General features: G+C 40.5%; 3 protein-coding genes across 4 annotated transcripts; 1 reads left to right on the top strand and 2 right to left on the bottom strand.

Annotated features, from left to right (window-relative positions):
- Window positions 1-40,798: 40,798 nt before the first annotated feature.
- On the bottom strand, window positions 40,799-64,219 carry acot9.1 (acyl-CoA thioesterase 9, tandem duplicate 1). Its single transcript, XM_083935872.1, has 16 exons — window positions 64,063-64,219; window positions 61,848-61,942; window positions 60,675-60,701; window positions 59,791-59,836; window positions 53,297-53,467; window positions 53,154-53,191; window positions 52,226-52,309; window positions 50,281-50,384; window positions 49,656-49,729; window positions 48,399-48,466; window positions 48,194-48,305; window positions 47,424-47,514; window positions 43,481-43,566; window positions 43,297-43,384; window positions 43,071-43,221; window positions 40,799-41,275 (listed from the first exon to the last, which is right to left on the bottom strand). The coding sequence occupies exons 1-16, from the start codon at window positions 64,074-64,076 to the stop codon at window positions 41,220-41,222; spliced, it is 1,305 nt and encodes a 434-aa protein (XP_083791998.1). The 5' UTR covers window positions 64,077-64,219; the 3' UTR covers window positions 40,799-41,219.
- Window positions 64,220-67,037: 2,818 nt separating this feature from the next.
- LOC310963049 (diamine acetyltransferase 1-like) lies at window positions 67,038-74,314 on the top strand. Its single transcript, XM_083935696.1, has 6 exons — window positions 67,038-67,268; window positions 68,180-68,231; window positions 68,365-68,445; window positions 71,894-71,995; window positions 72,087-72,127; window positions 73,579-74,314. The coding sequence occupies exons 1-6, from the start codon at window positions 67,206-67,208 to the stop codon at window positions 73,753-73,755; spliced, it is 516 nt and encodes a 171-aa protein (XP_083791822.1). The 5' UTR covers window positions 67,038-67,205; the 3' UTR covers window positions 73,756-74,314.
- An 11,104-nt stretch (window positions 74,315-85,418) lies between these two features.
- Window positions 85,419-104,990, bottom strand: apoob (apolipoprotein O, b). Of its 2 annotated transcripts, none has more exons than XM_083936199.1 (9): window positions 104,954-104,990; window positions 104,471-104,587; window positions 98,869-98,991; window positions 96,133-96,165; window positions 94,799-94,853; window positions 93,358-93,453; window positions 89,514-89,605; window positions 86,503-86,592; window positions 85,419-85,935 (listed from the first exon to the last, which is right to left on the bottom strand). In XM_083936199.1, the coding sequence occupies exons 1-9, from the start codon at window positions 104,969-104,971 to the stop codon at window positions 85,900-85,902; spliced, it is 660 nt and encodes a 219-aa protein (XP_083792325.1). In that variant the 5' UTR covers window positions 104,972-104,990; the 3' UTR covers window positions 85,419-85,899. The 2 variants fall into 2 exon arrangements, with proteins under 2 accessions (XP_083792325.1, XP_083792324.1); XM_083936198.1 differs by having other exon boundaries at window positions 85,419-85,938.
- Between the last annotated feature and the right edge of the window lie 6,465 nt (window positions 104,991-111,455).

The raw sequence follows: 111,455 nt of genomic DNA on the forward strand, positions 1-111,455 counted from the left end.
ATCCTGAGGTACTTGAACTCCTTCACTTGGGGTAAGGACTCATTCCTGCATTTAGAGGTGCTGATCCTCATCCCAGTCGTTTCACACTCGGCTGCGAACCGATTCAATGAGTGCTGAAGGTCACTGACCGACGATGCCATCAGGACCACATCATCTGCGAAAAGCAGAGACGAGATCCTCAGCCCACCGAACTGCAACCCCTCCCCACCACGACTACGCCTCAATATCCTGTCCATGAAAATCACGAACAGGATTGGTGACAAAGCGCACCCCTGGCGGAGGCCAACCCCCACCGGGAACGAATCTGACTTACTGCCGAGGATCCGGACACAGCTCTCGCTTTGGGTGTACAGAGATTGGATGGCCCACAGAAGTGACCCCCTCACCCCATACTCCAACAGCACCTCCCACAGTAGGTCATATGCCTTCTCCAGATCCACAAAACACATGTAGACTGGATGAGCATACTCCCAGGACCCCTCCAGGATCCTTGCGAGAATGAAGAGCTGGTCCGTTGTTCCACGTCCAGGACGGAATCCACATTGTTCCTCTTCAATCTGAGGTTAGTTGAAGGCATAATGTGGAAGGCAATTGACTCCGAGTGGTTACCAGCAAGAGACATAGTTAAAGGCAAAGTCTCCACAGAGATCTGAGCGAGTTCGCTCCCACTGAGACTATTAACCATTAATGGAGTCTCGAGCTGGTTCACAGGGATAGCATTGGATTTCACAAATTCAGAGTCAATAATATTAGTGTCAGCCCCAGAGTCAATTAATGCTTGAAGGGAAAATTCCCTGCCCTCACAACTCAATACTACGACCAGGTTAATACGTTGACGGAAACTATTAGAAACAACCGAATGACTCACCAGAACCCCGTCTGTGACTGGTGAGTCTGACAGTTTAACCGTCTAGGACAGTTGATTAATCGATGATTGGAAGCCCCAGTTAAAACTCACAATGATGAGATAAAAAGTTGAAATGAGAGAAAATGTCAAAATAATGAGAGAAAAGTCAAAATAATGCGATAAAAAGTCAGAATAATGCGATAAAAAGTCATAATAATGAGATAAAAAGTCATAATTATGAGAGGAAAAGTCAGAATAATACAATAAAAAGTCATAATAATCAGATAAAGTCATAATTATGAGATATAAAGTAGAAATATTGAGATAACAAGTCATAATAATAAGATCAAAAGTTTAAATAATAAGATAAAAAGTCATAATAAAGAGATAGATGGTCGAAATAATGAGAGAAAATGTCATAATAATGAGATAAAAAGTCATAATTATGAGATAATGGTCACAATTATGAGATAAAAAATAAAATAATGAGATAAAAAGTCATAAATATGAGATAAAAGGCGAAATAATGAGATAAAATGTCGAAAAAATAAGATAAAAAGTAAAAAATAATAAGATAAAAAATCATAATGATGCGATAAAAAGTCAAAAATAATGTGATAAAAAGTTGAAATAATATCAAAAGTTATAGTGAGTTAAATAATGAGATAAAAAGTCCTAGTGAGATAAAAAGTAATGAAAATGAGATAAAAAGCCATAGTACTGAAGTCAAGATAATAAGGTAAAAAGTCATAATAATGAGATAAAATGTCATAATAATGAAATAAGAAGTAGAAATGAGTGAAAAAGTCGAAATAATAACATAAAAAGTCACAATGATAAAACAAATTCTAAATAATGAGATAAAAAGTCATAATGAGATAAAAAGTCATAATTATGAGAGGAAAAGTCAGAATAATACAATAAAAAGTCATAATAATCAGATAAAGTCATAATTATGAGATATAAAGTAGAAATATTGAGATAACAAGTCATAATAATAAGATCAAAAGTTTAAATAATAAGATAAAAAGTCATAATAAAGAGATAGATGGTCGAAATAATGAGAGAAAATGTCATAATAATGAGATAAAGTCATAATAATGAGATAAAAAGTCATAATTATGAGATAATGGTCACAATGATGAGATAAAAAAGAAAATAATGAGATAAAAAGTCATAAATATGAGATAAAAGGCGAAATAATGAGATAAAATGTCGAAAAAATAAGATAAAAAGTAAAAAATAATAAGATAAAAAATCATAATGATGCGATAAAAAGTCAAAAATAATGTGATAAAAAGTTGAATTAATATCAAAAGTTATAGTGAGTTAAATAATGAGATAAAAAGTCCTAGTGAGATAAAAAGTAATGAAAATGAGATAAAAAGCCATAGTACTGAAGTCAAGATAATAAGGTAAAAAGTCATAATAATGAGATAAAATGTCATAATAATGAAATAAGAAGTAGAAATGAGTGAAAAAGTCGAAATAATAACATAAAAAGTCACAATGATAAAACAAATTCTAAATAATGAGATAAAAAGTCATAATGAGATAGAAAGTCATGAATTTGAGATAAAAAGTCAAAATAATGAAATAATGAGACAGAAAGTCGAGATAATGACATAAAAAGTCATTCTTAGATCAAAAGTCATAATTATCAGTTAAAAAGTCATAATAACAAGATAAGTGGTCAAAATAATGCATAATTAAGAGATAAATCTAAGAAGTCATAATTATGAGATAAAAAGTCATAAATATGAGATAAAAAGTCACAGTACTAAAATAAAAAGTCAAAATATTGACATAAAAAGCCATAATAATGCGATTAAGTCATAATAATGAGATAAAATGTCATAATTATGAGATAAAAAGTCATAAAAATGATATAAACGTCAAAATAATGAGATAAAAAGTCATAATAATGAGATAAAATGTCATAATTATGAGATAAAAGTCATAATAACGAGATAAATGGTTATAATAATGAAAATTAAAGTTATAATAATGAGATGAAAAGTCAATATGAGATAAAATGTCATAAAAACGAGATAAAAAGTAAAAAATAATGAGATATAAAATCATAATAATGAGATAAAAAGTTCAAATAATATAAAAAGTCAAAATAATGAGATAAAATTCATAGTACTAAAATAAAAAATAAAAATATTGAGATAAAAAGTCATGAATTTGAGATAAAAAGTCAAAATAATGAGATAAAAAGTTATAATAATGAGACAAAAAGTCGAAATAATAAGATAAAAAGTCATAATTAGATAAAAAGTCAGAATTATTAGTTAAAAAGTCATAATAAAAAGAAAAATAGTCAAAGTAATTAGATAAAAAGTCATAATAATGAGATAAATGGTTGAAATAATGAGATAAAAGTTATTATAATGAGATGAAAAGTCAATACTAGATAAAAAGTCATAATAACGAGATAAAAAGTTCAAATAATATAAAAAGTCGAAATAATGAGATAAAAAGTCATAATTAGATAAAAAGTCATAATTATGAGTTAAAAAGTCATAATAAAAAGAAAAACGGTCGAAATAATGAGATAAAAAGTCATAATAATGAGCTAAAATGACATAATTATGAGATAAAAAGTCATAATAATGAGATAAATGGTTGAAATAATGAGATAAAAAGTTATTGTAATGAGATAAAAAGTCATAATAATGAGATAAAAAGTTATAATAATGAGACAAAAAGTCGAAATAATAAGATAAAAAGTCATAATTAGATAAAAAGTCAGAATTATTAGTTAAAAAGTCATAATAAAAAGAAAAATAGTCAAAGTAATTAGATAAAAAGTCATAATAATGAGATAAATGGTTGAAATAATGAGATAAAAGTTATTATAATGAGATGAAAAGTCAATACTAGATAAAAAGTCATAATAACGAGATAAAAAGTTCAAATAATATAAAAAGTCGAAATAATGAGATAAAAGTCATAATTAGATAAAAAGTCATAATTATGAGTTAAAAAGTCATAATAAAAAGAAAAACGGTCGAAATAATGAGATAAAAAGTCATAATAATGAGCTAAAATGACATAATTATGAGATAAAAAGTCATAATAATGAGATAAATGGTTGAAATAATGAGATAAAAAGTTATTATAATGAGATAAAAAGTCATAATAATGAGATAAAAAGTCAAAATAATGAGATATAAAGTCATAATAATGAGATAAAAAGTTATAATAATGAGATGATTATAAATATAAAGTTCCCTGTAGTCCCCTGAAGACATGTGCCAGCCAATTTGTCTCCTGTCCTACAACACCTCTACACCCTGAGCCTTGGTCAGGAGAGAATAACAGTGCTTTGGAAGACTTCCTGCCTGATTCCTGTTCCAAAGAAGTCGACACCATCAGATCTCAATGCCTATCGACCAGTGGCCCTCACATCTTACGTCATGAAGGTGCTGGAGAGACTGGTTTTGGTCAACCTGAGGCCGCAGGTGAGAGCCCTGCTAGACCCTCTGCAATTTGCATACCAGCCCCACTTGGGAGTGCCTGGTGGCCAGGTTTGCCACGGAGCCCGGCCGGGCACAGCCCAAAAAATTGACGTGGCACCTTCCTCCTCTCCATCCTTTGGGCCCACCACTCGCAGGAGGAACCACTTGGGTCGGGTGCGCTGCTGCACGGTGGAAGGAGCACTTTGAGGAACTCCTTTGTAGGAGAACAGGAAACAGGAACAGGAAACAGGAACAGGAACAACAATGTTGTCAACTCAGACAGTAGGAGCGAAGTAAAAGGAAGACGTCACATAAAAGCAAGCCTATAAAAATGTGTTTTAAGAAGAGATTTAAACGAGGTTACTGATCCTGCAAGCCTTATCTCCTCAGGCAGGGCGTTCCAAAGCCGAGGGGCCCTGATGGCAAAGGCACGATCACCTTTGGTTTTTAACCTCGACTTTGGAACGGTTAGAAGGGCCCTGCCCGAGGATCTAAGGCTGCGCGCTGGCTCATAAGGAGTTAAAATGTCTGTAATGTAACTCGGGGCCAGCCCGACAAGTGCTTTAAAAGTGATCAGTAAAATCTTAAATTCAATTCTAAAACGGACGGGGAGCCAATGAAGGGAGGCTAGAATAGGGGTAATGTGGTGTCGTCTGTTAAAACCGGTTAGAAGCCTAGCTGCAGAGTTTTGTATTTATTGGAGGCGAGAGAGTGATTTGTGGTTGATACCGGAGAGAAGGGAGTTACAGTAATCAGTAAATTTAAAGATGGCGCCGTGCTAGTGGCAGCCTATCGTAGCAGCTCCTGGTACTTTGTACTTTTTACTAGGTTTTTGTTGTGTTTTTAGTGTGTTTTTTTATTTATTATCTGTACCCTGCGCTGTGGATACACACTGTCCACACATCAAGATGTCTATCATACGGTTTGGATATCTCTTAGTTAGCTTTTTCATGCTTTGGTCTCTCCTGGTGACTGGAAGCCGTGCCTGCCCTACAGCCGGCATTGTTTACAGTCGCGACCAGCTGATCACCCTGGGGCCCCCAAACCCCTTCGTCGGGGAGAGACCCACAGTACCGAAGGAGCTACTGGCGAAGCTGCAGAGCAGGAGCTAAACGGAGGAGGAAGTTTAAACCCTGCATCCCTGCAGTTATTACTGGAAACGTAAGGTCCCTGGTAAATAAGATGGACGAACTGGAAGCGCTCGTCAGGACGCAGCGGGAATACAGAGAGTCCAGTATCATGTGTTTCACGGAAACGTGGCTACACGACCAGATACCGGACTCAAACGCCACCATCCCCGGCTTCCATACGGTCCGAGCCGACAGAGACACCACCGCGAGCGGCAAGAAGAAAGGAGGAGGACTTGCCGTGCTCGTTAACAACAGGTGGTGTCATCCCGGGCACATCTCCGTGAAAGACCGGTTTTGCTGCCCGGACATCGAGCTCATTGCCATCGGACTGCGTCCTTATTATCTGCCACGGAAGTTTACCAGCGTCATCGCCATTACTGTTTACATTCCGCCGTCTGGAAATGCCGACGCAGCGTGTGACGTAATCAGCGCTGCGACCGCTGCATTACAGACGAAACACCCCGGAGCATTCGTCATCATCACAGGTGACTTCAACCACGTCTCTCTCTCATCCACTCTCCCAACGTTTCAGCAGTTTGTCAAATGCACAACAAGGGACAATAAAACAATAGATCTGCTGTATGCAAACGTTAAAGAGGCATACAGCTCCACTGCCCTCCCTCCCCTGGGAAGGTCAGACCACAACCTCGTCCTGCTCTCCCCATCATACACGCCTGTGGTTCAGCAGCAACCAGTGACACTAAGAACTGTGAGGAAATGGTCTCCTGAGGCCATGGAGTCACTGCAGGGTGGTCTAGAAGCCACTGACTGGTACGCACTGTACAAACCACACGGTGAGGACATTGATGGCATTACTGATTGCGTCTCTGATTACATTGGGTTCTGCATTGACAACACCATCCCCAGTAAAGAGGTCCGCTGTTACCCAAACAACAAACCATGGGTTACCAGCGACCTGAAGGCCCTACTCAACGAGAAAAAGAGGGCCTTCAGGTCAGGGGACCGTGCAGAGCTCAAGCGTGTTCAGAGAGAACTCAAACACAGCATCAAGGAGAGTAAGGAAAACTACGGACGGGGGAGCCAATGAAGGGAGGCTAGAATAGGGGTAATGTGGTGTCGTCTGTTAAAACCGGTTAGAAGCCTAGCTGCAGAGTTTTGTATTTATTGGAGGCGAGAGAGTGATTTGTGGTTGATACCGGAGAGAAGGGAGTTACAGTAATCAGTAAATTTAAAGATGGCGCCGTGCTAGTGGCAGCCTATCGTAGCAGCTCCTGGTACTTTGTACTTTTTACTAGGTTTTTGTTGTGTTTTTAGTGTGTTTTTTTATTTATTATCTGTACCCTGCGCTGTGGATACACACTGTCCACACATCAAGATGTCTATCATACGGTTTGGATATCTCTTAGTTAGCTTTTTCATGCTTTGGTCTCTCCTGGTGACTGGAAGCCGTGCCTGCCCTACAGCCGGCATTGTTTACAGTCGCGACCAGCTGATCACCCTGGGGCCCCCAAACCCCTTCGTCGGGGAGAGACCCACAGTACCGAAGGAGCTAAGGAGGAGACGGCGAAGCTGCAGAGCAGGAGCTAAACGGAGGAGGAAGTTTAAACCCTGCATCCCTGCAGTTATTACTGGAAACGTAAGGTCCCTGGTAAATAAGATGGACGAACTGGAAGCGCTCGTCAGGACGCAGCGGGAATACAGAGAGTCCAGTATCATGTGTTTCACGGAAACGTGGCTACACGACCAGATACCGGACTCAAACGCCACCATCCCCGGCTTCCATACGGTCCGAGCCGACAGAGACACCACCGCGAGCGGCAAGAAGAAAGGAGGAGGACTTGCCGTGCTCGTTAACAACAGGTGGTGTCATCCCGGGCACATCTCCGTGAAAGACCGGTTTTGCTGCCCGGACATCGAGCTCATTGCCATCGGACTGCGTCCTTATTATCTGCCACGGAAGTTTACCAGCGTCATCGCCATTACTGTTTACATTCCGCCGTCTGGAAATGCCGACGCAGCGTGTGACGTAATCAGCGCTGCGACCGCTGCATTACAGACGAAACACCCCGGAGCATTCGTCATCATCACAGGTGACTTCAACCACGTCTCTCTCTCATCCACTCTCCCAACGTTTCAGCAGTTTGTCAAATGCACAACAAGGGACAATAAAACAATAGATCTGCTGTATGCAAACGTTAAAGAGGCATACAGCTCCACTGCCCTCCCTCCCCTGGGAAGGTCAGACCACAACCTCGTCCTGCTCTCCCCATCATACACGCCTGTGGTTCAGCAGCAACCAGTGACACTAAGAACTGTGAGGAAATGGTCTCCTGAGGCCATGGAGTCACTGCAGGGTGGTCTAGAAGCCACTGACTGGTACGCACTGTACAAACCACACGGTGAGGACATTGATGGCATTACTGATTGCGTCTCTGATTACATTGGGTTCTGCATTGACAACACCATCCCCAGTAAAGAGGTCCGCTGTTACCCAAACAACAAACCATGGGTTACCAGCGACCTGAAGGCCCTACTCAACGAGAAAAAGAGGGCCTTCAGGTCAGGGGACCGTGCAGAGCTCAAGCGTGTTCAGAGAGAACTCAAACACAGCATCAAGGAGAGTAAGGAAAACTACAGGAGGAAACTGGAATCCAAACTGGAAAACAACAACACCAGGGACGTATGGAGGGGGATGAGTGAGATCACCGGCTTCCAGAGGAGAGGAGGAGGAACAGCAGAGGGAAATGAACAACGTGCGAACGAGTTTAACCTGTTTTTCAACAGGTTTGACCCCAGCTCCCCCAACAGCCCCCCTGCTGCTCCTCCGAGCAACTACCTCTTCTCACAACCCCCCCCATAGCTTTACACCAGCCCCACAACCCCACCCCAACCCCCGCAGCAGACACCAGGTTCCACCACCCCCAGCCCCCCCTACCCCACCCCCCACCTCCCTTCTGGCCCCCACCACAGTCCGTCTCACACCCCCCTCCCCCATGACCCTCGCACATCCCCCACTGCTACCATCCACCCCGCAGTCCGGCCTCAACATCACAGCCAGCCAGGTGAGGAGAGAACTGGAGAAGCTCAGCCAGAGAAAAGCCGCCGGTCCGGACCGCATCAGCCCTCGCGTGCTGAAGGCCTGTGCCAGCCAGCTCTGCGGAGTTCTCCAGCACCTCTTCAACCTGAGCCTCCACCTTCAGAGAGTGCCAGTGCTGTGGAAAACATCCTGCCTTGTTCCAGTGCCCAAAAAAGGACATCATGTGGCACTGGATGACTACAGGCCGATTGCACTGACCTCTCACATTATGAAGGTCATGGAGAGGCTGGTTCTTGCACACCTCAGACCCCTAGTGTGCCCATCACAGGACCCCCTACAATTTGCATATCAGCCCCATGTTGGGGTTGATGATGCTCTCATCTACCTGCTGCAGGAAGCCTACTCCTCCCTGGATAGACCCAACACTGCTGTCCACGTCATGTTCTTTGACTTCTCCAGCGCCTTTAACACAATCCAGCGCAAGCTGTTGAAGGCCAAACTGGAGAACATGCGGGTGGATTCTCCTCTCGTCACATGGGTAAAGGACTATCTGACGGGCCGCAGTATGTGAGATTACGGAACTGTGTGTCTGACCGCCTGATCAGTAACATTGGTGCCCCCCAGGGAACCGTGCTGTCGCCCTTCCTCTTCACCACCTACACTGCAGATTTTAAGTACCGCACTGAGTTGTGTCATCTGCAGAAATTCTCTGATGACACGGCCATTGTGGGGCGTGTAGAGGGTGGAAGGGAGGACGAGTACAGGGACCTGGTCGGCAATTTTGTCAAGTGGTGTGAGGAGAACCACCTGCAGCTGAACGTGGCAAAGACAAAAGAGATGGTGGTGGACTTTAGGAGGAACAAGCCCCCGACCTCTCCAGTCTGCATTGGTGGGATGGACATAAACATTGTGGACTCCTACAAGTACCTGGGTGTGGTGCTGGATAATAAACTGGAGTGGACCACAAACACACAGGCAGTCTATAAGAAGGGCCTGAGCCGGCTTTACTTCCTGAGGAGGCTCAGGTCCTTTAATGTCTGCAACCGGATGCTTCAGATGTTTTATCAGTCTGTTGTCGCGAGCACCATTTTCTTCGCTGTGGTGTCCTGGGGTGCGGGCATCAAAGCAAAAGACGCGAACAAACTGAATAAACTGATAAAGAAGGCCGGGTCTGCTGTTGGCTCTAAGCTTGTCACCCTGGAGGAGGTTGTGGAGCACAGGATGCTGGCAAAACTGCTGGTGATCATGGACAATGTCTCCCATCCCCTCCATAAAACCCTGGACAAGCTTCAGAGCAGCTTCAGCTGCAGACTCATTCAACCCCGCTGCCTTAAAGAACGGCACAGGAAATCATTCCTACCTGCTGCCGTCAGACTTTACAACGCTGCACAACAACGCTGCACAACAACGCTGCACAACAACGCTGCACAACAACGCTGCACAACAACGCTGAGCAACGCTCAGGGAATAAACTCTCACTACTCATAGTGACCTATCACTGACATGCACCTTATCTCACTGGCACATTAAAATCCACATTGCACATTTTAATATAGTGTTTTATCTGCAATACTGTACTTCTATTTTATTCTATTTTATTGTTGTTCATATTTTGTATTTTATATTTTATCTTATTTTAGTACTTCTGATTGCTCTGTGGGGCTACACGGTGGTGTAGTGGTTAGCACTGTCGCCTCACAGCAAGAAGGTCACAGGTTTGCATCCCGACCTCGGCCTTTCTGTGCGGAGTTTGCATGTTTTCCCCGTGTCTGCTTGGGTTTTCTCCGGGTACTCCCACAGTCCAAAGACATGCACGTGTTAGGTTAATTGATGAGTCTAAAATTGCCCGTAGGTGTGAATGGTTGTCTGTCTCTGTACGTCTCTATGTGCCCTGTGATAGACTGGCGTCCTGTCTAGGGTGTACCCCGCCTCACGCCCGATGTCAGCTGGGATCGGCTCCAGCACCCCCGCGACCCCGACCCCGGGATAAGCGGTTGAAGATGAATGAATGAATGAATGAATGAATGAATGAATGAATGAATGAATGAATGAATGAATGAATGAATGAATGAGATGAATGATTGCTCTGTACCGCTGCTACGATGACCTAATTTCCCCCCGGGGATAGATAAAGTTATCTATCTATCTATCTAATCTAGTCTGGAGAAAATGAAGGCATGGATGATTTTTTCCAGATCGGGGGGTGAGACCATATGCTTGATTCTTGAGATTGATCCTAATTGGAGAAAACAGGACTGGACCAGTTTGCTTACATGCGGGATGAAAGTGAGTTCTGAATCGAATTGGACACCAAGATTTCGTGCAGTCGGTTTTATGTTTGCGGACAGTGGACCAAGGGCTTGGTGAAGAAGGCTGGTATGGTTTGGGGGGCCGAACAGTATTATTTCAGTTTTTGAGCTGTTGAGCTGTAAGAAATTTAGAGCCATCCAATGTTTGATGTCTGTGAGACAGTCTAAAACAGCAGCTAGGCTTCCAGGGTCACCAGGCCTCAGCGGGAAGTGTATTTGTGTGTCGTCAGCATAACAGTGGAATGAAACATTGTGGTTTTGTATGATCTGGCCGAGTGGGAGCATATAAATACCGCAAGGTGATCCGCCCCGAGCGTGGGAGACGGAGGAAAGGAGAGGGCGGATGGACAGGTGTGAGTAATGGCAAATAGTCAATCGTGTGCATAAAGCACCGCGTGCTGGAGTTTGGCAGCAAGCATGTTGCATCCCAACATGCTCAGGTGAAGTCCAACTTCTGTCTTTGCCCGTGAAGGGAACCCCTGTACTGTCACAACTGATAATCGGCCCCAGTTGGATCCCCTGCCTTTGATGATTTACTGAGTGAACGTGGCATTAAGCACATTAAAACTTTTCATGACTATTGACATTGTAGATTCACACCGAAGGCATCAAAACTATGAATTAACACATGTGGAAATATGTACTTAACAAAAAAGTGTAAAACAACTGAAAATACGCCTTATATTCTAGTTTCTTCAAAGTAGCCACCTTTTGCTCTGATTACTGCTTTGCACACATATTGCATTCTCTTGATGGGCTTCAAGAGGTAATCACCTGTAATGGTTTTTACTTCACAGGTGTGCCCTGTCAGGTTTAATAAGTTGAATTTCTTGCCTTATAAATGGGGTTCGGACCATCAGTTGTGTTGTGCAGAAGTCAGGTGTATACACAGCTGATAGTCCTACTGATTAGACTGTTAGAAGTTGTATTATGGCAAGAAAAAAGCAGCTAAGTAAAGAAAAAACGAGTGGCCAACATTATTTTAAGAAATGAAGGTCAGTCAGTCCGAAAAATTGGGAAAACTTTGAAAGTCACAAAAACCATCAAGCGCTACAAAAGAAACTGGCTCACATAAGGACCGCCCCAGGAAAGGAAGACCAAGAGTCACCTCTGCTGCGGAGGATGAGTTAATCCCAGTCACCAGCCTCAGAAATCGCAGGTAACAGCAGCTCAGATTAGAGACCAGGTCAATGCCACACAGAGTTCTAGCAGCAGACACATCTCTAAAACAACTGTTAAGAGGAGACTGTGTGAATCAGGCCTTCATGGTAGAATAGCTGCTAGGAAACCACTGCTAAGGACAGGCAACAAGCAGAAGAGACTTGTTTGGGCTAAAGAACACAAGGAATGGACATTAGACCAGTGGAAATCTGTGCTTTGGTCTGATGAGTCCAAATTTGATATCTTTGGTACCAACCACCGTGTCTTTGTGCGACGCAGAAAAGGTGAACGGATGGACTCTACATGCCTACATGCCCACCGTGAAGCATGGAGGAGGAGGTGTGATGGTGTGGGGGTGCTTTGCTGATGACACTGTTGGGGATTTATTCAAAATTGAAGGCATACTGAACCAGCATGGCTACCACAGCATCCTGCAGTGGAATGCTACTCCATCCGGTTTGCGTTTAGTTGGACCATCATTTATTTTTTAACAGGACAATGACCCCAAACACACCTCCAGGCTGTGTAAGGGCTATTTGACCAAGAAGGAGAGTGATGGGGTGCTGCGCCAGATGACCTGGCCTCCTAAGTCACCGGACCTGAACCCAATCGAGATGGTTTGAGGTGAGCTGGACCACAGAGTGAAGGCAAAAGGGCCAACAAGTGCTAAGCATCTCTGGGAACTCCTTCAAGACTGTTGGAAGACAATTTCAGGTGACTACCTCTTGAAGCTCATCAAGAGAATGCCGAGAGTGTGCGAAGCAGTGATCAAAGCAAAAAGGGGCTACTTGGTTCGTCTGCTTCTTGTTCCTGTACCTGCCTGCCTCTGTGTGTGTCTTGCATTTTGTGAAACAGCATCTGAAACGGCAAGCGTGTTGCATCATTGCGTCACTTCCTGTTGTTGTGTTACTGACTGATAGCGTAACTTTACTGCTCCGTCTCGTCCGAGCAGATTATTGTTGTATTCCTTTCTGCAGCAACTGAGATCCGGCTTGTGTGATCGGGCACATGCTGGTCCACTAAGGCTTTCAACAATACTCTGTGTTTATAGCTTGGTCGCCAAGCTTGCTGCTGTTTGTAGCTCTCCTAGCTCTGCTGGCTAATCTAGCGTGTCCTAGCTTAGCCACTATCAGCTAGCGATGGCTACTCTCTTTCCCTCTCTTCCCCACTCAGCGACACACCCGCTGAGAAACCAACTCTGGTCATTGGCAGCTCCATATTACGAAACGTGAAGTTAGAGGCACCAGCGGCCAAAGTGAAATGCATCCCAGGGGCCAGAGCGTTCGACATTGAATCAAATTTAAAACTGCTGGCTTAAGCTAAACGTAAATACAGTAAAATCGTACTACATGTCGACGGTAATGACTCCCAGCTACGCCAGTCGGAAGTCACTAAGATTAATGTTGAGTCGGTGTGTAACTATGCCAAAACAATGTCGGACTCCGTAGTTTTCTCTGGGCCCCTGCCAAACCTAACCAGTGATGACATGTTCAGCCGCATGTCATCATTCAACCGCTGGCTGTCAAGGTGGTGTCCAGCAAACGATGTGGGCTTTGTTGATAATTGGCGGACTTTCTGGGGAAAACCTGGTCTCATGAGGAGAGACGGCATCCATCCATGACCTGTAATTTTCTGCTGTTAAATTCAGATAAAAGGCCCATCCTGTCTCAAAAAGATGCAGAAAAGCTAGTCCATGCATTTGTTACTTCCAGACTGGACTATTGTAACTCTCTATTATAAGGCTGCCCTAACAAGTCTCTAAAGGGTCTCCAGCTGGTCCAGAATGCTGCAGCACGTGTACTGACAGGAACTAAGAAAAGAGATCATATGACTCCTGTATTGGCCTCTCTGCACTGGCTCCCTGTAAAATCTAGAATAGAGTTTAAAAACCTTCTCCTCACTTACAAAGTTGTTAATGGTCAGGCACCATCATATCTCCAGGAGCTCATACTATAACCCAACTAGAGCACTACGCTCCCAGAACGCAGGATTACTTGTAGTTCCTTAAGTCTCCAAAAGCAGAATGGGAGCCAGAGCCTTCAGTTATTAAGCCCCTCTTCTGTTGAACCACCTTCCTGTTTTGGTCCGGGAGGCGGACACTCTCTCTACCTTTAAGAGTAGACTTAATGTAGCACTGCTACATACTATCCTTACCGTTAATCACTGCTGCTGTTGTCACTGGTAGTCACATTTCCATGAGCATTTCATCATTATTGCTGTAATACCTCTTTATGTACTTTAATTCCTGTCAACCATCCATTATAATTGTATACATTGAGATCTCGTTGATCTGCTCTGTACATGCGACATCTATTGCACGTCTGTCCGTCCTGGGAGAGGATCCCTCCTCTGTGGCTCTTCCTGAGGTTTCTTCCGCATTTTTTTTATCCCTGTTAAAAGGGCTATTTTTTGGGGCAAGTTTTTCCTCACTTAAGTCGAGGGTCGAAGGACAAAGGGTGTCGTCTCTGTACAGATTGTAAAGCCCTCTGAGGCAAACTGTGATTTGTGATTTGTGTGGCTATACAAATAAAATTTGATTTGATTTGAAGAACCTAGAATATAAGACATATTTTCAGTTGTTTCACACTTTTTTGTTGAGTATATAATTCCACATGTGTTAATTCATAGTTTTGATGCCTTCAGTGTGAATCTACAGTTTTCATAGTCATGAAAATAAAACTCTTTGAATGAGAAGGTGTGTCCAAACTTTTGGTCTGTACTGTATATCACCCTCAGGCAAACAGGTGTGTGGAACACTGTGACAATGTTAAAATATATAATTCAAACAGCACAGGCTCCCTCGCAACCCTGGAGGCCTGTGGTGACTGAAATGCTTCACAGCTACTGAGCTACACCCCATGCCACAACTAGAGAATCCCCTTTCCAGCTGCTCAGAGGACGCCAATGAGGACAAAGCTAAACAGCCTATAAGTATATGTTTAATTCTGAGGGTGCAGTATTTACTAAATGTTATAATGATGACATTAATTCCAGTAAGACTGTTTACAATATTGCAGATATGCTGGAAGTCATATTGTGAGGTGAATATACAAGTTACAAGTTATTGTTACTACTTGCACTCAGTTGACTGAGAAAGGAATGTTATTTGAGGAAAAGGGGAAATGGTTTACACCTTACATTAACTTTTTACAGCATAAGTAAGGAAAAATAAATTGCAAAAATATCTAGGGCTGCAGCTATCAATTATTTTAGTAATTGAGTAAACGATCGATCATTCTGGTGATTAATCGAGTAATCACAAAAAAAATATTGCACGTTCTGCAATTTTTTCAATTTATTTAAGAACAATGGTATATACAAAAGACAAAATAAAATAGGTCACTTAAATGAACAACTATAAATTGATTAAACTAACTCTACTTTTACTGTACTGTTTTTTTTAAATAATTTATTCCAAATATGGATATAGTACAAGGCTTTCTGATTGCTACTAAACAATTTCTTTGCACAACATACTATAGAAATGAGACTTTGAGTATAAAAACACAGAAAAAGAAATACATGACATATTTGAAAAGGAGTGAGCAGAAGCATAGCTTGCTAGCTCTCACCCCTTTGTCTAAAATTATATATATACATACATATACTGTTTAGACTTTACTTTTGCCTTTAACTTGCCTTAAATCATAACTTCCGCTGGTGGACTTTTATTGTGAAATCGAAGAGGAAGTAGTCTCTACATTCAACCTGAGCTTGACGACTCTCTCCCTACACGACAGGACGAGTGGAAATCATTGATACCTGGCGTGTTTGGTAAGTATTAAACATTTTACTGAAACGTAGCTATTATATTTGTGTATTTATTCGAACTATGGTCTTTTAAGTTTGAATGCTATTAGCCAAGTAAAGCTAAAGATAGCATTAATTAGCAACTAAGCTTGCTAATTAGCTTGCTAAAAAAACATGCTCAAGTCAGTTAGCGACTTTAGCACGTTTTTTTAGCAAGCTAATTAGCAAGGCCCATTGTTTATGTGTAATGATTAACTTTAACTGTGCGTTCATTTTCATGTAAATCATCTTAATATCAAATAACCAAGCTATATGTTAAGTGCAGGGACCAGTGCTTGAGTTGTGTATTTCATCTTAAGTTTGTTCTTATTTATTTCACTAATTAATAGTGCTGTCAATTAAACGTGTTAATAACGGCGTTAAGGCAAACCCACTTTAACGCCGTCATTTTTTTTTATCGCGAGATTAATGCTGTGTAGTTTTTGTCACATGCCATTGCAACAACTAGTGACGTTAGAGAACTACAACACCCACCGGATCTAGCTAGACCGGAAACAAAACAATAGCCACGCTGTTTGGGAGCAGCCAGGTAGCAGCCTCCATAGACATATATACATAGACGCCTCATTGAGCGTTGGACCGTACGTCGACGTCGCCGCCATATTGGAGGAGGCAGATTCGCCCCATCAACTAATACGAGTCAATGGAGGGAACTTTATAAAGCTGCTTCTACAAAGTGCTGTAAGTTAATGTCTCTCATTAGCACATTCACACACTTACGGAACAGAGAGGAACAAAAAAACAACGTCTGTAACGTTCTCTGAAGATTATAAACGTGAACTACTCCTCATGTGTTCAGTATACAGGTCCGCACCAAACCATTTTATAATGTTTTTATGAGTGTTTACAGCTGCTAATGTATGTAACGCTTTTACTATGATGATATATTACAGTTAAATATTGAATCTGTGTCTACAATACCCATATCCTGACATGTAAACGTGACGTCTGTCTGCCACACTGTCAACTTGTTTCATTACGTTTAAGTTTAAATATGAAAAACTGACTTCGTTATATATGAATCAGAATCAGAAATACTTTATTGATGCCCGACGGGAAATTGCAGCATTACAGAAAATAGTACTACTACGACTAACGTTACTACTGCAGCTTCTGCTAATAATAATAATAATAATAATAATAATAATAATAATAATGATGAAAACTATATAGTGCATATTTATAATAGTAGCCTGCTGCAACTTTACTTTTTTTAAAACCATGAAATGTTATTGTATACATTATCATATGTTATAGTGTTCTGAAAAAAACTCACTGCTGATGCAGTTTCTTATCTTGATTTGCAGACTTTAAGTTTTTGTCACCATGATTGTTATTATTAGTACGTGGATCATCAAAAAATACTGTATTTATAAAAACGACGTTGGTGTTTTTTATTTACACATATGCCATTTACATGTCAGGATATGGTTATGATAGACACAGATTCAATATTTAACTGTCATGTATCATCATAGTAACAGCGTTACATACATTAGCAGCTGTAAACACTCATACAAACATTATAAAATGGTTTGGTGCGGACCTGTATACTGAACACATGAGGAGTAGTTCACGTTTATAATCTTCAGAGAACGTTACAGACGTTGTTTTTTGTTCCTCTCTGTTCCCTGAATATATCCGTACGTATGTGAATGTGCTAATGAGAGACATTAACTTACAGCACTTTGTAGAAGCAGCTTTATAAAGTTCCCTCCATTGACTTGTATTAGTTCACGGGGCGAATCTGCCTCCTCCAATATGGCGGCGACGTCGACGTACGGTCCAACGCTCAATGAGGCGTCTATGTATATATGTCTATGGCAGCCTCGACACCCGTTTGAGTGTGAAAAGAAAAGCGAACAAAAAACAAAAATGGATGGCAAAGACACGATTTTGAACGGAAAGTTTTAATCGTTTGACAGCACAAGTAATTAACAAAAGTCACCATTTTATATCTTCAGTTTAGGCTTGACTTAACAGAAATTGAGTTGGAATAGCGCAGTTTAAAAGTTTATGTATGTCCTTTTTTTTATTAATTTCTCTTCAGTTTGACATGCCGCCCAGGCTCAGTCCTCTCGAAGATGCCTGCCAATATGTTGGTTTAAGGACCGACAAAACACAAACACTGGAGGTGAAATTCATCAATGCAGTGAAAGGTAAGATGATGTCTTGTGTATGAATGAAAATACACTCTCACATGTCGCAGGTGGTGCTAAATTAATGCTTGAAGAGATGATTGGATTACTGGTAGGACATAATTTTGGGCTAAATGATGCGATGCAGTTAGGCTTTCTTTTGGTGTCTCTATTTTTATTACACACTAATTAAACTGATGAAATTTTGCAGTGGATAGCTTGAGTAAGTAAGGATGTACCATTTTTATAGAAGCATCTGGTGAGCTCTGCTTCTGTCACCTCCACACTGACTCCACTGAGCATGGGGGGGCGACGGATGAGTTTCTCTCACTTGTGAGCAATGAAGTCGCAGGTGATTAGAGTAATTTGTGGTAAGCAGTACAAGCAGTGCAAATCATTGAAGTAGCCGGCTGGACTTAATTGTGTAGTCAGCTACATGTCAGGCAGCTGGCACTTGTGGAAAGCCCTGCACTCTCTTTGGTCCTTGCTTGAACCTAGAAGTGGTTTGAGCTCCGCCATCTTTACAACTGTTTGATGTCTCGTATTTGTCCATAGAGGAGAGAGGAACAAAGATTGTAGTATATGATTTGCTTTCTTGTTTTGGTCTAAATGTCCTTTATTTTTCTGGCAGGACGTGGTTTGTTTGCAGTGGGTTCATTCTGCAAACGAGACTTTGTGGTTGAATACAGGGGTGATTTGATAGATGGTGCTGAAGCTGACAGGAGGAGAAGAGTTTTCCACCCGTCATGTGCTGCATTTTTCTTTCTCTTCAAGTGGAGAGGGAAAGCATGGTGGTAAGATTTAAAATTGCACCTCATCTCTGGTATATTCTTTTATATACTTTGTATGAATTGTTGAATTTGATATAAGATTGCACAATCAGTATCTACCATTTAATATTGTGACACTGCGAGCTAAAGGAAATACATTGAATGTTTAAATATGGCAAAATGAAAAGAAATGTTATTACTTTTTAAGTAAGATTGTTTTTATTTTCTTCTTTCTCTTGTCAAAGTATTGATGCATCGCTAGAAGATGGTTCATTTGGCCGCCTAGTGAATGATGAACACAGACATCCAAATTGTTGTATGAAAAAAATTGAGGTGGAGGGAAGCCCACACTTATGTCTTTTTGCTCTAAAAGACATAAAGGAAGGTGAAGAAATAACGTATGACTACGGAGGCAATGACTGCCCATGGAGAATGCAAGTATGTCTGATGACTACTATTTAAATGTGTTGAGTTTGAGAATGTCTCAGATTAACATTGTGTGTGAAGGTATCTGTATTTTGGACAGAATATTAGACTCAGACTCACTCATCCCCATTAAGCTTGTTGTATTGAAGATGTGTGACAGCAAACACAGGTTGACTAATTAGTCTGAAGTATTACATTACAATTTTGAGATTTGTTTTCCTCTGAAGTCTGGTGTTTTGGCAAGTGTTTAAGTTTAGAGATCCTTAAGAAGATGTATGTATCTACTTGAATATTATGCAGTGTTGACATTACATTGACCGAGAGATCTTCATATTTACATTGTTTTTTCCTCACAAATCATTGCAGATGACAGTGTGTGCCATGGATACCCATCCTTAAATTGTTTTTTCCTTACAAATCATTGCAGATGACAGTGTGTGCCATGGATAATCATCCTGCAAAGAGCTCCCATCCTGCTTGTCATGTCTGAGAAACTGATGAAAGAAGCTTCATGTTCACACGACACTCCTCAACAGGTACATTAACCTTCATCACTTGATGTTTACTTTTACAGCCTCTGTAAGTCTGGTTTTGGCCATTAAATAAAGCAAATGAGCTCATTGTGAGGTTACTGTATTGTCAATCAGGTCTTCTAACAGTTGAGTCCAATGCCTCAATGAGTCGAAAGATAAAGGAACTTTTAAGATGGATGTGAACCTGTCTGGATAGTTTCCCTTGGCCCAATTCTTACTGTATTCTGGCACATTTACGATGTCCCCACAATGCACTTTTTATGTTACTATTAGTGTTAAATATGATCCAGAGATGCTTTGTCCCCACAAAGGATGAAAACTTGGTGTGTTAAATGTCCCCATTAAGCTTGTTGTATTGAAGATGTGTGACAGCAAACACAGGATGACTCATTAGTCTGAAGTATTACAGTACAATTTTGAGATTTGTTTTCCTCTGAAGTCTGTTGTTTTGGCACGTGTTTAAGTTTAGAATCCTTAAGAACATGTATGTATCTACTTGAATATTATGCAGTGTTGACATACATTGACCGAGAAATCTTCATATTTACATTGTTTTTTCCTTACAAATCATTGCAGATGACATTGTGTGCCATGGATACCCATCCTTAAATTGTTTTTTCCTTACAAATCATTGCAGATGACAATGTGTGCCATGGATACTCATCCTGCAAAGAGCTCCCATCCTGCTGTCATGTCTGAGAAACTGATGGAAGAAGCTTCATGTTCACACGACACTCCTCAACAGGTACATTAACCTTCATCACTTGATGTTTACTTTTACAGCCTCCGTAAGTCTGGCTTTGGCCATTAAATAAAGCAAATGAGCTCATTGTGAGGTTACTGTATTGTCAATCAGGTCTTCTAACAGTTGAGTCCAATGCCTCAACGAGTCCAAAGATAAAGATTTTTTTTGCCAACATACATAAATACAATCACATGTATTGAACAAACATGTCAACCCCACCCCCTCCCATCCCAATTGTTCCAATTTTTGGTTGGGGAACTAAATAGTTATAGTCCATTATATAAGAGTAAACAACAACAAAAAACAAGAAACATTACTGTATAATTGAATAATTGAATATTGCAGAGGGCCACTGTTCACACGTCTCCAGGCTCTTCCATCACATGTGGCAAATCCGTTCGTGATATATAAGAAATAAAAGGATCCCAGATGTGATGGAAATGATGCTCTTGTTGTTTTAGTGTGAAGGTGATTTTCTCTAAGGGCAGTGTGGTAGATAGCTCAGAAAACCACCTGCTAATTCCTGGTCTTCTGGTATTTTTCCAGGATAGAGCTATTATTCTTTTTGCAATTAATATACTCAAATCTATAAATAATCGTTGATTTTTTTTAATTTTCAAATTCTCTGAGTACAAACCTAATATAAACAGCTGTGGGATTAAAGGTAGTTGAATATGTAAAATATTTTGAATATATTGTTTTACTTCTTGCCAGAATTTTTGTATTTCTGTACATTGCCAAATACAATGGAAAAATGTCCCCTTTTCCCTCTCACACTTGATACAAGTATCAAGAATAGCACTATTATATTTATTTAGCTTTTCTGGAGTTACATACGATCGCATCAACCAATTATACTGCAGTAATTTTAGGCGGGTGTTAGTAGTTCTTGATTGTGCTTTAGCACATGCCTCTTCCCACTCAACCACCGAGATGTCTTCCTGTAGATCCTCTCTCCATGCCCCCAGCCTTTCCATAGACGTTTCTGTACATCCCTCCACCAGACATTTATACATTTTGGAAATTAGACCCTTCCCTAAACAATTCGTATTCATTAGTTTCTCTATAACAGACATTACAGGGATATCTAATGTTTGATTTTGTTGTGTTCTAATGAAATTTTTTAACTGTAGATATTTGAAAAAATGATTAGGGGGTATATGAAATCTATCAACTATTTCTTCAAATGACATCAGCACCTTTTGCTCATTGTACAGATCTCCTATTTTCCCCAGCCCCTTCATAACCCAAGATTTAAATCCCCCGTCTGCTTTTCCTGGTGGAAAGGAGTCATTCCTCCATATTGGGCTGAAGACAGAGAGAGAGGACGTTTCTCTAAGATATTTTTTAACTTGATGCCACACTACAATCATGTTTTTCACAATAGGATTTTTTGTAGTCTTTTTAAGGATTTTAGTGCTTGCTGAATACAGGTATGTAGGGAGGGGCAGACTTAGTTTGAGTTCCTCCATTTCTTTCCAGAGAGGAGCATCTTTTTCTGTGAAGTAGAGTAGCAATGTTCTCAGTTGTGCTGCCCAATAATACCAGATTGGGTTGGGACATTTCAGTCCCCCTCTGTCAAAAGGTAAGTACAGTAGTGATAGTTGTGTTCGGGGACGTCTATTATTCCACAAAAATCTGATAAACAATCTTTTTAGTTGAGTGAACAGGTTACTTGGAGGAGGAAGTGGAAGGTTTTGAAACAGATACAACAGTTTAGGCAGTATATTCATTTTAAGGACATTTATTTTACCTATTAGTGATATTGGTATATGTGTCCACCTATCCAGTGATTTTGAAATTTCTTGCATTAGTGGTTCATAATTACATGCTATAATATGTTTAAGTTGTGGGACAATTTGGATACCCAAGTATGTGAAGCAATCGACAATTTTAAATTGAGTGGCTATTTTAGGAGGGTTTTTACTTTCTAGTTGGTTTAGAAACATAATTGATGATTTTGATTTGTTTAATTTATATCCTGAGATTTTTCCAAATATATTGATGAGTTCTAATAATTCAGGGATGGATGTTTCCATCTTTTTCAGAAAAAGTATTATGTCATCCGCAAATAGAGCTAGACGGTGCTCCTGTTGCCCAACTAATATGCCTGTTATGTTTTGGTGCATTCGTATCGCTATTGCCAGTGGTTCTATAGACATTATAAACAGCAAAGGAGATAAGGGATCTCCTTGCCTACATCCTCTTTGTATTTTAAAAGATCTGGATATATTACGATTAGTTATGATTTCAGCATATGGTTCTGTATAAAGTAGTTTTATCCACTTATTAAAATTTTCTCCAAAACCAAAACGTTTAAGGATCTCAAATAAATATGACCATTCCACTCTGTCAAACGCTTTTTCTGCGTCTAATGACAGTAATGCTGTATCTGCTGCCCCCTTTTCTTCAATCAATATATTTAGTATTCTCCTAACATTATAAAAGCCTTGCCTATTTTTTACAAAGCCATTTTGATCTTTGTCAATAATATTTGGAATAATTTTCTCAAGTCTCCTGGCTATTATCTTACTCAAAATTTTTAAATCCACATTTAAAAGACTGATTGGCCTAAAATTTTCACAATTGTTATTTGGTTTGCCAGGTTTTGGCAACAAAGTGATTAGAGCTCCTCTTAAGGATATTGGGAGAATTCCATTTTGAAAAGATTCCATGAACATTTCTAATAGTGGCGGCATAAGTCTATGTTTAAACATTTTATAAATTTCAATAGGTATCCCATCTGGCCCTGGGGTTTTCCCTCCTTTGATATTGTCAATGGCAACAGATAATTCCATTAAAGTTATATCTTTTTCTAGTTCTTCTTTAATTTCTTCTGATATTCTGGGAATATGAATATGATCCAAAAAATTATTTAGTTCGAAAGTATTTAAACCTATTTCTGAGCTATAAAGATTTTCAAAAAAATTCTTGAAGGTTTCATTTATTTCAATTGGGTCCACAATAGTTTCATTATTACCATTTTTCAATGAAGTTATTAGCCTTTCATTCTGCATTTGTTTGATGCGCCATGCTAGCACCCTGCCAGGTTTTTCACCTTGGTCATAGAATGTCTGTTTAAGTCGTAGTAGACCTGATAAAGCTTTTGTTGAAGATATTTCATTATATTGCGTTCTAAGTAGAAGTAGTTCTTGGTGAGTACCTTGAGATCCTGATTGATAGTATTCTTCTTCTAATTTCTTTATTTTTGTTTCTAGTGATTTTGTCTTCTTATAAGTTTCCTTAGCTTTAGAGCTAGTGATATTAATTATTTGTCCTCTAATAAATGCCTTAAATGCTTCCCATCTGATACTTCTTGAGGTCTCTGTTGTATTTGTCTCAAAATAGAATTTAATCTGTTCGTCAAGAAAGGTAACAAAGCCTGTATCCGCAAGCCATTTCGTTTTAAATCTCCATTTAGGAGAATCACAAGTCAATTTTGGATCACAGTAGATTAGAGAGTTTGGGGCATGGTCTGACAGGAGTATTGCATCATAGGAAACCTTCTTAATTTTACATTTTAGTATTGTTGAAACCAGGAAGAAGTCTATACGGGAATATGACTGATGTGTACTAGAAAAGCATGAATATATTTTATCATTGGGATTGTCTTCCCTCCACACATCGATCAAATTCATTTCTTTCATGAAGTAATGAATGACACTCCTGCTTCCTGAATGTGATCGATCCATTCCTGAACTTGTACCGCCCTGCCTTGTCCCTAATAACTTTGTGAACCTGTAAAGGAATAGAATCATGAACCATGATCATTACACCCCTTGCCTGAGAGGTGAAGGGGGCTGACAAAATTTTTCCTTTCCACCTCCTCCTCACTTTGAGTTCATCTTCAAGTGTTAAGTGAGTTTCTTGAAGAAATACTATGTTAGATTGTAATACTTTAATCCTGTTCATAACTTGTTTGACCTTTTTTGTTTTTTGTAGCCCTCTGCAATTCCAGGATGTAATTTTAACCTTTAGTTCAACAGACATTGATATAAATGGCTTTGAATTTCCCCAACATTTTAAGTAATTTCAGCCCAAATACAGGGGAAAAGAACCCAAGAACAAAATACTTTCCCCTGGCCTTTAACATACACCTGAGAGTCATTGCTCCAGGTGCCCCCCCACCCCCTTCAGATATTGGACCTCCAGAAAGCAAAAAGCTGGTCCACACAATGTGAGGAACAGTATAGCTATGCTGATGCATAATAATAATAGTCAAAATAATTTAAGAGAGAAAAAAAAAACTGAATATACCTAACTGCTCTGCTACAATCATTCAGATAATTGTATTAGAGAAACCCAACGAATGAAAAGCATACCGATATGTGGTCTCCTGAATTAAGTTATATATATTAAATCAATCGTTTCTTATCGATAGACAGGTAAGGGAGGAAACTCAGAACAGTGTATTAAATTAAACAATTGTAACTTTGCCCTACACTTCTGTCTCTGCAAATACAGTATAACAGTAATGTATCAACAGGTTAATTTACATGACTTATGGTCCTCTGCTCCTCAGTACCTCAGTCGGCCTGTTCCTTATCCGATTGGATTTTCTTAATAAAATGTTCGGCTTCGTCCGCGTTGTTGAAGATGTGGGAGCGATCGTTGTAGGTCACTATAAGCCGGGCCGGAGGGATCATGCCGTACCGGAGCCCAAGTGATCGTAGTTGTCGCCTCGCCTCCTCAAACTCCTTCATCTTCTTGTGCGTCTCCGCTGTCATGTCATTGTAGAATCTCACCGGCTGGTATTTGTAGAGGATCTGCCGTTTTGCCCTGGCCGCTCTCATCACCGCTTCCTTGTCCTTATAATTCAAGAACTTCATTATAAGGGTTCTCGATACAGAATTAGACCCATGTTGTCGTTTTGGTCCAAGCCTGTGTGCTCTTTCCACCGTGATTGTCCCCTGGAGCTGAGTCAGCTCCAGCGCCTCCGGTATCCAGCTCTCCAGGAATCCACAGGTGTCTACGCCTTCTGCGCCCTCAGGTAAATTAACGAGCCTTACATTGGAGCGACGTGACAGGGTCTCCAGGTCCAGTACTTTCTCTTCGAGGTCTTTATTTTTCCTCTCTAGGTTTTTCACCTTCACTTGTAGCTCAGTTGTGTCATCTTCTGTGGTCGAAATCCTCGCCTCTGCCTGTGTGACTCTTTGTGAACAGTCTGTCAAGTCCTTCTTCACATTTTCGAGGGCGGTGAGAATACCATCAAATTTGGATGAGAACTCAGACTTCATGTTGTTAATAGCCGTTAGTATAGTTGTCAAAGTGGTACCGGACTCCTCGTTGGCAGTAATATCCGCCTCCGACTGCTTCTTGCGGTCAACGCTAGTGCTGACGCCAGTATCCGCGGTAGGATTCATGTTGCTAGCAGTTAACTTATCTTTAGCGGTTGACGTTGCAAAGTTGGTAAGGCTGGATTGATGTATCTGGCCACGATTCGTCTTCTTAGGTGGCATCGGCATTATTTTTTAGTACTGGTGTATTTGTCGGGCCGTTTGATTCGTATGAATTTTGCTTTTAGAAAGGATTTTAAAGATTTGAGTAGCAGAGCAGTCTTACACGCGTCTTATCAGCATGCCGCCATGACCGGAAGCCAGATAAAGGAACTTTTAAGATGGATGTGAACCTGTCTGGATAGTTTCCCTTGGCCCAATTCTTACTGTATTCTGGCACATTTACGATGTCCCCACTATGCACTTTTTATGTTACTATTAGTGTTAAATATGATCCAGAGATGCTTTGTCCCCATAAAGGATGGAAATTTAGTGTGTTTAATGTCCCCATTAAGCTTGTTGTATTGAAGATGTGTGACAGCAAACACAGGTTGACTCATTAGTCTGAAGTATTACAGTACAATTTTGAGATTTGTTTTCCTCTGAAGTCTGGTGTTTTGGCACGTGTTTAAGTTTAGAGATCCTTAAGAACATGTATGTATCTACTTGAATATTATGCAGTGTTGACATTACATTGAACTAGAGATCTTCATATTTACATTGTTTTTTTCCTCACAAATCATTGCAGATGACATTGTGTGCCATGGATACCCATCCTTAAATTGTTTTTTCCTTACAAATCATTGCAGATGACAGTGTGTGCCATGGATAATCATCCTGCAAAGAGCTCCCATCCTGCTGTCATGTCTGAGAAACTGATGGAAGAAGCTTCATGTTCACACGACACTCCTCAACAGGTACATTAACCTTCATCACTTGATGTTTACTTTTACAGCCTCTGTAAGTCTGGTTTTGGCCATTAAATAAAGCAAATGAGCTCATTGTGATGTTACTGTATTGTCAATCAGGTCTTCTATGTAGATAGAGTGTCTGCCTCTCTGATCCATGGAGAGAGCTGGTTCTAAAGTAAAGGAGCCTAGTGACTAAAGGTTCTACCTCCCAGTCTGTTTTACTGGATACTGGGAGTCACTAACAGACCTGCATTCTGGGAGCAAATTGCACTGACAGGACAGTAGGGAATGATGAAGTCTTTCAGATAAGGTACAGTATCTCAAAAACTAAAGCACTTTTGAGGGTCTTCCATCTGTCCTAGAATGTCATATGATCACAACTGGTGCCTCGGATGTAGGTTTATGTCAGCTGTAAACGGATAAACTGAGAGCTGAACACTGAACAAATCACTGAGGAAAGATGCCTATATCAGCTCTGATTAGCCTCATAATTTCACTTGTACTGTACTGATGCAGGACTTGGAACTTTAGCTTCTCCCTTATACTGTTACTTAAAACTTTATTTTTGTCTCCTTACAGGTAGAGCTCCACAGAAAAGAACACCATGGCAGGTGGCGGAGGTTAGGGCAGTAGAGAGGCAAATGAATCAGTTCATCCGATCTTGTACGGTACCATCAAAGAGAGACTGTGAGAAATGTTTGAGAGCTGAACCTGAAGCTCTCAGTAACAGAAACTGGCAGAACTTAAAATTTTATGTCTACAACAGGATTACAGCCTTAAAAAGGAAAATGTTAAGGAGAAATCTGGTGTTAAATGGACTTGGGGTGTATTAAACATGATAATGAGTACGTGTTTCAATACACCCAAGTCCATTTTACATTGGATTTCTCCTTTTAAAATGGAATTTCATGAAGCCAATTGTTCAGTCTGGCAGATAGTTTCTTAAAAGCTCAAGCCTTGAGGACACACACAGAACTTGCGTGTGAATGGTTTTTTTTTTTACACATAGTTTTACTGTCATTGCAGAATTATAATTTATGCAATGTAACCCATCGGTCTTTGACCTTGTGTCAATAAAAAAGTATGTTCAAAAAGTATGGTCAGTTGTGCAGATCATGTAACTTGGCAGTTATTTCAGGCTAACGAGACCAAACACTAACTAAATTTATCAGGGTAGAGCAAAAACTTCACTTCCAGTGATCACTGGGACATTAAAGCTGCATATATGGAATCCGTGGTCAATTCTGGTAGTGGAAATGGTGGTAGATGGTGGAAATGTCCAGTAGTTGTGTCCCAATCTTCCCTGCTGTCTTAACCATGTTCTGGAGAGCCTATATGCCATTGAAATATAAAATTATTTAAATATAAATATGTCCCCACTAGTAACATATTAATCTGTGTGAAGTATGCAAATGTATGTTAATGTGGTCCCCTGTAAACAGGTTAACTAGTTTTTCCGGAAGACCCCATAAAGCACACCAGGGACAGGTCTATATCCTTACTTCGACTTTTCTAAGATTTTAAGGCGTGTTTAGGCTCACTAACTAATGGCTACTTTACCTGATTTTTTTCACACTTGTAGAACCTCCAGAAAGGGTAGTCCCCACAAGTGATGATTGCAAAATTGGTCCCCACGAATTATGGAAGTGTGTGTGTGTGTGTGTGTGTGTGTGTGTGTGTGTGTGTGTGTGTGTGTGTGTGTGTGTGTGTGTGTGTGTGTGTGTGTGTGTGTGTGTGTGTGTGTGTGTGTGTGTGTGTGTGTGTGTGTGTGTGTGTGTGTGTGTGTGTGTGTGTGTGTGTGTGTGTGTGTGTGTGTGTGTGTGTGTGTACGACTGAGACGCTGTAAAATGAAACGCTTGTTAATCAAAAGTTCAAAGTCTGGTGAGGTGTTTGAGTCATTTTTAAATTTGAAACGACATTTAACTTTTGAGGGGTGGGCTCAGGCTATCGTTCACGTATAAAGTTGTGCTGTTGTTATATTAAATGTATAGTTCATATATTGTGATTGTTTGAGGTAATTACCTACAATAGTATTCCTGCACTAGAGTAGCAGCAGCTAAACGTGTCTTAAGATCTATTCAGAAAGGATTAGTATAATGTGAGGACGTTGTATAAAGTAATTTTACCTGAGGACATCTGTAATATAAATGGATGAAGAAATTCCTGTATTCTACCAGAGGTGGGACGGTTTAAGCCCTATTGGGACAGGATTAGTTTAATGTTGTGTGATAGACTGTATAAAAAATGGACGTAGCCTCTCCGTCGAGGTACGTTCTCTCAACTTGATCCAATTGTCAAGGTTAGGAACTAACAAAACTAGCAAACTATCTCACAGATGGAGGCAGCAGGGGATCAGAAACTCCTGTGTTTCTGTGATGTTAAATCACTGGTTATGTCACTGGCTTTGAAGAGAGCTTAAAACAGCTTTAGTTTCCCGTCATTAAGAGCTGTCTGACAACAAAGTAAAGTGGTGAAATGATTCTAAATATAGCGTCAGGTAGTGCAGTGCCTCACACAACCCCACTTTAAAAAATAATATATTATTGTGTCGTCTTCTTCGTCAGTTTCAGTAGCAGAATTCTGCCTCTGAACTCCGTGTGGATGGAAGATGCCAAATTGAAAGGTCTGGAGATCTGCCACCCTCAGGTGAGAGGAGGGAACAGCTGGAATATACCTGTATACAGTATATGTTATTATCCCATACATTATATTTACTTCAATGGTGTTTTATGTTTGGTTTGATGAAAAAACGTCTGTTCTTTAGTGTAGGTCTGGTGAAAATAGACCCCAGGGTTTTTTTCAGCACGAAAACCCATAAGCCATAGAGACAGTTTTTTTGGTTGATCAACCATGTATAGAGAATGCCCGGTGAGACGTTAACAGCCCCAAGCGGCTAATACTGATTAGCTGGGGGCGGTGCGCTAAACACATCCAAAACGGCATTTTTTAACCACTAATATGATCAAAATAACACCAAACCTCTGCAGTAGCATGATTGTTTTCACCAGACCTACACTTTAAATCTTTTAGTTTCAATCTTTTAGTTTCATGTCCGTCAATATTTGAAAGTGTTTATATCTGCTCCTCGGTGTGTGTTTGTGTGTGTGTGTTGACCAGGAGAGGAACATCTTCAACAGGATATTTGGAGGTTTTCTGATGAGGGAAGCGTATGAGCTGGGCTGGGACAATGCCTCCTCCTTCGAGTGAGAGCTTTTAAAGAGGAGAAGGTGCATCATGTTTCAAAGCAGAACGTTGCTTTTTTAATCTGTTAGATGTTAAAATGTGTGTTGTCTTCCCAGAGGATGTCGACCCAGTCTGGTGGCTGGTGACGATATCCTCTTCCAGAAGCCCGTGGACATTGGCTCCCTGCTCATGCTCTCCTCACAGGTTTGAGACTCAATTTTAAATTTTGCATTTTTAGCTCTCAGTGGAGGAATGCAATAACAAATTCTGTGTTTTCAGGTGTGTTTCACGCAGGGGAAGCACATCCAGGTCCGGGTTCACAGCGAGGTGTTCGACCCGTTGACGCGTCAGCACACCACCACCGACGTGTTTCAATTCACCTTTGTTTCTGACCGCAACGTCCCCAACGTCATCCCAAAGACATACGGAGGTGAGCGCACAATCTTGCTGCACACACACAGGAGGACGAAATATTCAGCATACAGTATGTACAATTTCAGTTTTTTAATTTTCTGCAGCCTTATACCTCTACTCCTCTACATCAGAGGCAAATATTGCATTTTCACTCCACTACATTCATCTTAAAGCTTCAGATACTGTGATATAAACTGTCTGTCGTATATATTTTTCTATATTGAACTGCATTATGGCAACGTTTACGTCATTTGGACGATACTTTACATTTTGCACTAAAGTTCTAAATAAAAGTGAGAAAATACTTTAAACTTGTCTAGTATTAAAAATCCCAAAGACATACGGAGGTGAGTGTGTAGCCGGTCTGCTATGCCCGGTCCCGACTACACTGCGTTGTGTTCTGGTGCACGAAAACAAGTGACGCAGGGGTGGTCACACACTGAACTTTTATATACTTTTATGATCGCGACATAAAACAATGTGGATGAGTGAGATGACTGTGAGTGAATGATAGTCATCCTCTCCAAAAAAAAAAAGAATCCTTTTAGCATGTAGGCTATTACATGAAGAACGCATTCGCAAGCACACGCGCGCACGCACATACACACACGGAGAATTCGCACGTAAATAACTCTATTTTGCTCAAAACTGCTTCCACAATCACTCTACATGACAGAAAACACCTTAAACACATCTCAGAGGAGTATCACATTTGTACATTAAATCAGCATTAAAAATCCAAAACATAACTTTTTAATCCCGGAGTCTGAGCTACATACCTCTTTCAGTCGGGAACATCACAGACTGATCCGGGAGGGGCGCTAACTGTGTCATATCTGCAGACTTTCAAAATGAATGTTTGGTTTTGTAAAAATGAAGGAAATCAAAGAAATTAAACCACAAAAAAATTGAATAATCTATGTAACAGGTAAAAAAAAAAAGAAACTACAACACATTATGTGATGGATTTTGGTGGAATGAATAATAATAAAACAAAATAAAATTCCAACATGTTTTATTTCATTTTCCTAACTGTTACATTCACCCCTTCTTAATTTCTCCAAAATCCTATACATATGAGAAGTGATGTATTCAAGGAATTAAAATGACGAAAGGGATACAATGTTCAAATTCACTCAAACCAAGATGTCCCCTGGAATCTGATTCCTTAAAACAGCATATGAGCTACTTATAAAATAAGATCGGAAAGAACAGAAGCTGATCAGGCTACTGTCTCTCCTAGTCTATATGATGCCTTGTACACCACATGAAGTCTTGGTACACAATCACACCAATGAGAACATTTCCCACATCAAATCAAAAGAATACACTTACAAAAAAAACACACGCACACACGCCACAGAGGAGCACTGCTTCAGGTTGACTGCCTCCGTTATTCTTTTCCATACAGCGTTTTTATGGGCCCCTTTTATTCCACTCTTAGGACTGCCAAAAAGCACATCTTTATTTTGCTCCATCTCGGATGTCAGGATGCCAATCTCTGTGTCGGAAAAGTTTCTTTTCGTACCAGTGTTTCTTCTCTACATGTTTGACCTCAGTGGGTGAGGCCTCCGAACCAGGAATATTTAAGGGCGTAACATGTTAATGACGATCAAATTCAGCCTTTATTTATCTAAGCCCGCTCATTTGTACGCTAAGATTGGTCAGATACAAATGTTTCATAAATCACACGTGTGTCCCGTCGTAGGACCAATTCTGCACTCAGATCTGCGCCCGTTTTCACGCAAGATTGATAAATGAGTGCCAGTACCCCTTGGTATTGGTTTCTGCGCCATATTGTCTATCAGTCGATCAACTGCTTTGATGACCCTGCCTACACATGTTCTGACAACATGTCTCTCAGGACCTGAATCTTGTGTTGGTGTCTGACTATCATTGACTGTTGTGGGCATGATGTCATTAGGTCCTGTTTCACTTATGTTAGGAACGCTGGCTAAAGAGTCGGTTGTAGGGGACTTAGGAGCCACACTGGGACCAGGTGGGTCTCTTAGAGGTAAGACCTCCTCTCATTGTTCTGTGCTCTCACTGCCTGCTGGGTCAGCTTTGGAACTTCCAAGTGTCGTCCCATCAGAATCTCTAATTGAGGAACAAATTGTATCATCCTCCTCTAATGACTCTTGATCCTCCCCCAATGATTCACAGTCATCATCAGGAGATGTGCACACCCATGAGCAGGTCCGCTCCTCTGAATTTTCCTCTGCCAAACCACTCAACGTATACGGTGGCTGAGACTGAAACCCACTGACCTCATCTAAAGCACCTGAATCTGGTTCTGCACTGGTTTGTTTAGGGATTGGTAAAAAAGCTCACATCTAAAATCAGGTTCCGATGCGCAACCTTGGTCTTCCCACTCTCATCCTTGATTTTGTAGATGTGGGTTTGGGGATTAAGATCTATGACTGTATAGCGTGTAGGTTCCCACTTGTCTGCCAACTTCTTCTTCCCTCTCTCTGCTTTGTTGGCAAGCAGAACCCTGTCCCCAACATCCAGACAGGTGCCTGAACCTTTTTGTTGTAGCCACTGTTGTAGCTTGATGCTGCTGCTCTTTTCTTGAATGCTTTTGGGCAATACTCACAGCTTCATGAAGGCTTACCATCAGTTTGCTGGTGTAGGTGTTGTAGTCAACCACATTTGCATCCCTCAAGACTTGCTTGAAAACCATGTCCACCGGGAGTCTAGGGACTCGACCGAACATCAAGTAGAATGGGGCGTATCCAGTTGTTTCATGAACGGTAGCATTGTAGGCAAAAGTCATGGTCTGTATCTGTTGTGCCCAATGTTGTTTAGCTGCCAGTGGTAAGGAGCGTAACATGTTGCCACACATCCTATTGAACCTTTCAGTCTGCCCATTTCCCATAGGGTGGTATGTGTGTGCGGTTGTGTGTGACTTTGCTACCCCTGTGAGAGAGAGGAGTTTTGATATGAGTTTGCTTTCAGAATTGTCTCCCTGATCCGTTTACACGGGGGAAAGCATGAAACAGCTTTGTAAAGTGGTCTGTTATGACCAAGACATCCACTGACCTCTGTTTGTTAGCCTCAGCACTCCAAAAATCGATACACACAGATGCAGATGCTCTCAAGGGGAGCCCGGTCAGCTGGTTCAGGGCTCTTTGCTAGGATACATCATTGGCAGCATTTCACATAATCCTTGATGTCTCTTTCCATCTGCAGCCAGAAGAAGCGCTGTCTGGCAAGGTGCAGGGTCCTGGCTTGTCTTGATGCCCCGCAAGGTCGTGCACCCCGGAGAGGGCCTTGACCTTCAGGGTGACTGGTAGGACAAACTGGTACCTTGTATGTCGAGTAGAGGGTTCTCTAAACATTCTATAGAGGACTCCATCTTGAACTTTTAGACGTTGCTACTGTTTGCAGAGTGCTCGTGCTCTAGGAGCTAACCTGCTTCTTTCCCTCCTAGATGGCAGATTTCCCCATTCCACCAATAACAGGACCTCCTGTATGTCCGGGTCTGACTCCTGACTGTGCCGAAGCTCCTCAAGAGAGAGGACTAGGGGTGTGTCTTGTCGTGAGGGCGCCATTTGAGGAAGAACCTTAAGAAACTGTACGGCACGAGACTCCACAGCCTTTTCCCACTCAGTGTGGGCTTCATAGATGGACTTAACATCAGAGGAGCCCTGACTTCCTGCTCGGTTGCATCTAGGAGCACCTGTGGTTGCAGAGCCTGATTCATTTATCTGAAGACATTGAACCTTGCACCGGAAAACGTCCTGTACCCCATCCTCCTTCGTTCCCTCAGACTCTGCCAAAAGATCCTTGTATGGCTCACTCATCAGCCTTTGACTCACTGACCTGGTGAAGGGGTCTCTACTCAAAGAAGAAGAATTACTTTATTTATCCCGCACGGGGAAATTAAAATTTTTCACTCTTATTATTATACATGTTACACATACAGGCCCGAAATACACACATGCACAAACAGGACCTAGGAGAGAGATGTTAGAGCGAGGGGGCTGCCAGTGACCAGCGCCCTGAGCAGTTGGGGGTTCGGTGCCTTGCTCAACAGCATCTCGGCAGTGCCCAGGAGATGAACTGGCACCTCTCCAGCCACCAGTCCACACTCCATACATGGTCCACACAGGGACTTGAACCAGCGACCCTACGGTTCCCAGCCTAGTCACCTATGGACTGAGCTACTGCCGCCCCAAAGCATCTGCTACAATATTTTTTATATGCTTGAATGTGTATGGGGATAGTTTAGCCACCCAACGCTGTTCACATGCGTCGAGTTTTGGTTTTGTCATTATGTAGGTTAATGGATTATTATCGGTCCATTCTGTAAGGGACTGGCCTTTCAACCAATGAGTGAATTTTCACAAACATTCCACTTGAAATTCTAGACGATTGGCCGAATATCTCTTTTGCCAGCCACTTAGAGTCTTACTTGCGAAGGCAATAAGGCGGGCCTTGGCTTCACCCTCCGGAATCTGAGACAAGACTGCCCCAAGACCGTTGAGTGAGGCATCAATGGACAGGATCAGCGGTCTGGAGAAGTCTGGGTGAGTGAGGACTGCTCAGTTCAAAAGTTTCTCCTTGAGGCTGAGGAATGAAGAGTCGCAGTCCAGTCCGCAGATTTCAGCTTTCTGAAGACCCCTGCCTTCTGATTTGGTTTACCAACCCTTCCTCTCCGTTTGTGACCTGCTGTGAGAGCAAACAAAGGCTTTGCAATTGAGGAGCAGTTTGGTATAAAATGTTGGTAGTAAAATATCATACCAAGGAGTTTACCCTCCGAACTGAAGGCGTACAGCCATCATCTTCCATCAAGTCTTTCTTTGTCATTTTGACAATCACCTCAACTTTGCTCGGGTCGACGGCTACCCCATCACCATTAATAACGTGACCCAGGAATGCTACAGACCGTCGCAGTAGGTGGCACTTTCTTGGGCTCAACTTTAGATTATGTTCTCTCAGCCTGAAAAATTACTTCCAGCCTATTGAGGGCTTCCTGTTCTAATGGGGCAAAGACCAGGAGGTCATCAAGATAGCAAAGCAGGCTGCTGAAGTTGAGGTCACCAAAAATGTTTAGCATCATTCTCATGAAGGATGCAGGACTATAACAAAGGCCCTGTGGCATTCTCTTGTATTCACGTAAGCCCAGTGGTGTTGTGATGGCGGTATACTTTTTATCTTCTTCATGCATGGACAGGTTATAAAACCCTGATGTCAAATCCATTGTACTGAAGACAGAGTTCCCGCCGAGGGCAGCCGGACAGTCCGCTTGATGAGGCAGGGGGTGAGCATCTTTAATAATCCTTGCATTCAGCCACCGGAAGTCTGTACATATCCTGAGGTCACCACTCGTTTTCCACACCATCACAAGAGGGGAAGCAAATTCACTCACTGAATTTCGAATAATTCCCTGCTCTTCCATCTCTGTGAGGACCTGGCGCAGGTCCTGGTAAGTAAGCTGGTGGCACTCTAAGATATGTAAGGCGGAAGGGGCGATCGTCTGTGAGCCAAATTCTGTGCACATAACCCTTGGCATCTCCACAGTCTAGATTTTGTTTTGAGAACACATCCTGGTATGTACCAGCATTTCCACCAGCTGATTCTTGGCAGCTGGCAACCATCAATATCAACGTCTCCCAGTCCAAGGTTCTTCAGTCTATTTCGGGTCAGTATTATGAACAGTGTTATGCCGGTCATGTGTCTTCTTATCTCCGTCATTCTCAGGAGCCTTGGAGCATTGTGAAATCTTCAGCCGCAATGCAGGGAGAAACATCTGCTATCTTGCAGTTTCTTTTTAGGGTGAGAGGTTTTTCGGTGGTATGGTGGCATAGGAGTCCAACCATCTCCCCATAAAGGTGTGACCAACCATGATGCCTTGGGGGGGCACACTTGGACGAAGTGGGCTCCACCACCACCATACTTCCAGGTGACATCGGGAAATTACTGGGTAACCTGCCCCACAACAGGTACTGTTTGGGGTGCAGTGTCACTAACCTGAGTCAGCCTAACTGTGCCTACTGGTACATCCATCCCTCTCCACCTGATGAGGCTAGTTATCATTTCCAAAAACTGCTCACACTCCACGGATTCTTGTGTGCTGCATTTGATAAGTTTCCAGGAATTGTCATCATTCTTCAACTGATGGACCACATACTTTAACATGTTTGTGCCTATGATTGATCTCATCTCTCTGACCGGCAACCACCAAAACTGGAACCATGCACTCTATAGAATCCCAGTTCTATCTCGTACATGCCTTTGGGGGTCACCTGTACTCCTCCGCAACTGACAAGGATGATGCGCTGTCTGTTCTTGCTGTTGTGTCAGAATGTTCTCTGATAAGAGTCTCTGTTCTGCCACCTCGTTTATTGTGCAGGCCATTGATCCAAAGTCAAGTTATCCTTGCAGCTGAACAACAGCTGATGAGTGACTGGATACAAGCATTCTCAACTGGAGGAGTGGATGGTGGCCCGCCATGTTCTGTTCACAGGTGAGCTCCCTCACATTATCAGTAGTTGCTTCTCCCAGTGTTGAAATATGAACATGCGCATTTACCTGCCGGTGCATTGGTGGGCGACATGTTTTACCTTGATATTTCATCTTAGCCTCTTTCTGATGTTCGATGAGGTGCTCTTGTATCTCTTGTGATGTCCACTACTCTGCTGTTCTACATTTCAAGACACTGGAGAGTGCAGAGTCAGAGACAATGTTTTACAAACACAATTGTGACTTCATGAGCAGGGGTCTCAAAATATCTTCCTTGCCTCCTCAAACACTCATCAAATACATCCACTGCTTTATTCAGCCGGATCCAATAATCCATTAGGTGTTGTAAAAATCTGCTAGAGGCATTGAGGAATATGTCACCTCACTGAAATGTTGTTTCAGAATGTCAAAAACAAGCTTGGGATCTTCAGCAGGCTTCAAGGACAGGACACTGCGCAGAGTGACCTTGACAACATCACCAGCTTTTTCCATCAGTCTCGACAGTATCTCTTGAGAATGTTCCTGGGGGGAAATACCCCTTTGCCTAAAATAGACATCCATGATTTCTTCCCATTTGTGTACTGTTTGTTTGACGGTTCCATCTCATCTGAAGTGTGGCGGCTCCTTTGCATGTGGCTGCATCACAAGCTTCACCCCTGTCATATTTAGTTCAGAATGACCCTCTCCTAGGTTTGCACTAGGCGTGGGAGTACTTTTGACGTCATGCCTGTCTGCAGTCTTCTGTATTTGGCTGACAATGCTCTCGCCACTTTAGTTAGCTAATTGAGTTATATCCGCAGACTTTCAAAATTTAAGTTTGGTTTTGTAAAAATGAAGGAAATCAAAGAAATGAAAGCACAAAAAGTTGAATATCTATATTACAGGTAAAAAAAAAAAACTACAACACATTATGTGATGGATTTTGGTGAAATGAATAATAATAAAACAAAACAAAATTCCATCATGTTTTGTGTCCTTTTCCTATCTGTTACAAGCGCAAAATCTCACTGCACATACACAGGAATACGAAATATTTAGCATACAGTATGTACAATTTCAGTTTTTTAATTTTCTGCAGCCTTTTACCTCTACTCCTCTACATCAGAGGCAAATATTGCATTTTCACTCCACGACATTCATCTTAAACCTTCAGATACTGTGATATAAACTGTCTGTCGTTTATATTTTTCTATATTGAACAGCATTACGGCAACGTTTAAGTCATTTGGACAATGCTTTACGTTTGCACTAAAGTTCTAAATAAAAGTGAGAAAATACTTTAAACTTGTCTAGTATTAAATTCATACAAGAGTCTACAAAAGAGTATGTAGCTATTATATTACTAGAAAACATGTTATATCCTGATATACCTGTATATCTGTGGAGGTAAATCTGTGTCATCGGATTTTGAAATTAAAAAGCCATTGGAGTTCTAGCACTGAATATTTATGCATTGAAAATATGTATCTGAATGTTTTGACTCTGAATTTAACGCTTTATTTTCCAGTGTTCATAGATTTACGGTGAAAGCATTCACAGTTAAAAAATTCAATTGCAGTTTTATACATTGAATTTTGCAGCTGAATTTGGCCTGTTTAATTTTATAATGTTGAATTTCTTAACATTTAAATTTTTAACTTTGAATTTCTAACATTTAATAATATACATTTTATTTTGCATCTGAATTTGGTATATTGACATTTTTCACATACATTTTTTTAACCTTGCATTCTTAAGCCTTGAATTTATGAACATTGAAAAATAAATAGTTAAATTCAGAGTAAAATTTGACATATTGAACTATTATGAGTTGGTGGAGAAACGTTTCGATTTAAGGAGAATGTTACGTCTGGTGAGCAGGGTGGCAAAGGCCACGACACTGTGCAGATTTTTAGACGGAGGGAGCCCAAAAAGAGCAGTAAGGGGATTGGGTTCCAGATTTGTGCAAAGAGCCTGTTTGAGGCTTTGAAATATATCGGACCAAAATTCAGCAAGCTTAGAGCACGTCCAGAACATGTGTGCGTGGTCGGCTGGGGAGTGCTTACAGCGGTTACAAGCGTCACTGTGACTATGGTATATCTTAGCCAGTTTAGTGTTTATGAAATGGGCTCTATGGAGCACCTTCCACTGTAATAGGCCGTGCCTGGCACAAATCAAAGATGAGTTTGGCATATATATAAACTGAAAACAAACCAACATTTATATTTGTGGTGAAACAGAAATTCTGATAAAACTTCAGACAAAAAATGTCACTATAAATCTAGAATGAACAATTTTTAGAAGCAGATTCATGAAGATGTCATGTTTTTATCATTCATTAATTTTATATACATAATATAATATATATTCATAATAATTAATATTATATATATATATATATATATAAATAAAACAGAAAAATAAATAAACACGTATAGTATATAATAGGAATAAAAAATGATTTAATTTTAATTGTTGAAATTAAATAAAATATATATATATAAACAAATAAAATTAAAAAAAAATTATAAATATATATAACAGAAAAATAAATAAACATGTATAGTATATAATAATAAGTAAAATAATGACAGTGTTTTTAAATCCGCCTGGTTATAGAACTGACTCTTGGGGTTTTCTTTAGTGCCATTAATGATTTCTCTTTTTGTGTTTTCTGTCACTATGTTTGTATTGATGCTGCTTAATCTCAACTGGCTAAATAAAAGTAAAAGAACCGTTGTGAACATGAGACATTGCATCTTACGTGTCACTAAATGAAACTGAGACTTAGTGAGAGAGTCAGACCTCTTGCTTTCTGGATCCTGGGCCACCATGACGAATGTTGCGTCCAGAACCGGAGAATAAGCTCCATCGTGAAACTGAGATCAAGAGATTATTATAACATCATGAGATTCATTCAGGTGCTTATATAAAACTTTATCTTTGTTGATATTTCTGCGCTGACCAGTATTAAATGTTTTATCTGTTGTCAAATTACTTCAGAATGTGACTTTGTGGCTGCAACCTTTGTCTTGTCATTGTTGTCTGTCTTGTCATTGTTGTCTATCTTGTGTTTCCTTGGTTGTAATTGTCTTTTGAAAAAATGTGTTATGATTTTTATTCTATTGTTTTCTGTTCTCTCGTAAGTAGAAACATGTTGATTATCATATTATTGATAATGTCGACTAAAAACCAAATAAGTCTGTCCATCTTTAGATGTCACACAAGTGAATTCAAATGTTTAATTCGTTTTTCATTTGTCTCATTGTTTGACCTCTTCACAGACACATTGGGGGGGAAGGGGACAGCTGTCAATAATCATCAATGATACACATGCTATTTTAAACTACAAAATTCACCATTACTTATTAATACAACTTAAATAAACATTGCATTATTGTTGCTTTAGTAAAATATAGTCTGGTTCATATTTTTTTTCTTCCGTCCGTATGTTTCTACATACATAGAAACATACCTATCTCAATGTATGAATGTACATATGAGCATAATTAATACATAATATTAAAAAGTGTACATTTTGGTCATCTCATCTTCAACCTCTTATCCGGGGTCGGGTCGAGGTAAATATAATAAATAGATTAATGGGCAATAAATATATTTTTGTCATATCAATTTATTTTCACATTAATTTCTTTTAGTATATTACAAAAGAACTATAAACACAACTGTCAAAAAATACAGATAAAATCAACTAACTATAACTATATTTAAATCAAATAATCTTTTATCCTTTAGTCCCACAGCGGAGAAGCTTCGCAAATATAATAGATAGGAAATAGATTCATTATTCATTATTGCCTTTATTTTTAATTTAATACCATATGTTCAGGGCCCAAATGTCACACAGAAGAAAAAAAAATTATGAATAATACATGAATAAATAAGGATATATTTTGTTTAAAAAAACATATATAATAAATAGATTCATGGGCAATAAATATACCTTTATTTTGATGATGTCACAGTCTTTCTTGGTTCTCATTGGCTGATCAGTGTGGTTTGGCTACAGTCATGAGAGACTTTTCACGTCTTTCTGTTGTACATTTTAAACCAAAGATGAGATAAATATCCCTGGTGACATTACTATTACATCACCAGGGGGTCATTTCCTTAAATCTGACAAAAGCTCTCAAAGTTTCATAATAAAATTTGCCCATCAGTGATCACTGTATCAAACATAAAGAACTGAAAGACACAAGGACGACCGTGAAGTCGGGATAAATAATTAATTTATTGCATTTGAGTAAATACACGACTTAAGGCCAGAAAAAAGGCGTCTTTCTCCCTCTAACCAATCAGAATAGAGCGTGCCATTAACATATAAAAAGTAAGTTTTGTGCGTATAAGCGACAGTGGAAAATAAAAATGTAAGAAATCAAAAGAAACAGAAATATGTGAGGTTACAAAAAAAAGGCCAGGAAACTGTAAACGCTGACTGGGTGTCAAAGGCATGGGAACTGATCGCTGTAACCATGGTTACAACTGTGAGACAAAGAGCAAATAACATTTTAAATGAATAAAAAAAACATCTGTGTTGCAGTGTAACAGGAATCAAACACGGTCACCATGCTGGGTGACACACGCACGCACGCACGCGCACGCTTTTTTTTACCAGGTGGCAGAGATGTTGCGTTCACTGCTCCACGGTCTGATTAAAGTGTCTCTTCCCATCCAGGTAAAGCATCGACTCTGTCACACAGAGAAAGAAAAACAGCTGTAATCTAAATTTCATCTATTTTATGTACATTTCCTTCTGTTCTGCTACTACAACTGTTTACTGCTCCTGTTTTTATTCATTGAAAAGACAGTTAAGATTGTTTATTCTCCATCTGAACAGCTGCAGCCCCATTTTGACTAAAAACAGCATTACTCAGTTACAGGTAAAAGTTCTGCGTTCAAAAACAGACACATTGTGTGAGATTGAGAGAAGCATATTGATTTTTGCATTAAGCATATTGTCAATACGATTTATTTTCCCTTTTTTTATTATTATTGATACATGTCTATATGTATATTTTTTCTCTATCCATTTACTTATCTTTATTTTATTTATTTATTTAGGTTTTCTATATACACGTATAAGTGTATGTCATTGGTTATTTATTTATTTTATTTTTCTGTGCTTATTTACCTGCTTATGCCTTTTTTGTCCATGTTTAGAATATCTCTTTCATAACATTTTCATGTAACTTTCGTTTTGATGTCAGATGTACACAGTGCTGGTAATTATCATTTGATTTGTCACTGCTTAAAAAGGAAACAATTTTTTAAAAGTATGATGGAAAAGGGGATTGCAAGAAGCACAGATGGAAGAAAAGTAGGAGAAATGGACCCAAAACAGCGACAAAGACGACGGAGAGAACAGATAAACTACTGAACAAAAACATTTTCTTTTCCTTATTATTGTCTTTTTAGGTTCTTGTGTTTATCTTTGGGGTTTTACATGTTAATAGATGTTGAAACATCAATAAAAGATAGCATGAAAACATACTCTTAAGTAAAAGCAGTTATCATGCAGGATAATGTATATTGTTATGATTATGTACTACTGGATTATAATTAGGGATGCATTCATGTGTTCATCAGTTTAATGTTGCAGCTGCTTACTTTAAAGTTTATCTTTAATACATATATCTATATAGTTAATTTCATATATGATAGCGATATGTATGAAAGTAAATCTGTGTCATCGGATTTTGACATTAAAAAGCCATTGAATTTCTAGCACTAAATATTTATGCATTGTAAATATGTATCTGACTGTTTTGACTCTGAATTGAACTCTTTATTTATCAATGTTCGTAAATTCAAGGCTAAAGAATTCAAGGTTAAAAATTTTGACGTGAAAATTTCAATTTAATTAAATGTTAGAAATTCAAAGTTAAAAAATTCAATGTTAAGAAATTCAACATTATAAAATTAAACAGGCCAAATTCAGTGTATAAAACTGCAATTGATTTTTTTACTGTGAATGCTTATACCTTAAATTTATGAACACTGAAAAATAAAGCGTTAAGAGTCAAAACATTCAGATACATATTTTCAATGCATAAATATTCAGTGCTAGAACTTCAATGGCTTTTTAATTTCAAAATCCGATGACAGATTTACCTCCACAGATATACAGGTATATCAGGATATAACATGTTTTCTGGTAATATAATAGCTACATACTCTTTTGTAGACTCTTGTATGAATTTAATACTAGACAAGTTTAAAGTATTTTCTCACTTTTATTTAGAACTTTAGTGCAAAATGTAAAGCATCGTCCAAATGACGTAAACGTTGCCATAATGCAGTTCAATATAGAAAAATATCTTAAGCTTTAAGATGAATGTAGTGGAGTGAAAATGCAATATTTGCCTCTGATGTAGAGGAGTAGAGGTATAAGGCTGCAGAAAATTTAAAAACTGAAATAAATTGTACATACTGTATGCTGAATATTTCTTCCTCCTGTGTGTGTGCAGCAAGATTGTGCACTCACCTCCGTATGTCTTTGGGATGACGTTGGGGACGTCGCGGTCAGAAACAAAGGTGAAGTGAAACACATTGGTGGTGTTGTGCTGACGCGTCAACGGGTCGAACACCTCGCTGTGAACTCGGACCTGGATGTGCTTCCCCTGCGTGAAACACACCTGAAAACACAGAATTTGTGATTGCATGACTCCATGGAGAGCTAAAAATGCAAAATTTAAAATTGAGTCTCAAACCTGTGAGGAGAGCATGAGCAGGGAGCCAATGTCCACGGGTTTCTGGAAGAGGATATCGTCAACAGCCACCAGACTGGGTCGACATCCTCTGGGAAGACAACACACACTTTAACATCTAACAGATTAAAAAAGCAACGTTCTGCTTTGAAACATGATGCACCTTCTCCTCTTTAAAAGCTCTCACCCGAAGGAGGAGGCGTTGGCCCAGCCCAGCTCGTACGCTTTCCTCATCAGAAAACCTCCAAATATCCTGTTGAAGATGTTCCTCTCCTGGTCAACACACACACACACAAACACACACAGAGGAGCAGATATAAACACTTTGAAATATGCCTGTGAATGTTCTCATTCGTCCAGGTCATCGTTATCCTCAAAGCAATTTCAGTCAAAAAACAACTGGACTGGTTGTTTGTCTAGGAAGACGTTTCACCTCTCATCCAAGAGGCTTCATCAGTTCATGTACGCATCTGACCAGGCTGCGACTGGTCCAACTAACTGGTGTGGAGATCCAGGTATTTAACCTCTCACAAGGCCGATGATGTAACTGAAAACCCTTTGTGCTCCAAGTGCCCACGCCCGTCGTTAGAGTGACAGTCGGTGGTGGGCAGTTGGTTTCGACGTCGTTAGTGCTCTATTGAGTCTGAACGACAGTCGTTGGGGTCACCCGGGCCATGTGTGAACAGTTGTCCTTTGAGGTTAGATTGTTGAATCTCCTGGGAAGGGATGAAAGAGCGGCATTGTAAATTGGAGATAAGTGGTGTCTCAGACCCCCTCCTCTGTTTAGCGATGGTTTCTCCACTTTTACATAGATGGCTTCTTTTACTCCTCTTTCAAACCATCTGTCCTCTCTGTCCAAGATTTGGACATTGCTGTCATCAAAGGAGTGGGCTTTCTCCTTGAGGTGTAAGTGGACAGCAGAGTCCAGGCCTGAGGAGTTAGCTCTCCTGTGTTGGGCCATGCGTTTATGCAGTGGTTGTTTTGTTTCTCCAATGTAAAGATCTTTGCATTCCTCGTTGCATTGGACAGCATAAACCAGGTTGCTTTTGTGGTGGTGTGGTGTTCTGTCCTTCGGATGTACTAGTCTCTGTCTGAGTGTGTTACCGGGTTTGAAATACACAGGGATGCAGTGTTTGTTGAAAATCCTCCTGAGTTTCTCCGATACCCCAGCCACATATGGGATGACTATGTTGTTTCTCCTGTTATCTTTTTCTTTCTCAACCACTTTGGTTTTCTTTCTGGAGGCAGCTGCCGTTTTAACAAAGGTCCAGCTGGGGTAGCCACAAGTTGTGAGGGCGCCTCTCAGGTGCTTGCGTTCTTCCCCTTGAGCCTGTGAGCTAGTGGGTACGTTATCAGCTCTGTGCTGCAGTGTTCTGATAACGCCAAGCTTGTGTTCCAAAGGGTGGTGAGAGTCGAAAAGTAGATATTGATCCGTGTGAGTGGGTTTTCTGTATACCCCTATGTGGAGGCTCCTGTCATTCTCCATATGGACGTCACAGTCCAAGAAGGGCAAGCTGTTGTCTTTAACTTCCTCTCTGGTGAACTTGATGTTTCTGTCCACTGAGTTGATATGTTCAGTAAAAGTTTGCACCTCTTTGGATTTGATCTTAACCCATGTGTCGTCCACATATCTGAACCAATGGCTTGGGGTTACTCCTTTAAAGGAGTTCAACGCCTTGCCCTCTACCTCCTCCATGTACAGATTTGCCACAATAGGGGATACTGGTGAACCCATGGCACAGCCGTGTTTCTGTCTGTAAAAAATGCCATTAAACTGGAAATATGTGGTATTCAGGCACAAATCCAGAAGTTGGCAAATGTGGTCTGGTTTGAGATTTGTTCGGTTTTGTAAGGAAATGTCCTGTGTGAGCCGCTCTCTTACCGTGGCCAAGGCCTCCATGGTTGGAATACAGGTGAACAAGGAAGTCACATCGTAGGACACCATGGTTTCATCTGGATCCATTTTTAGGTCTCGGACTTTGTTCACAAAGTCCATGGAGTCAAGCCATTGGTTCAGATATGTGGACGACACATGGGTTAAGATCAAATCCAAAGAGGTGCAAACTTTTACTGAACATATCAACTCAGTGGACAGAAACATCAAGTTCACCAGAGAGGAAGTTAAAGACAACAGCTTGCCCTTCTTGGACTGTGACGTCCATATGGAGAATGACAGGAGCCTCCACATAGGGGTATACAGAAAACCCACTCACACGGATCAATATCTACTTTTCGACTCTCACCACCCTTTGGAACACAAGCTTGGCGTTATCAGAACACTGCAGCACAGAGCTGATAACGTACCCACTAGCTCACAGGCTCAAGGGGAAGAACGCAAGCACCTGAGAGGCGCCCTCACAACTTGTGGCTACCCCAGCTGGACCTTTGTTAAAACGGCAGCTGCCTCAAGAAAGAAAACCAAAGTGGTTGAGAAAGAAAAAGATAACAGGAGAAACAACATAGTCATCCCATATGTGGCTGGGGTATCGGAGAAACTCAGGAGGATTTTCAACAAACACTGCATCCCTGTGTATTTCAAACCCGGTAACACACTCAGACAGAGACTAGTACATCCGAAGGACAGAACACCACACCACCACAAAAGCAACCTGGTTTATGCTGTCCAATGCAACGAGGAATGCAAAGATCTTTACATTGGAGAAACAAAACAACCACTGCATAAACGCATGGCCCAACACAGGAGAGCTAACTCCTCAGGCCTGGACTCTGCTGTCCACTTACACCTCAAGGAGAAAGCCCACTCCTTTGATGACAGCAATGTCCAAATCTTGGACAGAGAGGACAGATGGTTTGAAAGAGGAGTAAAAGAAGCCATCTATGTAAAAGTGGAGAAACCATCGCTAAACAGAGGAGGGGGTCTGAGACACCACTTATCTCCAATTTACAATGCCGCTCTTTCATCCCTTCCCAGGAGATTCAACAATCTAACCTCAAAGGACAACTGTTCACACATGGCCCGGGTGACCCCAACGACTGTCGTTCAGACTCAATAGAGCACTAACGACGTCGAAACCAACTGCCCACCACCGACTGTCACTCTAACGACGGGCGTGGGCACTTGGAGCACAAAGGGTTTTCAGTTACATCATCGGCCTTGTGAGAGGTTAAATACCTGGATCTCCACACCAGTTAGTTGGACCAGTCGCAGCCTGGTCAGATGCGTACATGAACTGATGAAGCCTCTTGGATGAGAGGTGAAACGTCTTCCTAGACAAACAACCAGTCCAGTTGTTTTTTGACTGAAATTGCTTTGAGGATAACTTTGAAATATGGATGGACATGAAACTAAAAGATTTAAAGTTTAGGTCTGGTGAAAATGGACCCCATGGTCTTTTTGGGCATGAAAATCCATCAATAAGCCATGGAGCCGTTTTTTTTGGTTGATCAACCATGTATAGAGAGTGCTCGGAGAGACCCTAACAATGATTAGCTCGGGGCGGTGCGCTGAATGCATCCAAAACTGCATTTTTTAACCACTAATATGATCAAAAAAACACCAATACTTTATTAAAAAGTTTATTAAAAAAGACAGTAAAAAAAAGTCACTTAGGTCAGTGGGTCGCCTAAGTGTCCAAGCATTACTAGACGGCAAGATTGACCACTCACACATAGGAACTGAAATGAGTCAACAGATTTCAATCATTCGGTAATCCACTTGTATGGATGACCGGTCAACAACCCAGACTTGTAAAACAGTCTTTTTTGATAAACTATGTTGTTGGTGCTTTGTTTTCTGTGTAGGGACTCCAATCATGCTACTGCAGAGGTTTGGTGTTATTTTGATCATATTAGTGGTTAAAAAATGCTGTTTTGGATGTGTTTAGCGCACCGCCCCCAGCTAATCAGTATTAGCCGCTTGGGGCTGTTAACGTCTCACCGGGCATTCTCTATACATGGTTGATCAATGAAAAAAAAACTGTCTTTATGGCTTATTGATGGATTTTCGTGCTGAAAAAGACCATGGGGTCTATTTTCCCCAGACCTAGACTAAAGAACAGACTGACGTTTTTTCATCAAACCAAACATAAAACACCATTGAAGTAAATACAATGTATGGGACAATAACATATACTGTATACAGGTATATTCCAGCTGTTCCCTCCTCTCACCTGAGGGTGGCAGATCTCCAGACCTTTCAGTTTGGCATCTTCCATCCACACAGAGTTTGGAGGCAGGAGTCTGCCACTGAAACTGACCGTCCTGTAGGAGAAGAAGACAACACAAAAATATATTACATTTTTTTAAAGTGGGGTTGTGTGAGGCACTGCACTACATGCCGCTATATTTAGAATCATTTCACCGCTTTACTTTGCTGTCAGACAGCTCTTAACGAAGGGGAACTGAAGCTGTTTTTAGCTCTCTTCAAAGCCACCAGACTCCTTTGACAAAACCAGTGATTTAACATCACAGAAACACAGGAGTTTCTGATCCGCTGCTGCCTACATCTGTGAGATAGTTTGCTAGTTTTGTTAGTTCCTAACCCTTTAAAACAATAATATAAACAAACTAAGAGATCAAGGCAGCAGTAGAGCAGAAACTCTTGTGTTTAGTGAGGTAAAATTAAGTTTTTTCACAGCTTCAGTTCCTCGTCTGATATGGATTTTTTTTTTTAAATCGTGTAGAGCCCTATTCAGACTGCCTAAGAACAACAGAACAACTTTATGTGTACAATAGCCTGAGCCCACCCCTCAAACTCCCACATCCTTGGATTGTATTCAAAATAATAATTACATGGTGTCTCTACTGAGGTGACTGAAAGTTAAATATCGTTGCAAATTTAAAAATGACTTTCGATTTTCTTCCCTAGTGTGTCAAACACCTCACCAAACTTTGAACTTTTGATTAAGGAGCGTTTAATTTCACAGCGTCTCAGTCGTACTTTGTGTCCAGCGTGTTGAGGAACAGACTGTGTACGATCCTCCTCTCCTCGTCTGTGGGCGCTACCTTCAGCAGTGACGCAGTGCTCAGATCCACGCGACGAGATTTATTAGCTGAAAACACGTAGACACACACACACACACACACTCTGTGATAGAATGTTAGAGCATTATCTTTTCTTCACCAGTTGAATCAGGATCTCGTACCTTCTCCTTCCTGGAAAAGTTTCTCCTCCTCTGGACCTCCTGGACTCAGAGGATTTACAAACGCTGCCCTGAAATAAAGAAGAAGTTAATTCCTTTACTAATTAAAAGGAAAGAGTTTGGCACATTACATTTTTTTGCCCCCACAAATTCAGATGATGATCAAAGCAAAAAAGGTATAACAGTTATACAGTGTGTCAATGCATCTGCATCAAAGTGAAGTAACAGGAACAAAAACAAAAATAAATCAGGTAATTCAGGAAAAAGAAAAGGAGAAAAGAGATCCTGTCCTCAAGATCATCAGGAGTAACAGTAAAGCTATTACTAGTAAAAGCCAGCAGTGGGTCCCAGGTTTTGTGGAATTGCTGTCAAAGATCCCCTCTGTGAAAACCTTAACCTCTCCAACCGGAGACATTGTAAAATTTCACGTATCCAACTATTGTGGGTCGTGGAGAAAAGGGTTCCCATTTAAAGAGAATGTTATGTCTGATGAGCAGGGTGGTAAAGGCCACGAGCGGTTACAAGCATCACTGTGACTAGGGTATATCTTAGCCAATTTGGTTGGTGAAATGGGCTCTACGAAGCACCTTCCACTGTAATAGGCCGTGCCTGGCACAAAGATGAGTTTGGCACATTAAATTAACTGAAAACATTACGCCAACATTTATATTTGTGATAAAACTTCAGCCAAAAAATGTCACTATAAATTCAGAATGAACAGTTTTTAGATTCATGAAGATGTCATGTTTTTATCATTCACTCATTTTAAATATATATCTTATATAAATTCATATTCAATTAATTATTATGAATACATATATATATAACAGAAAAATAAATAAACATGTATAGAATATAATAGGAAGAAAAAAATGATTTCATTTTAATTGTTGAAATTTAATTAAATATATATATATAAACAATTAAATAACATTTAAAAAAAATGAAATTATAAATATATATAACAGAAAAATAAATAAACATGTTTAGTATTTAATAATTACAAATAAAATAATAAATTAAAATGAATTATGTCATTTTGACAGTATTTTTAAATCCGCAAGGTTATAGAACTGACTCTTGGAGTTTTCTTTAGTTCCATTAATGTTTTCTCTTTTTGTGTTTTCTGTCACTATGTTTGTATTGATGCTGCTTAATCTCAACTGGTTAAATAAAAGTTAAAAAAAACCTTTGCGAACATGAAACATTGCGTCTCACTTGTCACTAAATGAAACTGAGACTTAGTGAAAAGGGTCATACCTCTTGTTTTCTGGATCCCGGGCCACCATGACGAATGTTGCATCCAGAACCGGAGAATAAGCTCCATCATGGAACTGAGATCAAGAGATTATTATTAAATCATGAGATTCATTCAGGTGCTTATATGAAACTTTATATTTGCAGCTGTCAATAATCATCAATGATACACATGCTATTTTAAACCACAAAATTTACCATTACTTATTAATACAACACAAATAAACATTGCCTTATTGTTGCTTTAGTAAAATATAGTCAGGTTCATAATGAAACCTTCCTGGAAAATGCTATGAGTCTTGCATGTTTTTTCCATCCCAGCTGCAGAAAAAAAACTGCAGAAATGAAATATTAATCTAAACCTAAACCATAATGGAATCTATTAGCAAATGTTGGAGTGAGTTTCCCTGCTATGTCAGGACCTGCACATAAATCATAATGCCAGAAAAACAGGGAGAAGAAGCTTAAAACCCAAATAATAACGTTCCATAATGTAATGTGTCTACGTATGAGTAAATAACTGCACTTTCTTTTATTTGTCTGAATAAATAAGCTAAACACACATGTATGTTTTGTGTGTGTGTGTGTGTGTGTGTCTGTGTGTGTGTGTGTGTGTGTTTGTGTGTACCTGTGACATGTGCATCTTGGCTTCAATTGAGGTCTTTCCCACCCACGTCACATGACCAGTGAACTTGATGTCGCAGTCAGGATAAACGATGTGCTGCCTCATGTCTGTCAGACAAAAAAAAACAACTTGTATAGAATTGTAATGAAATTTGAAATTAAATTAATTATTTATGAATTAATTAATTATTGTAATTAAATACACATTTAAAACAGAAATAATATAATATATAATAAATTATTAAATTATTTTAAAAGTAAAGAGAAAAATAAAAAACATGTAAAGACTATAATATTAATGACAAAATAATAAATTAAAAATGAAAATATATATATAAATAATAGATTTATAATAAGTAATTATTTAATTATTTTAAAGAAATAATAAATTAAAAATAATTAATTTTAAATTGTTGAAATTAAACAATATATAGATAAATATATATAAATAGATAATAGATTGATAATCATTCATTATTAAATAAATACCAATTTAAAACAGAACAGATATGTAATAATACATAAATAATTATAATTAATTATTAGATTATTTAAAAAGTAAAGACAACAATAAAAAAACATGTATAGAATTCAAAATTATTTTATTTAATTGGTAAAATTAAATTTAATATATATATAAATATATACAAGTATATATATCTAAAAAAAAAAAAGTAAAAAAACTACTTCCAGTTTGGCTGAGATGGAGTAGACAGGGGGTCTTGCTCCCGCAACTTTGAATAATTTCACGTTTCAAGACCCCGAAAGTCACAACAATAGTAATATATGTCTCGTTTGATGGATACACCACCGAAATATGTCGATGGATGCGACAAGACAGACTGTAAAAGACTAGGGGGTGAAGGCTAGCCCTGCAGAGAAGGAAGGCGGGAAGTTTAGCATTGGCGGCTATTACTAATCTCTTGGAGCATCACCTCTCCGCCGATCTCAAAGCCTCCATTTCAACAATCGAAGCAAAGCTGAACCACGCCACAGTGTCCGACCTGGCTCAGAAGATAGGCTCCCTCGAGGTAAATGCAAATATACAGGACAATTGCTGCTAACGCTGGAGGCCTCCTGTGCCACGCCTACAGAGCAACGCTAAGCTGCTGAGGCTTCATAACATCCGCCCGCACAGAGGAGACCTGATGACCGCGGGAGGCTGTTGACCACAGACGAGCCACTGTCATGTTATCTGGATAACCATGAGTTTATATGTTGCCAGCTGGACTGGCCGGAGTTTATTTCTGGACCACAGCAATAGTAGTTACAGTCCCGACGGGTTGCTGATATACTGTCTGTCACTAAAATGGTAAATGGTACTTGGAACACAGCACATCATGCATTACAACAAGACGCATGGTAACAGAAAAAAAAATGTATACGGTATACACACACACAAATATATATACACAGTATATACAAACATATATACACAGTTTATACAAACATATATACAGTAAATATATACATACTGTATATACTGTATAATAACCAAAAGTTAAATAAATAGGTGGTTAGATTTTTACAAGATCGCCTTTCAACAATAGCCAGTGTATGAGTATGAGCTCACATTTTTAGTCAATTCAGTACTGGGTCCCATGTTTTATCAAACGTATCTCCTCTGAATTCAGAATCTAGAATCTCAGTCTCTCCCGATGAAAAGTGTTCTCCGAATTCTACTTATCATAAGTTATAAGGAGCCTTCCCAATCACCATCCTAAATTGAAATGCTCTTCTTTCAAATTTATTGAATTGAATTGTCTTTTTCAAATATTTAATTTGATAGTCACACTTTTGATCCATTTAATCCTAAAGTACCTACAGTGTGGAACGACATATCTTAAAATGACAACATCCACGACTCAAACCTGAAACATATAAAAGTGCGTTCACAACAAGCACGTTAGTTACAAACGAAACAAACCGTAAACATGAGACACTCTCACCAATCTTATCCACCAGGGCGGTGACGATGGATAGAGGAGACCTGTTCAGTGCCGGATTATAGGTGTGAGAGTAAGAGATGAGGACTGAAGAGAGAGACGAGGAGAACGTTTGTTAGTCCTGCACTGTCTCCAAAGTGAAATTCAAGCACCTTTCAAGCATTTCAAGGTGCATTTTCATGCTTTCCCAGCCCCTTCCAGCTGTGGTAAACTCCATATTTGTATCCAGAACAATCCTCAGTATTCAGTAAACTTATTATTGCACTTGTTCATCACATTAAATGAGATGCTATTGTCCTATAAACAACCAACATGATGTTAAGAGACAGCTTTCTACAGAAGGAAGACAAATGAAAGGAAACTTTCCACAGAAATATAATCACCAACTATTCTCATCATCTGAGAATCAGCAAAAGGGAGTTTTCATGACAAAATGTCACTGTCAATGTTGTTTTCAGTCCCTCAAATATACAGGTCTTATTTTCTCTTTCTGTTTTATATCATATACATAAACATAATTCAAATCACTTATCAAAACCCATCTCTTCAGAAATGCCTTGAACCTCCAATAATCCACTATTTCATTTTAGTTTTTCAGTTTCACTTGTTTTTAAATGTGCCTGTTTTTTAGCCATTTTATTGCTTTAAATTGTTGTAGCTTACTTGTTTCTAATGTGGTGTTTTTTTATTGTATTATGTAAAGTGTGTTTGAGTACCTTGAAAAGCTCTATACAAATAAAATGTATTATTATTATTATTACATTTCAAGCTGTTTTCAAGCACTTTATTCAGAATCCAAGCACTTTTCAAACCTTGAAAACACTAAAATTCAAGTGTTTTCAAGGATTTCCTGCACCTGTAAGAACCCTGGTGAGTGTTTCGATGAGTTCAACTTCCTGTCCAGTTATAACAGAAATCATTATAGAGATACCTGCTAAACTGTCCAGGTCCTCCAGGATTCTACCGAACCTGAATAGAGACAGATGTTAGAGGTGAGCTGGCGTGTGTGTGTGTGTGTGTGTGTGTGTGTGTGTGTGTGTGTGTGTGTGTGTGTGTGTGTGTGTGTGTGTGTACCTGACGCTGTTGTGGAAGGTCAGATATTTCTCTCGCAGCTGTGGCTCGGAGCCCAGAGGCAGGTGCACCTCCAGGTAGCTGTCCTTCATCGTCTTGGCTGGAAGGTCGTTTTGAGACTTTGCCAACATGGACGACAGCGAAAGACGCTCCGCCATCGCCTGCTGGTGGTCACTGCACACAAGATTATTTCACATGTTGATACAGATTTTATATATTCTTCTTTAAATTGAACTACATAATTTTTATTTTCTCTAACTGTTTATCATTATGCATGAAATAAATCTTAAAGATACATCGTCTATAAGAAATTACTCGATTCAAGTAAATCAATTGCAATTAATTGCGTTTTGAACCCGTAATTCCCCGCCAGTCCACGTGAGGGCGCGTTTGATGCCAGATGTACTACACACACACACACACACACACACACACACACACACACACACACACACACACACACACACACACACACACACACACACACACACACACACACACACACACACACACACACACACACACACACACACACACACACACACACACACACACACACACACACACACACACACACACACACACACACACACACACACACACACACACACACACACACACACACACACACACACACACACACACACACACACACACACACACACACACAGTGTAGATACGGTTAATATGTTTAAAACCCATAAACAGACTGATCTGATCAGACAGTGTAGATACGGTTCATATGTTTAAAACACATATACAGACTGATCTGATCAGTCAGTGTAGATACGGTTCATATGTTTAAAACACATATACAGAATGATCTGATCAGTCAGTGTAGATACGGTTCATATGTTTAAAACACATATACAGACTGATCTGATCAGTCAGTATAGATACGGTTCATATGTTTAAAACACATATACAGACTGATCTGATCAGTCAGTGTAGATACGGTTCATATGTTTAAAACAAATAAAAAGCAGGAAAAACTCGTGTGAGTCAATCCACGGACGGTCATCACACCGCTTCCTGTCTCGCTCTGTGTGGAGCAGTGCCGTATGTTGACAGGCGCAAACAGGGCCCTTTTAGACAGCAAGGCCCCCCGCAGTGGACTGGGTTGGGGGGTTACTTTACCTTGGTGAGAACCGTAGGCTACATCGCGGCTAACACAAGAACTATGCAAAGGCACCTGCAGCACCACCACAGCTCTCTGCTAAAATACCCCCTGTAAAGAAAATACTTAAATTTTACTGTTAAAGTTTAGTGTTAAAATCTTGTTTTACTCTGAATATATGGGCTATTTTTTTAATATTGTACTGTCATGACAGTGATGGTGCTGTCCGTTTACCTTCCATCTTGAATCTTCAAAAAAGCACAATAAAAATGTGACACTGAATTTGAAACAATTTCTGCATCTATTATTGATTTACTGTATGTGCCTAACATTTCTGTTAGGTGCTCCAAGTGAAAAAAGTTAGTCTGGAGCCCTGATTGTATTCTTCTATTCAGGACTGATTTTTTTATGCTGCTGCTATTAATGTTTCGAATTTGTCGCAGATGAGAGAATGCCCAATTTATTTTCATGTTTAGTAGTCTTCTTTTTTTTTTTTTTCATCTTCAACCGCTTATCCCGGGGTCGGGGTCGTGGGGGTGCTGGAGCCGATTCCAGCTGACATCGGGCGTGAGGTGGGGTACACCCTGGACAGGATGCCAGTCTATCACAGGGCACATAGAGACGTACAACCATTCACACCTACGGGCAATTTTAGACTCATCAATTAACCTAACACGTGCATGTCTTTGGACTGTGGGAGGAAACCGGAGAACCCGGAGAAAACCCACGCAGACACGGGGAGAACATGCAAACTCCGCACAGAAAGGCCGAGGTCGGGATACGAACCTGTAACCTTCTTGCTGTGAGGCGACAGTGCTAACCACTACACCACCGTGTAGCCCTTAGTAGTCTTCTTAATATTTAAATTTTCTATTCAGAATGTTTGATATGCTACTAAAATATTGGAATATGACTTGCATTTTTTCTTTATATCATAAGGAAGATAGCATTTTATGTTACGTATAGACCTTTTGAAAGATTTAAACAAAAACATTCTAAATGTGCCCAAGTTTGATTCTTGTTGCAGTGAATGTCAATGACATCAGCTGACAGGAAGTTAACAAGAACCAAGGTTGTCGCCTACTAATGGAATTCCATTAAAAATGGATCAGCGATCGATTAAAATAAAACAACTATCTATTAATTACTCGATAATTCACATTTTTTATATTGTTAAAGATTTTACTGTTATTTTCCTTCAAGGATTCAAATGTTTTTCTATCACATACACAAGTAATGCATGTTCCTACAGCTGTGAAAAGATACCCCCAGGGGTGCCCGAGGGGGGGGGGGGGGGGGGGGGCGGACCCAAGAATGATGACTCAGGACAACGGAATAACGACTATGGCAATACAGTGCATCTGTGGAAAGACCTGTAAGAATGAGAGGGGCTTAAAGATACATCATGGCAGGATGAAATGCTTGACAGGGGCAATGATGACACTTCTGGTCAGACGCAGGAGGAGCCAGGCCCAGAGGCAACCTACAGTGCCCAGAGCCTATTTGTGTCACAAGAGCCTACTGCCAGCAGATCACCTACCACCCAAAGTCTTCCTCTAGAAGCTCTCAACATCCCGCAGGACCCCCAAAGACAGCAAGCTCCTGTAACATCTAGCTGCGCTCCCTCAGTCCAACCAAGGATCCTGTGGCCCCAGTCCACAAAGAGGAAAGAGTGAAAGCAGTTTGATGAGGATGTGGATCGAATTCTGGAAGTGACAGCCAAGGGGGATGTAGATCGTCGGTTGAAAACAATGACCACCAACATAATGAACATCGCAGCTGAGCTATCCAGAAACATGGCACCCAAGCCCGCACCATCGGCATATGCTCTATGCCACAGAGCAAGGAGGATCCAGTGTCTCAGGGGAGAGCTTAGGCTGCTGAAGAGGCAGTATAAGGAGGCTGGGGAAGTCGAGAGGGCTGGCCTAGCAGACCTGAGAGCAATCCTAAGGAAACAACTCTTGACCCTGCGGAGGGCACAGGAGGGGGCGGAATGAGAGAGCCAGGAAGAGGGCAGCTTTCCTGGCCAATCCCTTCAAGTTGACCAAGCAGCTCCTTGGCCAAAGGAGGGCTAGCCGCCTCACTTGCTCGAAGGAGGAGATTAACAACCACCTCAAGGCCCATGTGACGCACTGTAAACACCACCAGAGCCAACATCAGACTTCAACTTTAAGGAATCAGACTTCAACTTTAAGGAACAGCGTTTCCAGGAGCTGGGTGGATCCTCCAAGCGTTGGAAAAGATCGTGGCATGGGCATGCATGAGCTTCAAGCCTGCAAAGTCCAGGTCCTTGGTTCTGAAGGAGGGGGAGGTCACAGACAAATTCCGCTTCAGGATCGGAGAACATCTGATCCCCTCAGTCACTGAGAAGCCTGTAAAGAGCCTCGGGAAGGTCTTTAACTGCAGACTGAATGACAGAGACTCCATCAAGGCAACCAGTGCTGACCTGGAGGGCTGGCTGAGGACAGTGGTCAAGTCAGGACTCCCCAGAAGATTCAAGGCATGGAATCCTACCCAGAATCCTCTGGCCTTTACTCATCTACAAGGTTCCTATGACGGTGGTTGAAGGGTTTGAGCAAAGAGTGAGCAGCTATCTTCGCAGATGGCCAAAGTGTCCGGAGCAGGAATTTTGGTGAGGACAGGAAGGAAGTGGAGGGCAGCAGAGGCAGTCCAGTGAGCTGAAACTGGTCTGAAGCACAAGGCCATCCTCAGTACAGTGACGCAAGGCAGAGCTGGACTTGGGAGCCTAACATCAACCAGGTACGAGTCTGCCAGTGGGAGGGAGAGACAGAGGCTTGTGCAGGAGGAGGTGCGAGCTTCAGTTGAGGAAGGGCAAACCAGCAGAGCAGTGGCCATAAAGCAGCAAAGTGCTTGGATGACGTGGGAGCAGGCAATAGAGCTGCGCATCACCTGGAAAGACATCTGGCAGTGGAACCCCCAGAGGATTAAGTTCTTAGTCCAAGGGATCTATGATGTCCTCCCAAGCCCATCTAACCAGTGCACCTGGGGCAAGATAGAAACACCTGCGTGCCCCAATGTTCCAAGACAGGGGGCACTCGGAGAGGATATCTAAGAACTGCACTGCTGGTTTGCTCTCCACGGCCGGAGAGTGGGCGATGATAGTTGATCTGGAGAGGCAACTGAAAAATCCATCACACATCACCCAGTCCAAGCTGAGACCGGACATCATCCTGGTCTCTGAGGCTACAAAACAGCTGGTCTTTTTGGAGCTGACAATTCCATGGTAGGAAAGGATGGAGGAGGAACAGGAGAGGAAAAGAGAAAGATACCAGGAGCTGGTGGAGGAATGCTGGCTGAACAGTTGGAGGACCAAATTTATGCCAGTCGAGGTGGGCGGTTGGGGATTTGCCAGACACTCCCTGAGCACCGCCTATGGCATACTAGGCATAACAGGCGCAAACCGGAGGAGAGCCATGAAGAGCAACACTGAGGCTGCAGAGAAAGCATCCAGATGGCTCTGGCTGAGGAGGGGAGAACGGTGGGGGCAGTAAAATAATTATTCAATAATTAAAAAAGGGAGAAAAAGAAATATAAACATGGATATATAAATAGTAATAAAACAGTGAAAGCCCATTAAATAAATGTGTAGTAGGGATGAGTGAGTACAGCATTATCTGTATCTGTACCAAGCCCCCATCACATCCCCAGCGACTTCCTGGTTGATTCAAAACTAAAGTTCTCTGAGTGTCCAGTAGGAGTAGTTTGCACAATAGAGCAGATTCTCATTGACCCCCATGTTAAACAGGCCGTTTTCACAGCATAATTAAATCTATTAAAGGCCTGGGACAAAAAAAATGCTAGTCAGTACGTTTAAGTCATATCTCCATGACAACACTTAGGGCGCACTCACTGTCCATTCGTACCGTGCCCAAGCATGTTTCATGGCTAAAGACTAGTTCGTTTGACCAGTATGAGGGCAAACGTACCGCGCCTAGGAGCAGTACGCTTGCCGGTCACAACCCGTTTGGGAGAGGTGGGCTTTTGTAAAGCAAGTTTGCACAGGTACGAGCACAAACATGCGCACGTGTATGAGCACGAGGCCTACAGCGGTTCTGAGGTCATTTTATGTGCGCCTGTTCGGACATAGAAAAAAGAAGGACGGACCTTGCAACGTTGACTAAACAGGGTTGCCGCATCACAATGAGTCCGAAAAAACCACAAAGCCAAAAACGTTACCATGTTTTCTGTGCTGCTTTCCATTATCCATTATCCATTATGATGACGTATAGGCAGGCAAGAAACATTTGCACCAAGGCCCAGGTATTGTGAGTACAAACAGGCCTGGGCCACGGGGGGAGAGGGAGGGGGGGGACAAGTACCCTAAAGCACGGGGCACAGTACGGATGGACAGTCACTTCTCCTCTGAGGCTAGTTGTCAGGATTAGCATCATTAGCATGCTAACTCCGTAATCCCGACCTGGACTACGGTCATTCCTGTGGTGGCGATTCCATAAGTGACCAGAGGGCTTGCTCTTCGATCAACTGTACAAACACATGGTTTAGGAACCCACCGTTAGCTTTGTTATGCTAATTAAATGGCCGCACTTGCACCATAACTTGCAGTACAGCCTGCTATCTATGGCACATACACTAGATGCTAATCTGGAGCACCAGGAGGATTCTGGCAGTGAAGGTCGGTGTTTTACAGTCTATGGGCATGGTACTGTGTTGAATATCAGTTTAGATCATAGATTATAAATGCTGGCTGCCTGCACTCGACGAGCAGGTCTTTTTTTTCTTTTTCCAAACTTTATTTCATATCATGGCTGGTGTTGGACTCCCACTCCTGTTTATCTAGGACTGTGGACGGTGGAGCTAATTTGAGCTAATGTGGCTAATTCTGTAAACCTCACCCAGAGGGACATAGCTCCCTCCCCAGAATGTGATATCAATGCCCTTTTTTGGTCCATTTTTTATACAGTCTATGATCTGTATCTGTAGCCGTTTACCATATGAGTGATCTGTATCCGTACTCTGGGCGGAGCCTAACCCGGAAGTGGGTGGGATTTAACCCGGAAGTATATCATGTTGTCTTGAAATGGCCAGGGCTTTAACCAGTATGTTATTTTAAGCATGGAATTGATATGGTTGATCAGAAATAGTTCTTATAGGCAGCAGACCGGCGCTGTGACAAACAAATAATAATGAAAATGTAAGTATATTAAAAGTGTACTCAAATGCAGTACTTGCATATTTAAGTTATTTTCCACCGCTGCCTCAAAGTTAGGATTATGTTGGAAAAATGATAATGAACAGATGACATAGTTTGAGTTATTATTAGACACAATAACAAAGGACTTTTGTGACTAAATGAAGCAAAACAGCAGAAATAGTATGATGTTTTCTGATGGTTCAGTACCTCCAGTTAGTGGAAGCTCCCACGATTTCTCTCAGCCTGTTTCTCACTGAAAAAAAAAACACAGAACACCAATCAGATCTAGTGTGTGTGTGTGTGTGTGTGTGTGTGTGTGTGTGTGTGTGTGTGTGTGTGTGTGTGTGTGTGTGTGTGTGTGTGTGTGTGTGTGTGTGTTCTGCAGTGTAAGCACCAGGAGTTCAAGGCTACATGTTTCATACTATCTCTGTAACAAACAACAACACTTTTGTTTTCACAGCTGGAGCCTTCAGGGTTTAAGTTGATAGGATGTGTGTGTGCGTGTGTAACTAAATGTCTTCTGGTTCATGATTATGTGCTTTAAAGTGAAATTCTAGTGTAAAATCATCCCGTGGTCTTCTTACATACATCAAATAAGCCACCGAGACAGTTTTTAGACAGTAAGACTTTAAATCACTCTTCTAATAAACTCTGGGTTCACTAACTACGTTGTTGGTCAACACAAAATCTGTAATTCCTGCCTGAAGGCTGCAGTTTTTCGAGACAATATGAAACAACACAGCGGATAGAAGCAGTCAAATATTATGTGGGAACCAGCTGGAACAAAATACTGAAGCTCAGTGCAACAGAGGGAAGAACAAGAAGAACAAGATGGTTAAGCGAGGCCACTGCTGCAGGAGAAGGTTTAGTTTGTTAAATCCAAACCTAACAAAGGCAGAACAGGTGCAGAGGAACAGACTGCAGGACATGAAACCAGGTGTGCTGCAGGTAAAAAAAAGAAAGTGCAGTTTGTCAGAGCAGAAACATGCAGAAGGAATTTTGTTAACGTGCCATTAAGAGCTAATTAGAAGAGAATCCCTACAGGTGGGTATATGATTAGATAGGATTTGTCTTGGTTTACCAACACACACCGTTAGACACGTGTAAAAGTAGATTTCCTGTGGAGAAACACAAATTATTTAAAAGGTGCAGGATGAGGCTGGACGCACAGGGGTTTCACACAAACATTTAATATGTCACCATGTTACATACACAGGTGCAGGAACCATTCGGTTGCAATGATTGCTCGGCCTGCGGTGATGTTGACATCAAGTGTGATGTTGACTGGATGAACATTTTTGAGACTTGTGTAGGACATTCATACATGCATGCATGCACGAACAGACAGACCTTCCTTTTTTTAATTAGATGATGCTTCTAAAGCGCCACCTGTTGGCCAAATCACATCAAATTTCTCAAGCCCACTCAGACATCACATCTATACATGTCCACTCAATGTGGTTCCAATATCCCATAGTGTTCATGAGATATGACATGTTCAGTAATATAAGCACTTGAGTAAACTTTGAGGGCAACATCAAAAATCTGAAAAAAGTCACTTTTCACAGCTCCGTCCAGAGATGTTCTATAATAGATGGAGATGATTGCTTTAAATATGTAGGAGAAGTAGCCAAAGAACTGATTTGGACACAATTCGAAATGGTGCAATTTGTTTCTGAGACACGTTATAGCGCCACCATCTGGCCAAATTGCACCATGTTTGATCACGCACGTTCTTTGGTCCTCAGAATTATACCTGCAAAACGTGAAATAGATCAGATGAAAGGTTCTTGAGATATGTGGAGGACACACAGACATATTTAAATTTAATTTGACGTTTTATCCGAAGAGTTTACACCTCAAAAGGAGCGAGAGCTGCAGGAGTCAGCCATCAAGACAAACAACTGAAAGTGTTCAATGCCACAGAATTTAGTGCTCAGAGGGTTTGTTTTCAGAAATGAGGCATGTTCTAGTGTTTTCAGCCTGTGACTCTGCAGCAGGGAGTTCATTTCACTGGATTTCAAATCTGTCGATTTACTGTGTGGAACTCATTGCAGTATTTTTATGTGAGGTAACATGAGGCCAGAGACAGCTGTGACCCGCCATGACTGAGTGAAAGGATGGGATAGATCCGGGGTTTTGTTGCTGTTGCATCTCTATCTGAAAGTCCACAAACACTTGGGATGTGGGGCATTTGTTGACGCTGGCAAATTTGGGCATTTGGGGACAGTCAAGACAAACAGGAAGCACAGGTACTGTCTTACCTTCAGCCATGTCTGGCGCCTTGCCTGACTTCAACATGCCCCCCGTGCAGAACGACCTCGTCGCCAAGGACGCGGCCGACCGCAGTAGCAGGAACCTGCAGGAGGACAGGAGAAAAACAACAACAAATAAACTCTTAGATGACCTTTAAGGCCGGAGTCCAGTGAGATCATCTTCTAATTATAATGTCGGTCTTTCATCCTTCTGTTCCAACAGCCTACAGCTGAGTGGACAGACTCTCACAGTTGGCTGCATGGTGGAAAACTTGTGGTGTTACCAAATACTTTGCTTCTGCTCCAACTTGTTCCATTTAAGCCTTTTTCACATCCTTTAAGAATAAACCCCTTTTATTAAGTGGATCTGGGGCCCCTTCTTTGATTACCTGGGTGCAGTTAAATCTAGCTATAACTCAAGAAGCTGCAATGAGAGAATTTGGACAGTGTTTCTTTGTTAATTACTTAAAAAAAAAATTGGTTATCAAAAAACTACCACCAGGTTAATGTAAACATGTTAACGAAACAATCAATCTAGGTTGGCTGGATATATATATATGTACGTAAGAGAGCCATCTCATCTGTATGTTTTCCAATAAAAATCTTTTTTATTGAACATATAATGCAGAAAAAGATTCTTGGGGTGATTTTGAAATAATGTCATATAGATATTTATTTTATTTAATCTTTATTTAAATGGTCAGTAACTGAACATGTTTATGAGCTGTTTATTTTTGTTATAATTTATTCTTTATTTACTATTATTTAGTACATTTGCATTGTCATATCGGTGCACAATCGACATAGGTCTATTATCATTTCAGATCAAAATGACACTTTATCAGCTGCCAAATCAGTAATCTGTGATTTTTTTTTTAACTCCTCAGAAATCTGCATCAATCGGACAAATCCCATATCAGTCTGGCCTGGTGTACAGAATTTAATCTAAAGTATTGGTATATGGTTAATACAGAATTTGTATATATTTATATTTTTACTGTTGCATTTTTTAATGCAGTATTACCCACAACACACCATGCTCTCATTTTATGTGTCTGTATAATATCCTACAGTGGTGGTGCAATTAATCCTTCAGTGCAGTATTTCCCTTGCTAGGCTATATCATATTATATTTTTATACTTTTTATATCTTTACATTTTCTGTAGATATTATGGTACTCATAGTGTTTCTGTATTGTGTGCTTTTTCTTCCGGTTTTATTATGGCATCTCAGGTTTCCTCCAAACTAAGTTTTGTTGTACTTGTATGGAGGACTAAACATGACTTAAATCTCAATAAATAAAGGCATAAATAAATACAGGAATAAATCAACAAATGCTAAAATAAATAAATGCATAAACAAACAAATAAATACATAAACAACTAATTGAATAATACATAAATAAATAAACAAAAGAATAAATAAATGCATAAATAAATGCTATTCACCTACATTTCTGTATTTCTGTGTCCATATATCAATGAGATTGGAGGTCCCATTCATTCATGCATTTATCTATTTATTCCTCTGTTCATATATTTATTGAGTCATGTTTAGTCCTCCATAATACAGCATCTATCTATGCATGATTATATAAATGATATAACCCAAGTATATGAATTAGTTTGACCTGTAATAGTAACTTTTGAAAAGTACATTTCTCCACAGTAAAATAGTTGCCGTTTTGTTTATAATGGTTGTCTGAACATGAGTCACAAGGACACACCCTTTATGTACACAAAGACTCCCCACCCTGTTTGGGCCTGGTCCTCTACTCTCAGGTGGAGCACATTGCTTAATTTAATTGCCAAGAAGCCACAAAACAACTGTACACACAAACAAATAACGGTCACTGTAGTTTACAAGCACGGCTTGACACTAACTTTTTTGCTCACCGGCGAGTGTTTTTCAAAAGTTACTAGCTATGCTATGCTACTATTTTAATGGATTGACAGCCTTAACAATTACTCTATGTACAGTATATCTAAGCAGCAATCACATGCAGGTGCATCTCAAAACCTAAGACCAGACCATACATAAAGTGGCTAGTAGGGGCAACTGTGTAACCCGCCACGGCTGAAAGTCACCCGCATTTTGGTGGGCGGGTGTTAATGTCAAGCCCTGTTTAGATTCTGCTTAGCATTCCTAGCGTCAATTAGCTGGTGTTATATGCTAACGGTTGGCCGTAACACACGTTTGAACCACGTTTTTAAACACACTCACCCCGGTGAGAGCATTGCGGTATCCCGGGTGGCTCCGTTAAAAGTTCACGTGTTATAAATAATAATAAAGCTGGTGAAAAAGGAGGAAAATCCTAGATTTCCTCTTCAGGGCGCTGCGGTGAAGACAGGACCACAGGAAAGGCTTCCTTGTTGGTGTTCGGCCGTGCCCACTACACGATGACGCAAGACGTTACGTTCATTGGTCCATGGACTTTATCACCCTGAGTGAGGCCTGTCAGGCCCTTACCCTGACCTGACTCCTTTTTTTGTTTGTTAGATTGATTGATCAAAATGTTTATTTGTTTATTATTAATTAAAACAACAATATGAATAATAATAACAATAATAAAGCAAAATGATGTTACCTATACAGGCAGACAAAAATAAAAAACATACAAAAATAATTTAAGCAAAAATAAATAAAAATAAAAATAAATCCATATATTTCGAAAGGAGTTGGAAGAAATATTACTTATTTTACCCCACCAATTCTCCATAATTAGTAGTAATATTAATCACCACTTTATAAAAAGATATACATTTATTTCAGCATATTTATTTATAATTTATGGTATATTAATAACCACGTATCTTTACTTCATCAAAATATTAGAGAATAGTTTCAGCATTTATATATCATTTATAATATATTATACAAATATATTAATTCATTTCAGCATATTTATTTATCATTTATAATATATTAATCACCACTTATCTTAGCTTTAACACAAGATTAACATTTCTAAGAAATAAAAAAGATACGTTTCTGAACTGTAATACATGCTCCCTTTCTACTGACAATGTTATGAAACGTATTTGCCTTTTCTGCAAATATCACATCCATAAGGTTAGAGTGCTTCAGTTCATTTAATGTCCATATGTTTTGTATTGAATTACAATATCTCCTAACCCTCTGTTTAGTAACAAACAAGGAAGCTAACTGGTAAAATAATAATATGCAATGTAATTATATTTACACTGTAGCTATGATATGTGCTTAAATTTTCATCAGAACATAAAAACTTATTTTGTTTCCTACTGATTTTGCTGCTAACATTTTTACAATTCAAGTCCAGTAAATATGCAACACTTTAATTTAAATTTGAGTTGAGGAATGCAACTAAGTACATTTACTCAGGTAGGTACTTGCACCTGAGTATTTCAATGTTATGCTACTTTATACTTCTACTCCACTAGATTTATTAAAAACCATTAATTACTTTGTTGATTCAGATTATTTATACATAATACAAATAAATTAATACGTTGTTATGTATATTAGGTTAAGCTACTAGCCCCACTTTTACTAGCTGCAATATTTAAGTGGTGAATACATTCATGCTTAAGTAAAGGAACATTCACTAAAAAGTATTAATACAAGTGAATACAATGCAAAATAAAAAACACCCCAAAAACTAAATTAATGTTCCGTCAATTGATTAATTTACTGATCATTTCGGCTGTACTCGTATAAAATTTTAGCGAGTTTACTTTACAAAAACACAGCATAGTTTATAAACTCTTATATTTTTATGCAAAAAGAAAATCATTTGTAAAGTAACTCAAGCTGTCAGATAAATTTAGGGGAGTAAAACAAGTAAAATTTCTGTCTGAAATGTAGAGGAGTAGAAGTATAATGGGGCAGGATAAGAAAAGAAAAGTACAAATACTTCAAATTTGTACTTAAGTACATTACTACTAGATAGGAGCAAATATAGCTACTAAGTTACATTCCATCACCGTTTTAGAACGCAGGACTTTTACTTGTAATAGAGTATTCTTAAACTGTGGTATAAATATTTCTACTTTGATTAATTGATTAATTGAAATGTTTATTTTAAATATGCAAATAAAAAAAATAAAAAAATAAAAATAGTAAAAATCATGAAGCAAAATAATTTTACCGTAAGATGCATACAAAAAACATAACAAATAGAAAAACACATACAAGAATAATTCCAGCAAAAAATAAAATTCACATATTCGAAGGGGGATAATACTTCTCTCCTCTATGTCTGTATCATTTATGTCTCATCAATGCATGTTACTAATTCAACTTCTTCCCCGGAGTTGTTTGTGCTTTGTCGTCTCGCAGGTCTCTGCTGATCGTGGTGGTGCCTGCTGCCGTGGTCCTGCATGAGGCTTCCTGGTACTATTAGAATCTATAACCTTAGATGTGCTTGTTTTTACTATTCTGCTGTATTAACTGCCATAACATATAAGTCATATTCACATTACTATAGATATTATTATAGTTACTGGAAGTGTGTCTGTCTCTGTCTTTGTGTCTGTCTTTGTCTTTCTATCCATCTGTCCGTCTTTTCTCTCTTTCTCGCTCCTTTTCTTCCGCCCCAACCAGTCAAGACAGATGGCCGTCTTCCACAGAGCTGGATCTGTCTGAAGTTCCTGCCTGTAATTGGGAAGGTTTTCGTTGCCACCGTACCCTATGGGGGAATTGTTGGGTCTATGTAAATCATAAATAAGTCATAGGGTGTGGTCTTGACCTTGTTTGTAAGGTGTCCTGAGAGGACTTTTGTTATGATTTGGCACTATAAATAAAATTGAATTGAATTGAATTGAAGTATTACATATTAATCCCACCCCATCTCCATGATTAGTAGTATTTAATTATTTATGGTATATTTATAAAAAAATAAATACTACATATATGTACATATATAATTTCTAGTATCCACCAGTTATCCTAACGTTATAAAAAGATGTACACTGATTTTAGCCTATTTAGCGTTACTTTAAGTACACAAAGTATCTTTCCTTCCTTGGCCATCAAAACATCTCAAGGCAGAATGCGTCACGTGAGCATTCCTTGTGTCCTGATTGGCTGGGAAAAGGCCATGGCGTGACGCTGATTGGTCAGAAATCTGAGAGCTGTGGAACTGACCAACCGCATTCCAGCGCGAGCCGGGTATAAAGAGCGCGATGTAAACAAAGGAGACAGTTGAACGGCAGCGACCCAGCCTAGGGTGATAGTTCTCTGGATGAGCTTCTGTCGACTAACGCGTCCGGACCAGAGGCTGACTGCGGGGGAAAGGCCACTCTGAAACGAATGAAGAAACTCCTAATCTTTCACTTCACATACAGAGGACTTCTAACGAGAGGAAAAAAGAGTAAAAGAAGAAAATGGGTTACAAATTACGAAAAGCCGAGCCCAGAGACGTGCCTGATATATTACGACTGGTAAAGGTAGGACCATAACACACCAGAAAGGAATGGCACTATAAATAAAATTGAATTGAATTGAACCAGAAATGTCCTTAAATTGTGTTATTTAACGGTCGGGTCGCCCCCGGTTTCAACTAGCTAAATGTTTACATGGTAGCCATATATTTGCAAAACTATCGCGAGGCTTTATTCCCGATCACCTATTTAACCATAACCACTTGGTTTTTATGCCGAAAATTAATCGTCTTATTATAACCATTTGATTTAAATGCCTAACATTAAACACATTTGAGGTTAATGCCTAACCCTAAGCATCTAATCTTACAAAACTCGCGAGACTTTAGCAAATATTGGGTTACCATCTAGTTAGTCAGGTTTACCTGCCCATGAACTCTATTGTAACGACGATATTTAAAGTCAGACGACGCCTTAAAAAAACGATGAATCAACCGTGTAATTGTGACAAAGTCACCGGTGGAAAATGTCCGGTGGATGCTGGGAGTGTGAGATTAGTGACGGTGGCCTTTGTTTACCACCAGACGACTCACATCCGGTCTGACTCTCTCTAAATAGGGCCAGTCTTACCTTCAGTTTATGTGCTTATCAAGGTCAAAGCTGGTAAAGCTTGTTACAGTTGTATAACTACTGACCTGACATGAATAAATCAACTAGTGAGTATTTTCGTAATTGTTTTGAGGAATATAGTCTGTAAAATATCAAAAATACCACAACACCCAAGAATGGACTTAAATCCATTATTCTGTTGGACCAACAGTCAACAAAAACACATCTTTTCAGTTTAAAATGATGTTATTAGTATGGTTCTTTTAAAATGAATGTTTGCCTATTTATCAGTATCGGATGTTTTTGAACTTCATTTAAAAAAAGAACTCCCCAGTACGCAAGAGAAGAAATTTGTTTTCTTGTTTCAGGAACTTGCAAAGTACGAAGAGATGGAGCACCAGGTGACACTGACTGAAAAACGTCAGTTTCTATCCATCATATTTGTACACATTTTTATATATATATATATATATATATATATACACACACACACACACACACACAAGTTACTGTGGTTCTTCTTCTTGTGCTGAATGATTTGATTTCATTGCAGAACTCCTTGAGGATGGATTTGGTGACACCCCGTTTTACCATTGCATCATCGCTGAAATCCAAGGAGAGAACAGCAGTGATGGTGAGAGACCACCACGCCCCAACCTCCCTCAGGGATCAAGTTAAACTTTATTGTCCCTGTGGGGAAATTTGGCTTGAGCACAGTGCATGACTGCTGCATAAAGAACTTACTTTACAGGTGTTAAAAACAAAACAAACAGGAAGGCAAATGTTCGAACAACAACATGGCTCGACTCAACCTCAAGGTTCAGGGTCAAGGGTTCAAACTTAAATGGGTTACGTGACACTGATCGATTGATTTTTTTGGGGATTTTTGACGGATATGAATGTTGTTGTGCTTTTTTTGGGTGTCTTTTGTCTGCACTTTGTGTTTTGGACATTCACATCTTCACAAAGTGAAACAGACGTTTCTATAATGAGCTCATCTCCCAGAATGCCATTCCAGAGTCTGAGCTCATGTTGGTGTGCTTCCACCGTCTGCACAGACCTACAGCGTTAACCGAAAAGCTATACAGCATGTGCTTCCTGTTTTTGTAAAGTAACCACAGATATCCTCACAACCGAGGTGTGTTTTAAAGAGTGATATGCTCAACTGCATCTGTTTCTGCAGACTCCGATGTAATGCACACAGCTGGTTTAATTCAGGAACATGACGTACAGCTTCACACTGCATCAGAAAATCTATTTTAATATTTGTTAAAAGTCAAATGAGTATTTGTTAACTTGGCTCACTGTGCTAACAGCCTGCAGTTGTTGACAAAACATGGCCAAGAAGTTGTTGTTTTTTGAGTGTGTGTGTGTATATAAGAACATTTCTACCGTGAACAAAATCTGAAATTTGCACAAAACATTCTCAGAAATGACAAGAATTTGCCCAGTGGGAGAATTCAAACGCAGAAGCTGCAGAAGAGGATGGGGATAAGATAAAATGTATAATACAAAAAGTCAAAAGCTCTGAAATATTTTATATATATATATAGATATATAGATATATATATATAACGGCCTCCTTGATCTAAATCCGAGTGGTCGTCAGTTATTAGACTTCTGTGCTAGTCACGGATTATCTATAACTAACACCATGTTCGAACATAAGGATGCTCATAAGTGTACGTGGTACCAGAGCACCCTAGGCCAAAGGTCGATGATCGATTTTTGTGATCGTATCATCTGATCTGAGGCCGTATGTTTTGGACACTCGAGTGAAGAGAGGGGCAGAGCTGTCAACTGATCACCATCTGGTGATGAGTTGGATCAGAGGATGGAGGAAGATTCTGGACAGACCAGGTAAACCCAAACGAGTAGTGCGGGTGACCTGGGAACGTCTGGTGGAGGCTCCTGTCCGAGAGATCTTCAACTCACACCTCCGGCGGAGCTTTTCTGGCATCCCTGTGGAGGTTGGGGGCATTGAACCAGAGTGGGCAATAATCAAAGCTTCCATTGCTGAAGCTGCAGCGGTGAGCTGTGGCCTCAAGGTCTTAGCTGCCTCAAGGGGCGGTAACCCTCGAACACCGTGGTGGACAACGGTGGTCAGGGAAGCTGTCCGACCGAAGAAGGAGGCTTTCCGGGATAGGCTATCCCAGATGACTCCGGAGGCAGTTGCAAGGTACCGACAGGCCAGAAGGGCTGCAGCCTCTGCTGTGTCAGAGGCAAAGCAGCAGGTGTGGGGAAAAGGACGGGACGCTGGTGACCTCAGCCGATGAGGTAGTCGGGCGGTGGAAGGAGCACTTTGAGGAACTCCTTAATCTGACTAACACGCCCTCTTTTGTAGAGGCAGAGCTGGAGGCTGACGGGGAATGATTGTCAATATCCCTGGCGGAAGTCACTGAGGTAGTCAAACAATTCCACAGTGGCAAAGCCCCAGGGGTTGATGAGATTCGTCCAGAAATGCTGAAAGCTTTGGGTTTGGAGGGGCTGTCTTGGTTTACACGCCTCTTCAACATTGGGTGGAAGTCTGGGACAGTGCCAAGGGAGTGGCAGACCGGGGTGGTGGTTCCTCTTTTTTTAAAGGGGGACCAGAGGGTGTGTGCCAATTACAGGGGTATCACACTACTCAGCCTCCCTGGTAAAGTCTACTCCAAGGTGCTGGAAAGGAGGGTTCGTCCTATAATTGAACCTCAGATTGAAGAGGAACAATGTGGATTCCGTCCTGGACGTGGAACAACTGACCAGCTCTTCATTATCGCAAGGATCCTGGAGGGGGCCTGGGAGTATGCTCAACCAGTCTACATGTGTTTTGTGGATCTGGAGAAGGCATATGACCGGGTCCCTCGGGAGATACTGTGGGAGGTGCTGCGGGAGTATAGGGTGAGGGGGTCACTTCTGTGGGCCATCTAATCTCTGTACACCCAAAGTGAGAGCTGTGTCCGGATCCTCTGCAGTAAGTCGGATTCGTTCCCAGTGGGGGTTGGCCTCCGCCAGGGGTGCGCTTTGTCACCAATCCTGTTCGTGATTTTCATGGACAGGATATCAAGGCGTAGTCGTTGTGGGGAGGGGTTGCAGTTCGGTGGGCTGAGGATCTCGTCTCTGCTTTTCGCAGATGATGTGGTCCTGATGGCATCGTCGGTCAGTGACCTTCAGCACTCACTGGATCGGTTCGCAGCCGAGTGTTAAACGGCTGGGAATCTGAGGCCATGGCTCTCAGCAGGAAACCGGTGGATTGCTTACTCCAGGTAGGGAATGAGTCCTTACCCCATGTGAAGGAGTTCAAGTACCTCAGGATCATGTTCACGAGTGAGGGGACGATGGAGCGTGAGTTTGGCCGGAGAATTGGAGCAGCGGGGGCGGTGTTGCAGTCGCTCTACCGCACCGTTGTGACGAAAAGAGAGCTGAGTCGGAACGGAAAGCTCTCGATCTACCGGTCAATCTTCGTTCCTTCCCTCACCTATGGTCATGAAAGCTGGGTCATGACCGAAAGAACGAGGTCGCGGGTACAAGCGGCCGAAATGGGTTTTCTCATGAGGTTGGCTGGAGTCTCCCTCAGAGATAGGGTGATGAGTTCAGCCATCCGTGAGGAACTCAGAGTAGAGCCGCTGCTCCTTTGCGTTGAAAGGAGCCAGTTGAGGTGGTTCGGGCATCTAGTAAGGATGCCCCTGGGCGCCTCCCTAGGGATGTGTTCCAGGCACGTCCAGCTGGGAGGAGGCCTCGGGGAAGACCCAGGACTAGGTGGAGAGATTATATCTCCACACTGGCCTGGGAACGCCTCGGGATCCCCCAGTTAGAGCTGGTTAATGTGGCCCGGGAAAGGGAAGTTTGTGGTCCCCTGCTAAAGCTGCTGCCCCCGCGACCCGACCCCGGATAAGTGGATGAAGATGAGATGAGATGTGTGTGAAACAGACGTTTCTATAATGAGCTCATCTCCCAGAATGAGGAGACAAGATTTAATGCAACTCTGAAGCCTTGGAGTAAACAAAGGTGATCAGAGGCAGCTATAGTGTGTGTGTGTGTGCAGGATAAATACAGGCATGGAAGTGAAATAACATATTAATTTCATGGTTGTGTCCCTGTAGAGCCGAAGGTGGTGGGTTTTGTCATGTACTACTTCACCTATGACCCCTGGGTTGGCAAACAGCTGTACCTGGAGGAGTTCTACGTGATGGACGAGTACAGAGGTAAACAAACACATCTAGTAGTGTCCACATTAATCAATAAAGTTGCTCAGCTGCTTCTTTATTAATAATGAGCTCTTTCTTTTCTCCTCAGGACTGGGCATCGGTTCAGGGCTCCTGCGCCACCTCAGTGATGTGAGTGTGTTTACTTAACTGAAACTCTTACTGTCAGAACAGAATGAATGATTTTACAATGTTAATGATCCTGCTATGACATTATGTTCAACACAACACAAACGTGTAGTCTAGAAGAACGCCCCACAAACACAGGAACAGCGGAGGACATGGAAGGGATCGTGATCTAGAGACAAACCTTGTTTCAGACGCTCATGAGTCTCGGACCAGTTGGTGCTTTGCAGCGTGCGTCTGCAATGTTTCAGCTCCCCCGTATCCTCTGACGATTTAGTACTAAAAACAAGCATCAAGTATGATACTGTCTAATACTTTTTAAAAGCAAAAAAATAGCAAGGCGAGCCGAACATTGCCGTGGAAAATATGAGCAAACGTTGCAAGTAAGATTACAGGAATGTCTATAGTAATATCCAACATATTTGTGAATTAGGGTACACAACCACTGCGTAGTTTATGAACCTAAAAATAAGTTTTGGAATTTGTTTGGATAATGTTAAAAAATTAAAATAAATGTTTTCTTTAACTTGGGTAAAACTGGCATCTACTGCTCTCTCTCGGCTCCCGTCCCCCCCACTTTTCATTCGCTCAAGACAGATGCCGTAGACATGTATTCATGCAAAGAACTTTTAAGAAAAAAAACGCTGAAAGACATTACACAAGGACCTCATGTATGAATTTATTTTTATATGCAAATATTTATGGTTTTGCAAATTTGTTTTATTCAGGGATGTTCAACATTTTTTCCCCTCCCTAGAGGCAGTGGGGCACTTTTTTATTTCCAAAAAGGGAAAGCTAATTTTGCACTTTATCCATTTCTCTTTTATGAGGATAGTGCAACCCTTTATTTCTTTCTTTATATTTAACAAATGAAGTTTGGTGAAACTGTGAAAGTTTGGCATTTCTCCGTTAATAGTTTCTCAAGAAAAAAAACTCTCCATGGCTTATTTGATGTATGTAAATGCAGAAAAAGACCACAAGCTCACTTTGCGCAGGAATTGCACTTTAAAGCACATTTTTGACAGTTGAGATATGGATGTAAAATACGTTTTTCTTATTCAAAGTTCTAGTCTTGTATTTTAATTTGCTCAGTAACTGAGACGTAATAATCAGAATATTAATTTGATCAAAGCCATAAATCTGTTCTACAACACTACTGTGCTTTTGTTTTTTGCTGAATCAATGAAAGATCATCAGTCAAACGAGAATAATCACAATCTTTCAGCGGTTTTTGTTTTTTTCATTTTGCTTTCAAAGACTTTATTTTAGTGGAGGAAACCAAGTTGTCAAGTGTTGGTGTTGCACTTCTTTTACAGAAAGCTTTCTTTATCAACTGGAGATGTGGAGTTTGAAAGCTGCAGGGCATTAAAAATCTAAGGTGGCATTATGGGAAATGTAGGATGTAGTGTTTTTGGAGCTTCCCTCAACTTGAACTCCTGTGTCTCGCTCTCCTCCAGCTGGCGATGAAGACACGCTGCACCGGCATGATGTTTGTCGTCGCAGAGAACAATGAGCCGTCCGTCCAGTTCTACAAGCGGCGCGGCGCCGAGGACCTCTCTCAGGAGGAGGGCTGGAGGCTCTTCAGATTCGACAAACCCAGCCTCGTCAAGATGGGCACTCCAGCGGAGGAATGATGGAGATCCAGCGCACGTCGGGGGACGAGGTGAGAAGACATGGGAGTCTGACCTGAGATGAAGAGTCTGGCTGCTCTTTTGTGACGAGTCATGTTATTGAATCCGATCTCGTCGCCGCCGTAGCTCTCAAGAGTAACATGGTGGTGGCGCGGCAGCAGCCGGCTCAGGGATTGGTTGGCCTCTCTGCGTCGTCTCTCCAGTCAGACGAGGTTCAACTGTTTAAAAAAGGGGAAGTGTGTGTAATCACAGTGATGTTTGTAGTTCATCATCTTAATAAGTTGTGTGTCTGATGATAATATGTCACTCTGAATCATTTGTGTTTGGTTTAATCTTTCATTATCTGGTAGTTTTGGTGCATTTGATGTGCAGTAAATAAACAAATCTTATCACGTGTGCAAGTGGTCTCATCCTTTCCTTTCCTGACTGGTGACGTGTGCGATTCCATTTTTTGGCGTTGTCAGCGGTGTCTGGAGCAGGCTGACGTCAGTTTGAGAACAGTCTGACTGAAACAAGAAAAGGATGTCTGTAAATGACTTGTTGAAAATTAATAAACACCTACTTAATTATTTAAAGTGTGCATACATTTTTCGGGACACCCTGTATATAGCTGTGTTTCCACCAGGTCTCGGACAGATGTAAACACTACGTTTACGATTTTCCCTCTGGATTTTGGTTCATCGCAGAAAACAAAAGCTTATGATACTTTCACATTTTGTTCTACAAGATAATCTTAACAAATGAACCACATTTTTTGTGGGGGGGGTGATATTTTTGCTTCCAAAGGATTTCTTTTGTACGGTGTTTGGAGTCTCATCTAGCCACTTTCCTATTTTAATTTATTTTTGAAGAGTCATACAAGCTTCAAAGTGTGTGGTGGATTTACTCGTAGAACAAAACGTTGAACTCTCTGGAGCTTGTCTTAAATACAGATGTGATTTCAGCCATTTACCCAAAAACCCGTCAAAGGAAGAGTTATTTCCGGGACTCATAGGACTCATTCTGCATTTCCACCAAAACACCACCTTTTTAGAAGTAAAATAAAGTGAAAGAATGCAGTATTTCCCTTTAACAAATATTAACAAAAGAATGAGGACTTCCCTGCCTCATAATTATGAGCAGCGTGTAGTTTCACATCTACTCACAGAGGCTGAAAACAAACTGAACTTCAATGAAATGAAGAATTGAAAGTTGTATAATTTGATGCTGTGAAACTAATGGAGACTCAGTTTGAAGTCCCCAGACATTGAAACGGTAAAACACAGAAACTGTAAAATGATCGAGGATTGGCTTGATCCGTTTATATTTACTTTAATGACAGCACAAACATCTAAACAAACCGGCATAAGAAAAACGTCTTCCCTAACCAAGGAAACAAGACATTAACTGCTCTGCAATACAATGTTACAGTTGCTGTGGCAACATTAGTTTCATATATAAACTATATATGACATCTCCCCCTTTTAAGTTATTGAAGAAATGAAGTCCTTCTTTTCCCCAATCCCCCCAAAGGCTGTATGGTCGACACATCAGTGTCTGTCTACTGGACAAGCCTGTTGACTGGTCCGCACAGTTGTCCAGCTCTGGGTCCATATTGTCCTAATGTCTGTGCAGGGGTGTGTGTATGAGGCTTGTGACTTCCTTCGGACTAGAAGAAACAGTTGCTGGCTGGGAAATGACTCCTGTACTCTCAGCTGATGAATTTAGGGTGTCTTGGGCAGGCTGTGAAGACAGATCTGCCCGGAGATGGCGGCAGTTCACCCTTAAAACTGCTCCCTGTGGTGTGTTGATGAGTCACACACTCTTTTGAAACGACCGCTGGGGTCACCCAGGCCTTTTCCTGATCCAACTTGGTGAGGACTGTGTCTCCAGGTCGTAGTGGTGGAAGAGCTCTGGCTCCATGTCTGATTATAGTAGAAAGCTTGTTTTGCATTCTCACCAGCATCTTTCTGTTTAACAGTCTTTCTGTTGGGCCATTTAGGTTGAAGATTTTTCTCTAATGTGGGGAGTGTTGTTCTGATCTTTCTTCCCATTAATAGCTCTGCTGGACTGACTCCTGTGGTGGCACAGGGAGCTAATCTGTAGCACATGAGGGCTATTACTGGGTCTTGTCGGAGGATTCTCTTCCCAGTCTGTACTGCTCTCTGACCATTTCCTCGAGGATGGTGAGGACTAGACGTGATGTGCTTGAAGTCAAGCTGTCTTGCCAGCTCCTGGAATTCTGCGCTGGAGAATTGAGAACCATTGTCACTCACCACCTCATCTGGGATCCCAAACCTTGCAAAGATTGCTTTAAGTCTCTGAATGACTTGAGCACTTGTAATGGATGACAGATGCAGCACCACGAGGAACTGCAAGTAATAATCTGATATTACTAGTTAGTTGTTTTGGTTGTGCTTACAGAGGTCAAGAGCTATTCTTTTCCATGGATGCTCAGGCAGAGGTGTAGAGATGAGTGGCTCTTTTTGGTGGGCCCACTTTTGCTCTTGGCATGAGTGGCTTGACATCACTGTGTTCTTGAGTTCTGTAGAAAGTCCTGGCCACCAAACCCAAGATTTCGCTCTGTCTCTACACTTTGATAGCCCCTGATGTCCATCATGTATTTTCTGTTGGATGTCAGCTCTCTGTGACAGTGGAATGACGACTCTGCTTCCATGTAGGAGCAAACCATCAGCCTTCGATAGCTTATTTTTCACCTTCATGTATGCTCTGCTGTTTGGTGGTACATTTCCACTGTATTCTGGCTATCTGCTTCTTATGATCTGATAACAGACTGCAGCTCGCTGTAAGCTGCAGTGGCCATTTTGAAGCTTTCCATCCTGCTTGGAGATGCTGGGATGCCTTGTACCAATGAAGCTACATAACACTCCACCTCGCTGTGTGTGTCAATCTCTTCTTTTGTGTAAGTTTGTGGGCTTTGGGACACGGCATCAGTGACATGGAGAGTTTTTCCTGGCACATATACAGCAACTGGTTTGTACCTCATAAGCCGCATTAGGAGACGCTGACATATCAAAGGAACATTATCGAGGCTCTGGCTGTTGATGAGCGGCACCACTGGCTTATGTTTAGTCTCAAGCCTGAATTCATCTAGGCCACACAGATACTTATCAGACTTTTCACAAGCCCACATGCCAGCTAAACACTCCTTCTCCATCTTGGCATAGAGTGTTTCAGCTTCTGAGAGACGCCTGGAGCAGTAGGCTACTGGCTTCCACTCTTCTCCGTGGAGCTGAAGCAGCACAGCTCCTAGTCCGTAACTACTGCCGTCTGCAGATACAGCTGTAGGCCTTGTGGCATCATAAAAGGAGGTGCTTTAGTCAGCATTCTTTTAATGTCCTCAAAAGACGACTGCTGCGAGTATCCCCAGGTCCAGATGTTCTTAAGCAGCTCATGCAACGGCTGTTCCACCAGTGCAAGGGCTGGGACAAACCTCCCCAGGTAATTCACCATGCCAAGGACTCTTTTTAGCTCCTGCACATTTTCAGGCGAGGACAGCTGGTCTATGGCTTCCACTTTGTCAGGGTCAGGTCTGACCCCTGACTGGTCGATGAGATGACCCAGGAAGTGTAGCTCTGCCTGAGGGAGCAATTCTCCTTGAGTTTCAACCCTGCCAACTCAACACGCTGCAGCACCTTCTCGAGTCAAGCATTATGTTGCTCCATCGAGGTCCCATAGATTAGGATGTCATCCATGAAGACTGCCACGCCTTCCAGTCCTTCTAGAGCAGCGGTGTCAAACTCTTATTCACAGTGGGCCAAATTTAAAAACTGGGCCAAACTCAATATCTATAAAAAAAATAAATTAAAAAAACTGCAAATGTGCATGTTTTCCCTTCTCTCCAGATGTGTAATGTGGAACCTTTTCAGTGCATGTCCTTGTTCTTGTCGTGGTGTTTCTTATGTTTGATTCTTTGGTTACAGCCACGGTGGCTCTGCAGACGAGACAAACAGCTCTTTACCTTCAGAAACAGATAATCTGTCTCCCACCTGTGCTGAAAGCTCCTGTTTTCCATCTTTCTTCTGGTCGTTTTTGGGGAGGGATGGATTAAGTTTGTCTGAAGAGACTGGTACTATGGATGCTCATGTTTGTTAACAGAAAAGTAGACGTGTATGTGCTTTATACTCGCGGGCCAGCTCTTGTAAAACCTTGATATGATCTTGCGGGCCAAATATAATTACACCGCGGGCCAGATTTGGCCCACGGGCCTGAGTTTGACACCCCTGTTCTAGAGTCTCCAGAATCTTTCACTGGAAGATTTCTGGTGCACTTGTTATTCTGAAAGGTAATCTTTTGAAACAGTATCTGCCAAATGGTGTTATGAATGTTGTCAGTTTGCAGCTGTCTGGATGCACAGGGATCTGCCAGAATTCACTGGCAGCATCAAGGGAAGAAAACACAGTTGCACCGCTCAGCCTGGCTGTTATCTCGTCTGAGGTTGGTGGGATGTAGCATTCTCTTTTGACTGACTCATTTAGTTTTGTCAGGTCAACGCAGATTTTGGGCTGTGCCTGTGTTCTTCTTCTCCACACCATTCATTAGGTTGTGTCACCGCTCGATGACACCATCCTTCTCCATCCTCTGTATTTCCACTTCCACCTTCTGTAACATGGGAAAGGGCAAACAGCGTGCAGTGTGCACAACATATGGTACAGTATCATCTCTTAACTGGATTTGGACTGGTTCAGATTTTAGAGTACCATGCTTACTGTGGGTTAGATGGCTGGTGATGCATTTTAGCTCATCTACTCGCCTCACCAGGTTCATCCTTACTGACAGAGTCGGCTGAGGAGATTGCTGACTCTACGTCCACATACTACGTAGGCTGTGAAATGATAATCTTTCTTGTGACTGTCTGTTGCATTAAAGTGGCCCAGACACAGCAGCTCACCTCCTGGGCTGTCCAGAGGAATGTCAGGTGGCTCCAGTGTTCTCTCAGGGGTGAGTGTGTGAAACGTGTCCTCACTTAGGACTGTGACATCATCTCCCGTGTCAATCTTAAATTCTACTGGAGAGGAATCAACTCGTAGTTGCACAGTCCACTGATCCCTTTTCTCATTAGCATCACACACTGAACCCAGAAAATAAGAGGTCTGCTCATCTCTCTTAGTCTCTGTGACCTCATTCACTGACCTGCCTGTGACAGTTGTGGCAGGTAGCAGCTCCCTGAACCTCTCTGTCGGCTTGTCAAACGTAAAGTTTTTGTGAGGGTTAAACTTAGCCATTTCTTTTCTTCTTGCCGTCTGTCTTAATTTATCTGTTGCTCCTTCGTTGAACTTACTTCTGACACCATGTAAAATGATTGAGGGTTGGCTTGATTTGTTTATATTCACTTTAAAGACAGCACTAACATCAAAACAGACCGGCATAAGAAAAGCATATTTGTAACCAAGGCAACAAGACATTAACTGCTGTGTGTTAGAATGTTAACGTTACTGTGGCAACATTAGTTTTATCTATAAACTATATATATGACAGAAACAGTGTGTTGTTCCTGAACGCGCCTTTCACAAAGAAAGCCTCCAGATGCTGTGCCCATCGCTCACGTGCAGTACTTGGTGAGAACAAGTGTGATTTCACAAAGTGTTAAAGAAGATTTGAGGAACTTTGTGTTCTCTGTCGACTCCAGTGTGTGGGTTTTCCAGACGGTTCCCCTTGACATAAATACGTTAACATTTTTCAAAAAGCTGAGGTGGTTGTTTTTAGAGGTTAGTTGGTCGTCACATGCTTTTTAAAAAGCTTTTAATCAGCATTCAAGTGTTTCGAACGGAAAAGAGGGATATTCATTAGAGCAGCACTCACATTCATCCGTGATATCTGTATGAGGAAGTGCTGTAGGACATGACCTCTGCACACATGATCAGTCCGTAGAACAAACAGCCCCCAGCCTGTTTGTTTAACACACTCTTGTTTTACAGATACCTTAAGGCCGCAGAGGTCGGGATTAACCGATTTTGCGGGGTAATAACATCGTGGAGATAATCCTCTGTCATTTTAGGCTAGAGTCCAGATACAGGCACACTTCCATAAAAATAGATAGATAGATAGATATCACCATGAAACTTCCCCAGTTCATTACTGACATTAACATTATTATTTTATGTATTACAAGTTTTCTGAAATGGGATATTTAAATATGCAAATGAGGCACTATCTAATGTAATATGAGCTCATTTTCACACATTTCCAGAACATAAATGTGAACAGCAGTTTCAAAACTCTTGTTTCATTTTGTTGAATGGCCTTTAGTATTATTGTATTGTTAACAACAAAATTAGAAAAAAACAAACAATTTAAGGAAAATTTAAAACACTTCAAAGGGGAATTAACATATTATAATATGTTATAATACAAGAATAAATAAGCAGGGCGGCCAACATTTGAGAGTGTGCGACTGAATTTTACATCTGGTTGCGCTCACTCTATAGTATAAAACTCTTACCTGCAGAGAGGAGATGGAGTATGGAACAATGAAGTAAAATGATTTACTAATATAACAGTTAAGTAAAATGATGATTTACTAATATAACAGTTAAATAAATGATTTACTAATATGAGTTAAGTAAAATGATGATTTACTAATATAACAGTAAAATAAATTATGATTTACTAATATAACAGTTCAGTAAAATTATGATTTACTAATATAACAGTTCAGTAAAATTATGATTTACTAATATAACAGTTCAGTAAGCAGTAATATGCTCAGTTGGCTGTTTAGGAAAAATAAACAACAAAGGTAAGAAGAGTAAATGATTCCATGTTTAGTACTTTTTGACTGATAAGGTGAACCTATGAAGTTGTGATTAATGGTGGCATGGTATGAGTTGCATACGGGCAAAAAAACAACACTTTTGTGTGTCCCCCAATCCTGGCATCGAATCTGCAGCCCTTGAAATTAGATTAATTGCATGATATTCACATAACTTTTCACTGTGGAAATTTTGAATAAAACACCTTTGGATATATAATGAAAATAAGAAGAAGAATTCATTTATTAATCTCTGCAAGGGGAAATTACATTTTTTCACTCTGTTAATATTCAGGTTACACACACACACAGGCCAGAATACACGCACATGCACAAACAGGACCTTTATTCATATTTATTTAGTTTTCTGACGACTTGGCTGTTGTTGGGTGTATAAGTGAGGGACAGGAGGAGTAGTACTGAGACAGCACTGGTAAAAATTACTAACGACCTTCTTATAGCTTCAGACAAAGGACTTGTCTCTGTACTTGTCTTACTAGATCTTAGTGCGGCCTTCGACACCATTGACCATCACATCCTGCTACAGAGACTTGAGCATCTAATTGGCATTAAAGGAACCACACTGAGCTGGTTTAAGTCTTATTTATCAGATATATCTCAGTTTGTACATGTTAATGACAAATCCTCCATTCACACTAAAGTCAGTCACGGAGTCCCACAGGGTTCTGTCCTTGGGCCGATTCTATTCACCTTATATATGCTTCCCTTAGGAAATATTATAAGGAAGCACTCCATAAACTTTCATTGTTATGCTGATGATACACAATTATATTTGTCGATCAAACCAGAAGAAACCCATCAGTTAGATAAACTTCAAATGTGCATTAAGGAAATAAAAAGCTGGATGACCTGCAATTTTCTGATGTTAAACTCAGATAAAACTGAAGTCATTGTACTTGGCCCCAAAGGCCTCCGAAACTCAATAGCTAAAGACATGGTTAATCTGGATGATGTTGTGTTGTGCTCCAGCACCACAGTAAGGAATCTGGGTGTTATTTCTGATCAGGATTTGTCCTTCGATTCTCACATAAAATTTACAACAAGGATGGCATATTTTCACCTGCGTAATATTGCGAAAATTAGGAACATTGTGTCTGAGAAAGATGCAGAAAAACTAGTCCATGCATTTGTTACTTCTAGGCTGGACTACTGCAACTCCTCATTATCAGGCTGCTCCAATAAGTCTGTTAAGAGTCTCCAGCTGGTCCAAAATGCTGCAGCTCATGTACTAACTAAAACAAATCGAAGAGAACATATTTCTCCTGTATTAGCTTCTTTGCACTGGCTACCTGTAAAATCTAGAATAGAATTTAAAATCCTTCTCCTTACCTACAAAGCTCTTATTGGTCAGGCTCCGTCGTATCTTAAAGAGCTCATAGTACCGTATTACCCGACTAGATCACTGCGCTCTGAGAATGCAGGGCTACTTGTCGTTCCTAGAGTCTCCAAAAGTAGAATGGGAGGCAGAGCCTTCAGCTACCAAGCTCCTCTCCTGTGGAACCAACTCCCAAGTGTTATTCGGAATACAGACACTGTCCCCTTATTTAAGAGTAAACTTAAAACTTTCCTTTTTGATAAATCTTACAGCTAGGGCTTACGAGCACTTAGCAATGTTGTTATTTTTAAGCTGATTTTGTTCTGCTTAATTATGCTGCTATAGGCCTAGTCTGCCAGGGGATAATACTTTTCCAGATACTCTGAGCTTCTCTCCTCTCTGTTTGTATCATTCATGTCTCATCAATGCATGTTACTAATTCAGCTTCTTCCCCGGAGTTGTTTGTGCTTTGTCGTCTCGCAGGTCTCTGCTGATCGTGGTGGTGCCTGCTGCCGTGGTCGTGCATGACGCTTCCTGCTAATATATTATATATTATAATCTATAACCTTAGCTGTGCTTGTTTCTACTATTCTGCTGTATTAACTGCCATAACATAAAAGTCATATTCACATTACTATAGATATTATTATAGTTACTGTAAGTGTGTCTGTCTCTGTCATTGTGTCTGTCTTTGTCTTTCTCTGTCCATCTTTTCTCTCTCCTTTTCTTCCTCCCCAACCGGTCAAGACAGATGGCCGTCCTCCACAGAGCTGGGTCTGTCTGACGTTCCTGCCTGTAATAGGGAAAGTTTTCGTTGCCACCGTACTCTACGGGGGAATTGTTGGGTCTTTGTTTAACATAGAGTGTGGTCTTTACCTAGTCTGTAAAGTTTCCTGAGATAACTTCTGTTATGATTTGGCACTATAAATAAAATTGAATTGAATTGAATAGTACAGGGCACTGGTAGACAACTTTGTGAAGTGGACTGGACAGAATCACCTGCGGCTGAACATCAGCAAGACCAGAGATGGTGATAGATTTCAGGAAGAAGAGGAAGACGGCTTTCCAACCTCTGTGCATTCTGGGAAAGGATATGGAGGCGGTGGAGGATTACAAGACCTGGGTGTTACCATGCACCACAGACTGGACTGGAGATCTAACACTGAAGCTGTTTACAAGAAGGGGATGAGCAGACTTTACTTCCTGAGGAAACTGAGATCCATCAATGTGTGCAGCAAGATGTTGGAGATTGTTGGAAGTCTGTGGTGGCCAGTGTACTTTTCTTTGCTGTGGTTTGTTGGGGAAGCAGCATTGGAGCCAGCGACACCAACAGACTCAACAAACTGATCAGGAAGGCTGGCTCTGTGATTGGCTGCAAACATGACACTCTGGAGACTGTGGTGGAGAGGAGGACACTGACAAGTGTGAGTTGGAGAGATGGATAACATTTTTTTCAGACAGCGGAGCACCTTCTCCAGAAGGCTGCTTCAGCTTTGCTGTCGTAGCAATAGATACATTAAATCTTTCCTGCCACAATCCATCACTTTATATAATAACTCTCTCACCTAAGCCTGACAGAGAACTTTTGCCTCTCTACTTTTTTGTTGTATATATTATTGTTATAGTATATTTTGCATATTTTGTTTTGTTGTATATATTATTTACTGTTAATAGCACACTGTGCACTGTATATATACACTATGTATATATTGGATTCTATGTATGTTATGTACAAAGTGTTTTATTTGCTGACCCACTACTGCTGTAACAAAATAATTTCCCAGTCTGGGATCATTAAAGTAATTCTATTCTATTCTATTTATACATGCAATTAATGGAGAGATGTCAGAGCGAAGGGGCTGCCAAATAGATTGGCGCCCTGAGCAGTTGGGGGTTCGGTGCCTTGCTCAACAGCACCTCGGCAGTGCCCATATTATATTAAATATCAAAATAAAACTGTCTGTTTCCAATTGTTCAATTCAGGTGCATTCTAGATGTCCTCCGGGATCTTCTCACAAACTTACAGAACTTTTCACTGTGGAATATCAGAATGAATGCCCTTGGATAGCTCCTGTACAGTAAAAACATGAATTAAAATGAATCTGTTTCCAATCACTAATTCTGAATGTATAGTATATTTTTTTCATATTGTACTGTCATGACAGCGACGGTGCTGTCCATTACCTTCTGTGTTGCATCTTCAAAAGTGCACAATACAAGGTGATAAATCCTGCATCTATTATCAAAGTATTAATTATTAATACAGTGAAAATTTGTAGGAATTTGAATATTTAGTTAGCATGTTGATGTACATGTAGATGAGTACATCAACATGCTAACAGTTGGGGGCCACAGTCCAGTTCATCTGAGCCGTGTATGTATGGAAAAAAAGAGGGAAATGGATATTGCCTTGTAGGTCTTTCTAAGGATCCGCAAGAACCCTGTTAACATGTTCCTCTCTGTGGAAGTCTGTCTCTCTAAATAATCTAAGAAATCCCTACTCTTAAAGGCTCTATCTCATATATCTATAATCAAATTCATATTTTATGTTCAGAGTCTGGGCAGAGACTTTGAGATGGGTGCATACAGTCTTATCCATTGCAAAGGTGTACACCGTACCTATTATACTAAGGCTTGACTGGCTAAGATCTATGATGGTGCGACTCCAACTTGTGATAGGTGTGCGCAATCTCCCACAAACTTAATTCATACACTCTGGCTGTGTCCATCTCTTCATAATTATTGGACTGAGATTTTCAATACCCTGTCAGAGGAAGTTGCGGAGAATTGATTGATTGAAATTCTTTATTGCCATATGCAGAGGGGTAGGAATACAAAAGTGCATCAGGACAAAAGGATAACACCAAAAAGCCCAAGGGGCTTATTTCCATTGTGGTTCCTACTCCCCAGAAAATAAAGCCAAATGCTATGAGTGCACTCTTTGGGGTCACTCCCCCTTCCCTCGTTAAGTCCAAAATCCTTTTTGGATGGATACCTGCTTTTGCTTCTGTTAGCCAGAAGACCAATTGTAATTAAGTGGAAAACAGCCCTGTCATGCCTGCCGGATTAGACAGCATTTTCTTAAACTGGAGAAAGTCAGACTGTCTTTATGTGGCTGCTCCAGTAAATTTGGGAAACTATGGGGCCCATTCCTACTATTTGTTAAGATGACAGATCTTCCACTCAGCCCTGACTGACATGACGGAGGCAACTTAGAGGGGTGATATGTTTGTTACTACTAATGCCAGAACTATTATTCAGTCTTTTCCATCTTGTCTTGTTCTTTTGTGACTGCATTTTGCTATTGTGTCTCTCGAGAACAAGATTACCTGTAGAATACAGACTACATAAATAAATAAAACGCACTTTTTCCAAAAACAAATGTTACGATTTGAAGAAAAATGTTTTTTTCTGGATTATTTGACTTTCAGAAATATTTCCTGGGTTTTTTCATGACTGGAAACAGTTTTCCAGGTTTTCCAGGACATGTTTGAATCTGTTCCAAGTGTTTAATCCCAATGTAAAGCTTTATATCGTTGCACCACCTCCACCCCGATAAATAATTCACTCGTGTTTGGTCAGATGCCAAATTTAATGACATTGCATCAAGATAAAACCCATTACAGTCGAAATATATTATTGCATAACAGTGCATTATTAGACAAGAAAACACACACATTCAGCCCATTAATAAGCTACTGGAGAACCACACACATTATTGGCCCTTAACTGTAGAAGTGTAGTATTATTAGACGTGAATAACGACGTTTGAACACACTAAATGATCTTCCTGGAGAAGTTAAAAAACATCTCTGCAGCGACGCTTGATGTGTTTTGCAGCTTTAACAAATAAAAAAAGGAGGAAGTTTCAGCGGCAGATTAAATAAAGTTTTGCTGGAGAAACTAGGAATGATTAAAGAGGAGATAGATATATAATTTAAACACCTAAGTCCTGATTATTGGCTGTTGGTTGTGTGAATAATAATAATAATGATAATAAGAGTTCATCTGCAGGTGTGAGAGTGTGTTACTAGAAGGGGAAAGTCGTCTTCTTGCAGCCTCAGCTGGTCGTGCCATTGCTCTCTGTTCGCTCTTTCTTCTCCAGAAAAAAAAACAACAAAAATGCTCATTACAAGAACACCCTTAACATAAATATTAGGACAAAATCTTCTATCTAAATAGAGTTAATTTCATATCCTGATAACAATATAGCATGTTTTTTGGTAATTCAATAAATAAATAAATCATCTTGATGAAATAACCACATGGTAAAGCCTCTTTTTAAATCGCCGTGTCTGAATTAAATACTTTAAATATACATATATACATAAAATGCATACTTGAAAAGTAATTTCTCATCTTGTTAAAAACTTGAGCAAATTGAAAATAACATGTAAAGATCAGAATGAAAAGCTTCGTCTGAATGATGGAACCCTATAATAAAAGGCTACCGTTCCATTGAAAGACGATGCATTATCATATTATATAAAGGTTTTTGTTGAAGTGCCTTGGTTATTTAAAAAAACATGCTAGTACAGCAGTGGTATAAACACAGCTGTTATCCTATCAAATTATGAACAGTAAAAAATAGTTTTACAAAGTATTAATACTTTGTTCTCAAATTTTGATCTCCAGTGTATTTGGAGGAAACACTGAGGCTAACCTTCTTTTTTCCAAACGGCAGCTCTTTCCAGAGAGTCTCCAGGGAGACACGGCCCCGCTGAGCCCAGCTGGATGCCGAGTCCCGACTCCCCTGAAATAAACACAACGTCATTCATGTCTCACTCTCACGACACAACTTTTCCACTTGCTGACAGTTTAGAGGCTAATTGGCGCTGGTTCAGCACTCACAAAACGGCGCTCAAATGCTCCTTTGTGAACATTTCTCAAAGACGTGACGCTTATCAATTGGACAAGACGTACAAAAACTCTGAGGTCTATGGAAAGATTTGTATACAAAGCGACGCATCGCGATGGCAATCAATGCGTGCGACGTGTTACGCCGTGATGACTTATAGGCAGCAAGAAGCATTAGCCGAGGCCCAGGTAGTTTGAGTACAAACAGGCCTGGGTCGCGGGGGGAGAGGGAGGGGGGGACAAGTACCCTAAAGCACGGGGTACAGTATGGATGGACAGTGCACCCTTAGTTTCCTTTCATTTGTCTTCCTTCTGTAGAAAGCTGTCTCCAAACATCATGTTGGTTGTTTATAGGACAATAACATCTCATTTAATGTGATGAACAAGTGACGTAATACTTTTACTGAATACAGAGGATTGTTCTGGATAGAAATATGGAGTTTACCACAGCTGGAATGTGCTGGGAAAGACTGGAAATGCACCTGGAAATGCTTGAATTTGACACTGGAGACAGTGCAGTATAAAATAGACTTCAAACATGGCTGAAGACAAACCAATCATGTGATCACTGATTTAAACCTTTGTGTTACACTAACAGTTTTCCAACATGAAGAGTACGTTGTTTATATTTTTCTGATGTCATTTGTAAGTGATGTACTCTTTGGCGACACTGGCGGAGGTGATTTTCTCAAAATATTACGACTTTTTTTGTCACAATCTTGCGACTTTTTCCCCCTCAAAATATTAAGATGTCGCTTAACAATCTTCTGACTTTTATCTCAAAATATAATTTTTTTTTTGTCAAAATATTACGACTTTTTTTTTCAAAATATTACGACTTTTTGTAACAATCTTCCAACTTTTTATCTCAAAATATTAGGATGTTTTCTCAAATTATTACAACTTTTTTTCTCAAAATATTACAACTTTTTTTGGGTCAAATATTATGACTTGTCACAATTTTCCAAATTTTGTTCTCAAAATTTTGTTTCAATTTCTTTTTCACAATCTTCCAACTTTTTCCCCTCAAAATATTAAGACTTTTTGAAACAATCTTCCGACTATTTATCTCAAAATATTCTGATGTTTATGTCAAAATATTACAACTTTTTTTCTGAAAATATTTTTTAAAAGAGTTCCTCAAAATATTACGGCTTTTTTTGTAACAATCTTCCGACTTTTTTCTCAACATTTAACAACCTTTTTTTTATCAAAATATTCAGAGTTTTTGTTTTTATGAAGAACACGAGGTTTGTTTAACTTATACAGGGCACAAATTTAAAAAGAGCTTTTGCATCTTTCCCCTCATCTCTTGGACATTTTATCCCACGCCCGTCACATTTCAGAGTATTTTGGTTTGAAGTATTTTAACTTCAAACCAGAGGCTCAACATCTCTCTTTATCTCGTCAGCTCATGTGCTTTTATATCTGTACCCTGCCCCTGCTCGCCACTGCTCTGCACGCGTGGTGAGCTGAGGTGTGATGGCGTCAGGATGTGTGTGTGTGTTTGTGTTCCTGCTTGTTGGCTCTCTGGGTGGAAATACAGTAAATAAAAGTAGCCAGACTTCAGTGGAAATTAGAAACGATTCACAGCCAGGACCTCCTGCGGGGAAGCACAACCCTTTCCTAACAGGAAACTGTCACAGAACAAACAGTGATGTATGAGACCTGCCTGGAAAGTTTCCCGTCTGAACTGTTTAGATACAGTTTCACAGGGCGTAGGAGTGATTTTCCGTTTAAATTAAACTCCCAGAATTAACTTTATGGCCACAAAAACACCAACCAGGAAATAATTTGCGCCAGAAAAGAAAAGAAAGTGTCACTTTTGCAGCTTTCACAGCTGTTTCCTGAGTATCGGGAGGAGGATTAAATAAAGAGGAGCAGACGGATTGACAGGTTTGATCTTTTGCTGACTTGTTAACAATCTAGAAAATCCAGTTTAGATGAAAGAGCAGAGCTGTAGTCATGAATAATACCATTTAATTATTAAACTATTAAAGCAAGAAGACACTTCAGGTGAATAGGGTCAAAAATCAAACTAATAGATATCCGCAAACTTCCCCAGTTCATTACTGACATTAGGACAAATATGTTTGTATTTAAAGTTTTCTGAAATGGCATGTTTATATGTGCAAATGAGGCATTATCTAATAACTTTTGGTGAATTTAGGAGAAATCTACAGACACAAACAGACAAAGTAAAGTCAAATAAATTATTTCTTTACACCAGTCTGAGAGAGGACATGTTAAGGAAGGAAAATAGCCTAAAATCTTGCCTGTAAATATTCAATTAATAAGAAAAAAAGATAAATAGTAAAAATTCTGTTTTCAGCTCCTTAAATGTGAATATTTTATGGTTTCTTTCCTCTGCGACATTAAACTGAATATCTTTGAGTTGTGGACAAAACAAGACATTTAAAAAAACAACTTACAACAACCAACTAATTGATTAATAGAGAAAATAACTGACACCCACAGGAAAGTTTGTTCTCATTCGGAACCAGAGGATATGCAGATTAACCTGATGTGAAATTAGGAACCATACTGGATGAATTGAAAGTGCATTATCTTTATGTTACCTAGAAATAATCATTATTTAAACGAGCAAGCCTTTAGTTTGAGGTCTGATTTATGGGTTACCTCTGATTATATTCAGTTGTGAAGAACCGTGTTGCATACAGATGTAACCATGTTGGACATGAATATTTAGAAAACAGAGAGGTTGTCTTGATGCAGTCCTTGTGACAAACACAAACACATTCAGCTCCTTCTGTATCTGTTGACTAATAACAGATGATAACTAACAACAACAGTCACCTTCAGTAAAGACGCAGCCTGCTGAGGGTAAAACATGGAGGCGCTCAGAGCCATGAGTCCTACTGGAAACAGCAGCTGCTTCACCCTGGAGCCTGGAAGACAAAGAGCAGGTCCTGGACTCACATTTCACTGATTAAACCATTCAAACACACCCAGGGAACTAACTACTACATGTCCCCACCAGACGTAGACAGTAAACTGGAAGACGTGAACGCCTTCCGAACTTTGTCTCAAAATATCACAACTTCTTTTCTCAAAATCTTACGACTTTACCTCAAAATATTAGGGCCTTTTCCCTCGAAATATTAAAACCTTTTTCTCAAAATATAACAACTTTTTTTTCTCAGAATATTACGACTTTACCTCAAAATATTAGGACTTTTATGTCACGATCTTCAGACTTTTTTGACGCAATCTTTTCTCAAAATATTACACATATCCCCACCAGATGTAGACAGTAAACAGGAAGAGGTTGTGAACTCCTCCAGCGCAGTTTAAACTGGTTTGGTCTCAACGCTTCAGCAAACTCTCTCACACACAAAACAAACGGACACACACATTTCCCATGACTCGTTTCCACAGGACAACAGCGTCGGAATAATGACACAAGATATTGAAGCTTCTGCCACATCCAGAAGTACTCTAATGATACAGCTATTGTGGCATATGTGAGGATGGGACAGGAGGCGGAGTACAGGGACCTTGCGGGAGCCTTCGGCAGCTGGTGTGAGAGGAACGGCTTCATCCTAAACATCAAGAAGACCAAGGAGATGGTCATCGACTTCCGCAGGTCTAAGCCACCACTGCGGCAGGTCAACATCAGGGGCGAGGACATCGAGGTGGTGCAGTCCTACAGGTACTTGGGGGGTGCACCTGGACAGCAAGCTAGACTGGTTGAAACATTGATGCGGTCTACAGGAAGAGCCAGAGCAGGCTCTTCTTCCTGAGGAGGCTCAGGTCCTTCGATGTCTGTGTGGAGATGCTGCACATGTTCTGTCGGTGGTGGCAAGTACCATCTTTTATGCTGCTGTCTGCTGGGGAGGCAGTGCGACTGAGAGGGACACCAGAAGGCTGGATAAACTGATCAGGAAAGCAGGCTCAGTGCTGGGTAGGTGCCTAGACTCACTGGGGGCCGTGGTGGAGAGGAGGATGTGGACCAAGTTGTCTGACATCATGGACAATACCAACCACCCCCTCCACCACACCCTAATGGAGCAGAGTAGCCACAGTGGGCGGCTAACTGCGCTGCGCTCAAGGACTGAGCGCCAAAGGAGGTCCTTCTTCCCTACGGTCATCAGGCTGTTCAACAGTTCAGTAGTGGACAGGGGCCGCTGACTTTGGCTCTGGTGCCAGGCCCAACCAAATCCCCCTTCCACCTCCTCACTTCTTTTATTACTGTCTCATCTCATCTCATCTTCATCCGCTTATCCGGGGTCGGGTCGCGGGGGCAGCAGCTTTAGCAGGGGACCCCAAACTTCCCTTTCCCGGGCCACATTAACCAGCTCTAACTGGGGGATCCCGAGGCGTTCCCAGGCCAGTGTGGAGATATAATCTCTCCACCTAGTCCTGGGTCTTCCCCGAGGCCTCCTACCAGCTGGACGTGCCTGGAGAACCTCCCTAGGCGCCCAGGGGGCATCCTTACTAGATGCCCGAACCACCTCAACTGGCTCCTTTCAACGCTAAGGAGCAGCGGCTCTACTCCGAGTTCCTCACGGATGGCTGAACTTCTCACCCTATCTCTAAGGGAGACTCCAGCCACCCTCCTGAGAAAACCCATTTCGGCCGCTTGTACTCGCGACCTCGTTCTTTCGGTCATGACCCAACTTTCATGACCATAGGTGAGGGTAGGAACGAAGATTGACCGGTAGATCGAGAGCTTTGCCTTCCGGCTCAGCTCTCTTTTCGTCACAACGGTGCGGTAGAGCGACTGCAACACCGCCCCCGCTGCTCCGATTCTCCGGCCAAACTCACGCTCCATCGTCCCCTCACTCGTGAACATGATCCCGAGGTACTTGAACTCCTTCACTTGGGGTAAGGACTCATTCCCTACCTGGAGTAAGCAATCCACCGGTTTCCTGCTAAGAGCCATGGCCTCAGATTTAGAGATGCTGATCCTCATCCCAGCCGTTTCACACTCGGCTGCGAACCGATCCAGTGAGTGCTGAAGGTCACTGACCGACGATGCCATCAGGACCACATCATCTGCGAAAAGCAGAGACGAGATCCTCAGCCCACCGAACTGCAACCCCTCCCCACCACGACTACGCCTTGAAATCCTGTCCATGAAAATCACGAACAGGATTGGTGACAAAGCGCACCCCTGGCGGAGGCCAACCCCCACCGGAAACGAATCCGACTTACTCCCGAGGATCCGGACACAGCTCTCACTTTGGGTGTACAGAGATTGGATGGCCCACAGAAGTGACCCCCTCACCCCATACTCCCGCAGCACCTCCCACAGTATCTCCCTAGGAACCCGGTCATATGCCTTCTCCAGATCCACAAAACACATGTAGACTGGATGAGCATACTCCCAGGCCCCCTCCAGGATCCTTGGAAGACTGAAGAGCTGGTCCATTGTTCCACGTCCAGGACGGAATCAGCATTGTTCCTCTTCAATCTGAGGTTCGACTATAGGATGAAACCTCCTTTCCAGCCGGGTGGCCTAGGGTGCTCTGGTACCACGTACACTTATGAGCATCCTTATGTTCAAACATGGTGTTAGTTATAGACAATCCGTGACTTGCACGGAAGTCTAATAACTGATGACCGCTCGGATTTCGATCAGGGAGGCCGTTCCTTCCAATCACGCCTCTCCAGGTTTCTCCATCATTGCCCACGTGGGCGTTGAGGTCTCCCAGCAGAACTATCGAGTCCCCTACTAAAGCCCCATGCAGGACTCCATTCAGGGTCTCCAAGAAGGTCGAATACTCTGAACTGCTGTTCGGTGCATATGCACAAACAACAGTCAGAGTTTTCCCCCCTACCACCCGCAGGCGTAAGGAGGCAACTCACTCTTCCACCGTGGTGAACTCCAACACCGCGGCACTCAGCCGGGGGTTTGTGAGTATCCCCACACCCGCCCAGCGCCTCACACCCTGGGCAACTCCAGAGAAGAATAGGGTCCAACCCCTATCCAGGAGTATGGTTCCAGAACCGAGACTGTGTGTGGAGGCAAGCGCCACCAGATCTTACTGGTAGCGCTCCACCTCCCGCACAAAATCCGGCTCCTTCCCCGACATAGGTGTGACATTCCACGTCCCAAGAGCCAGCTTCTGCTGCCCTTGTCTGGTCCGTCAAGGCCCCTCAACTTCAGCAGCGCACCTGACCCAAGTGGTTCCTATTGAGAGTGGTGGGCCCACAGGGTGGAGAGGAGGGAGGTGCCACGTCACTTTTTCGGGCCGTGCCCAGCTGGGCTCTGTGTCCAGCCCGGCCACCAGGCGCTCGCCGGCGAGCCCTCCGTCTGGGCCTGGATCCAGACGGGGGCCCCCGGCTTCCTCCCGGCAGGGTCTCTCTTCCTCTTCCTCCCGAATATTATACCTGTATAATATTAATATATTTAATTTAAACATGTATGTATTCAATTTCTATTAAAATCTACATGTATGATTTTGTTGATTTCTTTTTCCACCCTGCCCATTGAAAATACTACCTTTTTTTTTTCCCCCTTTCTCTTTTATCTTCTCTATGTGTCTCTGTGTAGACAGAGAGCAGGGAAGAAGCAGTTTATGGTGCTGTGGAAAAAACTGCAGCCATCTGCCACTATTGGAGCCAAGATCTGCTAATTCTATCCGCGCGGATTAATCGGTAGACCTCCAGTGTGTGTGTGTGTTTACCAGTTTACCTTTGGCCAAATAAAGTCCCAGGAAGCCGGAGAAGCCCACGGCCGCTACACTGGGGTAGAGGTCAGGAGGAGGCTCACTGAGGAACTGGTACACATCTGAAAAAAAAACACGAGAAGAGAGAGTGCACTCACACTGTCCATCCGTACCGTGCCCCAGCACGTTTCACGGCTAAAGTCTAGTTCGTTTGACCAGTGTGAGTGAAACCGTACCGCGCCTTAGATCGGTACGGTTTCCGGCCACGGCCCGTTTGGGAGAGGTGGGCTTTTGTAAAGCACGTTTGCACATGTACGAGCACAAGCGTGCGCGCGTGTACGAGCACGAGGCCTACGGCGGTTCTGACGTAATTTAATGTGCGCCTGTTCAGACAGAAAAAAAGACGGACCATGTGCGGACATTTAAAACAATGGTGGCGAAAGGTTCATCTTCTTATGGTGGTTTTGCATCTATTTTTGGTAATTTGCATTTTTTTGTGGTAGATTTGCATCTATTTTTAGCCATTTTGTATCTTTTTGTGGTGGTTTTGCATCTATTTTTTAGTCATTTTGCATCTTTTTGTGGTGGTTTTGCATCTAAGAGAAGCCATCCAGCACTAATGTTCAACAATCGTACGGGGAAAATGTTATCAAATCAGAGGCAGGTAGACTTAAATCCTCACACTGGCTTCCCTTTAATGCTACAAAAGTGACTTAACAATGCTGCTTGTTTATGAAATGAAGCCGGACCAAAACATGCTGCTCAGAAACAAAAACACACTTTCCTGATTGTATCAAACTTCAAATTAACTTAAAACCAGCTGATCCCGCTTTTCGTTCCAATCATATGCTTAGGTTTTCCGTTTATTTGACTGTTTTTCTGTGATTCTGGGAACTGCCCGTTGCTGAGCGGGCAGACTGACGTAAAAGTGGTCACATGAAAAAAGATTCAATCAGGTTTTGGGTTTTTGTCTCGGATTCAAAGGCGTGTCATTTAAGACCCCTGTGACCTGACTCATCTCTTGTCAGTGTGTGTGTGTTAAAGGTCAACCGATAGCTGATTAATCGTCCGAAACAAGATGTGAACTAATGTAAATTTATTTAATATAGCTATTGGATAAAAATACATTAGTAGATTTTTAATAGCTACATATTATTAGCTATATATTATTTTTTTGTCATTTTGCATCTTTTTGTGGTGGTTTTGCATCTATTTTTTTTTTTGTTATTTTGTATCTTTTTGTGGTGGTTTTGCATTTGTTTTTGGTCATTTTGCATCTTTTTGTGGTGGTTTTGCATCTATTTTTGTTCTTTTTTTTTTTTTTTATACAAACTACCGGACACCAGCAAAATGAGTAATAATGTACTGTAATAATGATGATACTTCCAGTGTGTGAAAGTCCCTCAGTCTTTCTGCGTTATATCTTTTTGGAGAGCAGCCGACCTGCAACAGAATGTGTTTTCTCACCTGTGACTGTTATTACGGAGGTGTTGATCGTGGGCTCCACAGTTTTATAAACTTGCTGAGGTCCAAAGATAAATAGTAAACACACACACAGAGAGAGAGAGAGAGAGAGAGAGAGAGAGAGAGAGAGAGAGAGAGAGAGAGAGAGAGAGAGAGAGAGAGAGAGAGAGAGAGAGAGAGAGAGAGAGAGAGAGAGAGAGAGAGAGAGAGAGAGAGAGAGAGAGAGAGAGAGAGAGAGAGAGAGAGAGAGAGAGAGAGAGAAAGAAGCCGGTTAGTTTCATCCAAGTGCTCATTTATTCACGTTAAAACTATTTTATGCACTTCAATCACATAAAGACAGATGAGATGCAAAAGTAGGGGAGTCCATGCAGGACTCCATTCAGGGTCTCCAAGAAGGCCGAATTCTCTGAACTGCTGTTCGGTGCATATGCACAAACAACAGTCAGAGTTTTCCCCCCTACCACCGGCAGGCGTAAGGAGGCGACCTTCTCGTCCACCAGGGTTAACTCCCAACACCGCGGCACTCAGCCAGGGGTTTGTGAGTATCCCCACACCCGCCCAGCGCCTCACACCCTGGGCAACTGCAGAGGAGAATAGGATCCAACCCCTATCCAGTAGTACGGTTCCAGAACCGAGACTGTGTGTGGAGGTAAGCCCCACCAGATCTAACTGGTAGCGCTCCACCTCCCGCACAAGCTCCAGCTCCTTCCCCGACAGAGGTGAGACATTCCACATCCAAGAGCCAGCTTCTGCTGCCCGTGTCTGGTCCGTCAAGGCCCCTCAACTTCAGCAGCGCACCTGACCCAGGTGGTTCCTCCTGCAACTGGTGGGCCCACAGGATGACGACATGTGGTTTTTAAATATAAAACTAATTTAACTCCAGGTTGTTAAACTTGTTTGATGCTGTAAACACTAGAGCTGCAAAGACTTGTCGTTTAGTTGTCAACTATAAAAAAATACGCCCATTATTCTGAATCAGTTTAGAGTCATTTTTAAGAATAAAATAAGTAAAAATTCTCTAGTTCCAGCTTCTTAAATGTGAATATTTTCTGGTGTCTTTCCTCCTCTGTGACAGTAAACTGAATCTCTGAGTGGTTGATAAAACGAGACATTTGAGGACGTCGTCTTGGGCTTTGGGAAACACTGATCCACAGTTTTCACCATTTTATACAAAAAAACAAACAAACAAACTGATGAATCCAGAAAAAGATGGATCAATGAAAATAATTATTAGCTGCAGCCCTAATTAATAGTTCGTAAACAGCAGAAACATTGACCTACACTTATAATTATGCAGAAAAAAGAAAAGAAATAAATAATTTGCACATATCACTGACCTCAAATTTTTCCATTGCATCATGGCCCGTTTTCTGCAAAATAAGAAAGAAAAAAAGTCAATTTAATGATGGTTTTTTTACTAAAACAGATGAAATAATGAGTATTTTTCCTTCTCCAACTTCTGCTTTTTATGTTGCCTCACACAAAGTTTTGTATTAAAATATAGTCGGGGCTCTCCTGTAGGTGTAGTGTTAAATCCTGTAGGATCAGAGACGCAGGACTGAATTCTTTGGAATAATGCAAAAATAAAATGTAGTGGGGAAAAAAACAGTGTCTAATATGAAAAAACAAAATTTACTAAATGTCATATTTTTGTTGGCGTGTGTCAAACGTGCATCAGTTGCTTTGCTCCTCAGCTTTTGTGGTTGAATTTTCTGCAGTGACGTCGCAACAGCTGACCAAAGGATAAACTGACATCACACTTCAGGAATGAAAAGTGAAGAGTTGTTGAACTGTGAAAGATCTGAGAGGAACGTAGAGGACAGTCTGAGCTTCTGGATGGCTGTTATTCAGAAATAAGAAAACCTTTCCACAAGTGTGAGCAGATATTTGAGATTTCAACACAACCCCCAAAGATGATTGATATTTTTTACGGCTCTATTATGTTTGAGCAGCTTCCAGAAATGATCATCTTTGATGAAGTACTAATTTGTTTAGGTGTGGTGCAGGTTAAAGTAGCTTCAGAGAGATTTGCTGGTAGATATTTTGTTTTTTTGCACAAACAAGAGGTCTTCGTTTTCAGAGAAACAGTTGGGAGGAGCAGACAGGACGGACGTGGGCAGCAGCTAAATTAATTTCCACAGAAGTTTGCCCTCTCTCTTTACACTGAAGATCAGCTGCTTAAGCATGGACGTAATCTGAGACAACTGGCCCCTGGGCACAGACATGTAAGAGGCCCCCCACTCTGTCTATGTAGAAACAAGACACCTTAATTCAATTTGGTTTATCTTTGTCTTCATTTCACCTCCAATTCTAGTGTTTTGTACGTCTTTGTGGTGGTTTTGCAAAGATTTTCAGGTGGTCATTTTACATCTATTTTTAATGGTTTTAGACTTGGACTTCTCTTTATTGATCCCTTTGGGATCACTCCCGCAAGGAAATTGAATTTCCAGCAGCTTACAAAAACACAAGGGAGGTGTAAAATGTGTGTGTCTTATTGGTCCGGCTCTGTCGTATCTTAAAGACTTTATAGTACCGTATTACCCGACTAGATCACTGCGCTCTGAGAGTGCAGAGCTACTTGTCATTCCTAGAGTCTCCAAAAGTAGAAATGGAGGCAGAGCCTTCAGCTACCAAGCTCCTCTCCTGTGGAACAAACTCCCAAGTGTTATTCGGGAGGCAGACACTGTCCCCATATTTAAGAGTAAACTTAAAACTTTCATTTTTGATAAAGCTTACAGCTAGGACTTACGATAAGATTTTGTTCTGCTTAATGATGCTGCTATAGGCCTAGTCTGCCGGGGGATAATACTTTTCCTGATACTCTGAGCTTCTCTCCTCTCTGTCTGTATCATTCTAGCTCATCAATGCATGTTACTAATTCAGCTTCTTCCCCGGAGTTGTTTGTGCTTTGTCGTCTCGCAGGTCTCTGCTGATCGTGGTGGTGCCTGCTGCCGTGGTCCTACATGACGCTTCCTGCTGCTATTATCACTGTTACTCATACTATCACTAGTTTAATAAACTATAAAATTTGTAGCCATAAAAACACCATCAGTGTGTCTTGCTGCTCATCATTGATCATGTTTGCCACCATAATTACTATTATTTTCATATTTTATCACCTTAGCTGTGCTTGTTTCTACTATTCTGTTGTATTAACTGCCTTAACATATAAGTCATATTCACATTACTATAGATATTATTATAGTTACTGTTACGCTTTGGTTGCTTGCATCTCTGGAAGTGTGTCTGTCTGTCTCTCCCTGTCCATCTGTGTGTCTTTTCTCTCTCCTTTTCTTCCTCCCCAACCGGTCAAGACAGATGGCTGTCCATAGAGCTGGGTCTGTCCGACGTTCCTGACTGTTATAGGGAAGGTTTTCGTTGCCACTGTACTCTACAGAGGAATTGTTGGGTCTATGTAAAACATGAATAAGTCATAGAGTGTGGTCTTTACCTACTCTGTAAAGTGTCCTGAGATAACTTTTGTTATGATTTGACACTATAAATAAAATTGAATTGAATTAAAAAAATACAGTCTAGGATAACCAATAAACTCTAAGCTAAATAAATACAGAACAATAAAGTCTTAGTCAAATATATATGAGGTAGATGTAAGATTACAGGTAAAATAAAATTCACAGAAAATGGAATCAGTTAAGTTAAATGTAGAGGAAACGTATAAGATAAAATATGTATGACTGTATATGACAGAAATAAGCAGCAAGATTAAATTATTGCACTGAAGTGGTGGATAAAGTAATTGCACAAAGTTATTGTGTGTCTTTATCATAATTTTTTGACTCTGTGGTTGTTTTGTGTCTAGTTTCAGTCATTTAGCATCTCTTTGTGGGTTTTTTTTCAGCAACATTTTATGAGTCAGGGCCCCTGATAATTACTCCTGTGCGTGCCAACCGCTTTCTACTGAAGGTCACACACCGACTGTGGAGAAGAAGCTCATAAAAACCCCACAACTATCCCTTTAATGCTGACATGCAGGTGTTGGGAAATTCCGAAGAATGTGCTCAGCACACAGCCAACTGTGACTTATTGTTTGACAGAGCATCTTATGAACACACCTGGCACTGGTTTGTGTACGGTTCTGCCAATTTCCTCAGCGATGCAACGCTCTGCTCCAGCGGCCCGGCCTCTGGCTCCACAAACTGAGGCTCTGCTTCAGGGCTGGTGTACAACGACGGCAGCTGAAACAAACAACAACAAGTTGAAAATCAGTGTTAACACGACTGACTCGGGTATTCAATCGTAGACTAACCAGTTAAAAAAAACAGGGAATGACACACTGCTAGAATAACAACTTTTATCCATTTCGAAAGACAAAACGCATCAACAACGCTGTGTCTGTTGAAGGCATGAAGGTCAAAGTTAAGCAAAGATGACGTTTGAGCAGAAGGAGACACACTGTTGACATAAAGAAACATGAGGCAAAAGGCAAACACAAGACTATGAACACTATGACCAATATATTCCTCGAGGCAGTGGCCTAGGAGGAGGCGTTGCAGCTATTTATGACTCAGGCCTATTAATAAACCCTAAACCTAAACTAAATTATAATTCATTTGAAAGTCTTGTTCTTAGTCTTTCACATTCAACCTGGAAAACTGTGCAGCCAATTATATTTGTTATAGTGTACCGTGCTCCTGGTCTGTACTCTGAATTTCTGTCTGAATTCTCAGAGTTTCTGTCAAATTTAGTCCTTAAATCTGACAAAGTAATCATTGTAGGAGATTTTAATATTCATGTGGACAGCGATAAAAATAGTCTTAGTATTGCGTTTATCTCTCTATTAGATTCGATTGGTTTTAGTCAGAGTGTACATAAAACTACTCACTGTTTTAATCACACCCTTTCCCTTGTTTTGGCTTATGGTGTGGAAATTAATGACTTAATAGTCTTTCCACAGAATCCTATTTTATCAGACCATTATTTAATAACTTTTGAATTCATATTACAGGACTACTCACCTCTGGGTAAAAGGGTCTACACTAGATGGTTATCTGATAGTGCTATAACTAAATTTAAGGAAGCGATTCCATCTGCATTTACTTTAATGCCTTATCCTAATATTCAAGATTCCTGCACTAACGTTAGTTTCTCTGAAATTGATCACCTTGTTGACAGTGTTGCAGGCTCTCTACGAACAACACTCGACTCTGTTGCTCCTTTAAAAAAGAAGATAATAAAACGGAGGAAGTTAGCTCCGTGGTATACCTCACAAACCCGGGAATTAAAACAAATATTGCAAAAGTTGGAAAGTACATGGCGCTTCACTAAACTGGAGGAATCTCACTTAGTTTGGCAAGAAAGTCTTAAAACATATAGGAAGGCCCTCTGTAATGCGAGAGCAGCCCATTACTCATCTTTAATAGAGGAGAATAAGAACAATCCTAGATTTCTTTTTAGCACTGTAGCCAGGCTGACAGAGAGCCACAGCTCTATTCAGCCATGTATTCCTATAACCCTCAGTAGTAACAACTTCATGACCTTCTTTAATGACAAAATTATAACTATTAGAGACAAAATCAACCTGCTTGGCACCAATTTTTCTTCAAACCCAGGAACCTTAGAAACAACTGTACGACCTGATATATTCTTGGACTGCTTTTCTACAGTCGACCGTAACAAATTAACATCTACTATTTCGGCATCAAAGCCTTCTACTTGTCTCCTAGACTCTATCCCAACTAAGTTACTTAAAGAAATGTTACCTTTAGTTAGCACTCCTGTATTAGATATGATTAACATGTCTTTATCAGCAGGTTATGGACCACAGTCTTTTAAAGTAGCTGTTATTAAACCTCTTCTTAAAAAGCCCAGTCTTGATCCTGAGGTACTAGCCAACTATAGACCTATATCTAACCTTCCTTTTCTCTCTAAGATCCTTGAGAAATTAGTTGCCAATCAGTTGTGTGACTTTTTACATAATAATGAGATATTTGAGGACTTTCAGTCAGGATTTAGAGCGAATCATAGCACTGAGACAACACTGGTGAAGATTACTAAAGACCTTCTTACAGCTTCAGACAAAGGACTTGTCTCTGTACTTGTTTTACTAGATCTTAGTGTGGCCTTCGACACTATTGACCATCACATCCTGCTACAGAGATTGGAGCATCTGATCTGCATTAAAGGAAACGCACTGAGCTGGTTTAAGTCATATTTATCAGATAGATCTCAGTTTGTACATGTTAATGACAAATCCTCCATGCACACTAAAGTCAGTCACGGAGTCCCACAGGGTTCTGTCCTTGGACCGCTTCTATTCACCTTATATATGCTTCCCTTAGGAAATCCTCAAAGCAATTTCAGTCAAAAACAACTGGACTGGTTGTTTGTCTAGGAAGACGTTTCACCTCTCATCCAACAGGCTTCATCAGTTCATGTACGCATCTGACCAGGCTGGGACTGGTCCAACTAACTGGTGTGAGATCCAGGTATTTAACCTCTCACAAGGCCGATGATGTCACTGAAACCCTTTTGTGCTCCAAAAGCCCACGCCCGTCGTTAGAGTGACAGTCGTTGGTGGGCAGTTGGTTTCGACTTCGTTAGTGCTCTATTGAGTCTGATCGACAGTCGTTGGGGTCACCCGGGGCCATGTGTGAACAGTTGTCCACTGAGGTTAGATTGTTGAATCTCCTGGGAATGGATGAAAGGGCAGCATTGTAAATTGGAGATAAGTGGTGTCTCAGACCTCCTCCTCTGTTTAGCGATGGTTTCTCCACTTTTACATAGATGGCTTCTTTTACTCCTCTTTCAAACCATCTGTCCTCTCTGTCCAAGATTTGGACATTGCTGTCATCACAGGAGTGGGCTTTCTCCTTGAGGTGTAAGTGGACAGCGGAGTCCAGGCCTGAGGAGTTAGCTCTCCTGTGTTGGGCCATGCCTTTATGCAGTGGTTGTTTTGTTTCTCCAATGTAAAGATCTTTGCATTCCTCGTTGCATTGGACAGCATAAACCAGGTTGCTTTTGTGGTGGTGTGGTGTTCTGTCTTTCGGATGTACTAGTCTCTGTCTGAGTGTGTTACCGGGTTTGAAATACACAGGGATGCAGTGTTTGTTGAAAAATTCCCTTAGGAAATATTATAAGGAAGCACTCCATAAATTTTCATTGTTATGCTGATGATACACAATTATATTTGTCGATCAAACCAGAAGAAACCGATCAGTTGGATAAACTTCAAATGTGCATTAAGGAAATAAAAAGCTGGATGACCTGCAATTTTCTGATGTTAAACTCAGACAAAACCGAAGTTATTGTACTTGGCCCAAAAGGCCTCCCAAACTCAATAGCTAAAGACATTGTTACTCTGGATGATGATGTGTTGTCCTCCAGCACCACAGTAGGGAATCTGGGAGTTATTTTTGACCAGGATATGTCCTTCGATTCTCACATAAAACTAACGACAAGGACTGCATATTTTCACCTGCGTAATATTGTGAAAATTAGGAACATTGTGTCTCAGAAAGATGCAGAAAAACTAGTCCATGCATTTGTTACTTCTAGGCTGGACTATTGCAACTCCTTATTATCAGGTTGCTCCAATAAGTCTGTTAAGAGTCTCCAGTTGGTCCAAAATGCTGCAGCTTGTGTACTAACTAAAACAATTATATTATTATTATTATATTATAGTATTAGCTTCTCTGCACTGGCTACCTGTAAAATCTAGAATAGAATTTAAAATCCTTCTCCTTACGTACAAAGCTCTTATTGGTCAGGCGCCGTCGTATCTTAAAGAGCTCATAGTACCGTATCACCCGACTAGATCTCTGTGCTCTGAGAATGCAGGGCTACTCGTCGTTCCTAGAGTCTCCAAAAGGAGAAATAGAGGCAGAGCCTTCAGCTACCAAGCTCCTCTCCTGTGGAACAAACTCCCAAATGTTATTCGGGAGGCAGACACTGTCCCCATATTTAAGAGTAAACTTAAAACTTTCCTTTTTGATAAAGTTTACAGCTAGGACTTACGATAAGATTTTGTTCTGCTTAATGATGCTGCTATAGGCCTAGTCTGCCGGGGGATAATACCTTTCCTGATACTCTGAGCTTCTCTCCTCTCTGTCTGTACCATTCATGTCTCATCAATGCATGTTACTAATTCAGCTTCTTCCCGGAGTTGTTTGTGCTTTGTCGTCTCGCAGGTCTCTGCTGATCGTGGTGGTGCCTGCTGCCGTGGTCCTACATGACGCTTCCTGCTGCTATGATCACTGTTACTCATATATACTAGCACTAGTTTAATAAACTATAAAATTTGAAGCCATAAAAACACCACCAGTGGTATGTCTCGCTGTATCGTAGCTGCTATTGCCACTACTCATCATTGATCATGTTTGCCACCATAATTATTATCATTGTCATATTCTATCACCTTAGCTGTGCTTGTTTCTACTATTCTGTTGTATTAACAGCCTTAACATATACGTCATATTCACATTACTATAGATATTATTGTAGTTACTGTTAGGCTTTGCTTGCTTGCATCTCTGGAAGTGTGTCTGTCTGTCTCTCTCTGTCCATCTGTGTGTCTTTTCTCTCTTTCTCTCTCCTTTTCTTCCTCCCCAACCGGTCAAGACAGATGGCCGTCCTCCACAGAGCTGGTTCTGACCGACGTTCCTGCCTGTTATAGGGAAGGTTTTCGTTGCCACCGTACTCTACAGAGGAATTGTTGGGTCTATGTAAAACATGAATAAGTCATCTAGTGTGGTCTTTACCTACTCTGTAAAGATAACTTTTGTTATGATTTGACACTATAAATAAAATTGAATTGAATATACAAGTAATAGAAAAATAACGCAGAGTAAAAACAATGCAAAGTCATTCATTCATTTTAATAGTTAAACTACATTTAGCTGATACATACGCGTACTTGTAAGGTTTGGAACGCAGGACTTTTACTCGTAAAGGAGTATTTTATTTGTGTGGTATTAATAGTTTTACTTTAGTAAAGGATCTGAATACTGCTGGAGACAAGATTTGACATGATCTGACCGTATCACCAGTCTGTGTCGGTTATTAACCCACCTTAGGGTCTGAAAACACAAATAATGTGTGATTTATTTATGTATAGAAACCTATTTGAGGACTGTTATGTTGACTGCTAGAAGGGGATAATGCCTTGCCTTAGGCACTTCTACTTCATTTTGTATACTATGTACTTTATTTTATTTTTATTCATTTATGTTTGTACCTTAATATATTGTCAATAGAGCTTTGCCACTTTGATGTTTTTGAGAAATATGGAGGACTAGACATGACTTAAGTCTCAATAAATAAATACATGGATAGATGGGACCTTCTTCCTCTTTAACACAGAAATACAGAAATAAATAAATGTAGGGGAACAAAAGTGTATAAAGTTTATAAGTATTTATTTATACATTTATTGATGCATATATTTACTTAAGTATTTATTTATTCATTTGTTTGTTTATGTATTAATTCAAACATTTATGCATTTATGTATTCATTTATTTAGGTATTTTTGTACTTCTATATTGATTCATGCATTTATTTATTTCAGCATTTTATTTATTTTTGTATTTATTACGGTATTTATTTATTTATTGAGACTTAAGTCATGTTTATTGCTTCATAAAGCAATGCAAATTCAATTGAAGTTGTAATGTTCTTAATTGTTCAAAATCAAAAAAATAAAAATTATTGACCCACCTCATGGATGCTCAGAGCAGCAGGCTGCGGGCTCCTCTTCTTCCCGTCCCCGGCAGCCAGCAGCACAGAGCCGCTCAGAAGGCCCGTCAGCGCCGGAGCGGCGACACACAGCGACACCTGGCGACACACACACACACACACGCGCGCGCACATTCAATAAAATAAAGCGCTAAATGAGGCTGCAATGTCAGTTCGAAACACTTTTGATAGTAAATTAAACATTCTAACCAACGAGAGGAACTAAATCACATATTTAACGTCACTTTATCGTTAAATGAAATAAACAGAAAGAGCCTTTAGCTGACCTGTTAGCAACATGCTAGCATCAGCTGTTGTCTAATTTACTAACGTTTGACAATATATTTGCTGTATAATATTAGTGTTAAACACTATAAACATACGCGTCACTACATGAAAGCCACAGCGTGAGATGGAAATAATTTTTAAGGTGATCAAAAGGTGGAAATCGTTAAGAATAATTACCAGTTTCGAATATGACATTCTTTCGCTTTTCTACGGCAAGCCGGGGGAGGGACGCGCCACAGTGCGCATGCTCATTTTTAAAATGTCACTGAACAGTGAAATTAATCCTGTGAATGTTCTCATTCGTCCAGGTCATCGTTATCCTCAAAGCAATTTCAGTCAAAAGCAACTGGACTGGTTGTTTGTCTAGGAAGACGTTTCACCTCTCATCCAAGAGGCTTCATCAGTTCATGTACGCATCTGACCAGGCTGGGACTGTCAGACTGAAATTGCTTTGAGGATAGTGAAATTAATGAAAACTAATACATTTTAAATAATAAATCAAATAAATGTAAGCTTTTAAAAGAGCATGGCAGAAAAATAAAATTACTATAATATTAAAAATAGAGCAATTTGGTTTGTTACAATTCCTCAGTTCTGGAATAGAAAAAAACGCAACTATCTAAAAATAAATAAATATATTTTAAAAATGTATAAAATGAACATTAACACTGAAAGAAATATAACAATGAACAATAACACTTAAATAATTTATGATAGTGAACTATAACGCTGAAAGAAATTATAATGAACAATAACACTTAATAACACTTAAAAATTAAATTATAATTGTCTTTATGTAAATTATATTATTTTATTATATACTGTATATCAACACTGAAATTATTTTTTTTTTAAATATACGTTTTTTTAAATAATTAAAATATTTTTACTGTGTACAACACCAATTATTTCTACACTAAATAACATTATTTAATTTTTTATTTTATGATATTCAAACTTTGAATTGCCAAGCTTATTTCCAGGGGTTAATCAGAATAAAAATAGGATGTATATATATATATATAAAGAAAAATTACAACAATAAACAGTGGCACTGAAATATACTGATATTCAGATGATTGACTAGCAGTACATTGAGTTACAAACAGCCGTAAGTAGAGTCAGAAACAAACACACACGGATATAAAATCACTTGAGCAGTCGGCTGAAAGTTGACCAATATGAACATTTATTTCTGGAAAGAAGTTACAAATCGTTTCCAAAGTAGTTTCTACTCAGATTATAAAATATGTTAATCTGATTTTACTTTCTTATTCAGATACAGTCGTTGCAGCAAGGTATGTTTTATTAATTTTTTTAGATCCTCTATTCTGTTGTCCTACTGACAGACTGAAGACTGGTGGACTAAAGGATGCTGCGCTATGAATTGAATGTGCCAGAAATCAAGACAGTAGTATTGTTATCGGTTACACGTTTCTTCTTTTAACAGCGTCATGAGAGGAGCAGCAGCCGCAGCGAGAGAAACTGCAGAGCGGCAGATACAGTGACACAGAAGTGTGTGTCCCCGACCGGACCTGCCTCTGACAGCGTGAGCGTTGCTGTGTTTGCCACGTGGGACACTTTTCTGCTTATTCTGAATGTGTTGGGGTTTAAATTAAAAGTGATCAGGAGAAAAATTGGTGCAAAAACAGGAATATACTGTAGGATCTTGAGAAGAGAAAGAACATTAGTTTTGGGATTTAAAATGTTTTGAGATTGAGAAATTTGAGATTTTAACAACACAAATACACAATACAGTACAGTTTGATTGAAATTTTTGATTTATCTTCTGCTTAACCATGTTTACATTAGCTATAAATAGCAATACATTTGCAAAATCACGCATGGGATAGCTGCTAATTAGAGCTGCAACAATTAGTGGATTGAAGTAAAATTAGTCTGCAACTATTTTTAGACTTTTTTAAATAAATAAGAAAAATTTAGCGGGTTCCAGTTTCTCAAATGTGAGGATTTGCTGCTTTTAAGGAATATAGGATATTGAGAACAGAAAGAAGAATAGTTTTGGGGTATACAAATTTGATTTTAAAACCACAAATGTTTTGAATTTTTTATTGGAAATACAGTTTGATTAATATGTTCATGTATCTTTATCTTAAATAAACCATGTTTTAATTAGCTTGAAATAGCAATAGATTTGCAAATAGACACGTGTGACAGTGTCAAACAGTGGTTTAAAAGAAAATTAATCTGCAACTATTTTCAGACATTTTTCAAGCAAAAATAAGCAAAATATGCTGGTTCATTTTTCTCAGATGTGAGGATTTGCTGCTTTTCTTTGTCATACAGGACATTTAATAATATATCTTTGAGTCTTGAACCCTGAATTTCTGCACTTCGGTATCTCCTGGAAACATTTTCTCTGTTTGAAAACAAAGATGCATGAAGTCCACAGTAAAACCCACAACTTCTCACTGCCGAGGAGCAAGTGTACACAATCTAAGATTTCTACCAGTGTCACCAAGCGTCGAAGATCTTCCCAGGTGGCGTCACATGAACTCAGGACTTGACAGGTCTGTGTGTGTGTGTGTGTGTGTGTGTGTGTGTGTGTGTGTGTGTGTGTGTGTGTGTGTGTGTGTGTGTGTGTGTGTGTGTGTGTGTGTGTGTGTGTGTGTGTGTGTGTGTGTGTGTGTGTGTGTGTGTGTGTGTGTGTGTGTGTGTGTGTGTGTGTGTGTGTGGGGACAACAGGGACGTCACTGATTCAAAAAACAGTGGAGTTAAAAAAGGATGATAGCGGAGTGTTTTTTATATCAGACCCTTAAAAATCCATGCCTCTATGGAAGTAAATCTGTGTCATCGGATTTTGAAATTAAAAAGCCATTGAATTTCTAGCACTGAATATGTATGCATTGAAAATATGTATCTGAATGTTTTGACTCTGAATTTAACTCTTTATTTTTTAATGTTCATAAATTCAAGGTTAAAAAATTCAAGGCTAAAAAATGTAACGTTAAAAATTTAGATCGCAATTTCATCCACTGAATTTTGCAGCTGGATTTTTATGTCGAAACTTTTACAATTAAAACATTGTATTTTGCGTCTGAATTTGGTAAATTTACATTTTAACGTCGACATTTTTAACGTAGAAAAAAAATTAATTCACATGAAATTCTTGTAATAAATAACCCTACAACTGTTACTGCATAGCTCGATTTGAAGCAACACTTGAGAAAATAAATAACTTAAATACACGGCTGACACACTGGACTGCATCAGTAGATGTGCTCTAGCCCTTTTCACAGTTGGCCCATAAAAACAATAAAAATAAATATATGGAAAGGTCAGAAACTGCTGCAGGATCTTTACTGTACGTATGAAACTTTTGCATCTTCTAAAATAACTCCAGGTGACATTTTCAGTGTCTGAGATGAAAAGCTGAGTGGAGGAACGCTGGTAGAAGTTCAGCTGTGGTGAAAATCATCTGAAAACACTGGCTGGTAAATATTTGAGTCATTCTCAGCTGAAAGTCCTGGGGCTGTATTCACAAAACATCTTAAGGCTAAGAGTAGGTCCTAACTTGCTGATTCAGGAATAACTCTTAGAAATAAGGGCTGGTTCACTCCTAATTTTAGAGCTCCTAACTTTTTAAGATAAGTTTAATTCATAAAGCATTTTAGGGCTAAAAGTACCTCCTAAATATACTGTGCCCTTTTGTAAATATACATTTTAAACGCTTTTAAAAGCGGTTTGTTTTCACACTATTTGCCAGCTACTGCCTACTGACTTTGTGTTTCTGTTTCTATTTTGATTTTATTTATTGTTTTGATATGTGTACTGGAGAATCCATACAAAATTTCATTGTACTAAGTATAATGACAATAAAGGGAATTCTGATTCTGATTCTAAATCTATACATAATGTAGGTATCCTCTGCAGGACTCCTCAGTCACTCAGAGTAGACCATAACAGGAGCGTACACGTTCCCCTGAATGTAATGGACCGGGGAACATGGGACCCTTTTAGGAAAAAACAGGGAACATGGGAGCCTTTTTGGGAAAAGCAGGGAACATGGGACCCTTTGTGGAAAAACAGGGAACATGGGAGCCTTTGTGGAAAAACAGGGAACATGGGACCCTTTTTAGGATAAAACAGGGAACATGGGACCCTTTTTAGGAAAGACGGAGAACATGGGACCCTTTTTGGGGAAAACAGGGAACATGAGACCCTTTTTAGGAAAAAACAGGGAACATGGGATCCTTTTTTGGGAAAAACAGGGAACATGGGACCCTTTTTTGGGAAAAACAGGGAACATGGGACCCTTTTTGGGAAAAGCAGGGAACATGGGACCCTTTTTAGGAAAAAACAGGGAAAATGGGACCCTTTTTTTAGGAAAAAACTGGGAAAATGGGACCCTTTTTAGAAAAAACAGGGAACATGGGACCCTTTTTGGGAAAGACTGATAACGTGACGCTTTTAGGAAAGACGGAGAACATGGGACCCTTTCAGGATAAATAGGGAACATGGGACCCTTTTTAGGAAAAAACTGGGAAAATGGGACCCTTTTTTTAGGAAAAAACAGGACACGTACTGGAGAATCCATACAAAATTTCATTGTACTAAGTATAATGACAATAAAGGGAATTCTGATTCTGATTCTAAATCTATACATAATGTAGGTATCCTCTGCAGGACTCCTCAGTCACTCAGAGTAGACCATAACAGGAGCGTACACGTTCCCCTGAATGTAATGGACCGGGGAACATGGGACCCTTTTAGGAAAAAACAGGGAACATGGGAGCCTTTTTGGGAAAAGCAGGGAACATGGGACCCTTTGTGGAAAAACAGGGAACATGGGAGCCTTTGTGGAAAAATAGGGAAAATGGGACCCTTTTTAGGATAAAACAGGGAACATGGGACCCTTTTTAGGAAAGACGGAGAACATGGGACCCTTTTTGGGGAAAACAGGGAACATGAGACCCTTTTTAGGAAAAAACAGGGAACATGGGATCCTTTTTTGGGAAAAACAGGGAACATGGGACCCTTTTTTGGGAAAAACAGGGAACATGGGACCCTTTTTGGGAAAAGCAGGGAACATGGGACCCTTTTTTTAGGAAAAAAATGGGAAAATGGGACCCTTTTTTAGGAAAAAACAGGGAACATGGGACCCATTTTGGGAAAGACTGATAACGTGACGCTTTTAGGAAAGACGGAGAACATGGGACCCTTTCAGGATAAATAGGGAACATGGGACCCTTTTTAGGAAAAAACTGGGAAAATGGGACCCTTTTTTTAGGAAAAAACAGGACACATGGGACCCTTTTTAGGAAAAAACAGGGAACATGGGACCCTTTTGGGGAAAAACGGAACATGGGACCTTTTTTAGGGAAAAAAGGGAACATCGGACCCTTTTTGGGAAAAGCAGGGAACATGGGACCCTTTTTAGGAAAAAACAGGGAAAATGGGACCCTTTTTTTTAGGAAAAAACTGGGAAAATGGGACCCTTTTTTTAGGAAAAAACAGGGGAAATGGGACCCTTTTTTTAGGAAAAAACAGGGAACATGGGACCCTTTTTTGGAAAAACAGGGAACATGGGACCCTTTTTAGGGAAAAGGAACTGGGGAACATATGGATGACCCTGTCAGGAAGGACCTCACATGGCTGCAGCACTCACCATTTTGCAGAGATTAAATGATGGATAGCTATTAAAAAGGTATGGCCTTAATGGAGATGGCATTATGAACGCAGTAGAGTTGGTCAAGGATGACATCACATTAACAACCAATAAAAACCACCAATATCACTGCAGATTAAAGGTTGGTCCAACTCTCCAGTGTTTGACCACGGGAAAAATGCAGCTGTTTGCTCAGACGATCTTGGCGTCTCTCAGCCGTCGGTCAAGAGGATTTTGCTCCAGACGATAAATGTCCAATGCAGACCACAAATAGTGCTGCAGTTCATTCACTTCAGTCCCTCCACTCCTTAGTAAGAGTTGGTCTCAGAGGCTTTGGGAACAGGTTTGAAGAAATGACTCTGAACTAAGAACTTGTAGTGCTCTAAAGGGGGAACTCTTAGTGCTAAGATCAGATGTTTTGTGAATACGGCCCCTTGTGGTTATCCTGCACTCTGCTGGTTGACTAAGAGCTTCAACTTAAACACAATGAACCTGGTTTTTGTCGATGACAAACATGAAATGTGTCAGCACAGTTTACAGGGGAATAAACAGTGAACCTCATGCTAGAACAAGTTGTATGAAAGGACTTGATTTACAGGTAAAAAAAAAAAGAAAGACCTGAAATCATAACGTTATATTTAATATCAGGATATAGCGTGTTTTTTGCTAATTCAATAAATAAATAGTTTATATTAAATAACCACATTATTCCTGTGTGAAATAAATACTTAAGTATTTCCTCATTTTATCAAGAACAGCAGAGCAAAATGTCAAATTACGTAAATATCAATTTAATACAGTTTTACGCTGTTTTTCCAACATCGCGATAGAAACTATATAGGAATATATATATATATATATATATATATATATATATATATATATATATATATATATATATATATATATTGTTTTATCAAGTATCATAATCATAACTGTTCTATTATGGTTTCATGATTTCTATTTCTGCACTAAAGAACAATATATCGGTATCCGATATAAAAACCTTTTTTACAGAACATTTAATGCAGAAAACGATGCTTGAGGTGG

The sequence above is a fragment of the Echiichthys vipera genome (assembly GCF_963691815.1).
Source record: "Echiichthys vipera genome assembly, chromosome: 21".
Lineage (NCBI taxonomy): Eukaryota > Metazoa > Chordata > Actinopteri > Perciformes > Trachinidae > Echiichthys > Echiichthys vipera.

Bases quoted from the DNA above. Each gene is read 5' to 3' on its own strand.
- apoob (XM_083936198.1), bottom strand. The intron at 89,606-93,357 runs GTAAACTGGTAA...TTTGTCTTCCAG, and splicing joins GGGACTTTATTTGGCCAAAG to GCTCCAGGGTGAAGCAGCTG. The intron at 85,939-86,502 runs GTTAGCCTCAGT...TTTTTTCTGGAG, and splicing joins TGCCGTTTGGAAAAAAGAAG to AAGAAAGAGCGAACAGAGAG.
- LOC310963049 (XM_083935696.1), top strand. From the start codon at position 67,206: ATGGGTTACAAATTACGAAAAGCCGAGCCCAGAGACGTGCCTGATATA. The intron at 68,232-68,364 runs GTCAGTTTCTAT...ATTTCATTGCAG, and splicing joins GGTGACACTGACTGAAAAAC to AACTCCTTGAGGATGGATTT. The intron at 71,996-72,086 runs GTAAACAAACAC...TTTTCTCCTCAG, and splicing joins CGTGATGGACGAGTACAGAG to GACTGGGCATCGGTTCAGGG.
- acot9.1 (XM_083935872.1), bottom strand. The intron at 49,730-50,280 runs GTACACACAAAC...TCTTGATCTCAG, and splicing joins CCAAGATGCACATGTCACAG to TTCCATGATGGAGCTTATTC. The intron at 48,467-49,655 runs GTATGACCCTTT...TCTTTATTTCAG, and splicing joins CGGGATCCAGAAAACAAGAG to GGCAGCGTTTGTAAATCCTC.